Source organism: Rhipicephalus microplus, chromosome 3 (genome assembly GCF_043290135.1).
Source record: "Rhipicephalus microplus isolate Deutch F79 chromosome 3, USDA_Rmic, whole genome shotgun sequence".
Classification (NCBI taxonomy): Eukaryota; Metazoa; Arthropoda; class Arachnida; order Ixodida; family Ixodidae; genus Rhipicephalus; species Rhipicephalus microplus.
In genome coordinates, this window is record NC_134702.1 from 213,101,899 (window position 1) to 213,246,077 (window position 144,179).

General features: G+C 47.0%; 1 protein-coding gene across 1 annotated transcript; it reads left to right on the forward strand.

The window, feature by feature from the left end:
* The first annotated feature begins 31,860 nt into the window (after positions 1-31,860).
* On the forward strand, positions 31,861-113,076 carry LOC142803130 (sodium- and chloride-dependent glycine transporter 2-like). The gene is made up of 12 exons (XM_075888233.1): positions 31,861-32,032; positions 41,049-41,180; positions 41,993-42,171; positions 49,140-49,321; positions 62,228-62,360; positions 63,740-63,874; positions 64,684-64,790; positions 66,763-66,887; positions 76,900-77,033; positions 93,183-93,473; positions 107,018-107,173; positions 112,870-113,076. Exons 1-12 carry the CDS (start codon positions 31,861-31,863, stop codon positions 113,074-113,076), a joined length of 1,953 nt encoding a protein of 650 aa, XP_075744348.1.
* The last annotated feature ends 31,103 nt before the right edge of the window (positions 113,077-144,179 follow it).

The following is a 144,179-nucleotide window of genomic DNA, read 5'->3' on the forward strand; positions in this document are numbered from 1 at the left end:
GCACCATGGTGGAGGACGACAGCATGAATGGAGAAATCCGCGACAATGCTTGCTGTACCGCGTTGGAGTGCTCCTGTTTCACAATAACGGGTTACATAGTCAGTCGCAATTATTATTCAGCGATTCCTTGCAGAAAATTTCGGAAATGGACCTAACAAGTCCATGTCAACTTGTTGAAATTGTTCTCGGTGTGGCTCCACAGGGTGTAAAATACTAGCAGGTTTCATGCGCGGAGTTTTGCAACGCTGACAATCTCGGCAGGTTTTCACGTAGTGCTTGACCGTACAGGACAGTTTGGCCATTAGTACGCGTGAACCCTAAATGCCCGGAAGAGGGTTCGTCATGGCACGCCCTAACGATGTTGTCTTGCATCACAGATGGTACGGCCAGTAGGGCGGTTCACGCGTTGGGATCAAAGCTCCGCTTGTACAAGACGTTGTCACGAAGGAAAATTTATGAAATCGTGCGCCTGAATGTTCTTGGTGGCTGTTTATTCTTATACTCTAGATATTCGATGATCGGGCAAATTTCTGTGTCATCACGCTGTTTTCAAGCCAAGTCGGAGGCTGTGACGGCCATGAGGAAGCTTTCGTCGTCAGTTTGGTTAGGAGGAATCGACTCGACTGGTGCACGTGATAGGCAGTCAACATCGGTGTGCTTGCGTCCTGACTTGTAATTCACTGTAACGTCAAATTCTTGTCAGCGGAGACTCCACCGAGCTAGGTGGCCTGAGGGGTTTTTGAGGCCTGCAAGCTGGCACAAGGAGTGGTGGTCGGTGACTACTTTGAATGGTCGCCCGTACAAATACGGTCAGAATTGGCTATGGCCCACACAACAGCTAGGCATTCCTTTTCTGTGGTGGAATAGTTCGTTTCAGCCGACGATAACGTACGACTAGCGTAAGCGATCACTCGCTCGATACCTTCCTGCCATTGCACAAGGATGGCTCCGAGGCCGACAATACACGCATCTGTGTGCACTGCAGTGTCGGCAGTTATGTCGAAATGACCCAAGATTGCAGGAGTCTCGAGGCATCGTCGTAGCTCGCAAAAAGCTTCGTGTTGTTTTAGGGCCCACACAAAGGCGAAGTTGTCTCTCGTGAGTTGGTGTAAAAGATCTGCTATTTTGGAAAATTTGGAACGAAGCGACTATAGTACGCACAAAGACCCAGAAAACGGCGTACCTCGTGTTTGTTCGTTGGAGTTGGGAAGGCAGCGGCAGCCAGTGTTTTCTCGGGGTCTGGGCGAATTCCGTCACTGTTAACGACATGACCGAGAAACTGGAGCTTCTAGTAGCCGAAGTGGTATTTTTCGGGCTTGAGCGACAGGCCAGCTGTTCGTAGCGCCTCAAATACTGCACAAAGACGCTGAAGGTGCTGCTTGAAAGTCGATGAAAAAAACGATGACCTCATTCAAATAGAGAAGACACGATTGCCATTTGAGACCAGACAAAACTATCTCCATCATTCGTTGAAAAGTCGCGGGAGCAGAGCACAAACCAAAAGGAAGCACCTTGAATTTGAAGAGCCCATCAGGTGTAATGAAGGTGGTCTTTTCCCGGTCACGCTCATCAACCTCAATTTGTCAGTAACCACTGCGTAGATCCATGCATGAAAAATATCGGGTGTTTCTAAGGCGATCGAGTTAGTCGTCGATGCGAGGAAGCGTATAAACGTCTTTCTTTGTCACGGTGTTCAGTTCAATAATCAACACAGGAACGCAATGTGCCGTCTTTCTTTTTCACCAACACAACCGGTGAGGCCCATGGGCTTGTAGAGGGCTGAATGATGTTGTCAGCAAGCATTTGTTGTACTTGGTCGTGGATGGCGTCTTGTTCTCCGTGGGAAACTCGATAAGCATGTCGTCGAATAGGCCTTTCGCTAGGCTCTGTTATAATTCTGTGCTTAGCGACGAGTGTCTGTTTGATTTTGGACGTCGTGGCAAAGCAATCACTAAAGGAAAACAAGAGGAAGCGAACACTCCCTTGCTGTGCAGTAGACAGTGCGTAGTTCTTATCAAGCTTAACTGGAGAATGTTTGTCGTCGCGAGGACCGGAAGAGAGTTGTGCGAGTGAGAAGATGGCTTTCGAGTCTCCGATTTCTTCAAAGTAAGCGATGACACACTGCCTCATGAAGTGCTCGTATTCATGGCTGAAATTTGTAGTAGAATTTTCGCAGGCTCTTGTGTTAATTTTATGAGACCACGGGCGACGAATACTTGACGAGACAAGAGCACGGCCACATTGCCTTCCCCAACTCCGAGAGCCGTTCGTTTCATGTCACTCAGCACGTTAACCAGAACACTGGAACGGGGCGGTACTGTCTGTCACTGAATCGTCGGATACACGCAACGCCATCATGCGCGATTCAAAATCCTGAGAATCGTCGTTACGTGAAAACGTCACCAGCAATTCTTGGAGACTTATAATAGCCCCATATTCTCGAAGGAAGTCTAATCCCAAGTGACCTGCCTGGAGCATTCCCGCAGTACAATGATGATGATGATGATGATGATGATGAGTAATTTTTCAATGCCGCAAGGGCCAATTGATGGCCAAAGAGCGCCATTTCGATAAACTAGAGATATGAACAATGATATGATGCGTGGCTGTAAAGGGGCCATAAAGTTCCTCGCGCTAACGCGGGTTGAAACATGGAAGTAATAAAATCATGACAGATGTGTGAGATATGGTAGTGAAAGTTGATGGCAAATTGTCATATTGTTACGAGTAACTTGTTTATTGATCTATTCACAGCGCACAGAACTCGACGAGTAAGATGGCGCCAGACCAGCATACAACGAAAACTGACTTCGTCCTCCTCTTTCATGCAGCCGTGTTTAGCGGCTGTTTTGTATCATAACCCCCGGCGGTAGAAGCACCGTCCCGGTGCTAAATATACGCAGATGATGTCGAAGGGGGGTAATAGGGCTTTAACCGAGCCACGTGAACAATGTCGCTCGGAGCTGACGATGACTTTGTTGGATCGGTTGGAACAATCTCGTACGTGACGTCTGTCACTTGGCGAACGATACGGAATGGTCCAGTGTAGGGCGACAACAGTTTTTCAGACAAACCCACACGCCGAGTAGGTGACTAGAGGAGCACGAGAGAACCCGGAGAAAAGTGCACGTCCCTATGGTGAGAATATAAGAGCTGTTGTTGGCGCACCTGTGAAGCCTGTAGACGGTTACGGGCGACTTGGCGCGCGTGGTCGGCGTGGGCAATGGCTTCCCCAGCATATTCAGTGGCCGCAGGTAGTAACGTGTCTAAAAGTAAAGTTGGGTCCCGGCCATATAGTAGATAGAACGGCGAATATCCGGCAGTGTTGTGACGAGATGAATTGTAGGCGAACGTGACATACGGCAAATGAATGTCCCAATCATGGTTGTCTGGCGCAACGTATTTTGCAAGCATATCGGTTAGGGTCCTGTTAAGGCGCTCCGTGAGGCCATTTGACTGTGGATGGTACGAAGTAGTAAACTTGTGCTTGGTATGGCAAGACCTCAGGATTTCATGAGCGACAGCTGATAAGAACTTGCGGCCACGGTCGGTGAGAAGTTGACGGGGAGCACCGTGCACTAAGATTATGTCGTACAGCAGAAAGTCCGCAACGTCGGTAGCGCAGCTGGTCGGGAGTGCTCGTGTGATTGCGTACCGCGTCGCGTAGTCCGTGGCGACAGCAATCCATTTATTTCCGGCTGTGGAGAGTGGAAAAGGGCCCAACAGGTCGAGACCAACTCGAAAGAAAGGCTCGTTGGGAACGTCGATCGGCTGAAGGTAGCCGGCTGGGAGGGCAGACGGCGTTTTACGACGCTGACAAGGATCCCAAGCGGCGACATAGCGTCGAACAGAGCGGGCAAGTCCAGGCCAAAAAAACCGACGTCGTACTCGATCGTACGTGCGAGAAACGCCCAAATGGCCCGTCATGGGAGCGTCATGAAGTTGATGCAGGACAGTGGAACGCAGGTGCGCTAGGATGACAGGAAGTAAGTAAGATCCGAAGGAATCAAGGTTTCGGCGATATAGGATCCCGTCTTTCACCAAAAACATTCGTAGGGACGGGTCGCGTGGCGTTGACTCCAGTTTGTGAATGATGGCTCGTAAAGAAGCATCCCGACGTTGCTCTTCGCCAATGTTTAACAGCTGCGACACGGAAAAAACGTCCGTGATAGCGTCGGTATCGGTTGCTTCGTCAACAGGGTAGCGGGATAAGCAATCCGCATCCTGATGTAATTACAGAGAACGTGTACTCTTGAAGGCGTAGAGCCCAACGAGCGAGACGTCCCGTGGGGTCCTTCAGGGAGGCTAGCCAGCAGAGCGCGTGATGATCCGTGACAACACGGAATGAGCGCCCGTACAGGTATGGGCGAAACTTGGCGACTGGCCATACAAGGGCGAGGCACTAGCGCTCCGTGATGGAATAGTTGCGCTCGGCTGGAGATAGCGGTCGACTTGCGTAGGCTATAACACGGTCGTGTCCGCGTTGTTGCTGCAATAGCACAGCTCCTATGCCGTGTCCACTGGCGTCCGTGTGAACTTCGGTTGGGGCTAATGAATCAAAGTGAGCCAACATTGGTGGCGTTGTAAGCAGTGTCGTAAGTTGCGAAAACTATGACGCTTGGTCATGGCCCCAGGTAAACGAGGCATCTTTCTTCAAGAGGTCTGTGAGTGGGCGTTCAATGGTCGCAAAGTCCTTAACAAAGCGTCTGAAATATGAGCACAACCCCACAAAACTGCGGACATCCTTTGTGGTCCTCGTAACGGGAAAGTTCGTGACTGCACGAATTTTCTCTGGGTCTGGACGCACGCATTGGGCTTCGACAAGGTGACCGAGCACGGAAATTTGACGACGAGCGACGTGGCACTTGGAGGCGTTAAGCTGGAGTCCGGCTCGACGAAAAACGTCCAAAATAGCTGACAAACGATCAAGATGCAAGTCGAATGTGGGCGAAAATACAATAACATCGTCAAGGTAACACAAGCAGGTGGGCCATTTCAACCCTTGGAGCAATGAGTCCATCATTCTTTCAAATGTGGCTGGTGCATTGCAGAGACCAAAGGGCATCACCCTAAACTGATAAAGACCATCAGGTGTGATGAATGCGGTCTTCTCGTGGTCCATCTCGTCGACGGCTATCTGCCAGTACCCTGACCGAAGGTCAATAGTTGAAAAATAAGTGGCACCGTAAAGGCAGTTGAGGGCGTCGTCGATGCGAGGTAAAGGATAAGCGTCTTTTTTGGTAATTTTGTTAAGGTGACGGTAATTGACACAAAAGCGCCATGTTCCATCTTTTTTTTAACAAGGACGACTGGAAAAGCCCAGGGGCTGCATGAAGGCTCGATAATGTTTTTCGCAAGCATTTCGCCGACTTCATGTTGTAATATTGCACGCTTCGACGCAGACACACGGTAGGGGCGTCGGTGAATGGGGGTTGCATGGCCAGTATTTATGCGATGGGTGACAATGGTCGTTTGGCCTAAAGAGTTGCTGGCAAAGTCGAAAATGCTACGATAGCCCTCAAAAACGCGGCAAAGCGCTGCAGCTTGCTCAGACGTGAGGTCCGATGACACCATTCGCTCGATGTCGGCGCCCGAAGAACGTGATGGAGTGGAACCACTGACTGAGCTGCAGGAATCGTCAACTCTGAAGGGCTCGACATGGTCATCTTAGAGAGCAGTAATTTTGGCCAGGGAGATACCCTGTGGCAGAACTTGGGTGGTGAGTGAAAAGTTGACCAGTGGAAGGAAGGTGCGGTTTCTCTTAATCGTCAGAATCATATGCGGCACAGCAACCCCATGCGTAAGCATCACTGCAGGAATCGGGGCCACCTTGTATCACCATCAGGTACTGGCGGCGTGGAGGATAAGTCGACATGTGTGACGGAGTTAGGAGGGAGGCGCATGAAATCAATGCAGCAGAGGCTGGTTTGGGGTGGGCTAGGCGGGTCGGAAAAAAGGGGTAAATCGAGATAGAGAGAGCCAGCTGAACAGTCTATGAGGGCAGAGTGCGTGGCTAGAAAATCCATACCGAGAATGAGTTCATGAGGGCAACGTTTGATAACGGCGAAAAGAACGACAGCGCTTCTCTCCCCAATAGACACTCGTGCAGAGCACATGCCAAGAATTGCGGCAGTTTCTCCCTCGGCGACTCGTACAGCTCGGTTAAGGGCGGGCGTGACAACTTTTCTAAGTCGGCGGCGAAGGTTAGCACTCATAATGGACACATGCGCGCCAGCATCTATCAATGCACTGACACGAACATTGTCGACAGTAACGTCCAAAAGGTTCCGGTTCGTTGTTAACGTTAATCGAGGATTTCTTACGAAAGTCGTCAACGCAGCTCCACCTCCAGAAGCTGCACGGCCTAGTTTTCCGGTCGGAGATGATGCGAATAGGTCGGGGAGGCAGCACGGCGTTGTGGGGGCGACCGGGACTGACGACGAGCAGGGAACGGTGACCGGTCGTAGCGAGGTCTGCTCAGAGGTGCTGTAGGAGCGGAAAATGTGGTCGGCGTTGATGGAGAGAGTGATGGGGACGATTCGCGAGCAGAAGTGGTGCGATACTGAGGTGTATAATGGGACGGTGGAGCCCAGCGGTTGCTGCAGAGACGTGCGATATGACCAACGCGTCGACAGTTGAAACATATGGGCCTATTATCAAGGGTACGCCATTCGGACGGATTGCGTTGTATGCGAGGAGCAGAAGGGGGACGAAAAGAAGGCGCAGCAGAGTATACGGCAGGTACAGGATGTAGGCCGACATTCGAGAGCTCTTGACGAACGACGGTTTGTATCAAAGAAATCGTGGTCGGGGAAGGCGCAGGCGTCGGTAGTGGCGTGGCTACCGGTTGTGCTGCCTCGACCTCTCAACGAATGATGCGTGTGAGGTTGTCACATGGAGGGGCGTGGTGGAAGCCGTCGTCACACGAAGACGTGGCCGCTGTGTTCGGAAGGCGCACGATGTTTTGGGCTACACGGCGGGCTTTAGCTTGTTCGAGACGTCGGCAACCTTTAAGGATGTTGTCGATGCTCGAGATGTTGTTAAAAACCAGTAGGTTGAAAGCATCGTCGGCAATGCCTTTCAAGACGTGGTTAACCTTTTCGTCTTCCGACATGGTCTGGTCGGCCTTGGAACAAAGGGCCATAACGTCAAGAATGTAGGAGACGTACGATTCGATAGAAGACTGGGCCCGTGTGGCAAGAGTCTTCTTCGCAGCGAGCTGACGACCAGATGAATCGCCAAACAGGTCACGTATCTTTTCTTTGAAGAGGTCCCAGCTCGTTATGTCGGCTTCGTGCCTTTCAAACCATGTTCGGGGAGTGCCGTCCAGGTATAAAAGCACGTTGGCGAGCATGAGCGTGGGATCCCAGCAGTGAGTTGCACTGACGCGCTCGTACCGCTTCAGCCAAGTGTCGAGATCGATCGTACCATCACCGGAGAAAGTGCCGGGATCCCGGAGGTGCGGGAGTGTGACGTAGGTGGTGGCTTGGACTGACGAGGGTGGCGTAGAGGAAGTACCAGCAGTCGAAGCATTCGAAAGCTCGCCGATGGTGCGACCGCTGCGCGTCTCCATCGAGGTACAGGGGTCGTCCGCCTCCACCAATAACGTTACGAGTAACTCGTTTATTGATCTATTTACAGCGCACAGAACTCGACGAGTAAGATGGCGCCAGACCAGCATCCAACGAAAACTGACTTCGTCCTCCTCTTTCATGCAGCCGTGTTTAGCGGCTGTTTTGTATCAATATCATTAAAGCCATGATGGAGATGTAGTCTCCAACGCCACGACCATGGTGCAGAGGTCCTGCTACAAATGACCTCGAAATATCAGGTGAAAGCTATGGGAAACTTTTAAAAATGTAAAAAGTGTTCGCAGATTGAAAAGCGAATCCCTACCGATGAGCATCCCAGGGTGTAGTGGGAGCTGCTGTCGGTAGGACAGTAAAAATGTTTTTCCTTAGAGCATCTAACTTATTGCAGTGGACGAGAATGTGGAGAACTGTAAGTGGTTCTTCACATCTCTCACAATAAGGTGCATTGGCGGTAGACAAAAATGTGAATGTGTAGAGTATGTATGTCCTGTTCTATGTCTTGTTAGTGTTACTTCTGTGTGTCGGGATTTTGATAGTGGCGGCCAATTACCTAGTTGTAGCTTAATAGCATGGAGTTTATTGTCTTTCTGTCCATCCCACGTGCTCTGCTAATATCCCCTCAGCTTTCGTTTTAGACAAGGTTTTAGATCAAGTGCAGGGATCGGTATTGATGCATTGGAAGTGGTGTCCTTGGCGGAAGCAGCCAGCTTGTCGGCTAATACATTCCCTTGTATCTCACGGTGTCCTGGCACCCAGCAGACATGGACGTGCTGTTTTGAAGTGCACAGTGTGCACAGAAGTGAGTAAAGTGACACCAGCGTGGGGTTCTTGGGTGTTTTTAGGAGTTTTCAGGGCTTTGACCACACTTAGGGAATCTGTGTTTATTACTGCCTTTTGTAATTTTATCTCTTTGATGTGTTTTACGACCGCCAGTATTGCGTAAGCTTCTCCTGTGAAAATGCTTGCATGGATGAAGAACGCCGGCCTCAGAAAAGGATTGGCCTACTGCTGCATATGGCACAGAAGCGTTAGATTTTGAGGCGTCGGTAAAGAATTCAGTACATGTGTATTTATGCCGTAGTTTTTGGAAGTACGTATGTATGCTTGCAAGTTGTACATGCTTTGCGACTTCAACAAAAGAGACATCACAGTCTATAAGCTGCCATTGTCACGGTGGCAGATATGCTGCAGGAGCCATCAAACTGTGTTCGAGTAAGGTCCCTTACACGGAGCGAGTAGGGCGGCCGCAACAAAAGACGGTTCTCGAACAAGCCAGAACAAGACAAATCTATAATTGTGAAAAGGGAAGGGTGTTTCTTGTCTGCCTCCACCTTCAAAAAGTACAAAAGGACAGGGAACATCTTTGTAGGTGGAGCGACCATTCATTCGAATCCAAGTACAGGCTCTCCACAGGGCTGGTGCGGAAAGCACCCGTAGAGAGGCGAATGCCTAGATGGTGGATAGGGTCGAGAATTTTCAAGGCTGATGGTGTTGCCGACTGATAGATTATAGCAACGTAATCAAGGCGTGTGCGTACGAGGCTTTTATATAAGATAATAAAACATGTCCTGTCACTACCCCATGTAGTGCGTGACAACACTTTCAAAATGTTAATTGTTTTTAAGCACCTGTCCCTTAAATACTTGATGTGTGGGATGAAGGTGAGCTTAGTGTCTAATATGAAACTGTAGCGGCGGGAGAAGAGGGAGACGTGAGACGCCGTCGAAGGCGGCCGATGGGGCCGTGCCGATCTCGCCACTTTATTGCAGGCCTGAAGCGAAGCCCGTCGGCTACCAGCGTCCGCCACGCCAGGCGTGTCAGCTCGTTCTCATTCTCGCGCAGCTCGAGCTATCATACGCTGCGCGAGAGGCGCGGCGCGGTGATTGAGAAATGATGATGATGATGGCGCTACAAAACCAAGAAATTTGTGCTCGGTCTTACTGGCAGAGATTGACCATGCAGGTCGATGTCTGGGTCAGGATGGAGGCCCCTCTTTCGGCTGAACAAGACACAAGTGCTCTTTTTCGCGTTGAGTATAAAACCATTCTCGTTTGCCCATTAAGATACCTTGTTCAACCCTAGTTGAACTTGACGTTGGCAAATTGAGATGTTGCACGATTTGTAACCAATCTGCACATCATCGACATATATGCTGTAAAAAATATTTCGTGGGAGAGACAGGTGCACGGAATTCATTTTAACTATGAAAAGTTCGCAGCTCAATACACCTCCTTGTGGCACTCCAGTTTCTTAGACAAATACGAGATAAGACAGTGCCAACTTGGGCACGGAATGTAGGGTTGGACAGGTCATCATCATCATCATCAGCCTGACTACGTCCACTGCAGGACAAAGGCCTCTCCCATGTTCCGCCAGTTAACCCGGTCCAGTGCTTGCTGCTGCCAATTTATACCCGCAAACTTCTTAATCTCATCTGTCCACCTAACCTTCTGTCTCCCCCTAACCCGCTTCCCTTCTCTGGGAATCCAGTTAGTTACCCTTAATGACCAGCGGTTATCCTGTCTACGCGCTACATGCCCGGCCAATGTCCATTTCCTCTTCTTTATTTCAACTTTGATATCCTTAACCCCCATTTGTCCCCTAATCCACTCTGCTCTCTTCTTGTCTCTTAAGGTTACACCTACCAATTTTCTTTCCATTGCTCGCTGCATCGTACTCAATTTAAGCTGAACCCTCTTTGTAAGTCTCCAGGCTTCTGCTCCGTAGCTAAGTACCGGCAAGATACAGCTGTTATACACCTTCCTCTTGAGGGATAGTGGCAATCTACGTGTCATAATTTGAGAGTGCTTGCCGAATGTGCTCCACCCCATTCTTATTCTTCTAGTTACTTCAATCTCGTGGTTCGGCTCTGCGGTTATTACCTGCCCTAAGTAGACATAGTCTTTTACAACTTCAAGTGCACTATTACCTATCTCGAAGCGCTCCTCCTTTCCGAGGTTGTTGTACATTACTTTCGTTTTCTGCAGATTAATTTTAAGACCCACCTTTCTGCTCTCCTTGTCTTATTCCGTAATCATGAGTTGCAATTCGTCCCCTGAGTTACTCAGCAATGCAATGTCATCGGCGAAGCGCAGGTTACTAAGGTATTCTCCATTAACTCTTGTCCCTAACTGTTCTCATTCTAGGCTTCTGAAAACCTCCTGTAAGCACGCGGTAAATAGCATTGGGGAGATTGTGTCCCCCTGCCTTACACCCTTCTTGATTTGTATTCTGTTGCTTTCTTTATGAAGCACTGTGGTAGCAGTTGATCCCCTGTAGATTTCTCCCAGGATGTTTATATATACTTCATCGACGCCCTCATTCCACAGTGTCTGCATGACGGCTGGTATTTCTACTGAATCAAACGCCTTCTCGTAATCTATGAAGGCTATGTATAGTGGTTGGTTATATTCTGAGCATTTCTCTATTACCTGATTGATAGTATAAATGTGGTCGATTTTTGAGTAGCCTGTTCAAAATCCTGCTTGTTCCTTTGGTTGATTGAATTCTAATGTTTGATTTACTCTATTCGCAATTACCTTTGTAAATAGCTTGTACACGACAGAGAGCAAGCTAATCGGCCTGTAATTCTTCAAGTCCTTGTCATCTCCTTTCTTATGTATTAAGATGGTGTTAGGATTCTTCCAAGACTCTGGTACTCTTCCCGTCAGGAGACACCTCGTAAACAGGGTGGCTGGTTTTTCTAACACAATCTGTCCTCCATCTTTCAGCAGATCTGATGTTACCTGATCCTCACCAGCAGCTTTGCCTCTTTACATGCTCTCCAAAGCTTTTCTGACTTCTTCTATCATTACTGGTGGGGTGTCATCTGGGTTACTGCTAGTTCTTATAGTAATAAAGTGGTGGTTGTCCCGGCTACTGTACAGATCTCTGTAGAACTCCTCCGCTATTTTAACTATCCTATCCATATTGGTAGCTATTTTGCCTTCTTTGTCCCTTAGAGCAAACATACGAGCATACAGCCCCGTGGAAAGGCTGTACGTGGACTCGAACGAATGGTCGCTCCACCTACAGAGATGTTACATATCTTTTAAATATTATCTTAATGTAAATGCAGACAAGAATCACCCATCACATTCCACAATTAATTACATGTCAAACCTTGCTGTGTTTGAAAAACAGCCTTCTATGAGACAGCCCTACTCACTCCATGTGAGGGGCCTTAGCTAAGGAAACCGGTGTGCCACTCGAACACCACTTGATGGCTCCCGCAGTATGCCAGCCACCCTGGCAGTGGCAGGCGATAGATTGCGACATGTCTTTCTTGGAGGGTACGAAGCACGCTTCGATTGTACATATCCAGACATACTTCCTTGAACTACAACACAAATACACATGCCCTGAGTTCTTTACGGATGCTTCAAAGTCCGACACTTCTGTCTCGTACGCAGCCGTCGGTCCATCATTTTCGGAAGCCAGCGTTCATCACTCTGATACAAGCATTTTTACCGGTGAAGCCTATGCAATACTTGTGGCTGTTGAATCCATAAAACAAATAAAACTACAGAAGGCAATAATATGTACAGAATCCCTTCGCGAAGTAAAATCTCTAAAAACACCTAAAAGCACAAGAACCCTGTCCTTGTCTGCCTTTATTCGCTTTTATGCACAGTCTACTCATTCAAGCGGCATATCATAGTCTACTGGGTGCCAGGACAACGCGAAATACAAGGCACTGTTCTGGTGAACCAGCTTGATTGATTGATTGATTGATTGATTGATATGTGGGGTTTAACGTGCCAAAACCACCATATGATTATGAGAAATGCCGTAGTGGAGGGCTCCAGAAATTTCAACCACCTGGGTTTCTTTAACGTGCACCCAAATCTGACCACACGGGCCTACAACATTTAATCCTCCATCGGAAATGCAGCTGCCGCAGCCAGGATATGGTGGACCAGCTAGCTGGATCCACCAACAAAACCGCTATCAACTCTTCGATACCGATTCCTGCACTCGACTTGAAAGCTTTTCTAAAACAAAAGCTCAGGGGTTATTGCCAGAGCACATAGGACACACACACAGGGAAGAAATTGCGTGTCATCAAACCGCAACTTGGTCATTGGCCGCCAGTATCAAAATCACGCTACACAAAAGTAATCCTTACAAGGTTAAGAACAGGACATACACACACAACACATTCTTTTATCTGGGGGCGATCCACCTTTGTGTGACATATGTGGAGAAGCACTCGCCATACTTCACATTCTAATACAGTGCAAAGAATTAGACAAGCTAAGAAGACAACACTTTCCATTACCCTACCGACAACAGATACCACTACATCCTGCAATGTTCTTCCGTAGGCTGGGAACCACTTTTCACACATAAATCTCTGTTAGCTTTCTTAAAAGATGCTCATACGTTTCATATCATATTCTCGGGTATTCCGTAGCACGACGTCTCCAGAAAGGTCTCGCTGCGTTGGCTACACTCCACAAAGCACTTGCCTCACGGCCCTTGGACGCAAGGGTGTAAACAATAGAGTCACTAGTGCTTATGCCATACATGCCCCCCAATGTTTTTATCATCACATACTTTTGTCGTTCATAACACCACACACTTTCTATTGCATGCTAACGATTTCATTACTTCTGTGTTTTTACCCGCCTTAGGGCGCGAAATTTTAAGGCCCTTATACAGCGCTAATCACAATCATTGTTCACCTCTCTTGCCCCATAAACTGGCGCTCTTCTGTCATCAAATGGCCCTTGCGCCACAAAGCACCAAACATCATCATCAATTTATGATGGCTGTGGCTTCTCATAGATCGGGTTCGGACGAAGCTGCGAAATGATTAACTTTGCCTCATGTTAGTTTCCTTGAGTGCTGCTACAATTGAAGAACGCAAGTTAGATAATGTAGAACAGAAAGTCATATTTTATGCAGGGGTGTTAGCTTATCACTATGCCTGCAAGTAAAGTAATCAATCGACACAATTACCCTAAAGAATACAAATTTTTTTCTAATAAGTCCAGTAATCATTTCTACATGAATACTTACATTTGCCGGTTACCTTTTGCTTTGAATATCTGTCGCTGATAACTGATTTTTCGCTCGGATGAACGTTGGTATGTAGAGGAGAGCGCAATACACGCCAAACACTTTTTGTTATGTTAAATCCCCTGTCTGCAAGTGCAACGTCAACACGAAGATAATGTAACAGTCCTGAGTGTTCTGTAATATGCTTACCACTATTTCGGCTTCCTCAACATTCAGAAGCACGTCACCACCCGGTGGAGAGCAATCCTGGTCAGAAACCTTGCAGTATTGCTCCTTTTGTATGTAGACCATGTTTCGATCCTTGCTAGGAATGACGAATGTCTTTCAACTGTAATCTCAAGGCAGTCAATAACGACTGCAACGTTAGAGTTGAGGCATCAAAAAAGGCCTGGGGCATGTACGCTTCTGTGCAGCTAGCTCGGACCATTTAGCGATTGGTCCTAGGTGACTGTAAGCCACGTACGTCAAGCCACCTGTCGAAAATTCGGGACACAATCGCTTAAGATGCGTTGAATTTAAAGGCTAAGCCAGCATTGGGGAGGCAGAGCTTTATGATCATTAAAATCACAAATTCTTGATCAAGCTCTAGTCCCCACCTTGCGGAACATAATGTTCCAATAGTTCAAAAACTGCCTGTAGAGTGCTGAAACTTGGCATCTCTGTCTATTAGATGACTTTGGTTCACATCATCGAAGCATTTCCTTCGTCATCTCCAGTAGCTCCATCTTGACTTGAGCAGGGTAGAGGTGCTCGTTGAGGTGGACACATTCCTTCTCTAAGGCCTCGATGTTGCTTGCTGTTACATCTGTCTGCACAAAAACACCTGCAGCAGAACATAAAGGAATGGTTTCATTGCCATCACTAAAAAACAGTCACATTTCGCCAAAAGGGTGAACGGAGCAAATAATCCGATAGCAACATATTCGAATGTTTTACGAAGAAGGCTAGCATTTTTATGAGCAATAATAATTTTAGTAAAGATGCGCTTGCTAAGTAACCAAGTTTCTTGCAGCGGGGCCGCAGTAGATGACTACAACAAGGCTCATGCGTAATGGTGGCGTTGATATACGAGTATGGCTTGCAATCAACTTATTTAGATCTGATCTCATGTAACTAAACAAAACGCTGGTGGTTTAAGAGAACATGGCTGCTCCAGGTAATGGTCGGGCACCGTTGTTTTCGTGTTTAAATACACACACACACACACACACACACACACACACACACACACACACACATACACACACACACACACACACACACACACACACACACATATATATATATATATATATATATATATATATATATATTGCAATGGGTATGAGCCGGGAGAGGAGAAGAGGAGGAAGACGTGAACTGGTGCAGAGACCAACGCCATTACTACCGAACCATCAATTCCGCCCTGCTAATAAACACACTTCGACTTTAACCGCAACAGTTTTGTGGTGAAGGTGCTGGGTATTTGCCAATACCCTGATCGCAAAGCCAGCGACGGAAAGTAGGCAGTGGAATGCAGGTAATCAATGACGTCATCAATTCTAGGAAGTGGATACACATCTTTTTTGGTGACCATACTTAGTTTGCTATAATCAACGCAAAAGCGCCATGGTCCATCCTTTTTTCTTACTAAGATCACAGGTGCTGCCCACGGACTAGATGACTCTTGAACAACACCTTTCCGTAACATATCGGTGACCTGTTCAGCTATCACTGCCCTTTCTGTCGACGAAACGCGGTAAGGTTTTTGACAAACGGGGTGTGCAGATCCGGTGTCAATTCTGTGATGAGCACGAGAACGCGGTAGTGAAATCTCTGTGTCACCTTTTGTGAAATCGAACACTAAAGATGTGTCATAAGGACACGTGCAAGAGCGTGGCGTTCATGTGAGGGCAGCGACTTGCTAATCATTTTTAAGATACCTTCTTCAGAACGAACTCGGCAAGCTTCATGTCACGTGGAAGAACAGCAGGCACTGAAGAACAATTGAAAGCCCATAAGCTTGAGGCGCCATTCACAACTGTCACGAGAGAACGAGGCACAATTAAGTACATTTTTCTTCACGCAACCCGTCGCAAGTGGTTGAATTTGCGCGTCAAACGATAAAAGGTCGGCAACAGAGATTAACAGGAACACGTGATAAAGACCACGGCGCTAAAAGAGAATCATTCGACACAACGAAACAGTTTTTCCCCGGTAAAGATGTCTCAGCAAGCATAGACAAAAGCACGTTATTCACCGTAATTTCGTCTGTGCCACAATTAACGGAAGCACCACAATCCTGACGGAAGTCGATCGCTAGAAGTCCACCGCAGTTATACCGAAAATTCCGTGACAAGATATTCAGCACCAAACAAAACACTTGCTACACAAATACCTAGAGGAACGAGGCACTCTCCGCTGACACCACGAAACGTCACACCACCATTTCACAGAAAAATAACCTTCCGACCAAGTCTTTCCTTGAATGTGGCACTCATGACGGAAACCGTAGCACCAGTATCCACTAACGCAATTGCAGGCACACTATCAATTAACACACACACTTTTTTTTGAAACATCATAATCGAAAGAGGAGCAGTTTGCAGAGACGGAGACCGGCTGGCGACCTTACCTCCATCGGCCGCGCCGGCTAGTTTCCCGATGTAGTTGGTGGCGTGCGTGGAACGTCCCCGTGGGGATGGTGAACGGCTCGAGCGACTGGTTGGTGGTGTCAGGCTGCGGTCTGATGCTGTCGAGTCACCCCTGTTCAAATGGCGGAAGAAATTCCTGGGTGGCGAACCTATACACCTTTTCAAGTTTTCACGACAGGGGGCCACCATATTGAAAGGCGCGCCGTCTAACGTGCAAGTTGGGCGTAATAGCCATCATGGGCTGTGCGAATGCGAGCTGACGCTTCATCCATCATTGTGAGATCCCTGCAACAGCCAGTGTTCGCCGATATTCCGTTCGTTTAGACTATTTTGTTCGAATAAGTTGGTGCCACTGACTGATTCACCGCCCTCCGAACTGTTCAACAGTGCGCATTTGCGCTAGCGGCGCAAGAATGAGCTCCACGTTAGCAGACTGCAGCGCGTCGTCGTCGGTTCCAGATTTCCTCACGACGTCACGTGTCAACTGGTAAGCCTAGTGTCATTTGTTTTCCTCACCCTGTTTACCGCTTTTATTTGACGGCGCCGCGAGCGAGCACTTGCTCTGTGCTCGCTCCCGACGAGAAAGTTACAGCAGTAAACATATGGCTGTCCTACTTGTTCGCAGATACCTTGACCTACGCCCACCCCGACGATATCGAAGACTGGGCCAAGAACACGCGTGAGTGGCCACAATGAGGACAACTGAACATTGCCTACTACCTCGAACATTGCCTGAACTGTTGCCTATTACCTCGTAGAGGCGAAAGCGTGCGACCTTCGCCAGGTGTGCAACTACAAGGCATTAGAGTCGTGTAACTACGTGCAATCTAGCTGGGTGGGCCAGTTGCTGGCACACAAAGTAAACGACAATGTTGTGCTAGTAAATGGGGCGGTGACACCATGGCAAGCAGTGAATAGCAGGCACCATCGTGCGTGTATTTCTGCCAGGCCTTCTGGTGAGGTCCTGCGCGCTAGCTGCACATGCGCAGCCGGGCAAGCCAGAGTATGCAGCCATGTCGGTGCTGTCCTATGGAAAATAGAAAGTGCTGTCTCACGCGGCCTCACTGGCAGAGCGTGCACAGATGTTGCTGCTGCATGGAATAAATAAAGGAACAAAACGTAACGTTGAGCCCTCAACAATCGAAGAAATAAATTTTAAGTATCCTTGGACTGCTGTTGACTCCGGCCCCACGGCAGAGCATCGGCCGCGAGATATCCTCGTGCCATTGGGGAGAGAAGAAGTACAAGCATTACATAGCTATTCGGGTTACTAGGGGCTGTTCAACGTTCCAGGTAAGCCGAAAGTGTTACACGTACATTCGTGTCATAGACGATATAGGGAGATCACGCGGTGCAGTGAGAGCAAATAATTCACTACCAATTTCCAACGATTATGTTAACATTTGCAAACTGTAATGTACATTTGATATTAAATGATAGGTAGAAGTTTGCAAAATGTTGGCTTTTACGTTTATGTCAGTTCACTGTGCTGATGCACCATCACTGCATTGCATTTGTTTTTATTGTATATTTGAAAGCATTGAATGTAGTTGGCTGAAATTTGTAAGTACTTACTTTTTTGATTGCCACAAAATTTTTGTGTAACACTACATCGTAAACTGAATGTCAACATGTAGCTGGTTGACACAGGGCATTACATCTGTGTTAATATGTCATGGTAGTACAGGGCTCACCTAAAGAACCGTCTTTTTTTTCACATGCACGCTTCGAAACAAAATGTCATGAGCTCTTGTGAAAATGTCAGCCTCAACAGTCATATTTGTCCTGCATGTGGTTCGCTATTTTGGTAAAGTGAACCAAGCTTGGTTATGGTGTAAATTTATAAACTGTAAAAAATAAGGCAACAGATTTGAGAACCTTGTTTATGAAAAATTGTACAGCCCAATAACTCTTAGAAAAGTATTTGACTTGCTCAGTATTATTTTTTTTCTTCTTTCTTGCTGTTAAGCACACTAATTTTCACGCACTTCGGAGTGCCTTCTAGCTAATATGCCTTTAAATGTCCCATGAAAATTTCTAGAGTTTTTTTTTTCATTCCGAGCATAGTCACTGGCATGATTTTTTATTGAACTGTAGTTATCATAACCTTGCATTTGCGTTTTGGTTCAGCCGTTCTGCCCGCGCACGAGTGTAGCTGCACATGCCAGACATGATGTCTTCATATGTCTGCTATTTTGCTAGCAGGTGATACCATTTTTCTTTTCATTAGTGTCAAATATAGGTTATTAGTTGCCATGAGTCATCATTGTGCGCATGTATATTGCACATAACCATTGCAGACATACATAGTGCATCTCTTGCATGAGTATATTGTGTATCATTTTGTATATATTGCACACATTCTTTAATTAGTGTCATTGTATTCAGTGTAAAACATGAGATAGTGTTATTCATAACTCCTGTGTAACGGTGCATCCTGTCTTGAGACTGCCATGATCGTTGAAAATTTTGCATATCACAATCTCGGGCAAGGTAATTCTACAACCAATCGCATTTTCTGGAAGCATGCCTGAAAGCAAACATGTAACTGCTTATCTGATGGACTCCACTGACTGCCGCAAAGCTTCTTGCTTGTTTGCATTGAGGAATTCAGCGAATTATTACTCTTTTTTTCCGTAAGTCCAGTGGTCGTGCTGTCTACCTATTAGTTACAGATGCCAAATGTTTGTTTCCCCAGGCTACTTGCAAGTGGTTGCATGTCTCCATGCCTTCAGTCACTATACCGAGGACAGATAGGCACCATTTTCTTACTATTCATTAGGTTGGGCTCACTGCCAGTCTGCTTCACTCATTAGACCAAAACTCGAGTATGCGTCTTCTGTTCGAGACCCTGGTCTAAAAACATTAAAAACCATTATTGAGTCCATTCAGAATTGATCAGCACGTTTCATTATGTCAAACTATTCCCGCTCAGCTAGCGCTTCATTAATGAAATCAGATCTCGGACTTCTTGATTTTCCGCTTAGAAGGAAAATTTCTAATCTATGCCTTTTCTGAGATTTCTAATCTATGCTATTGCTCTAAATACTATGCATCACTTGTTTGTTATCTATGATTGGACATAAAAAGTTGTTGAACCAAACTGTGGTACTGCAAAAATGGACAAACCATCATTACTACGTATTTTATTTACTTTTACTTATGCATCCTATTCAAGAGCTGCTACTTTGTTTTAATCAATAACCTTTTTGCCTATTTATATGTATTTATCTCTATCACCTGCAAATGAACACTAATATAAAGTCTTCTACTCCCTGTCAAGTAAACACACTTTTTCAAAATCTGGGCGGGTCACCCCTAGCTGAACTTCATAATAATATGCAGTCCGCACGTTGTGAAGACGACGACCTCTTTGCTCTTCTTGATCAGTTTAAATTTAATTTTTCCGTAATATTGCTTACAGAAACGTGGTATCGTGATGACTTGGATGTTATCACTATCGAAGGTTACAATACAGTGCACTCAAATAGAAAAACAAGAGCAGGAGATGGTGTATATATGTACCTTAAACATGAAATGAGATACGAACGGTTAAATGAATAGTGCCAATGTTTGGATGATTGTGAAATTGTATCTGTTAAAGTGGACAACTGCGTATTTGTGACAGTGTACAGACCTCCCAATGGTAATATTAACAACTTTATGCAGTTCTTGGATCATATGTTCGATCTCATGAATGAGCATAATTATAGCATTGTATTGGGAGGTGACCTGAATGTTGATATATTAGCAAACACAAAAAAAACAACAGGATCTTTCCACATTTCTTGATTCTCACTTTTTATCAAATGTAATTGTCACTCCTACTCGTATTACTCAATCGAGTGCAACATTATTAGACCTGTTCGTAACAAACTTTTCCTGAGTATCCATACTTTCAGGCACTATATCTACCGCGATTAGTGACCAGCTCCCTGTATATTTCATTGCGCCCCAATTCCGTTATCAGCCCAGACAGTCTGTTTTTGGTATATTATATCGACCAGTGAATTTAAAATCTCTTTCGAACTTTCGGGTTGAAATTGAGCGAACAAAATGGGACAACTTGTTTGCCTTGTCCACGGCTGATTTAGCTTATGACTTTTTCATGAACGCTCATTTCACTTTATAATAAATGTTTTCCTCTTAGGGCTTTGAGTAAGCAAAAGCGTGCGCGCAAACCTTGGATGACTTCTGAGATACTAAAAAAGATGAAGGAAAAAGATAAATTATTTAACATATTTCTAGTTACCCGAAATTCAGTTGACTTGAAGACGTTTGAAAAATACAGAAATTCAGTTACTAAAGTCCAACGGCAAGCAAAACAAAATTATTATCATTATATGTTTGAAGGCGCCTCTGACAGCTAAGAAATCTGGAATAAGTTAAACTTCATCATATCTCAAGGTAGAGCTACAAATTGTTTAGAACTTGTAATTGACAATCAGGTTATTAAAGGCAAAGAGTTAGCGAATAAATTTAATGAATACTTCACATCTATAACTAAAATTTCGCACCAAACAAGTGCTTTTGAGTACTTACCAGCACCACTCAGGGAATCAATATTTTTTTGTCCCACAGATGAAGATGAGGTAATACGAGTGTTTAAATGCTTTAAGATGTCTAAGAGTGAGGATTTAAATGGCCTAAAAATGGAAGCAATAAAACATGTTATTGACCTACTTAGTCCATGTCTGACACACATTTACAACGTTTCCTTAAAAAGCGGCACTTTCCCACAGAATAAGAAGGATGCTAAGGTGATGGTCTCCTTTCTCATCTTGTCTCCTTCCCACTTTCACTGCTCTTCCAAAACTTAGCTTGATAAGTTTGTGATTACTACCTAGACTTCGGGAGCCACCTTCATCTATGTGCTTTCCCCTGAGCTTATCATACATCCTATGTGACATCAGTGCGTAATCTATCGTCGACTGCAGCCTTCCTACCTCCCATGTTATTTGCCCTTCACACTTCTCGGTACTGTTGCAAATGATCAAATCCAGCCTTTCACACTTATCCATGATCATTTTGCTTGTCGGGTCGGTATACCCATCTATATCTTCTATGCGTGCATTCATATCTCTTGTATATTTATCTCACACGCTCCTCCTAACTCCTGAATGTCCTTTGATATACACTCTACCATTGCCTGGTTTTCCTCTCTGGCCTTTGCTCCTGTCCAAAAGTACACGAAACCAAGGAGTGTCATTTGCTCTGCCACTTTCCCTTTTAGCCTTAAACGTTCCTTGCACTCCTGCTTGACCCTTTGCCAGTCTCTACTTTTATGAATCCCCGCAGGGGCGCCTGCGCAAGCAGGCGTTTGGTGTGTAGCGACACCACGGACCCGAGCTAACGGGGGAGTTTTGACTCCCTCCCACGCCTAGCCGTGCGTGGCTTTGCCGTGTTCGGGGCAAAGGGGATCCTGGGGGTTGATCCGACGCCAAGTGATTGGACCTTAAAGGCCCCCCGGCAGAGGCAACACACCCCTTTGGCCCTGGCTTCACGTAGACGGCACCTCTGGGCTGACCCACCCAGGGGAAATCGGCAGTCGCCTTTTCCTATCTCTCTCTCCTTATACTTTCGTCTTTTGTTCTCACTTTACATCTTTCCTGTCTCCTCCTCACTTCATTTTACTTCCAATTTTTCCTGGCGGCAAGGGTTAACCTTGTGTGGCTATCCAAACTAGGGTAAACCATATTGGGTTATAGTAACTGCGTACTGCTGGCGTTGCGCAGACATGCCCACATGCTCTGCCACGTCCCCTTGTTGGACTCCATGGTGGGTGGTAGGCGCCGTTACCGAAAAATCCACATTTTCCCATGGGATCCTCGACCCCCTCTCTAACTGATCGTGCCTCGAAAAGGGTACGCACCGAAGCAACTTTACTAGTTTGTCCTAAAAACAGAGAAACTTTCCCAAAATACCATGTCCTTCACTGCGAACAATCATCTACAAAAGCTAGAACAATCTCACCCTTCCTTGTAGCCAAGTGCTTGAGAGAGACCATTGGAACCGGTTATAAGGCCACGAAAATGGCAAGTGGTGATCTGCTTCTTGAATTAAAAGACAAAGAACAGTACAATAAACTCTCGCACCTTGTAGCCTTTGGTAACATCCCCGTCTCGGTGAGCGCACATCGTACCATGAATACAGTGAAGGGCGTGGTATCGGACGAAGATTTGATGACGCTGAGTGAAGAAGAGCTTCTTGATGGATGGAAGGACCAAGGTGTGATACATGTCCAGCGCATCAAAATCAGACGTAACAACAATGAAATAGCAACAAAGCACTTGATACTCACCTTCAATTCAACCACTTTACCTGAAACTCTCGAAACTGGCTATGTAAAACTCCATGTCCGACCTTTCATTCCAAACCCGAGGCGTTGTTTCAAATGCCAGCGATTTGGTCATGCATCCCAGAGCTGCCGAGGGCAGCTGATCTGTGCTAAGTGTCGCACAACCGGCCACAGTCCCGATGAATGTAGACATGATGAGGTCCTCTGTGCTAACTGCGAAGGTAGTCACCCCGCATACTCCAGAGCGTGCCCAGCCTGGAAAAAAGAAAAAGAAATAATAGCTATAAAAGTAAAGGAAAATATCACATTCAGGGAAGCAAGACAACGGATGTCGTTAACATTGGCACTAAAAACACCTTTCGCCGATGTGGTGCAACGAGGGGCGGCACCACAAAGGCCCTTGGCAGTTGCCCGGACCGCGCCTAGCGTGCCGAGGCCAACGCCACAAGCCCCTACGGCGGGAGCAGCTAGCGCTGCCCTGCCCACATTCACACTGTCCACACCAGTGGCCTCTACAAGCTCTGGCAGCAGCCAGGGCAATCACGAGGCCAACGGGGCTTCATCAACCCCCAGCTTGGTGGGGACAAACACTTCGTCGATCGAGGCGAAGTCTAAGCGACGCACAGATCGCTCTTTAGAGCGGGTGTCCAGTGCCTCGCAAGAGGCTATGGACACCAGTTCAAGCCAAACGGTAGGAAGCGCCGAAGGAGCGGTGAGCTTCGCTCGACCGCCCCAACAAGGACAGAACGCCGATTACAGGGCCTGACAAAGGCCCTGTAAAATGAGTTAATCCCCGTCTTCTTTGCACACAGCACTTTTTCCTTTTTATTTCCACAATGGACAAAATCATACAGTGGAACGTAAGAGGAATGCTTAGAAATTTAGATGACGTCCAAGAGCTTCTGTGTAAGTTTAACGCGAAAGTGCTATGTGTGCAAGAAACGCACTTAACTCCTAAGCACAAGGACTTTCTACGCCAATATATTATTTTCCGAAAAGACCGGGAGGATCCTGTCGTACCATCTGGCGGTGTAGCCATTATAGTCGATCGTAGTATAGCATGCCAGCATTTGAAGCTCCAAACGGCCCTGGAAGCAGTGGCCATTCGAGCTGTACTTTTTAACAAACTCATTACCATATGTTCTGTGTACATACCACCGCATCAACAGCTACACAGACGTGATCTGGAGTCATTAATAGATGAACTCCCAGAGCCATTTCTGGTTCTAGGTGATTTTAATGCACACAATGTCCTGTGGGGCGATGCTCACTGTGATGCGCGAGGACGTCTCATTGAGCAGCTCCTTTTCTCTTCTAGTTTATGTCTTTTAAATATGAAGGAGCCTACATATTTTAGCCTTGCAAACAACACATACTACTCCATAGATCTTAGCATTTCATCACCGCCCCTTTTACCTGTTTTATGTGGAACGTTCTTAAAAACCCTTATGGGAGTGATCACTTCCCAATCATCCTGAGTGCGCCGAACAAAGATCAACTACCCCCGCAGGTTCCTCGATGGAAGATTGACTTAGCTGATTGGGAAGGGTATAGAACTCTTACACACATGACATGGACTGGGCTGTCTGCCCTGACCATAGATGATGCTGTCACGTATTTTACAGCTTTTATACTTGATGCCGTATCTAAATGTATTGCCAAAACGAGTGGCATGTGTTCTAAACGGCAAGTCCCATGGTGGAACGACGCATGCAGGAAAGCATGGACCACTCAGAACAAAGCATGGGCGTTGCTTCGCGATTCCCCTACAGCAGAAAACCTGGAAAATTTCAAGCGGGTCAAATCGCAGGCAAGGAGAACGCGTCGACAAGCTAGACGAGAGAGCTGTACAAAGTTTATATCGAGTATCAACTCGTACACAGACGAGGGAAAAGTGTGGAATAAGATAAAGAAAATTAAGGGCCAACAAAGGTATTCTCTTCCACTAGTTAATAGCCTCGTGGAAAGCTTGGAGGATCAAGCCAACTTTCTTGGCACACATTTCGAACACATATCGAGCTCCTCACACTACTCCGAATCCTTCCAGAATTACAAGGCACGAACAGAAAAACAAAAGTTAGAAAGAAAATCCGCAAGAAATGAGGCATATAATGCACCATTCTGCTTAGCAGAACTGCGAACAGCACTCAGCTGCTGTAATACATCTACCCCAGGTTCTGACAACGTAATGTACGCGATGCTAAAGGAGCTACCCTCCGAAACTAAAGAAACCCTCCTCTCTCTTTATAATCGCATATGGTTTTCGGGTGTGATCCCTTCCTCCTGGAAGGAGGCTGTTATAATTCCAATTTTGAAGCAGGGAAAAGATCCCTCTACTGTATCAAGTTACAGACCTATAGCGTTAACAAGCTGCCTCTGCAAGCTATTTGAAAAAATGATTAATTGCCGCTTACTCCACTACTTACAAAAAACAAACAAATTGCTCGACCCATACCAATGTGGGTTTCGAGAGGGTAGATCCACCACCGACCATCTGGTGCATATCGAGGCACAGATCCGAGACGCTTTCGCCCACAAACAATACTTCCTCTCTGTGTTTCTCGATATCGAGAAGGCCTACGACACAACATGGCGTTTCGGCATATTAAGAGACTTGTCTCATCTGGGTGTGGGCGGTAGAATGCTTTCCATAATCGAGAGTTACTTGTCCAATCGGAAATTCCGTGTCCGTGTGGGCAGTATTCTCTCCCAAACATTTGTGCAAGAAACGGGAGTACCACAAGGTGGTGTACTTAGTTGTACACTTTTTATTATCAAAATGAATTCCTTGCACCTGTCCATCCCCCGCAACATTTTCTATTCCACATATGTCGATGACGTCCAGCTTGGCTTTAAGTCATGCAACCTAGCAATGTGTGAGCGGCAGGTTCAGTTAGGTTTAAACAAGGTGTCCAAATGGGCAGAGGAAAACGAATTCCGGCTGAACCCAGAAAAAAAGTACCTGTGCCTTGTTCTCTCGAAAGAGAGGCGTGCACTCAGAACCTGACATTGAACTGAACGGTCAACGTCTGTCTGTCAATGCGGAGCATAAATTCTTAGGCTTAATCTTGGACAACAAGTTGACCTTCGTACCGCACATCAAGTATTTAAAAACAAAATGTTTAAAAGCCATGAATGTTATAAAAGTGTTGTCACGTACTACGTGGGGTAGTGACAGGCAATGTCTCATGAACCTGTATAGAAGCCTCATTCGCACCCGCTTACATTATGGGGCCATTGTTTATCACTCTGCGACTCAAAGTGCGTTGAAGATGCTGGACCCCGTGCACCATTTGGCCATCCGCCTTTCTACGGGTGCTTTTCGCACCAGCCCCGTAGAAAGCCTTTACGTTGAGTCAAATGAGTGGTCGCTTCATCTGCAGAGAACTTACATGTCCTTTGTTTATTTTCTTAAGGTGAAAGCAGACAAGAAGCACCCCTCATACTCTACTATTATTGACTTGTCGAGCTCCATTCTGTTTCAAAACAGGCCTTCGATGGGGCAGCCCTTCTCAGTTCGCCTGAAGGGTCTAGCTGAGGACACTGGAGTGTCAATTGAACACACTTTAATGGCTCATGTAGCGTACCCGCCACCGTGGCAGTGGCAGACTATAGATTGCGATGTGTCTTTCCTAGAAGTTACTAAACATGCGCCTATTGCCCATATTCGAACATACTTCCTGGAACTTCAACACAAATACACACGTCCCGAGTTCTTTACAGATGCCTCTAAGTCCAACTCCTCTGTGTCCTACGCTGTTGTTGGCCCTTCCTTTTCGGATGCTGGCCCTCTACATCCAGGCACAAGTATTTTCACAGCGGAAGCCTACGCGATACTTGTGGCAGCCAAGCACTTCAAACAATTACAAATACAAAAAACAGTAATTTATACAGACTCCCTCAGTGTGGTAACAGCTCTGCACAGTCTTAAAAAACAAAAAAAAACCAGTCCTTGTCTCACTTTACTCTATTTTATGCACACTCTACACACTCAACCAACATGTTGTAGTGTGCTGGGTGCCAGGCCACCGAGAGATTCAAGGCAATGTGATGGCGGATCAGCTTGCTGCATCCGTCCACGAAATCAGTGCCACTACACCCATATCGATCCCGCCCCTTGATCTTAAGCTGTCTCTCAAACGAAAGCTCAGGGACTACTGGCAGAGCAAGTGGGATACACACACACAAAATAAACTACACATTATTAAGCCACACCTTGGTCATTGGCTGCCAGTATCGAAATCGCGTCATACAGAGGTAATACTAACGAGACTCAGGATAGGACATACATACTCGACACACACGTATCTCTTGTCCGGTGGCGATCCACCATTGTGTGACAGATGTGGTGAAGCATTGACAGTCCTTCACATGTTAATCCAATGCAAACACTTAGAAACTCTAAGAAAACAACATTTTCCATTACCCTACCGACAACATATACCTTTACACCCTGCAATGTTCGTCGGTAGAGAACCGCTTTTTAGTTATAAATCAGTGTTAGCGTTTTTAAAAGAAATTCATAGTTTTCATATCATACAGGGCGCGGGTTCGAATCCCGGCTGCGGCGGCTGCATTTCCGATGGAGGCGGAAATGTTGTAGGCCCGTGTGCTCAGACTTGGGTGCACGTTAAAGAACCCCAGGTGGTCTAAATTTCCGGAGCCCTCCACTACGGCGTCTCTCATAATCATATAGTGGTTTTGGGACGTTAAACCCCACATATCATCATCATCATCAGTTTTCATATCATATACCCGGGCATTCCGTAGCACAACCTCTCCAGAGAGGTTTTTGCTGCGGTGGCTACACAAGAAAGCACTTGCCTCACGGCCCTTGGACGCAAGGGTATGAACCAGTGAGGCACTTGTGCTAATGCCATACATATACACCATCGTCTTTTATTATCACCAACTTTTGTCATCTATTCACACCACACACACCTTTCACGGCATGGTCATGATTTTATTACTTGTATGTTTTTACCCGCCTTACCGCGAGGAATTTTATGGCCCTTATACAGCCGCTAATCACAATCATTGTCCACATTGCTTATCCCATGAACTGGCGCTCTTTGGCCATCGAATGTCCCTTGCGCCAAAAAAACACCATATATCATCATCATCATCATCTACTTTTATGAATGAATGCTCCAATACCTCCCCCCCTCCTTTTGCTGCCTTATGTTCTATTACAATATTCCCACGCGTTGTCCGCATTGTTACGAGGTTGTTCCATGTCCCTGAGATGTCTTTCTACAAAACCGTATACCATCGGCCTCTCTTCCATTAGCTGTTCTTCTGTCTCTTCCCACTTCAGCCTGTTCCTACCGCCCTGCATGTTAATATACCTTATGTCTGAATTAGCTCGGCGCTCGTGGCTACGTTTATTTCTGCCCCGGACTCTACCTATAGTAGATACAGGTGCCACTTTTGAATCGTATCTGTCCATACCACCTGTCAAAGAGTTTCCCTGGTTGTTTTCCTCGTTACTAGCTATCCTGCACCCCGAAGGGCCCGCTTGCCCCCCAAAAAAGCTACTGCGCATCCTGCAAGTCGCCAACCCACCTCATGACCTAGCCGCCCATCGATGTGAATTCTGTCTCGTTGAAAACCACCGCACCATGCACCTCTCTGTTTATTTCCACCACCTCAAAGCCTTTCTCTCGACTCATCCGCCATATATCTTGGTTTGCGTTGACAACCGCTCTTTGCAGGTTGCTATCACGCACCAGTGCCTGCGGTATCGTGCATATCACTACCGGTACCTTAGGAGAAGTGGCACGCATGTCATCGACGCCTTTCGCCAGTGTGGTTGCTAGTCCTGCTGCATCTTCATTTAAGACATCGTTTAAAACGCCTGAAATTATCACGAGGTTTCGCTATCAGCTGTAGTTTTGAGCTTTGCGCTCGCTTGCCTCATGACTGCTTCCAGCTTGCCTCCTGGGACGGCCCCTACTGCAACCCTCTTGTCACCTCTTACCCTCTCTTTGATGGCTTCTGTGCATCGATTTAAATTTGCGTCTCCGGAGATTATCACATGCTGTGACTTTTCAGCTGGAGTGTTCTGCACCAGGGGGTTACTTGCACCTGTGACGCCGGCTGCTTTGTCCCCTCCCAGGCCCACCACTACTTCGCTGAAGCTGCGCCTTGCGACAAATGAACCTGCTGAACCTGTTTTTTCCAAACATGCTTGCTCTTTCTTCTCCGCAGTTCTGGTTGCCGGGTTCCCTGCTGTTCTCTCCATAGGCCGCTCCTCTGTTTACCTTGGCTAGTGCTTGTTTGTTTGTTTGTATCCTTTAATCCATGGCTCGTATCCACTCTGGGGGATTGGCCAAGAGAACAAATAGTCTCATATGAACGATAACTGCATTATTGCTTACAACGAAAAAAAAAGGGGGGGGGAGTTGTATAGTTAAGACAGTATGTTGGAAAAAAAGAAATAAACCAAAGATTTAGATAGTGAGAAAAAAATCAATAACAAAGTAGATACTAATAGCTACAACTTGATTTTGGGAGCCGACCAGACAGCTGGTTTTGCAAACCCGATTAATTTGGTATGTCACGGATTTATCCAGAATAGAAAATTACTTTTCGACCCGTTTTTTTAGTATTTGTTAACGAGGGCTTTATGTTGAAAAACGTTTAGAGTCTTGAATAAAATTACACACCGCATCGAATGCATCTCTGTGGCAATTTCCCAAAACAGAGGCACCAAAACTTAGAACATTTTCTGCGGTTAAATTTAAACCTAGCTTCGCCAATGGAATATCCAAAAGTCGTTTCCTAATTAATGCATAGTTACGACATGAGCCAAAATAATGTTCAATAGTTTCTGATTCTTCGCAGAACGGACAAAGGGGGGAAAGTGTCAGACCAGCTCTGTGTAAATAAAAATTTAATGGGGGGACACGGCACCGGAATCTAGAAATTATAATTTCAAGTTTTTTGACGGACTCCACTGGGCTTTCCATGGAAATTTGAGGTGCTGATAATCTGTCGATTGTGTGATATTTTCTAAACTATCTGTAAAAATAGCGAATTTCCTATATCTAACCCCTGATAAGTATTCTAACTCGGGAAGTACTGAAATTACTGGTCCATCGAGTGATGCTCGTGCCAAAGCATCTGCCAATTCATTTAATTGTAATCCGCAGTGACCTGGGACCCACACTAACTTGAGGAGTTTTAAATGCGGCGGTGCTAGTGCTTCCTCGGCGAACTTCAGCTTTTCGCTCATAGCCTTCGTTTTCTTTTCCTCTGTCGCCAACGCTGTCTCGAACTCGGTGATTCTCATCAGCATGTCACTCTGGGTAACCATCATTTTCTCCATTTTTACCTAGACCTCACATTGCCTACACTTCGCGTCAGCCTTTTCTCCTTCCGCTTCTACACATGGGTCTACTTTGAAACCAACCCCAGATCCTGGACACTTCACAGTCTTTTTAACCATGTCTTTTTAACCATGCCAACGGACTGAATTTAGCGCTGCCTAGCGGTGTCCGTTTGCAGTGCTCCAAATTTTCCCATAGAGTTACAGCGAAGCTTCTCAACCAGTAAATGCATTGAGACGTTAACCCCACATATCTATCGAATGTATTGAGGGAATCTGATGAAATGTTTGCGCGTAAGCTCGTCGCTCATGCTGATTTTGGGTGCGTTCCCCGCGGTAATGGAGGATTACTGTCGTTGTGACTACTAGTATTGCCACAAGTTCGATTAAAATGCCTTTCGCACACTGCGCCAGAATCGCTGAGAGGATTCGATATTATTTCATGACTATCTGTTGGACTTGAACACGCACATGCGAGCAGCTGAGTATATTCTCAAAGAAAAGCGGTCACCAGTAAGAATGCTCTCATGTGCGCTGCTGCATGTATGAATGCCGACGTGCTTTGTCGTGAATGATATTGATGGCCGATGCTACTTAAGCCGCTAGAAGTTCCAGTGCGTATTGCTGCAGTCTAGCTATCAGTTTTCCGGTCACAAGTCCGGCTTGTTTGCTTGTTTGTCCTTCAAAATCAGTGGCAAGTACCCACTATGGGGGATTGTCCCAGAGTCGTCGAATCTGTGCTCCTGGACTGCGGGAACACCTCGGCTATAGCGGAAAGAAGTCCGGAAAGTGGTTGCAACAGCAAAGCCGCTTTGATACCGTCGTTATTTTTAGTTCGGCTAAATTAAGACTTTATTCTTCGTGAACATCACGATCATATGAGTATCATCATTAGTGGCTTTAGGAGCCCGTGGTCGCGAGGCGCGCAGAAGAAGGCTGAAATCTCGTGCAGTCCGCAATGGCAAATTTTCGGACAGGCCTGCGCAAAAAATCCTCCTGACTGTTCCTTTTTTCACCGCTTACCTACCGTGTGCCAAAGCGAAGTGGCTGTTTTAACCGCTTTGCGGAATTCTCTTCGTTAACCGTGCTGTTCCCGCTGTCCAGGAGCGCCGATTCGACGATTCCGCTTTGTGCAGGGACTTTCTAGTATCGATTATCGTCTGGAAACAACGATTTTTCTGATCGTGAGTGCGGTTGACTTCACTTTAGGTTTCTTCACACAAAGTTAGAACTTTCCTTTACTCATTGCAGATTCCGTAATCTGTAATTATTTCCAGACTTGCGTGAGATTGCGGGCTATTAAGTTATCATCAGAATAGAAAAAAAGGGGCCACTCTATGTTGCTTCACGCAACGAGAAGCACAGCTACAAGGTGTGTGTGCCGAGGCGTTCTTATAAAGCTATCTTCGGTGTTTGGAATCTCAATGTAGACTTTTTGGAATAATGAAGGCGGAACACATGATCGGTGAGTTTTATGGCCGTGCGCGGATTCACGCAACGCGGATAATTACTGTCGCCATGGTGGAGGGCTAAAGAAGTTTCGACCATCTGGTGTTCTTTAGCATGTGCTGACTACGCATAGGAGACATTCCAAAATGACCGCCACAGCGGGGATCGAATGCAGCATCCGTGCACCATAACCACAGCACCACCGCTGAGGACAATGAAACACATTATCAATGTCAGCGAATGGCTACTATTTCTCTGGCAAGTCACATTACTCAATCGGCTTGGGTGCCCTTGCGATCCGATTATTCCAGTGAGTATAGGCGGCGCAGCGAAAAGTCCTAATGGTGGACGAGACGGTGATGTCGCGAGCGTTTACGTCAGCGTCGCAGACCGAACTGAGACACCGAACTGTGTCGCAGTTTTATCACCGTGTGATAGCTTCGGAGCAAGACTACATGACGCCGACCGCGTTGCTGGAATAACCGAATAGCGTTCAATGCCAAATGTTTGCAATGTTTCACTGCAGCAGCCACAATGTCGAACGAAGGATCCGGGGGCTCTGGCTCGGGCGACGCAGCTCTGCTAGGCCCACCCGAGAAAGACTCCTACGACAGCACGCGGGCCATTGCCTACATGAGCATCTGCATCGCGCTCAGCTACCAGTGCCTCACTGAGTTCCCCCACCTCATCGTCATGCACGGAGGAGGTGAGATTGCTGTCAGGCTCTCCCAGCACTAAAGCTACGAACGCACGCGATGAGGTGTTTGATTTAGTTGGCGGCTATATACATACGATCATGAAATGCCGTACGAGTAGACCATTCAGAGGGGCCCTCAATTCTTTATTCAAATGTTTTGCTAGTGGAACCCGCGTTTCCGTATTCATGTGGCCTGGTGTGTTCTTCGAATTGCACTTCGTTTCATCGCTCGGCCAACGAGCATCACAAAGGAAAAAAAATTGCGTGATTGAGATCTGCTGCGCAACATGACGCAACGATCCCGGCTTTTAATAATAAAACGTATCTCTTCTGTGTAAGAACTCATTTTTAATTCATTTTCATAAACTATCGTTACCTTTAGCTAGCACTCACCTCAAGTAAACTTATGTTGGCTATTTATTATAGTATAAATGTTATAGCGTGACACTTATGACTGGGTAGTTATCGCTGTGCGAGCATCTTTCTCTCTTTCATGGAGATGAGCCATGTGCAATATATGTGTGGTTGTTGTTATTGATGTTTTTGATATTGCTTCAGTTTCAGTTTCAGTTTATTTAGCTATCTTTTTCAGCAATCATGTTAAAGTACTGTTATTCATTGTTTTCATACAATGGCAATGGTCAACACAAAACGAAATGTAAATCAGAGTAGAAAGTGAAAAAAGATGCAGGGACAGGAATTATAAGCTGCGTAAAAGCAGCTTGACGGGATTAATGACCCTAAGTAGATTAGCCGCAGACTCGTGGTGATGTAAAAAAGAAATAAAATACAAGCAAGTACAACAGAAAAAGTACAAGAACGCATAACAGAAGCAAGTAAAATATCAACAAATTTAGCAGCAAACTTCAACTGCAGACATAATGTAAAATCGCAAACACTGAAAGAATGCGGCATGATATTTTCGATGCGGCATAAAATTTTGTAACCATAGCTTACGCTTACTTACGTAGAGGGTGGCCAGGGCACCCTCAAGCTGGTTTATCAGCTTTTTTAGATGCAAAGCAGCTTATGTGGCGTGCGTCGTGACCACCCTTACTGCGCATGCACAACAGCTGGCCCCAGCACTGCGAGAACGCGCTAGCGCGTTCCAGCCTATACCTGTGTAAGATGCTCACCCCTTACAATTTCTCAGTAACCATGCGATGGCATCGAGAAACGAGATTCTGCAGACGCGCGATGAACCAACGCTTTGTAGCCTAGTAAAAACGCGCGGACATGCACTAGCGCATTTGGACCTGCGTAAATGAAAGTGTAATAAGCTGTGGCTTCTCCCCCTTGCACACTCTCAACGATTACGTGATGGCGTAGGGGAACGAGATTATGCAGACCCGCGATGAATGAACGTGCTCCAGCGTTGCGTGGTGATGTGCCCTCGTGGCGTTTACCAACAAGAGTACGGGAAGAGCGCGTTAACATCGAGGAAGGTGCCCGTTGTGAATAGACTCATGCGTTGCGTCTTCGCATGCTTTTCAAGGTTTCCTTTCGTGGGAGAAGGTGCAGTTTTTTCCTTGGTCTCTCGAAAGATTATTGTTGTAAATAAATCAATAAATAAAATGAAATATTGGACAGTAACTCTTACCTTGAACCATAACAATCAATTTTGCACAGATTCACTTTTAAAGGTGTCTTTCTATTTATTCAGAAAACCAAAACTGCTGGGCCGCACGTGCTGTGGAGAGAAACAAGTGTGCTACTTGTGCCACCAAGTATAAATAACAACAACAAGAATAAATATAGTGCTCGAATGACATCGTACATGTTTAGTGGAACCTATTCTAACTGACGCTCAGCAATTTAAAAAGCGCAGAAACAAATGACAGGAGGACAGTGTGAACGGTGCAATATCATTATCCTAATGGACGAGAAATTGACTGTTCTGTTTAATACCACAGAACAGTTCTGATAGACGGCGTAGTGGAGGGCTGGGGACATTTGTACCACTTATGGGCATCTTGTTTTATTATATGTTTATTGCGAGAACAAATATATGGACATTGTAGGCTGGATATCGCCGCCGGCGTGGGCGTCGATGTCATGCACCGTATATGTATACGTATCTATATATACGAAAACGCAAGAAAAAGATCCAGAAAAAAATGGCCCCGTAGCTGCATGTTACACTGCAAATGTCGTCAAAAAGAGGATAGTCGCGGCTGGAGAGAGTGATCGAAACGTGTATTTGATGTACTGCGAAAGAAAATCGGTGAATGGTATTTTGGAGGCGCTCTGTTAGAGCGCCTCGAGCGTGCAGCGGAGGCGAAAGAGCGCATCAAGTCACTTCACACGTGAGACAGGAGCGCTATCTGGCAGTTATCCTGTAAAACGGGGCGCTTGGAGGGCGCGCCTGTCTCTGAGGTGATAAGTTGTAGGAACGCAAGGCGACGGGTAGGTGCCACCACTGTGTGATCTTAGCAAAGCGTTGGAAACACTGCCCTTTTCGTGCAAGTGTTGCATGGTCAGCGCAGTGTGATAAATGGTGAGGTTCTTAGAATTATTTATGTATGCCTTTTCTAGTAAAAATACACATACACAATATTGACGTGTTGGTATGGTGCCTCAGATATGCGCAATAATTGCTTTTTAATTGACAGTCGCACAAGTATGAACGATGAACCTTGAGCAATATTGGTGGGCGCTGCGGATGGGGTCGGCCTTTTGGAATATCGTTTGTGACTTTAGTGTCGTTTAGGGTACCATTGAGGGTGCACGAACAGAAAAATGTACAGACAGACAGACACCAAAATTTTTTCGTTGAAGGTCCCCATGAAAGGAAGACTACGGTGCGCGGAATCCAACGTGTGATCTCCGCGTCGTGAATGCGAGGCGTTAGCCACTGAGCCACTGAGGGGTACATCCTTCAACGTTTAAATGGCAAGCTGTGTATGTATACCACTTACCGCTGTTAGCGGGCATCTTTGGGGGGGGGGGCTATCGTGTTTTTAGTATTATCAGCAAGATGGCGCAATGAGCGCGCGGCGGCTGTCATCTCTCACGTGCACTTTGGCCCGCGGGAAGCGGAGTGGACGATCTCTCGCGCGCCCTTATCTCCCTGTGGGGAGGATCATATATCTTTGAATGATTGATATGTGGGGTTTAACGTCCCAAACCACCATATGATTATGAGAGACGCCGTAGTGGAGGGCTCCGGAAATTTCGACCTGTGTTCTTTAAAGGGCCACTCACCAGGCCCCATACTGAATTTTAGTTAGACAGTGGAAGTTGTTGTGCGTCCGATGAGGAACGTTTTGCCTCAAAAATATTTCGAATCGGTTCATTACAAGAGGAGAAAACAGGTTTTTTGAAGCGGCATGAAACAAGGGTGAGAGGAGGCGAGCTCGAAATCTTTGCCGCTCCTCCGCGTAGCCTTCGCAAGCCAATTCTCTTCCCACCCTCTTCAGCATCCGACCATGAGGTGACGTGCGCATGACGTGCCCAAATAAGTCCAACCTCCGAGCACACGAGCAGCGTTGCTTTGTTGACCAGCGTTATTTTGTAGTAAGCAGGCAGGCAAAGAACTTTATCAATATCCGGAGGCGGCGCTAAATCCCCCTTTGGTGCATTCAGACGACGGACTGAATCCGGATTTGTCGTGGACGCGGACGGCTAATCCGTGGATGATCCGCCTGCAGGCGCATCCACATGACGGACGTTGTCCTAGGAGAAAACAGCCGGATTATCTTCGACAGCAGATTTGGCGCTCACCTGCGCCCGCTGGCAGCAGACCGGTTTGAGAGTATTCAACATGGATGCCCGCAAGAAGCGACGCTTGGTTATAGCTTTGCTGTGATGTCTGTCGTGTTGTGACAAATAAACGAGGAGTGTTACTCTTTCAGAAGAAAAGGGAGTTGCTGGCAGAATGTTCTTTCAACTGCTACTGCTTTGTTCCCCACTTGTAGAACTTCTGAACACGTCTCCCATCTTTTTTTAGAAGCGGCACATTGCCGGTTGCAGAAGTTCGAATATTTCACCACCATGACGGCTAAGAATCGTGTGTGTCAAACGACGGCGGCGGCATTTCCCGAACCACCAAAAGTGATTTCTGCGTATTTGATCACCTGAGAACAAAGCCCCCGGAAACTTGGTCAAGCGTAGATGATGCCGACCAGTCATGTAGCTGTCCGCGAGCCATGGAGGACATGCCGCGAGCAGACGAAAAGTGTACTGGTTGCCAGAAACCCCGAGCTTATCCGCTGAAGTATTGGCTTTCTCCCGCCAGAATTCTGATGTGAGAAACAGGTTGGGGTCATCCGTCCGCGAGCCGCGCGGACGAGTTGCGGACGAGGGGAATCGCTGATGTGAGGTCACGCGACGCGTCATTCGTCCGGCCACATCCGGATTCGGTCCGTCGTCTGAATGCATCATTAGGGGGCAACACCGGTGGGCCACTCCCACAATGGGACGGGGAGGTTAAACTCCACGGCTATTTCGTGGGCCCTCTGGATGGCCCTAAGCTGGTCTTCTTTGTCGTGGCTTGTGAGGAGACAGGTCCAGTCCGCCTCCGTAGAGGGAGACTCGCTGCTCTCGTGCAACGCAGGGCATCGCAACAGCATGTGTTGGAGAGTACATTTGGGATCTATGCCATCTATGTATTTATAGCAAGCTAGAGGCGATGCATACGCCTCCGTCTGTAAGAGTCATAGAGTTATGGACTGAGGTCTTGTTAAGTGTGGATGCGGGAGTGGGGATTTCCGCCACTCCAACTGGTAGTGTTTGCAAATTTCATTAAAAGTTAGCAACGGGTCTCTGAAGAAAGAAGTGACGTCCTCAGCCTTCAAGAGGTTCTCCCCGGCGTGGAATGTGAGACCTCGCGCCCGGGAGTGAGCCAACTCGTTGGCATTAAGATTGGTTCCGTGTACGTGTCAGCCAACGTGTGCCGGGAACCAGAGTATGTGCTTTTTGCCTGACCAATTGACAGCCGAGATAACGCTCGCGGCTTCCCGATAAATTGAGCCCGTCATGAAGGCCCGTGTGGCTGCGCGCGAATCCGTGTAAATGGCGGTGCGATCGGTGGCAGCGAGAGCTAGTGCCACAGCGACCTGCTCGGTGCAATCAGTGTTTGAATTTATTAAAGTCATAGACGACAAGTGTTCGCCTTTGAGTGTTGTAACCACCGAGACAAAGTGGTCCGCAGAGCTGTACTTCGCTGCGTCTACGAAGGCCACGTTATCCGCCATAGCAGCTGTGGTACTTAGTAGGGCTCGCACCCGTGCCTGACGTCTCCCAACGTTATGTGTGGGATGCATGTACGGGGTATCGGGGACACTGTTAATTCTGCGCGCAGGTCTTCGGGGAGCTGCTGCGGACATTCGTGGGATACGGGAGATTTGAGCCCGAGGTGGGCTAGTAACCGTCGCCCAGCTGCACTGGAAGACAGCCTTACAATTTGAGATATCTTTTGAGCTTCTACGATTTCGTTGAATGTGTTATGAATGCCTAGCTCACTGACCTTGACCGTACGGGTGCTGCCAGGTAACCCGAGCACCTGTTTAATGGACCGGCGGATGATCAAATCGAGACGGCGTATGTCTCCTTTTTGCCACAGGTTGGCGGGAGCCACATAGTTGATGTGGCTCATGAAGAAAGCGTGAAACAGTCTGCGGAAATTCTCTTCAGGTAGTCCAGCACACCTATTAGCTACTCTGTTAAATAATTTAGCCATTGCTTCGGCCTTCCTGGAAATATGAGAAATACTGACGTCATTATAGCCGTTGGCCTGAATTACTGTGCCTATTATGTGAACTTGGTCTACCGTGGGGATGGGTGTACCATCCGCCGTCAGGACTTTGATCCCCGTGTATGCGTCTCTGCGCGCCTTGTGTTTTGGGCGGCATAGAAGTAATTCTGATTTCTCTGCTGATAGCGAAAGACCGGCTTGCCGTAAGAATATTTGTATCATGTTTACCGCGTCTTGCAGTCGCTCCGCGATATGGCCGTCACTGCCGCTAGTACACCAGACGGTGATGTCGTCTTCGTAGAAGGCGTAACTGATGCCGTCGATCTGTGAGAGTTGTTGCGACAGAGCGCGCGTGGAGAGGTTGAACAGGAACGGAGAGATCACGGCCCCTTGGGGTGTGCCCCTTTGTCCCAGGAAAAATTTCTTCGAGCCCATCTAGCCGAGTTGGATTGTAGCCGTCCTGTCGCGCAAGAACGATCTAACATAGTTGTAGAAACGCGTACCTAATCCTGCTTCGCGAATCGAGTCAAGGATGTGAGAGTGCTCGACGCGGTCGAATGCCTTCTCAAGGTCAAGCGCTAGAATGGCTCTAGAGTCTCTGGTGATCTTATCCATGAGCTCATAGTTGAGCATCAGCATAACATCTTTCGATTTGTAGTCTTCTGCCTGTTTCTGCGGGATGGTTTAGAAACGCTGGTTTACACGCGGTAGAGTAGATGAGCACAATGAGTGCGCGAACGCGTAGGAGCGTTTCATGGCGGTCGTCTGCTCAATGCGCTGACCACGGGGACATGAACGCATGCGCGACGCTGGCACATTAGCCCCGCATCTCGTAGCATTTTACAGAAAAAATGAAAGAAAATGCGCACAATTTTTAATTGCATCTCATTATTTATTTCAAGTTTTATTAACCACTTAAAGCAACAAATGCATAAACTACGCATGTTGTGTTAAATAATTTTTATCATGTCACGTGCTATACTGTTGACAACGTCAGAGCAGACTCGTCTACGTAGAAGACCAACGTCACTGCATTGCCGTGTACGTAGGACCATTCCTACGCCTACGTCATGCCCTCACTCTCTACGTGTGCGGCGGCATAGGGGAGGGGGAGCAGCTTTCATCTTGAAATTTGACCCATTTCCGCGGCGAGTTGCGTCGCTATGTATGGCAGACGTGCTCATGAACGCCCCGTCTACGCATTGCGCTTGTCAGCTCGAAATTGTCAAACCTGGTGAGCGGCCTTTTAACGTGCACTCAAATATGAGCACATGGGCCTACCACATTTTCGCCTCTATCAGAATTGCAGTCACCGCAGCCGGGATTCGAACCCGCGACTTGCGGGTCAGCAGGTGAGTACCTTTCGTCAATAGACCACCACGGCGGGGCAGGATCATACATCTTGGCTGGTGTTGGGTTTGCACAGGAATGATTCTGTTGTAGTTACGGGGCGCAAAATGCCACTGCAATCGTTGCACAGCCTCCGTTTGCAAAAAGGGCGCGCTTTTCATACACAGCGAATTAACAACTGAGACGCTCATTCGTGCTCATCTGTATCTGTGAACACGTTTCGTGCGTCATTTGTGTGTCAGAAACCCGCAACAGGTTTCGATTTGTTTGCCGTTCTGCATGTTACCTTCCAATTTGTTGCTATCGCGTTCACTGCTTCGCCTTTGCGGCAAAGCTGTGACTTATTTTTCACAATAGATGGCAGTAAATCCCGTTCGCGCGACTACGTGACGGTTTTTGAATAGGGAGATTTAGAATTAGAATTTATAATTTAGAGCCCTTACGGTGCGGTCGCTGCCACTGCGCATGCGTCGTAACTTTAGTCGGCGATCGCGTTCGCAGACCACACGCAGAAAATCCGAAATTGCCTGCGGTTATGGCAGCCAGCATGTGGCCCGCAAGCGCTGGCTTCGTGGCTAGGGGCGGTGATGGCGGCCCGCTTGTGGCCCGCAAGTGCTGGTTCCGAGGCTACTCTGTCACTGCGATCGTGCGTTGCGGATCGCAGAAGGGCAAATGCTAGTATAAAACTCATATGGCGCCCGCAACGCCCGCAATGCTTGCAAACGCCGAGCTAGGCAGAAGCAGTTCCGGGTGCAACGGAAACACAACTGGCCACGTGACCACACAAAATTGACATCAGTGGCGTCCTTACAGGCAGCACACGCGAAGCCGCAAGCGCCGAAGAGGAAAGCCTGGTAGCGCGACCGCAATGTACAAGCAACCAGCCAACACAAAGCCGTGACGTAGTTTTGTTTACATTGCCCCTGCGTTGATGGCGCCTTCAAGGGCTTTGCATCTAGCTCAGTCGTGCTACGCGCACTTTAAAATTGATGTTTATATGAGTTCTAGGTATTGCTGGCTCTTGATATATCAGATGTGTTGTGTATGTCTACAGATAAACCTATCCTGCTCATTATCTCGCCTTCGGAACTTTGTGTCAGTGCTCCTTTAAAGCGGCCTTGCGACACAAGTTGCCCCGCCGCGGTGGTCTAGTGGCTAAGGTACTCGGCTGCTGACCCGCAGGGCGCGGGTTCAAATCCCGGCTGCGGCGGCTGCATTTCCGATGGAGGCGGAAATGTTGTAGGCCCGTGTGCTCAGATTGGGGTGCACGTTAAAGAACCCCAGGTGGTCTAAATTTCCGGAGCCCTCCACTACGGCGTCTCTCATAACCATAGAGTGGTTTTGAGACGTTAAACCCCACATATCAATCAATCAATGCGACACAAGTTGTTTTCGTGCCATCCTCTCCAACAGTGGAACGCGCCGATGTCGTTGCGTGAGTAAGAATCAATGCAGTTAAATGTTGTTTCAACGGAGAAACCACGCTGTTATCGAACCACAACGTAGACTGATATGTGAGGTTTGACGTTCAAGAACCACAACATGATTATGATAGATGCCGTAGTGGAGGGCTCCAGGAATTTCGACCAGCTGGGGTTCTTTAACGTGCACCCAAATCTGAGCACAAGGGCCTACAACATTTCCGCGTCCATAGGAAATGCAGCCGCCGCCGCCGGGATTCGATCCCGCGATTTGCGGGTCAGCAGCAAAGTATCTTAGCCACTAGACCACCGCGGCAAGGCGAACTACAGCGTCTCCCTGCGGCTTTTTTTTTTGCGATTGTAAAGTTCGCGTCGCTACATGGGAGGGGCGACATCAGTTGCGCGTGCGTTTTTATTGGCTCGACACGATAAGTCACGCGTGATACTAATATCGTCCCAGACAGGCCCCACTATTTTGCGCTAACAGCTTCGAAAGCACTGTTTATACTTCCTTAAATACAAAAAAAGTCAACTCGCATATACTGTTATGTTATCGCAGTGTGTTTCTTTTTCCCGTACGCGGTTATCTTGGTTGCGGTGGGCGTTCCTATGGCGGCTTTCGAGATGCTGATAGGCCAGTTCCGCGGAAGGGGATGCCTTGAGATCTGGACCTGCGCCCCAGTCGGCAAAGGTGAGCCACACAAAAGCATGGTGAACTTACATGCATCTAGACGGTATCAGAGAAGAGCATTTTCCGTCACACCTCCACAATCTCCCATTTCATCCTTGTATGTTTATGGGCGGGAGACTGATTTTTAAGTATTACTAAGTTTAGTTTTTTATAAACATATACATGTAAAATTTCACTGTTATATGCAACAACCGCTACAAGGATTTTTAAGAAAGGTCGCTCCTGCGGAAGTTCCACTGCAGAAAAGCACTTGCCTCGAGGCCCTTGAGCACAATGGGCTTAAGAAGGCGCACTTTCCAATCACAGTTTCTCACCTTGTGCCATAAGGATCACCCATCAAACCATTGAATATTAATACGTTACGACCATAATTTCACTATATATACATGTCTAACGCTTATCGAGAGTGCCGATTTTGAGGTCACTTTACAGCCATGCCACATCCCAACATTCTAAATGATGACCACAGTGAACATCCCATGAGTAGGCCAAAGTGGCCATTGCGCCCCCCCCCCCGAAAAAAACATATCGTGAACAGTAACTTCACAGTGCACGTGTTCTACGGCGATTGAGTTCGCAATAATTCTAAAATGAGTAAAATTCTTTCTGTAATTGTTGAAATTGAGCACTATAGGACAGGCGACTGAATTTTATATCGTGGCTCTCTTGGAAACATTTACTCCAAGGAAGTTGTGTCCTCCGGACCACTAGGCTGGCCCTAAATGAAACTTTCCACAGGGCAAGTTACCTGTCATTTGGGTTCTACTGTTCTAACTAATCATAACCAACGTACGTCACACTTCCTTGTGCAGGCATCGGCATGGCAATGCTGCTGAAGACGTTCGTGATCTGCGCGTACAAGGCATTCGAGAACGCGTGCATCTTCTTCTACTTCCTGCAGACGTTCCAGGATGAGCTTCCCTGGAGCCGCTGCTACACCTGGTGGGGCGCCTCGGATCTCAACTGTCGAGAGAGGAAGATCAACGACACGGTTGGTTGGGCTCTTTCTTCCAGGCTTCCAAGACATGTTGTCGACCTTTGGATCGTGTGTTTAGAATACCGAATGTGTGGTGCATTACATCACGATAAACCTTGCCGTGATGCGCTGCAGTGATTTTTGTGCTTTAAACGCTAGCGACACTGTTGTTTGATGATCCCTTGCGATTGTGCGCATAGGAGAGGGAGGAGACCGCCTCTCTTAGTCACTTTAGAGGGAGAAGGCGCAAAGACTGCCAAATAAATTAACTAAGTAGGGTTCGGACGCACTAGTAGGCCTTAGCCCCCTCCCTCTCCCTCCCAAGGGGAACCTTGCGCACACCTATATCCTTAGCAACTGTGTTAGTTACATTAATTGTGGATGCTTCTGGCACATTGTGGCATTACTGCAGGTGTGCTGCGACAAAAAGGCTTTTCATCATTGTTGAAGCAGTGCACACGGGCCGAGATTAAAGAGCACATAACAGTCGCTGTTTTGTGCTCCCCTTTCTTCGTCCTCGTCCTGTGTTCGCTGCTTCAACAATAGGTGATACGCCTATGTACTCATTCAAGTGCAGGAAAATGCCTTTGTCTCAGAGGTGTTAAAAGTGCTGTAATAATAGCAAAAACACAATGATCATGCCTACTGGATTTTTCTCAAGACGACATAGAATGCTTGGTATTTATTGCAGTATTCTCATGCTGTAAATGACGTTGCACATTTGAAATCATATATCTCGCAAGAAAAGCAGCCTTCTGCCTAATAAGAATTAGTGAAAACAAGTTTATAATGTTCTTTTGCTTCACCATATTGCCACGTTTTCGCCCCGCCGCGGTGGTCTAGTGGCTAAGGCACTCGGTTGCTGACCCGCAGGGCGCGGGTTCGAATCCCGGCTGCGGCGGCTGCATTTCCGATGGAGGCGGAAATGTTGTAGGCCCGTGTGCTCAGATTTGGGTGCACGTTAAAGAACCCCAGGTGGTCTAAATTTCCGGAGCCCTCCACTACGGCGTCTCTCATAATCGTAGAGTGGTTTTGGGACGTTAAACCCCACATATCAATCAATTATTGCCACGTTTCATTCCTTAAGCTTTGTTATCGCCCCATTACACTACACAATTATCAGCGCAAACCACGCCTGCAGTTTTCGAGAAGCTTCGAGACTGTAGTAGATCATTTCTATAAGAGCACGCCCACTCCGCGAACTAAACAGATTATTCTGGAACACTCGTCACCGCCAGCGATAACGCTAGAACATTCGATGGCAAAAGTATAAATGCCGACGCACTTCGCCGCTTGTCAGTAGTTGATCGACGGCCGACGCTCCGTTCACTGCTATCTAAGCAAGACCGCTATTGTAATCGGACTTTCCGTTCCCCGGGCACAGGTTCGCCAAAATAAACAGTTAAATCCCAACATAGTCTCCTGTGTTCGTCCATGTCACGAACCCGTGACAATATAGCTCTTTCGTTTCCGTAAAAAAGCTGCGCAGCTGACGTACCTTTGCAATGTCTTCACAGTCGAAGGCATTGTAGGCTTTCCGCTCCTTGCCTTGCTTAGCATTGCCTGCGGGATCGGCCCACCTCAGAATAAGCAATGATGTCATTGAATGAAATCACCATGTGACGTCATGATTTCTGCCTCACTTATGTTCATGCCACGGACGTCAGACACCGGTTCATCTTAACTAGCTTGAGGAAGGCGGCGTGACAAAAGACCAAAACAAAGACAATGCAGATAACTATTTTTATTGATGCCAGGGGTGTCGCACACCAGGAGTTCGTCCATCTAGGGCAGACGCTGAATGAAGAGTCGTATATCCGCGTGCCCGAACACGCGCGTGATGCACTACAGCGTTTTCTTCCCGATTAATGCGTTATTTGTGCAATGGAGCCTTCTCTACAATAACGCAAGGGGGCACACTACTCTCCAGGTGACAGAATTTCTCGGCAAGTGCAGCATTACTGTACAAAACATCTGTCATACTCGCCTGACCTATCCCCATAGAATTTTTCCCCGTTTCCTCTTATGGAGAGAGGCCTAATATTCTCTGGATGGAGAGCGTGGAGGTCACTTCAGACTAAGGTGACAGCCCTGCCAAAAGAAACGTTTGGAAACTGTTTTCAAGACCTCAAAAAGCGTTGGAAGCTTTGTATGGACAGTAAGGAGACTATTTGGAACAGTTGCTGCGCAAGTAATTCCAATGTTTAACGCATTCTCGGGGCGAAGCTACTTAAGAAGCTGCGAGCCTTGTTTTCCGTTGTTGTCGCGGTATATAACCGTTGGCGTAGTTGCAACATACGTGAGCCACAAAAAAATGCTTTACAGTAGACTTAAACGTAGACATATGCTATCATAAGGTGTAAAAGATCGCTGTTCCCGACCAAAATAGCGTGTCAGGAAGAACATTGATGATTTAATTTTTACTAAAGTGGGCCTACGTGCTGAACCTCCAGATCTTCATCATCATCATCATCATATCATCATCATCATCGTCGTCGTCGTCGTCATCATCATCATCATCATTAACCTGACTAGGTCCACTGCAGGACAAAGGCCTCTTCCATGTTCCGCCAGTTAACCCGGTCCTGTGCTTGCTGCGGCCAATTTCTACCCGCAAACTTCTTAAGCCTTCACATAGTAATTTGTAAAAAAAAGGCACACGTCAAGTTGTCCGAATAAATTGCCCAATATTAAAATGGTATCTTGCCATCAGTAAGATGGTGCACGGGTTTTTAGATTCACTGTCGAGGCATGTTCTCTACAACAGCAATTTTCTAAATTTTCATTGAATTGCCTCAGACAACTGGAAGGCCAAATAAATTTACATTTCTATATACAATTTATGTAACTGAATTGAAAATATTGCCACGTTCTATTTCCCAAGTTTTTGTTATCGTCCCAAAACACCACACGATTCTCAGCGCAAAGCGCGCCTGCAGTTTTCGAGAAGGTTCCGGACTGTAGTAGATCGTTTCGTAGAAAGAACGACGCAAGTGCGCGCTTGAATACCTTCGAGACTTCGGCGGTCCTGCCTTCGAGGTATTCTATTAGGGCCTTAAGTTCCGGGTCGGCCCTCTGTCGTTCAGCGAAGTCGTCGGTAGTTATCATTCCTAAGAAGTAGTCGTCACCCGGGTCGTCATGCAGCGGTTGGTCGACAGGCGCACGAGAGAGACAGTCGGCGTCGGAGTGTTTTTTGCCGGACTTGTAAATGACAGTAATGTCATATTCTTGAAGTCTTAGGATCCATCGTGCGAGGCGACCCGAGGGGTCCTTCAAGGTGGCTAGCCAACACAATGCGTGGTGGTCGCTCACAACTTTGAAGGGCCTGCCGTAGAGGTAGGGGCGAAATTTCGATGTAGCCCAGATGATGGCGAGGCACTCCTTTTCTGTTGTGGAATAATTTGCTTCTGCTTTGGATAGCGATTGGCTGGCGTAACTAATAACCCTTTCAAGTCCGTCAGCCCTCTGCACAAGAACGGTGCCAAGACCTACGCTGCTTGCGTCAGTATGTATTTCTGTCTCAGCGAATTCGTCGAAATGGGCAAGTAACGGAGGCGTCTGGAGGCGATGTTTAAGCTCCTGGAAAGCGTGTTCCTGCGGCGTTTCCCACTTAAACTCCACGTCGGCCTTGGTGAGGTTAGTGAAAGGATCGGCGATGCGGGCGAAGTTTTTCACGAACCGCCTATAATAGGCACACAGGCCCAGAAATCGGCGCACGGCTTTCTTGTCAGTGGGCGGCGGGAGGTCGGCGATGGCGGCTGTTTTCCGTGGATCGGGACGAACTCCAGACTTGCTGATAACGTGCCCCAGAAACAAGAGCTCCTCATACGCAAATCTGCACTTTTCTGGCTTTAGTGGGAGTCCGGAAGTCTTGATGGCTTGAAGTACAGCTTCAAGGCGCCGAAGATGCTCGTCGAAACTCGAGGAAAACACGACGACGTCGTCCAAGTACACAAGGCAAGTCTTCCACTTCAATCCTGCCAGTACTGTATCCATAACGCGTTGAAAAGTTGCAGGCGCTGAGCAAAGGCCAAAGGGCATCACCTTAAACTCGAAGAGGCCGTCCGGTGTTATAAACGCCGTCTTCTCTCGGTCTCTTTCGTCGACTTTGATTTGCCAATAGCCACTCTTGAGGTCCAATAACGAAAAGTACTTGGCGTTATGGAGCCGATCAAGTGCGTCGTTTATTCGTGGCAGAGGACACACGTCCTTTCTTGTGATTTTGTTCAGGCAGCGATAATCGACGCAAAAACGTAGGGTCCCATCCTTTTTCTTCACTAACACCACGGGGAATGCCCATGGACTTTTGGACGGCTGGATAATGTCATCATGCAGCATTTCATCAACTTGTCTCTTCATGGCCTCACGTTCTCGCGTCGAAACCCTGTACGGACTCTGACGGAGGGGTCTGGCATTTTCTTCGGTTATGATGCGATGTTTTGTGATTGGGGTCTGCCGAATTTTCGATGACGACGAAAAGCAATCTTCGTATTGCAGGAGAAGGGCCTTGAGCTGTTCTTGCTTATCGTTCGGAAGTCTGGGATTGACGTCAAAAGCTATGGGAGGGGCTTGGTTCCTATGAGCAGGTTCCGCAGAATCGGCGAGGGCGAAAGCACTGGTGGCTTCGACAATTTCTTCGATGTATGCGACCGTTGTTCTTTTGTTCACATGTTTGTACTCATTGCTGAAATTCGTGAGCATAACCGTTGCTTTGCCTCCCCGCAGCTCTGACGATCCGACGGCAGGGCACCTCGGTGTTTCTCGCACGCTCGCGAGGATACAAGAAAGGTACTACTGGCCACGTCTTACCACCGACGTCACTCGTTATGTGAGAACATGCCGGGACTGTCAGCGACGCAAGACACCGCCGACAAGGCCAGCGGGACTTCTGCAGCCAATTGATCCACCTTGCCGACCTTTCCAGCAGATTGGTATGGACCTACTGGGGCCGTTCCCGACGTTGGCTTTCGGAAACAAGTGGATCGTGGTAGCTACCGGCTACCTCACCCGCTACGCCGAGACAAAAGCCCTGCCAAAAGGCAGTGCATCCGAGGTAGCTAAGTTCTTCGTCGAAAATATCGTCCTACGTCATGGCGCCCCGGAGGTCCTTATCACCGACAGAGGAATGGCATTCACTGCCGACTTAACTCAAGCGATCTTGGCATACAGCCAAACAAACCACCGTCAGACGACAGCGTACCACCCGCAGACCAACGGCCTCACCGAGCGGCTTAACAAGACGATCGCCGACATGCTGTCAATGTACGTCGATGTCGAACACAAGACGTGGGACGCCATTCTTCCGTATGTGACCTTCGCATACAAAACGGCGGTGCAGGAGACGACGCAGATATCTCCATACAAATTCGTCTACGGAAGGAGCCCGGCTATGACGCTCGATGCCATGTTACCCAACGTCACCGACGAAGAAAACCTCGATGTGAGCGAGTACATTCAACGCGCCGAAGAAGCCCGACAACTTGCGCGTCTCCGTAACAAGAATCAACAGACGACCGACAGCCACCGTTACAACCTTCGACGACGCTTTGTGGAATACCAGCCCGGTGAACGTGTTTGGGTGTGGACGCCGATACGCCGACGTGGACTAAGTGAAAAGCTTCTGCGACGGTACTTCGGACCGTACAGGGTGGTTCAACGTCTCGGCCCACTTGATTACGTGGTTGTCCCTGACGGCATCACGAACTCTCAACGATCACGACCTGAAGTCGTCCATGTCGCGCGCCTCAAGCCGTTTCATGCGCGTTAACAAACTGAATCAGTGTTTTTTTGTATTATTGTTGTATCGTAATTTATTCATTGTACTTTCTTGCATTATTATTGTACTTTCATCTTTAGTTAAAACATCGGGACGATGCCTTTTTTCAGAGGGGGGCAATGCCACGTTCCATTTCCCAAGTTTTTGTTATCGTCCCGAAACACCGCACGATTCTCAGCGCAAACCGCACCTGCAGTGTTCGAGAAGTTTCCGGACTGTAGTAGATCGTTTCGATAAGATCACGCCCACTGTGCGAACGGTACAGATTGTTCTGGAACCTACGCCACCGCCAGCGATAACGCTAGAACATTCGACGGCAAGAGTATAAATGCCGACGCGCTTCGTCGCTTGTCAATTGTTGACCGAAGGCCGACGCTCCGTTCGCCGCTATTAGTACGAGACTGCTATCTGTGCGAGACTGCTGCTGTAATTGCACTTTCCGTTTACCGGGCACAGGTTCGCCCAAATAAACAGTTAAATCCCAACACGAAGTCTCCTGTCTTCGGCCACGTCACGACCCCGTGACAATATATGCGACAACGATCGGGTAACGTACGGTTACACACAGACATAAAACCCAGAGCTTCACCCACTCGCCATGATTCACTTCGTGGGGTGCGTGGATTTTTTTGAAAACGTGTTTGCTGTCTGTGTACAACCAGATAGCCCTTACAGCAGTGGTGGTCCCACTTTGCCATTTTGCTTCAATTCCATATTCCTTTCCGTCAAGAATTATTGAAATGCGCTGAGAGAAACACGCCGAATTCACGTGGCAAGGCACTTCAGGGATTTCCAAGGTACTTCAAAGTAAAAAAAGTTAACGAAGGTATTGTTTTGTGTGAGTTACAGTAATTAATGGTAGTGATAGTGTGCTACTAATTATTGAATTATTCTGCCGCCAGTCAGATTTAGTACCTGCATAAAAAGAATCTGACTATTAGGTCATATTTCTTCCATGGTTTCTTGTTTTGTTGTACTTGTTTCGGCCGAAGAAAAAAATGTACGTTTCACGTCGCCCCAGGAACCATTAGAACCATTACTTATGTGCCAAATTTTAGTGCCACTAGATACTGCTGTAGAGCCAAAAATAATTGTTTTCTGCGAACGTGCCCTCTCTCTGCCGGGTAACTTAACGGTGCTTGTAACGTATATATGGACTATATCCATGACTTAAAAGCATTCACGCGTGAACTGGGCTTTCGCGCAGCGCCAATGCCAGATTGCCAAGGAGAAGTTGTACATGAAGACTCAGCAGCCAGACTACGACCTTGGCAAGAACGCTACCGTGTTCAACTTCTGCGGAAAGCCCGTCATAGCGTCCTACCCCGACGTTGTGAACTTAACGAATTGCTTGGATGCGCGGGGCTTTTCCGAGAATGCCTTTTACTTGTGAGTGGTCTCGATTGCTTGGTTGGCCGTAGAGGCTCCTGTGACGCTGTCAAACGCAATCTCTACACAAGGAACACCTCACAGATTTCAATAAAATGGACTACGCATAGATGCGCCATCGAACATTGGATATTGCTGCTATATATACAATGTAATAACCAATGATAGCTCCACACATTCCGGAAGCGGCAACATATCTGCAGCTAACAAGCTTTGTGCGGGTGAATTATTTTCCGCGAACGCGTCAACTGTAATCATAGTTGTCTAAAAGCATAGGTTGGTGAACTCACTCATAAGTCGGCTAAATTTGAACTCACACACCCTCAAATTTAGTCGTGAGCTTGAGTCTGAGTGAGTTCAGTTGAGTAACATTTTTGTGAGCTTGAGTAATCATATGTGCGAGTTGGAGCGAGACGGCGTCAAGAAAATTTGGTGTCTTAACTCCTACTGAGTCCATAGCGCGATATATTAAATGCGAAGCATTTCTTGGCGAACTTCGGCGACTTTGAGCTTATCTAATTGATTGATTTGTGGAGTTTAACGTCTCAAAACCACCATATGATTATAGGAGACGCGATCGCGGAGGGCTCCGCAAATTTCGACCACCTGGGGTTCTTTACGTGCACCCAAATATGAGCACACGGGCGTACAATATTTCCGCCTCCATCGGAAATATTGCCGCCGCAGCCGGGATTCGATCCCGCCACCTGTGGGTCAGCAAAGTACCTTAGCCTCTAGACCACCGTGGCGGGGCTTTGAACGTATCTATCTATCTATCTATCTATCTATCTATCTATCTATCTATCTATCTATCTATCTATCTATCTATCTATCTATCTATCTATCTATCTATCTATCTATCTATCTATCTATCTATCTATCTATCTATCTATCTATCTATCTATCTATCTATCTATCTATCTATCTATCTATCTATCTATCTATCTATCTATCTATCTATCTATCTATCTATCTATCTATCTATCTATCTATCTATCTATCTATCTATCTATCTATCTATCTATCTATCTATCTTTCTACCTATCTATCTATCTATCTATCTATCTATCTATCTATCTATCTATCTATCTATCTATCTATCTATCTATCTATCTATCTATCTATCTATCTATCTATCTATCTATCTATCTATCTATCTATCTATCTGTCTGCCTGCCTGTCTGTCTGTCTGCCTGTCTGCCTGTCTGTCTGCCTGCCTGCCTGCCTGCCTGTCTGCCTGTCTGCCTGTCTGTCTGCCTGCCTGCCTGCCTGCCTGCCTGCCTGCCTGCCTGTCTGTCTGTCTGTCTGTCTGTCTGTCTGTCTGTCTGTCTGTCTGTCTGTCTAGGACTTTTAGCTCTCCTGCTTTTGATATTAAACATTGTATGGCTAACATGACTGTATGAAGACCAAATTTGCTAGTCATAACAGAAAAATCTTGACATGTAAATCATGAATATTATAATTTACATTTCATGATCCTGCAGATCTTGCCGTGGTTTCGTTCCCGTCTTATGTTGCAAAACTGGTATGGTGACATGCGTGTCATGTATCATGACATGCGTGTCATGTAACAACATAGCTATGTGCCAAGCTCATGATGCGCTCGCGGCTGTTTCGCTAGCGTCACATATACCAAATTTGGTATTATGGTACGTGAATGGATGGCGAAGGTATGTGACTGGTACAAACATGATAATCATGAGATGTGTGTCGTATAACAACATGACTGCATGCGAGGCTAGTCATGCACTGCGGCTGTTTCACTAGCTTCACTTATCATATATGTTACGTATGTCTCCAGATAGATCTATCCTGCTCATTATCCCTTCTTCGGAACTTTGTGTGAGTGCTCCTTTAAAGCGGCCGTGCGACACAAGTTGTTTTCGTGCCACCCTCCCCAACAGTGGAACGCGCCGATGTCGTTGCGCGAGTGAGAATCTCAAACAAACAATGCAGTTATAATTTTGTTTCTACGGAGAAACCACGCTGTTATCAAACCACAGCGTTGATTGATATGAGGGGTTTGACGTCCCAGAACAGTCTGCTTGAAAGTGTTTGCTTGAAACCCCAGGGTCGCCAAGATGCAATTCAATTTTTTTTATTTACTAGAGAAAACTGGAAGGTTGCCAAAGCTAAAAGCCGTGAGAACGGCTTGACAAAGGCCCTGGTGACCTTTATATACTCATAGCAGCAGTGCGAAATTGGTAACAAGTACATATAAGCAAGTACAATATAAAACATCAATACCTACTTACTTAAACATGATTTCACAATTGATTCTTTTAAAACGCCTAATATAAGTGTGTAAAATATGGGTTTTCCAAAAATCCATACATACCGTGCATAGATCATCATTTCCATTGACCCTTAAAAAGCAGAGAAATATAAATTTACGTGAAACCACATACATTCGTATGGCTAATACATCGCAAGGTAACGTGATGAAACATGATACAATTTATTTTCTCTAGGCTGTGTATGCTATGAAAAATATTGCACAGACTCTGAGAATAGTTTGTTGCACATGTTCCTATGAAGCCAAAGAGCAAAAAAAGCGAGTAATGTTCTTTCTTGTTGGAGGTGTTTGCACTTTCGTGCGTGATAAGTGTTGTGGTAACGTTGTAGGCCCAGGTTTGGTATCCATATGTAGTTCTAAAAATGCGGTACGAACCAAATGCCTATATTTCTTGTGGGAACTGTAATGGGACGACGCTCAAGGCATGACAGTGATCTAATGAAGAGAGCTCGCTATTCAAGAAAAAAATTGTGAGCGATAAGCGAACTTGTGTAAAGGTTCTAAGAGAACTTGTTGTTGGGCTAGTTAGTAGATCATTTCAAAAGTTAATTAGAGCGCGAAAACTTGACACAATCACTCACACACGCACACACCCATGCATCAAACACACAGCGCTCTGTCTGCGCTGTGTGTTTGATGCATGGGTGTGTGCGTGTGTGGGTGATTGTGTCAAGTTTTCGCGCTCTAATTAACTTTTGAATTGTGTAAAGGTTGCCAGCTCGTATTATAGTAAATTATTGGAGCTTCATGCGTCGTTCCGAACAGTTCAATATTTCCAACCTGGCGGGCTCTTTCTTTTTGTCCTGAGTTATGCCTTAGTTTATGTTTGCTTTGCTTGTCGTGGCCCATACTAGGGTGCAATACATCATATATGAGTAGCGAATAATATATCGCAAGTTTGACCATGAGTGGCAAAGTGTCACGGTAACGAGACATCACTCCTGGTACCAAAGCAAGTTTAAATGAAATGAAAGTGCCATAGGTCTATTGTTACGACTAGGTGTTATTGAACTGATAAGGTAGTTTTGTTGGTCAGGCTCTTGGCGGTACATATCACGACGTTAAGTACATGGTACATTTATATTTATTTTATTTTGCTGAGATGGGGATTGTTGCGGATTTGATTGAACGAACACAAAAAAACGACTGAGTAAATGGAAAGAATGCAAATATTTGCTATTTTCATAAGTTTATGCGCTTGCGCATAGAGGTGCTGAGTCAAGTAGAGATCTTGTCCCCTGATATGGCAGAGGGGCTGACTTGTGGTGCTGGAACCGATTTTGCTCATTGGAGCCCCTTGTTCAACGAACGACCACTGTGGTCTATTGATGCATAATAAATACAGCCAAGCCCCCAGCAGGCATCGCAGTGACATCATTTTAATATCATTCCTGTTGATGCCAGCCTCAACTAAGGCCCGAACGGATTCACTAGCCCATGTATCTCTATAGGTAAGGGTCACGCTCGACACGGTAGGTGATGGTGTGATTTCATAGAGCAGATTCGGAATCTTATACTTTTCGCTCTTGTGGTGATGTGCCTCAGTGAACTCAACTCACGTTCCAATCATTTGTACGTCTAGTATGTAAGAGCTTTTCTTATTGTATACAACTATTGTTATAACCAATGAGCCGAGATTTTCGTTCGTTGCGATGTTATGAAGTGATTTTCCGGCTGAATATGCCATCCCAGATCAGGCAATTGATGTCACAAGTACCGAATGATAGTATCTTGTCTATTTATGCGTGCACGACCAGTTCTGTGGCATTTTGAAAGTACATGCCCTAAAGATTTTTCTACTTCACATCGGCTCAGCATTGTTTCGGGATATCACGACCTCTTTGCAAGCAGGTCAAGTTGGGATCTGCCCCGGTATGGAATTTCACAAGGTCAGTAAACTCTCTGCCGCAAAGGAGAGAAGTTACGTTCCCCTACACAAGGGTGACCCTGGGGCTTCTTTTCATTGTTGTAGGGGTGTGCAATCATAGGATCGGTGCAGTTTTTGAGACGAGTACTTTCTTGATTGTTTGCTGCTGCCTAAGTGGGGGCCTTTGGAGAAGGTGATATTTTCTGCTTGCTTCTTCAAGTCAAGTAAGGTCGGTCTAGTAGCCGTATTGCAGCGTCGGAGTCTCATTGCTGGGACCCCAGTCCTGAAGCAGGGTAGTGCAAATTTTTCCTCCTCTGCCGCCACGTAAAACAAGCCAAGCGGTGTGTCTATAAGCAGCGCGAGCCATCTTCTTAGTGCCAATTGGACTGCTCTGTGAACTGTCGTGAGGGTTATTGCAAAGATCGGCCCCAGTACTAACCTATGGTAGAAACGACGCAGCATGTAAAATCGAAGCGCCACCAGACGCTGCTGTGGTTTCAGTGGTGCCCTATATACTCTCTCGAGTGATGCGCTTCACTGCCTTTTCACCGGACCTTTTCCCAGGCCATTCACTCCGAAGTGGACTTGAAGGTATTGCCTCGTTGACGTGCGGTTAGACGCGGCCAGTCTTTCCCCAATAACGTCCAAACGAATATCTGTGCGAACCTTGAAGCCATTTTTGCCATCCAGATGGTTCAATGACTAAGGTGGTTGATTTGAAAGCTTTAATCACCAATCCCCTGGCTGTGAGAAAAGAGCTGAAGCAATTTTCTGTTAAAAACCTGAGGATGTTCTTATTGTAAGAGTGATGTCGCCCGCGAAGGCCATGGCTGACACCCTCATCCCGTCACTGGTAAAGGCCAGCTGCGGATCAAGCTCTGCGAGAAACTCGTCTATCACCAAGTTAAATAGTAGTGGTGATGGTCGAGGGTCGAGGGTCCCGTTGCAGTCTTGTACTTTGGGACCCTCTTCTGTATATTTTACTCCCTGTAACATACTTTATGACATGATAATAAACTGATTGATTGATTGATTGATTGATTGATAACGGGTCGCCTTACCAAAAGCCAGTGGTGGGGTGAACCACAAGGGATTTACCTTCAAAAGTCGGAATCGTCTTTGCCGTTCAATAAAAGTATTCAATGTAGGAAATGAAGTTCGCTGCTACTCCTTTTCTTGTCAGTCCTCTTGAAATTGCAGGAAGGACGACCCTATCAAAGGCTTTTGCTATATCAAACAAGGCCAGGGTTAAAGGATGAAGCGACTTGCGAGCCTCAACTATGATGGTATTAAGTTGTAAAATATTCTCAGCGCAGCCTCCCGCTGGCTAGAAAGGCTTACTTACCTGTAAGTCTAGGTATTTTTTTCCTCTTTGTGTGTTAGATGTTATTGTGCAGTCTTCTTTTTGTCATTTTTAGGCGTACTGCATCAGTCACTTCGTGTTTTTATCATTGAATTACTCAAAATGAAGAATACGTCCACATTTAGCTTCGGATGTGACGTCGCCCTGCACGCCTACATGCATTATTCGTTATGTTACGCTTGACTCACGTATACGCAAGATGGTTACCGGCGGGTATAAATTAGCCTTTCAAGAATCTTCTTCATCAATTTCAAGTGCCAGGCTGTCTCGTTGTTTTCATTCTTTGTGTTCTTCGTGTTTCCCGCTATTTTTACCCCATTTCATAAGTACCAGCTTATTCACTTCATTGCTTTGGTGTTATTAGAAAACTGCATGAATAATATTCGATTGATACTCGTATCAGATTCAGTTATTACTAACTGTTTACTCACCGCACTCTATAATAACGAATAAAACAGAGGCACAATCAAACAAAGAAAATGTTCCGCGAAAATTGCTTCTTATAAAAGGTTATTTTCATTTCTAAGTAGACTGACATTCTCACAATTTAACAGCGACATTTGTGTGTGGTTAGGAGAAACGAAAATTCATTCGGAATTGGTGTTACGAGCAGGTTCCCATTGGCTGTGCTATCAGTTAGGTCATCTCGAGCGTCGTACCTGAACACGCGCGCCATCGGCGGTGTTGTGAGTGACATCGGCCATCCCGTCGCAGCCATGACGCCGAGCACGCGCGCATCAGCACGCGATGTCTGAGAGCTTCGACATCGGTGAGCCACAGACACCTCTAGAAGAGCGCTGACAGTCTAAAAGTGAGAGATCTCGCATTCGCCGGGGCGATGGTGCAGTGTGGGTACAAAATCAGGCCCGCGAAGCCGAGTGCTGGCAGCAACCGTGCGTCGATGATCTGGCAGCCTTCCAAGCCGCGTTAGATCGTAAACGTGAATGCAAGAGCCGGTAACAGACGGATCCTGTAAACCACACCGCCGAGCCAGCTCGCGATATCAAACACTTCAAACAATGCCGCTCCGGACAAGCGGCGTTGCGGTCACAACAGCGTCAAGGTAATCCTTGCGAAAGCGCGTTCAACGGGGCTAACGACCGTTTTCGGCGGCGCTTTCTACAACGCCACATTGAATTTGGCTGTGACGTCTGTGACCGCCTGTGGTTCGAGAGCAACTTCTGTGATTAACGCATTGCGAAACGCATTTAACTCTTCATTACACCCTTTGTGGAAATTGAGGCAAGCCCGCTGCCTTTGTGCGGACTTTGCCGCCTTTTTGCCGTTCTCATGTGCCGACATATCCCCCCTCCTCCGCTGTCTGCCGCACTGGGAGAGCGGAGTGACGTTTAAACCTCTCACACGGTAGCGGATGTTGACTGTGGCGCCGTGCGCGGAGTCTCGCGAGAGGTGTTGCACGCGTGCGGTGTCCTAGTGCATGGCCAGGCTACGCCGACCCGTCTCTCTCTGAAGCCAACGCGAGCGCCTTTGCCCTCGCTCGAGGAACCGCCCTCTTGTTCTTCTTCCAGGGCTCAATGTTCCAGTGATTCTCGGTCGGGACTTTCTCCTTAAAAACGGTATAGTTGTGGACATTGCGAATGGCAGCTATCGTGATGGCCCTTTTTGCCAACTCAAGTCGGCGCTTACCTTCGCCACAGAAACGTCGGAAACGTGCCCTTCGCAGAGTTCGGGGCCAAGCCCCTGCTCAACGCATTTGCCCTCTCACAGTCCCCTTAGGGAACGAGAGGCGCGGCACGAAACATGCCGTGCGCAAACTCCGTAGCCGTACCTTTGCGTTCCGCGCACCTCGGCTCAAAACCCCTGTGTGGATTGACCGATACGACACGAAGAGGCACTACATCCTTTGGTCGCCTGCGCGACTCAGTTGGATGATGCACAGAAGGCTCGTCTGTCGACTCTGTTACGTCAGAACGACTAGCTCTTCACCGATCAACCTGGCTGCACCAATTTAGTGAGTCATGTGACCGTAACCGGTGACGAGCTTCCTTTAGAGTGTAACTCGAGGTCCGTCAGTCTCGCCAAAAGGCAGATTATCGATGGGTTGCTAGACGACATGCTTGCGGCTAGCATTATTCGCCGCTCGTCTAGCTCCTGGGCGTCTCCAATTGTGTTGGTGCCTAAGAAAAATGGCAGTCATCGCCTTTGCGACGACTATCGCCGTCTGAATGGAGTAACTCGTAAGGATGCCTATCCGCTCCCCACGATAAACTCCATCGTAGATTAACCTGGCTGAAGCACGGTATTATACCCCGCTTGACGCCTCTAAAGGTCACCTACAGGTCTGAATGGGTAACCGTGACCAGTGTTAAACTGCGTTCATGTCCCACAGAGGGTTGTTCGAGTTTACTTTTATGCTCTTTGGCCTTTGCAATGCTCCTGCGACGTTTCAGACTCATGGACTGCGTCCTCGGGGAAGCAAAGTGGTCATACTGCATGTGCTAACTTGACGACATCCTGATTTATTCACGAACCTTCGAAGAGCACTTGACCCATGTTGCTGATGTACTCTAGAGGGTGAGGATAGCCGGGATGACATTAAATCCCAATAAGGTCCAGTTAGAGCAGACCCGTGTTCAGTTATTTGGGTTTACGCTGGGCGAAGGCTCCATAGAGCCGTATAGGGAGAAACTTCGAGATATCCTCGATTTTCCCATGCCCAAGGACGTACGTGGCCTACGCCGTGTTTTAGGAATTGTCAACTTTTACCGTTCCTTCATTCCGTCCTGTGCCCAACTGCAGGCACTCTTGAGCAAGCTTTTGGGTAAGTATGCTAAGTGGCAAGGGGGACTTGAGCAGCAGCAGCAGGTGTTTTGCCGACTGTCTAACGCCATAGCGGAGATAGTGCAGCTCAAGCTCCCCGACCTGACCAGACCGTTCGTTGTACAAACTGATGCGAGCGATCTAGACTTAGGAGCGGTTCTCCTACAGGAATACGATGGCGTGTTGCAGCTGTTGGCCTTTGCCAGCCGCTTCTTGGTCTCTGCGGAGAAAAATTATTCCGTGACTAAAAAGTAGTGCCTCGCCATCGTGTTTGCACTGCGGAAGTTTGACGTCTATCTTCATGGGACGAAATTCGTGGTGCAAACGGATCACAGTGCGCTCAGCGGCCTGATGCGGCTGCGTGAGCCTGCCGGCAGGCTGGCGTGCTCGGCTCTCCTGATACAGCACTATGACTTTTTAGTGCAGTATCGAAAGGGGAGCACCAACGTGGTAGCTGACGCGCTATCTCGTGCCCCATTGTCAGCCGAGGACCTTGATCCCTGTGAGACAGCCGTTAGTGGTGCCTTAGCACATGCAAGTGTCGGGGGCGAAACAGCAGCTTCGCCGCGATTCGGCGTGAAGGGTGAGTCTCCATGCCGACAAACCTTGGCTGCTTACCAGGTATGTGGCGCACCGCGAAGCGGCCAAGCAGGGGAGCTTTCCGATGGGCCACGGGACCGAGAGGGAACCCGTGACGCCGACTCAAGTGGTTGTTGCTGCGGTCCTGGGTGGGCACAATACCAGACTCCCCCATCTTCGGAGAGTGGGCATCGCTTTCAGCAGAGAAGAGCTTCTGAAGGCCCAGCAAAGTGATCCGTTTTGTCGCGAAATGTGCGACAGTCTCAGAGAGATGGAGCGCCGTGACGCTGCTTGTCCTGCAGCGGGCGCCGATAGCGCCTGTCTCGACGGGACGGAGCGTCGTGACGCTGCTTGCCCTGCAGCGGGCGCAAATAGGCGGCTCGAACCAGCGTGTGTCGCTGAGTACCCGGCGGATTCATATTTGCGGGACCATGAAGGTCTCCTGCTGAAGTATATAGTCACTGACGAAGAGTCCATGTACTCGTTTAAGGTGGTTATGCCGAAAAGCCTGAGAGCCGCACTGTTGCGATCCTCTAACGACAAATTCATGGCCGGTCGCCTGAGAGGCTCAAAAGTTTTTTTGCAAAACTGAGCCGCGTTGTGACCTGGCCCGGCATGAAGCGAGACATTTTTTGCTATTGCCGTTCTTGCCGCGTCTGTCAAATGGTGAAATCAAGGGGTGGCAAACTGCCCGGTCTGATGAAACCGATTGTCAGTGAGCGTCCGTAGCAAGTGACCACCTGATTTCTAATGGGATCATTTCCCAGAAATAAGCAGGGGTTCATTCACCTGATGGTAGTCGTTGATGACTGTTTGAAATGGATGGTATTGTTCTCTCTTCGGAAGTTGACAGCGCGAGCGGTGCTTGAGAAACTGCAAGAAGTGTTTTGCGGGTTCGGCTTCCCGGAAAGGCTTATCACGGACAATGCATCGTATTTCACCGCTCGGGTGTTTGGTGTCGCCTGCCGTTCCCTCGGAATTGATCGCTGCACCACTTTACCCTACCATCCCCAGTCCAATTTGACGGAGCGCGTCAAGCGTACGCTCAAACCGATGTTGACGGCCTTTGCCGAAAGTCAAGGGGACTGGGAAGACCATTTGATTCAGCTCCCGTTCGCAATTCGAACATCCGAGACTCGCTCAACTGGTTTCTCGCCCGCCTTCTTAAATTTTAAGAGGGAGTTGGCAAATCCGGTGACCAGCATCACGCAATGCTAGCTCGAAGACGAGGAGACGCCGGCAGACCGCTCTGCTTACGCGTCGACACGTCGGGACAGGCTTTGTCGAGCTTTCTGCAAAGCAAGGGAAAGTTTGGCGTCGGCCAGGGCTCAGCAGAAGGCGCAATATGACCGCAAGCGTCGTGACCTGGTTTTTGAGGTGGGCGATCTTGTCCTGAAGCGTAACCACAATCTTAGGGATGCCAGTAAGGGGTTCTCAACCTCGCTCGTTCCTAAGTGGCTTGGTCCGTACCGAATGAAGAAAGCTTGCACTACACTCACGTACTTGCTTAAAAATCCCCATTCGGGAAAACTCAGCCGTGCCCATATCGCAGACCTGAACCCATTTTAAAACTGTCTGACGAGCTCGCGCCAGAGCCCTGCGGTACTTCGCGCAAGCAACGGGCACACCCGGAGCGGCGGACCGCATTCGGACCCCGCACCAGTATAATCTGAGGAAGCGGTCACCTTTGTGATTTTGCGCCGGACGGTGGACGTCTCTGCAACCGAAGGCTCGGAGTTTACTGTCTAGCCTCAGTATAGGTTAGCTTCTTTAGGGCCTTTTCTCGTACAGAAGTCGACCCTGCCCAGTCTGCTGCCAGTGTTTCCTTTTTAAGTGTTCATGTTTATTTTATGTTTCCTTTGTCTAAAGTTTGGTGTTATTTGTATTTTACGTTTTTGTATTTTGGTCAGAGAAAGAGTGTCATTTCCCTGTTTTACTTTTTTTGCTGTGTTTATTTCGTCTACCGCAAAGGAAGTTGTGACCTTGAGTATCAGTGCTTATGCGTGGAGAGGGGAACGAAGGACGCTACTTTTTCTCGCACAGCCATTGGCGCTGTGTGTGTGCGTGCGTGCGTGTTCTGTGTGTGTGTAAGTGCGTGACCCTTCAGTGCGTGCCCGTGAAGAGTGCGCATCGTGGCTTCACCCTATCGTAGTGGACACAAGAGGTGCTCGGGGCACTGACCTACTTAGGCTGTCTTCTGCTCTCGGCCGTCAACGAAAAGCCCTGCTGCCGTTTCCACCATGACTCCTGCGCGAGGCCAGCTGAAAGCAGCTAAATGCTGCCAGCCAACGCCAGGGCGCCTCGCAGACAAATCTGGTTCGGCCTCACTGATCACTAGAGAGGCCTGGCTTCCCGCAACGTCCCAGCTCCGTCATCGAGCCAGAAATGCGGGGCCTGCGAACCACAACCAAAGCAGCGTTCGTTGGACTCACGGCTAATCAAGAGCAGCAACGGGCCATCAGAGAGCCCCCTTCCTTGCCTCTGAACTCGCAGTCGAGCATCGCCCCTAGCGAACATTGTCATGCTCTTCCGCCCTTCCGCGCGGTGGACGCTATCCCGCTTCAGCACCACGAACACTACTACTACTTTCCTGTGCTCCCTTCCGTAATTATTTTTTATAGTTTCATGTGTTTATTTTATTATAATGTTTTTATTTCTTATTTGTCATCACTTTTTTAGCAGCAGTGACAGGGCTGGACTGAGGTTAGCTGTCGGTCCCAGCAGTGTCATTTTAACTTCATGGGTGACGTCCAGCTGCCTTTCGCAGACCGGTAAAAAGCAAATTTAGGAGAAGGGGATGTGGGAATCGAGGCTAGCCCGCTGCCTTTGCGCGGGCTTTGCCGCTTTTTCTGCCGTTCTCGTGTCCCGAAATGTCTCCCCTTTTCCGCTGTCTGCCGCGCTGAGAAAGCTGAGTGACGTTTAACCCCCTCACCCGGTAGTGGATGTTGACTGTGGCGCCGGGTGCGAAGTCTCCCGAGAGGTAAAGCGCGCGTGCGTCGGGAGCGGCTAGATACTCTCCGGGACAGCTGACAGTGAGCCACGCTATCTTTTCCGTCCGTCGACTCCCGTCGCTCGGGGCTCGTCGGATTTCGCTGACGGCGCCTCGCGCCCGAGGCGAACGCTCACCTTTTGTAGCCCCTCTGCGTACGCTCGGCCGAAGGGTGGTACGGTGTCCTAGTGCGTGGCCAGGCTACGCCGACCCGTCTCCCTCCGAAGCCAACGCGAGCGCCTTTGCCCTCGCTCGAGCAACCGGGCCTTGGTCCCGGTGTCTCCGTGTATCACCTTTACCACGGAGACGTGCTCGTGGCACCCTGTGTAGTACTTTTATGCTCGTGGCGTGGATAAGCACATTTGCTTTCCCGCCGCGCCTTTGCAACGGGCTGTACTGCGTTTGGTGTTGCCACAGACAATAAAGTGTTACAACCTTGAGCAGTATCGTGTTCTCGCCACAGCGACGGTTAACGTGTGCCCTGCGGCTCGCTGAGACCGGACCCACGCTAATGGCCGCACTCCTTTGTGATGCATGTCACTACACATTCCATGACCGCGATCATGCGAGGCACATTGTGCGTCTTGTGAAATTAACAGTGTCGTAAACCCAAGCCGAATGTGTGTCTAACCTCATTAAAAAGCGTGGACATGTAACTAATAACTGTGGAAGGCTTCAGTGCAGCTTATGGTTGAGCTCACTACTGAACCCCGCAGCCGTGCGTTTCATCTTTGGTTGGTTGACCATTTGTGCGGAGTGCTTCTTGTTCGGTGATTGTTTCCACATGGCCGAAGAAGAACGTCGTCAACACAGAGTGCCCCCCACCCCCCTGCCTTTAAAGTTATCAAACAGTACATTCCCGCTTTACAACTGCAGCTTCCAGACCGTCGGCTTAGGAATTTCTAAAAGCTTGCACATGCACTTCATTGCTGAATACGCCCATAAGATGCGAAATTATTAGTGGAAGCGTATCTGCAGCCTTTCCAATAATTTTGCGTGTTTCCTATAGCGACTTTTCCGCCTTTTTCCAGACACGGTATGCTCAAAGTGACCAGTGGCATTGATGACTTCGGCGGCATTCGCTGGGAGCTGCTCGTGTGCTACATCTTCACCTGGTTCTTCATATTCGTCTGCACGGCTCAAGGTGTTGCCGCTGTCGGACGGGTCAGGATGCTGTTGCTATCCTCTATTCGCTCTTTCTAGCGCCTCTGTCTGTGTATTTATGCTGTGTTTATTACAGTGTAACGTTACCGCTCGACAATTGTACTAAATACTATCCCATAACGAAGAATTGTCAAATTAGAACTAATATTATAAGAATGTGTAACACTCTAAGTTGTCTCGGTGAAAATACTGCATCAAGTCTACCTTTTCTGTATTTCTCCAGCGCGTGGAAATTCACGCACAAGGATTCAAGTGCGGATCGGTAAGTTCGCGATTATTCAGAGAAGAGCGAACGTAGAAAGCAGGTGTTTGGATATATATGCACTGGTGATATAGCTTCGCATCTTTAGCTCTCCTTTGAACTAAAGCGTAATCATTCCTTCCCTTTCGGTCTGGACTGTTCTATTACAGATGATTGATTGATATGTGGGTATGAACGTCCGAAAACCACCGTATTATTATGAGAGACGCCGTAGTGGAGGGTTCCGGAAATCGTGATGACCTGGGGTTCTTTAACCTGCACCCAACTCTGAGCACACGAGCCTACAACATTTAGGCCTCCATCGGAAATGCAGCCGTTGCCGCAGGGATTCGATCCCGTGACCTGCGGGTCAGCAGCCGAGTACCTTAGCCACTGGGCCACCGCAGCGGGGCTTTATTACAGATGAGGAGCCACACGTCTAATTATGAATAATGTTTGTTGCGATATGGCACCGATATTTCAACTTTTGATATTGTCTCAGGCACGTAGAAATTCATGCATCGACGCAATTCCTGAATGATATAAATTTTCCTACATTCGTTTTTCATTTTTATTCTTGTGCGCCAGCCTACCTATTTTGTCTGAAGTGAATTCAATATCAATTATGACATACCTAACTGCCATGATTCCTTATAGTGCTACATGGCGTGCTGTGTTTATTATTATGAGAGAATCTTTTTCAATCATGCCTGTGGTTATACGGTTTCTTCGCCTGGTGTTGTACCAATGTAATTAGGGAGGCAGAGAGCCCACTAGAACCGCGGTATAACTTGTCAGTTTTGTTGTATTTAGTCGTGTTGTATTTTGTGGATGCCCTGAATACAGAATCACACCTGAATGAAGCAGGATTTACATGCCACTTGCTGCCATTTGAAGAGATACGTCATACGCACTTATTCTCTAAGCGCAGCATGACGCTGGCCAAGTTTGTCATAACGCTGGCCCAAGTTTGTCATGACGCTAACCCATGACAAACTTGAAGGCAAAATGAATTGTTGGTGGTCTTAAGCGTGCAACTGCTGTCGACTTTGCGTCATGAAAAACTGTAATATTGTTATTATTAATATTAATACAATGACTGATCCAGACCACGTGTCCATTTTTTTTGCTGGCGCAGATATCTGCGGTGATGGCCCTCCTGCCAGTGTGTCTTATGGTCGCCGTAGCTGTGAGAGCCCTCTTGCTTCCCGGTGCCAGGAGCTCTGTTTGGGAGCAGTTCCAGCCACGCTGGAGCTGCCTCTGGGACAGCAGGGTATGCGTGCAATTAGCTTGACTTCAATGCCACTTCTTAAGCAGAGCCTCCTCTTGGCGACTGCATTTTGGTAGACTCTGTGTCATCACACTTTAGCGCACGTTTATATTTTCTATAAGTACTGAACACTACTTACGTAAAGGACGACCTTATACAAGACTTACTAACAGAACGAAGCTGACCAGGCCAATGCGACCATATACCTCAGGACAGATGCAGAATCGCGACACCGCATTTGCATCAGTTGTTTGCATTCTAGTGGGCCTTCCTAGATGAGCAGCACATGTATGATACTGTATACAAGTAAAGCACTGCATACAACAGTGCTTCACTTTTATACAAAGACAACTCATTACGTATAACTATATATCAAAATGTAGTGAAGAAGAACTATTGAATCGCCGCTACCAGTAATTGAATGTTCCCTTTGACTAAATTCTCAAGCTTCATATCCGAGGTATCGCAAAAAAGCCGGAAAATTATTTTGCGCGACACTGTATTCTTTTGTTGCGTCAATGGTCCTTATGCAGTGGCTTCAAGACAACGGTTTGGTAGTATACGCGCCTTTTTACTGGTACACAACTAGCAAAAATTTTTCCTCGAATTGCAGGACAACAGCATAATGTGCTCTGCGCTCATTGTGCCACTTTCCACGTTTGACGCGCGTAAAATGCTGTTTGAAGTGCAGTTATGCGTTTAACCTAAATTTTAGCCAATACTGAGCTGTACAAACAAATTCTAGTAGAAATGTTTTCGTTTTTTTGAATATCCAGATGCTCTAAAGGTTGTTTTTTTTCTGCCGACGACAGGCGTGGTCGGACGCGTCGTTCTCTGTGCTCACGGGCCTGGCCATCGGATTGGGCCAGTTGCATTCGCTGGCTTCCTACAACGCGTTTGACTCGACAATGGTGTACTGGTGGGTCAGATGTGCACTACGATTCGACCCAGTAAACCCACGTTGAAATGGCTGAATACAATAACGCCATTGAACTCGGAACGCAGCTTCATCATGTATTGCCCCTCATTTGCGCAACAGAGTTTGAATAACATTTGTGCAGCAGCAGAACAATTCTTTCGCCACTTCTTACATGACGCGTGTTTTATGTCGATAGCAATTGTATAAACACTCTTGGGTGAATTTTGCCGTCGGCATCAATTTCATGCACTGTACATGTATACGTATATATATATAAATGAAAAGAAAGAAAAAAAATAAAGAAAAAGAGTTTCCGGCGCGCGGAATCAGTCTTGTGACCTCCGCATCGTGAATGCGACGCGTTAGCCACCGAGGGGTACCTCCTTTGATGTTCAAATGACAAGCTATTTATATCTACCACTTACCGACCACTGTTGGCGGGCATCGCAGCGGGGGAAGGGGGGACTATCGTGTTTTGAGCATTATCGGCAAGATAGTTCAATGAGCGTGCGGCGGCTCTCATCTCTCACGCGTACTTTGGCCCGCTGAGAGGAGGCCAGTTGACAATCTCTCACGCGCCCTTATATCCCGGAGGGGAGGATCATACGTCTTGACTGGCATTGGGTTTGCATTGGAAAGATTCTGTTGTAGTGGCGGGGCGCACACAGGTCACTGCAGTCGTTGCACAGCCTTCGTTTGCGAGAAAGGCGTGCTTTTCAGGCGTTCATTTTTATTCTGCGCGTGACCTTCCAATTTGTTGCTATCGCGTTCATGGTTCCGCCTTTTCGGCAAAGTTGTTACTTTTTTGAGTGACACGAACATCACTCGAGGCCCAATATTTGAGCATTAGAAATACACACTTTCACAAACAATAAAATTTCCCATAAACCCACAAAAACTCACATCACTTCAAATAGCCATCTAAGTCGTGCGTGACATATCGTTTCCTGGTATACATACAAGATCGTATACGCTCATGTGCTACGAGAAGCCATTAGGTAGAAAGGAAGACTGTTTCGTGCTTTCCGTCACGGCTCATATAGGCGCTGTCTGACACTCCCACTTTTAGATGAACATATGTTTACACCTAAAGTGAACCGTGGTATGACCACCACTGTAGCCCAGTTAGAAGAGCATTGGACGCGTCATCCGAAAGTCGCAGGTTCCCTCCCTGCTAATGGCAACTTTTCGTCCACTTTTCTTTCTTTGCATTTACACTACAATCGATACTAACAAGATCCCCTACACGTTCTTTGGTATCATTGTCTATTAGTTCTTATTATTAGTTATCACGTGAAAGATGCTCAGTTTTGAAAAAAAGTTGAGTGAGGTATGCTTTTACAAATTGTGTTCTATGATTACTGGCACAGTTTCCAGTTGTTATCGTACGGTAACTCTTAGGGTTTATGTGCACATGTAAATAAAAACAGTGTGGGATTTAATTTTGTAGTTAGGAGTAACTGAAAGGAACTACATTATTCTGATAGTCACAGAAGCTCTCTGCTACTTATATAAATTTGTGCTTTATTGAAGGTTTATGTTTATGAATGATTAAACTGGAATAGAGAAAAAATTTTTAATGCTAGTAGCAAATTTGGGCTGTATACTATATTCTACATATTTATGTGGAATCGGTGCGGAATACTTCCTGAAAGAAACTGAATATGTTCTCTTCCTTGGCCGTATACTCTGAACCTCCATTGACGCAGGCTTCCACTATACGAACCTGCGTAACAAACTATCTTAACGTGCCACACTTCTACGTTTTTTGATCAATTGCAACCTAAAGGCGTACTAGTGCTAGCAGGCACGACCTCCGCTTACCGATTTACAGCGCCACACTTGTTCGTTTGAAGTGACCTCTGTCGGATGCGGGCATAACGCAGTATCATGGTAATAAATTAATGTGTGGTTGTATGCCATCCTAAATGGTAATGTTTTATATGCCTGTCTGTTGTTATTCTGTGATTAGGTGTTACTTCCTGTTGCCCTTGGGCATGACCATGTCGAACATCCTGTGCTCGATCATCGTTTTCGGAGTGGGAGGAAGTCTGGCCAAACAGCTAGGCATGTGCTTCGCGGACTTCGACAACTACAGTGAGGAAACACTGCGACAAATCTACCGCTATAAAGGCTTAAGCCATTCCAATGAAGCGCATTCAAAGCGTTTCTAGCGCATCATGCAATAGTGGAACTACAGGTTTTCCCGCTCACTTTATTCCAAGTGCCATCCTAAATAATCTGCATGCCATTCAAATAATCTGAGCGCCGAGCTATTTAATCAATGTGCCAAACATTTAATCCAAGCGCCAACATACTTAATCCAAGTGCCAACTCACTCAGTCCGCGTGCCATTAAGTTTGATCCAAGTGCCACCGTGTTTAATTCAATTGCCAATGACTTTAATTCAGGTGCCAGTCAGTTTAATCCATGCGCTAGAAACACACAGTTAGCCACTATATATAGTATAAATGTCAGAATAACGTAAACATGGCGTCACAGCAAGAACTTTTCTCTCGGCTATACATGGTAGCGCTTATGAAATTAAGTGCGCAGTGTGACTTCGCCTAACATTTTAGTGTCATAGCTTCAAAATTAGAAAAACAGTCAGTAGTAATTGCATTTATGGGTACCTAAATGTATTTGCTCCTAGAGTCAATGTTAGTCTTTATTGCATTGCTACTGCTTCATTCCGGTTAACCATCTACACCGTCGCGTATGCATAGATTCGTGTCGTCTGCTGAGTAGACGGCATTTGGCTACTTATGCTCTGAGGCTACAGTGACCGACAGATGATATTCATTCGTTATTGAAATCAACAATAACCACTTAATAATAACAAACTTGCATTTAGTCGGGTTTATGTGGAAATAAGTTGTTATAAAAGCATCAAAGTAAATACTCCGGTTTTCATGTAACAGGCGACGCTTAGTGTAGCTGAAGCGTGTTTACTTGAAACGTGTGTTTTCATACGGGAACATTTGCAGACGAAGAAAGAGCTTTGCTTGAAGTCATGGCTGGACGCAAACGAGGACCACACTTTAAGAACCCCGACGAACCTCGTCGAAAAAATAGCAGAGTATCGGTGGTCGACAGGGCTAGGATTGTGGACGTTTACAGGCGTGGCGGTGACTTAAAGCAACTGGCCGATGCTCTAGGCATCAACCTTAAAACAGCAAGATCGATTGCTGCTACCGACAGAGAAACATCAAAGCATGGTGGGGGTTCAAAAAGGAAGTTTGGAGATAACGTCGTGAGTACTTTGAGACGAATTGTCGACGAAAACTGTACATTTAAATTGAAGCAAATAAAGGAGGCCCTGGAGAAAGAAATGCCAGGAGTAACAATCAGTGCAAGCGCAGTCGACCGCTTGCTGGATGCCCACTGCTACTCGATGAAGCTAGTGATGCAGATGCCTGCAGATCGCAACCGTGATGACATCAAGCACAGCTGTATGCTGTACGCCCAATGGCTGCAGTCTGATGGACCGCGTGTTTGCCGCTTCTATTTGGATGAGACTAACTTCAATATCTGGTGTTCAAGGAACTTCGGCAGGGCAGCTAAAGGACACCTAGCTGTGCACATTACCACAACGACAAAGGGAGTGAATTTGAACATTATAGCATGCATGTCCGCAAACGGAGTTATTCACTGGACTGTGGTGGACAAAGTTCATTGGGTTGTTTTTAATGACTTCCTCAGTGATGTTTCGGCCCGCGGAGAACGTGATGAGCCAAATACCGAAGCTGTATTCCTTTTTGATAATGCACCTGCTTACGCTCGAGCAGAACAGGCGGCTTTGGCTAACTCCATGCACTCTATTAAGCGTCTGGCAGCGTACAGTCCCTTCTTTAATCCTATAGAAGAAGCCTTCGCGAAATTTAAGTCCCACGTGAAGGCCTACTTGAGCGAACGTCGTAATTCAGTTTTAGTGACACCGCAAGGCATGACGAAAAAGGAGCACAGGCGTTCTTTGCTGCTGGATGCGGCTCGCCACTCCATGCAACAAATACAGCGCGTGGACTGCGCGTCCTTTGATCGGCACAATTTCTCTTTCGTGCCTGCCGCTTTGCGTGAAGATGACTTGTGAACATCCCTATCCGAGCCCTATAAAACAGTTCTGTTTTAATAAATACACTAACCTGTGTCTATGTTGCATTTCTTGAATAATTAGTAGTACTCACTCTTGTTTTCCTGTATATGTATATGTATGTATGTGTGTACGCACGCACGCACGCACGCACGCACACACACACACACACACACACACACACACATGCGTGTGTGTGTGTGTGTGTGTGTGTGTGTGTGTGTAAAGAGATAGAGAGGGAGACAGAACAAATAATTTAGTGATTGCACTGAATCCGCAAGCTTCCAATGCGCGATGAGAGGCATAATGACGCGCAAAACAAACACGTACACAAAAAAAGAAAGCTAGGCCCAAGGTCAGTTGCGTGTTATTATCATTTTGTTTCCTCTGTGTTCGTTTCATCGCATTCGTCAAGTACGTCACAAAACTAACAAGCTAAACGAACAATCAGTACTGTTCGTATCATTGGAGACATTTAACTTTGAATAAAAAATAAGAGCATATAATATAGTAAAATAAAACTTCTATTGCCACATCAGGTTGATCAGTTTACGTTTTATGCTCACTACAGAAAAAAAAACATATTGGAATTATCTCTAATTCACAGTGCGTGCCGCGCGAAGGCTTCCCAATTTTTTGATTATGTAGCTGTCTTTGACCCATCACAGCCCGCGACCATGCTTTTAATCTCTTAGCATGCGTTCCGGCACTTCAATAAACATAGTGTGTCGTTCGCATTACATGACCTGCCCTGGTCATGTAACGTTGTAGTGTGTACCAAAGCCAATTATGAGCTTCTGTGAAGGGGACTGAATTTCATTGCACTGTAAAATATTCAGTAATATGTTCCTGCGATTTTTTAGTTTTCAATAAATTTATTTCACCTAGGCCAAGCACTCATTATACAATTGCACTGTAAAATATTCAGTAATATGTTCCTGCGATTTTTTAGTTTTCAATAAATTTATTTCACCTAGGCCAAGCACTCATTATACAATCTTGCGCATAGCAAAGTATAAGCACTCCAACCATAGCTTATGTGAACCACTGCAGTAATTTTGTTCAAGAATACTATCGGCGAATACAAAAATAATGATTGATTCTGCCTTCCGACTATTGTCTTCTATACTGTAGGAACTGCATTTCAATTGCACTGTTGTTTTTACGCCCCGTATTCTAGTTTTTGTGCGTTGATTAAACTGACTGGCACCTGAAATAAAGTCATTGACAATTGAATTAAACACGGTGGCACTGGGATTAAACTCTATGGCACGCGGCCTGAGTGAGTTGGCGCTTAGAATAAATATGTTGGCGCTTGGATTAAATGTTTGGCACAAGGATTAAATAGCTCGGCACTCCGATTATTTCAATGGCATGCAAATTATTTAGGCTGGCACTTGGATTAAAGTGGGCGGGAAAACCTGTAGGAGTGCACGTGGAAATCCAATACTTCACTTAAATATAGGGCCTTCGCCTCGCTTTAGAGTGCGATACTCACCGCGGATGTGAGGAAATCATAGTTTATGCATATTTAAAATGACATTATTGTTAATGTGCATGCCGGGATCTAAAGGGGCACTAAATGTTATTAACCGTTTTTCAGAGTTGCACGCAACAACGGTTTAGCAAGAGAGTTAGAAATAACAATGGCGCATTGTGGAACAAAAGCCCGATGACTTAGAAAGGCCAAAGTTCAGTTGATTGCAATCACTCAAACTACCCATGACAAAGAAGAGCAGTTCGGAGCATAAAAAGCCGAAAGGAATACAACCAGTGCGCTTCGGTTCTTTCATTCGTGAAAAAATAGCCCCTTCACGATAGTGCTTGTGAGTTCTGGCATCTCGAGCAGGGGGGAAAGGTGGGAGGAGTGTGCTTTTCCCCCCAGAAGTGTGGTTTTCGAATTCTCAGGAGATGAAGGTCAAGGTGCACTGACGCTCATTCTAGTACAAGAAACGGGGTGACAGAGAACACCTTCCGCTTCCCGTAACCATTCGAAACAGAAAGCCGTGGTCAGTTTTCCATCGCTTTAACGACCAACGGGAAGGTTTCCGAGCAGCGGGGTGCCAGGAAGCGGCGTAAGGGCACCCAGTGAGTTGGCACTAATATATCTCGGAGTCCGCGAAACGGCTGTCACTCAAGATGGTTTGCGACCTCGTGGTGATGGCATGCGCCTGCTAGCTAACCAGCCGCATTAGGTAGCATGACGGGAAAAGCTGAACGGCGCATTCCTTGCATTTATCCAACAACGCATCCAGTGTCAGCTTTTTCTTCAGTCTCAATCATTACAACGCACTACAACGTGTCTTAACGCTACAGAACTACAACACATCTACAACGCATCTAGCTACTATAATGCGTCTGCTATAACGCATCTGGCCAATTTTGAAAGCACTGTCGACAGCACTACCACGTGTCGTAAGCGCTATTTTAACAATCTACGTTAAATAATATATGCCTTTACTGTCCCTTTAATGGGATCCTGCAAATCTTTTCCGAGTAGCCGTTGAATTGATTAAGTAAAGAAGCTTGTTGTCTCACGAATTGACCGCCGCAAATATTTTTAGAATTCATTCTGCAGGTACCTAGTTGCACTGCTTTAATTGCGTGGAAATCAAGTGTTTCCATCAACTCTATTTCGTCTTTCTATTATTCGTAACACGCTAATAACAATTATCGGTTATAACAATGGGCTTTTTGGTAACTAAACATCGTTTTTGACTGGGCTACCCTGTATAGGCACATAACATTTGTGAAGGCGCCCCAAAAGTAAAATGGAGAACGCACACTGTGGCCAAGCTACGTAAAACTGCATGCCAGCAAGTTATATTGAGAAAAACGGGTCTTTATGGATGAATAGATCGATGGATGGTTGGATGGATGGATGGATGTATCCGGCTGAGGCCTTTATATTGGCTGGTGGCTCACGCCGCCTATTCACAAAGTCAAGAACTATGACTATGCGTTTGAGAACTGAATTTCGATCTGGAATCATGGCGAAAGCGATGGAAGTGATGGCGCCATGTGCTGGCACATTTCTGTTCGCGAATAAAAGAACCACTTCGCGCTGGCATGCACTTTTGCGTAGCTCAGCCACAGTTTGCGTGTTCTGTCTTACTTTTCGGGCACCTGTATATCCTGCTGGCTAAATGTACTCAAGTTGGAGTACCACCCAAAAAAAAATGTATCTCAAAAGATTTCCTAGCGAAATCTCAAATTCGCTATTTGGCTTTTAATACTCTGAACACTTACACTTGTTATTTTGAAAGTGCTCTTAGTATGCGTTTCTCTCAACTTACCAGCTCGTGCGTGGTTTATGGGTGAAGCTATACTTGTTTCATGTGTTCGCCCCATAGGTCGTTCCTACGTGAATTTGTCGCGTTCTTTTTATGCTCATTCATATATACGTGTCCATCGGCGGGAAACCGTGGAGCTTTCCATTTTACTGTTTTATGCCCTAGCACTAAGAATCATTTGCTGACCGTCCGTCACCACGTTGCATGTATGCTGCGAAGTTTTCAAGTCGGTGTAAAATCAGACGCCATCTTTCGATTTGCCCAGCGTTCGTGTTTCCCTTCGTGATCTTCGCCGAGGTGGTCAAAAACGTGAGCTGGCCTAAGTTTTGGTCGGGAATGTTCTACGGCGCCGTCTTCCTTCTGGCCGTCGACGAGATGGTGAGATAGGAGCGCTTTCATTACACAAAAGCAATTATCTCGAACTTCATCAACGTACCGGAGCACTTGTGTTTCAGGACAGTTCTAAAATAAGTTGGATTAAACATACCAAAGCAACCATTTGGTGGTTCGGTAGTTATAGTGAAGTGGTTGGTTGCGTCTTATACTGCTGCACAGTGCAGTAAGTCGCACGATGGCAGCGTGCGAGCTTCAAGGTATGCGTTTGAACGCGTCAGCGTCTGGTTTTCTGACGAGGCGCTGGGCTGTGTCACAATGAAGAGAAAGGGCGCGCAGCTATCCGAAGCTGATCACTCACTCATTCTACAGGGAGAGGGCGCGGCGCCACGTCGAAAGCCAGGCGCTGCGACGCGTACTTCAGGCCTTTACATATGTGTATCTGTGGCCACGCTTGTCCAGTCGTGATATATATATGACATTTACACGATGTGCTCACCTAACGCCCGATCAACTAAGCGCTCTCTCTTTTGTTTTGTCGTGGATGTGTTTTTTACTTGTTTTCATTATTAACTTAGGCCACATGGGTTCAGGGGTGTGGGCGAGCGAAATTGCAGTAAAGTGTGAATTTGTGAGTTCTTGCTGACTTCGTAACCCATTGCAAGCCAACTCCCGCAAACTGCGGGTAGGGCTTAATTTACATAATGTTAGGCCTTCTAATTGGCAGCCTTATGATCTTGGCATTTTGCCAGTACAGTACCTCGAAAATTTGATAGAGAATGCTTAAACGAGCTCACACTAATGCAGTTTGCGTAGCGAGAGGATACGCCGTATGGGCCTATGTGTCTGTTTAAACTGTTTTGTATTCTTTGCGTTCAGTTCGTTCTTCCAGGACAGTATAGCAATATCGCCGCTGTTTGCATGATGCACCATTCTAGAAGGTTGCTTGTGCGTGTAATTTACTGCCAATTACACGATTAATCGACAGGCCAAAATTTGCAGAAATGTTACCAATTAATCTCCTAAAGGTATACGCAAACTGCGAAACTCGACGAAAGCTTAAGGTTCGCCTTTGATGATAGGTAGAGCATGGTAGAGTTATCTGGCGTTGTGCGCATCGCCATCTCAATCGCTTTCGTGCCTTCGCTTCGTGGTAAAACCTCAACCGTGCCTTAAGGAAGGAAACTTGTGTTTGCGTAACATGGATTATCGATGGACTGTCGCGGTTCTGTGCATGCAAGGTGATCGGCATTTCAGGAAAGTATGAACTCTGTGCAACATAAAATTGCAGGTATGCAAGAAAAGGTATGCAAGGAAGTATTAATGACAACGGCCACATAATACTTTCAGGCGCTCGCTTGTTAACTGTTGCTGCTTACGAGTTCTATTTTCCATAGGCATTTAACCTCGACTTGGCACTGCTCATGCTCTTTTCCATGTATTTTACGTCAGTGGATATGCTAAATACGCGAGAGATGGCTGCTGTTTGCGTGGCCAACTTGTCGGAATTGAGGCTAGCCCGCTGCCTTTGCGCGGGCTTTACCGCATTTTCTGCCGTTCTCATGTCCTGACATGACTCCCCTCCTCTGCTGTCTGACGCGCTGGGAGAGCGTAGTGACGTTTAACCTCCTCAACCGGTAGCGGATGTTGACTGTGAGAAAGTGATTCTTAAAAGAGAAAAGAAGATAAAAGTGAGCCCCGTTACTGTCTGCTTCAGTGAGCGACACCTCCACAGTAGCTCACAAGGGATGGGGGTGAGGAGGGATAAAAAGGGGTAGGAGTAAAGGTGTAGGAAAGCGGAAGAAGGAGAAGAGAGGAAGAGACGTGAGGTGGTAAGGCAGAGCAAGCGACAACAAACTGAGGGGATAGAAGAGATAGGAAAGATGGGAGCACGGTCACTGGAGTCCGAGGACAAGGCACACCTGCTAGAGCTCCTTTTGGCGTCGGTAGATGGCGTAGAGCAAGTCCAGTCGGTCAGAGCTACACTGTCGTTGAAAGTCGTCGGCGGCAGGAGGTGACGTAGGGTGAGCCTAGTCGGCCAGATCTAGACTGACGCCGGAGATCGCAAGCGCGCGGAGCGCGTGAGCGCACAACCGGTCGGCCCGGAATTCAGCAAGTGAGTCTCGATGTTGACTGTGGCGCCGCGCGTGGAGTCTCCCGAGAGGTTTTCGCACGCTGCGTCAGGAGCGGGTCCGATACTCTTCGGGACAGCTGTCGGTGAGCCACGCAATCTTTTCCATCTGTCGACTCCCGTCGCTCGGGGCTCGTCGGACTTCGCTGATGGTGCCTCGCGCCCGAGGCGAACGCTCACTTGTTGCCCCTACGCGTAGGCTCGGCCGAAGGGTGGTAGGGTGTCTTAGTGCGTGGCCAGGCTACGCCGACCCGTCTCCCTACGAAGCCAATGCGAGCGCCTTTGCCCTCGCTTGAGCAACCGGGCCTTGGTCCCGGTGTGTCCGTGAATCACCTTTACCACGGAGACGTGCTCGTGGCACCCTGTGTAGTACGTTTATGCCAGTGGCGTGGATAAGCCTATTTGCTTCCCGCCGTACCTTTGCAACGGGCTGTATTGCGTTTGGTGTTGTCACAGGCAGTAAAGTGTTGCGACCTTGAGCAGTACTGTGTTCTCGCCATGGCGACGGTTAACGCGTGCCCTGCGGCTCGTTAAGACCGCACCCATGGTAGCGGCCGTACTCTTTTGGCATACGTGTCACTATATTCTTAAACATGAATATGGGTGCCACACAGTCTTAGAACACATGGTCTGCTTACACATGCTAAAGAGTTGCGAAACATTTCGAATTTTTCCTGGAAAAGACACACGGTACATACCCTGGGTTTCGGGCTTATATTTTTGCGGTTTCGCGTCCCAAAGCAACTACTGAAATAGAGGTGTCTTGGTGGAGGGCAGCCAGTAACATTGTTGGTGCAAAGTTTGAAACTCGCAGTGGCATAGTAGTGTATTTGTACATCTAAGACTTTATTTCACTAAAATGCGACCGCCACGCCCTGAATTGAACCGGAACCTTTAAGGTCAGCAGTCTAGCAGCTTCACCACTGAGTCAAATCAACGCGCACACGTTGACTGAAGCCGTGGCACTGAGATTGAAAACGTGGCCGCATAGCCGCACGTTCTCACGTTGAGGAGAAGCGGATCTTCTTCTGAATAGAAGGAGAATACCGCGTTATGAAAGGAATAAATGACGGCTACCCGTTGATCGTACCGTCGCTGGCTACTGCCAACGTCAGAGATGAATCCCATCCACATAGATGAACCATCCGCCTTGTTGATACAGTTCTTACGATGTTCGGCTGCTGAACCGAAGCTCGCAGATTCTATCCTGGTCGGGTAGGCTCAATGTAGTGTGTGAGCTCAGTAATGCGCATGGCGTTTCATTTATATTTTATTTTTTGTTCTGGCTCAGTTTGAAATCACTAGACGGTAGGAACGAAGGGTAATGCAGGTGCAGCGTGCGATCTCAAGTTTTCACACAAAGCTCAGCTGCTGTTTCACATAAAGATTGTAATGCAAGTGCGTATGTATGTATATATGTATGTATTGTGAGCATTATTCATACGCGTCATCTTATATGTACATACTCATCATCATCAGTCTGACCTGTGTTGTGGGGCAGAGGCTCGGCAAGTAAAAGAAGTGTCTTGCAGCCAAAAACGTTGCCTTACAAGTGGCGAAGAGTGCTTTCCGGTCTCCTGGTCCTCTCCCCGCAGCGCTTTTTTGTTATCTTCGACTACGAACCATCCCTGGAGCTCCGGTCGGGTCGCCGTCTGCGCAGTCAGCCCACGGTCATGTCGCAAGACGAGCACAACAACACGGCACCATCCATCCCGCCTGCACCCTCGGGAATGCCTTCTTGGATTGTCACCGCCCCTCAAAAAGATCCACCGATAATCGCCGGCCTTCGCGGTGAAGACGTTGCAGACTGCTTGGACGAGTACGACTGTGTGAGTGCACTTAACTATTGGCATGATTCTGTCAAGCTGTCCCGCGTACCGTTCTATCTGACGGGTGTCGCTAAAACATGGTTTCTCAACCACCAGCTGGATTTCCCAGACTGGCCTACCTTTAAGCAGCAGCTCCGTCAAATATTTGCCAACCCTTCTGTACGTGCAGACATCGCCAAACGGAAGCTTGCTGAGCGTGTCCAGCACTCCGGCGAGTCCTATACTTCATACATTGAAGATGTTGTTGCCCTATGCCGTCGCGTCGACAGCTCGATGGCGGAGCATGACCGCGTTCGCCACTTGCTCAAGGGCATAGGCGCCGTCACTTTTAACGCTCTCGCGGCAAAGAACCCGACCACTGTCGCCGATATTATCAGTATGTGTCAGCGACTCGATGCCCTTCAACTGATACGTTTACAACCCGAAACAGCAGATATCCAGCCAGTGCATGACGGTGAGCTCCGTGCGCTGATACGGTCCATAATCCGCAAGGAGCTGCAGCTTCAGGCCACCTCGTCATCTGATGACTTCCGCATGACGCCTTCTGCAGGCAGCCTCCGCAACATTGTGAGAGAGGAACTAGCGTCCATGACGTGTGAGCAAGCTCCGAGCTCGCATACCACTCCAAAACCGACGTACGCTCAGGTGGTTGCAGCGTCACCTCCTCAGCAATCTCCACAGTATGGGTCAACTATGCAGCCTTCACTAAATGTCCTCGCCCCGAGAGCAACGCATAATTCTTTTCAAGCCTGGCGTCCATCTAGACTAATTGGCTATTATTGCGGAATACGCGGCCACATCTCACGGTTCCCCGCAGGGGCACCTGCGCAAGTGGGCGTTTGGTGTGTAGCGACACCACGGACCCGAATTAACGGGGGAGTTTCTACTCATTCCCACGCCTAGCCGTGTGTGGCTTTGCCGTGTCCGGGGAAAAGGGGATCCTGGGGGTTGAGCCAATGCTGAGTGATTGGACCTTTAAGGCCCCCCAGTGGCGGCAACACACCCCTTTGGCCCCGGCTTCACGTAGACGGCACCCCTGGGCTGACCACCCAGGGGAAACTGGCAGTCGCCTTTTCCTGTCTCTCCCTCTCTCAATCTTCGTCTTTCCCTCTTACTTTCAATCTTTCCTGTTCTCTCCTCTCTTCAATTTATTTCTGTTTTTTCTGGCAGCAAAGGTTAACCTTGTGTGGTTATCCAAACTAGGGTAAACCATATTAGGTTATAGTAACTGCGTACTGCTGGCGTTGCGCAGACATGCCCACATGCTCTGCCACGTCCCCTTGCTGGACTCCATGGTGGATGGTAGGCGCCTTTACCGAAAAATCCACATTTTCCCATGAGATCCTCAACCCTTCTCTAACTGATCGTGCCTCGAAAAGGGTACACACCGACGCAACTTCACTACTTTGGCCCAAAAACAGAGAAACTTTTCCAAAATACCATGTCCTCCACTGCGAACAATCATCTACAAAAGTTAAAGTAATCTTACCCTTCCTAGTGGCCAAGTGCATGAGAGAGACCATAGGAACCGGTTATAAGGCCACGAAGATGACAAGTAGAGATCTGCTTCTCGATTTAAAAGACAAGGAACAGTACAATAAACTTTTGCACCTTGTAGCCTTTGGTAACATCCCCGTCTCTGTGAGCGCACACCGTACCATGAATACAGTGAAGGGCGTGGTATCGGACGAAGCTTTGATGACACTGAGTGAAGAAGAGCTCCTTGATGGATGGAAGGACCAAGGTGTAATACTTGTCCAGCGCATCAAAATCAGACGTAACAACAACAAAATAGCAACAAAGCACTTGATACTCGCATCCAGCTCAACCACTTTACCTGAGACTTTTGAAACTGGCTATATAAAACGCCATGTCCGACCCTTCATTCCAAAGCCGAGGCGTTGTTTCAAATGCCAGCGATTTGGTCATGCATCCCAGAGATGCCGAGGGCAGCTGATGTGTGCTGAGAGTGGCATAACTAGCCACAGTGCTGTTGAATGTAGTCATGAAGAGGCCCTTAGTGACAACTGCGAGGGTAGTCACCCCGCATACTCCAGAGCGTGCCCAGCCTGAAAAAAAGAAAAATAAATATTTAAAAAAGTTCACATTTATATAATTCACATCAAATAATTATAAAATATCTCATTCAGGAAAGCAAGACAACGGATCTCGTCATCATTGCCACTAAAAACACCTTTCGCCGAAATGGTGCAATGAGGAGCGGCACCACAAAGGCCCTTGGCAGTTTCCCGGACCGCGCCTAGCGTGCCGAGGCCAACGCCACAAGCCCCTACGGCGGGAGCAGCCAGTGCTGCCCTGGCCACATTCAGCCTGTCCACATCAGTGACCTCTACAAGCTCTGGCGGCAGCCAGGACAATCCCCCGCAGGGGCGCCTGCGCAAGTAGGCGTTTGGTGTGTAGCGACACCACGGACCCGAGCTAACGGGGGAGTTTCTACTCCCTCCCACGCCTAGCCCTGCGTGGCATTGCCGTGTCCAGGGAAAAGGGGATCCGGGGGGTTGAGCCGACGCTGGGTGATTGGACCGTTAAGGCCCCCCGGCAGAGGCAACACACCCCTTTGGCCCTGGCTTCACGTAGACGGCACCCCCGGATTGACCCGCCTGGGGGAAATCGGCAGTCGCCTTTTCTTGTCTCCCCCTCACATCTTCGTCTTTTCTCTTACTTCAAATCGTTCCTGTCCTCTACTCTTTTCCGTTGACTTCCGTGTTTCCTGGCGGCAAGGGTTAACCCTGTGTGGCTATCCTACCTTGGATACACCATATTCGGTTATAGTGGTGGTGTACAGCTGGCGTCGGCAAGTCCTGTGCTTACAGACCCTGCAGCGTCCCCTTGTAGGACTCCATAGTGGGTGGCTGGCGCTGCTGCCGATAATAAACCTTTTCTTATGGCTTGTTCCTTCCCCCCACTCCCTGATCGCCCTCAGAAAAGAGGGCGCACCGATGAAGTATTCAAGTTTTTTGGTCACCAGAGAGTATCCTTTCCACGATTCCACGTTATCCACGCTGACACACCCGGCAAATCAGTGAGAACAATTTCACCTTTTCTTGTTTCGGAATCTTTGACAGAAATCTTTGGCCCAGGATATAAAGCATCGAGAATGGCAAGTGGTGACCTCCTGTTAGAGCTCCGCGACCAGAAAAAATATGAGAAACTGCCTAATCTAGTGAAATGTGGAGATACCAAAATAATAGTTACCCCACACCGAACCATGAACACCACCCGTGGTGTTGTTTCAGATGATGACCTGTTAGGGCTGACTGAGGCTGAACTCCTGGAGGGTTTCAGTGAACAGAATGTCATCAACGTGAAACGAATTAGGATGAGGCGCGATGGCAAAGAAATCCAGACTAAGCACCTGATACTTTCAATTCAAGTGTACTGCCCGACTCCGTTGAGGCTGGGTACATCAAGCTTCGAGTGAGGCCATATATACCGAACCCTCTCCGATGTTTCAAATGCCAGCGGTTCGGCCACAGTTCTCAGAACTGCCGAGGCCACCTAACTTGTGCGAAATGCAGTGCTGATGAACACACATCTGATGCCTGTGAAAACTCTCCTCACTGTGCGAACTGTAACGGGGAGCATGCCGCATACTCAAGGTCATGCCTAAGCTGGAAAAAAGAAAGGGAAATTGTCACGATTAAGGTAACACAAAACATTTCATTTAGGGAGGCACGAAGGCAGGTGTTCTACCTGCCAGAAACCAGCTTTGCCGAAGTGGCACGTCAAGGGGCAGCGCCACGACGGCCCCCGGCGCCTGTCTGGCACACGCGTAGTGAGCCGGCAGTGACGCCATCTGCCCCCTCGGCGGTTGCAGCCAGTGCTGCTCCGCCATAGAAGAAGGACCCACCAACCTCTGGGCTGGGGGCCGCGAAAGCCTTGTCTTTAGAGTCGAGGCCCTCAAAACAAATGCAGCTCTCGCATGAGCGCGTGTCCAGCGCCTCGTAAGAGGCAATGGACACAACACCGAGCGTGACGGCGCAGCCAGCGCCTAAAGATCGGCGCGACTCTGTCGACCGATCCAAAAAAGAAAAATCTCGTGTCACGGCCCCTGGAAAGGGTCCGTGAGCTTACTTTCCATCCTTGAGCACAGAACACAAAACACACCTAAAATGGACACACAAATACTACAGTGGAATGCCAGAGGCCTATTTATTAACCTAGATGATATCAAAGACTTGCTTAATGACTATCAGCCAAAAGTGTTCTGTGTTCAAGAAACTCATTCAAAGTCGACTCATGTGAATTTCTTAAATCAATATGTGGTTTTTCGTAAAGATCGAAATGGTGGCAATTTCTCTTCTGGAGGTGTGGCCATCATTGCAAAAAGAAGCGTAGCATGCCAGCACATTGTGCTACAAAGCTCTCTTGAGGTTGTGGATGTTCGCGCTATTCTATTCAACCGTCTTATATCTATCTGCTCGATCTACATAGCCCCTGATGAACCATTCAATAAATCAGAGATCGAAAAGCTTATTGATCAGCTTCCAGAACCATATGCGTTAATTGGAGATTTTAATGCTCACAGTTTGCTATGGGGTGATACCAAATGTGATGCGAGAGGTCGTGCAATAGAAAACTTTCTTCTCGCATCTGGAGCCTGCCTGCTCAATAAGGCAGAGCCAACATACTTTAGTACCACACACAATACATATTCATGCATAGATTTAGCCATTGGGTCACCGTCACTCCTACCTTACTTAGATTGGAAAGTTATTAATAATCCATATGGAAGTGACCATTTTCCAACTCTTTTAGCAACAAAACAACGGGATGACCGGCCGTCTTATCCCAAAAAGCGGAACTTTCATGTTGCAAACTGGGTGAAATTCAGAGAGGTATGTACACTACACCTCTAAGAGGTAGACCATTTGGAAGTAGAAGAGATGGCCAACTATATTTCGGAATATGTTCTTACTTGTGCAAAAAAGTGCATACCGCAGTTCAGGAATGATAAGGTTAGTGCAAAGCCATGGTGGAATCGGGAGTGTGAAATTGCTAAAAAACGGCAAAACAAAGCATGGAGGGTTTTTTCTCGCTACCCAACAGCAGAAAACTTGATAACCTTTAAAAGTTGCAAAGCGAATGGCAGGCGTGTTCGCCGTATAGCCACACGGGAAAGCTGGACACGCAATATATCCTCAATAAACTCCTACACAGACGTCAGCAAGGTTTATAATAGGGTGCATAAACTTAAAGGACGAGGCCCAAATCCCTTCCCTTTGGTGAATGACTGCGGTGATACAATAGAAGAACAGGCAAACGCTCTTGGCGTACACTTCGAGAAAATGTCAAGCTCAGAAAACTATACCACTAAGTTCTTACGCCACAAAAGCATAGCTGAAAGTGTACCTCTGTGCCAGAACAAGCCTCGATCAGACGGATACAATAAACCACTAACAGTATATGAACTGAAGCTCGCCCTTGGTTCCTGTGGAAGTTCTGCTCCTGGTTCTGATACAATTACTTATGAAATGACCAGAAATCTCCCTGATGAAACCCTGAACTGCCTTTTAGCACTTTACAACAAGATTTTCAGTACCGGCAAAATACCCTCTGCTTGGAAAGAGGCAATAGTACTACCAATCCTTAGACAGGGCAAAGATCCCTCTTCGGTAAATAGTTACAGGTCTATCGCCCTCACAAGCTGCATACTCAAAGTGTTTGAAAAAATTATTAACCGCCGCTTGGTCTATTACTTGGAGTACAATGGCATATTGGACCCGTGCCAGTCTGGTTTCCGTACAGCTAGATCCACAACCTACAGTCTTGTCCTCTTCGAGTCGTATATACGTGACGGGTTTGTACACAATCAATACTGTCTGTCTGTTTTCTTCGATCTTGAGAAGGCATATGATACTGCCTGGCGATATGGAGTCTTGCAAGATCTACTGTCTTTCGGAATATGTGGCAGGTTGATTACCATCCTAAAAGATTACCTGTCTGAAAGGAAGTTCCGTGTAAGAATAGGTACTGTGTTATCGCGCACATTTCTTCAAGAAAATGGAGTGCCGAAGAGAGGTGTATTAAGCTGCACACTATTTATAGTTAAAATTAACTCTCTTCGCTCTGTTATTCGACCTGCGATATTGTGTTCTCTATACGTGGACGACATTCAAATTAGTTTCAAATCGTGTAACTTGACTGTATGCGAACGCCAGATACAGTAAGGTGTTAACCGACTTGCAAAATGTGCTGACGAGAATGGTTTTAAGTTTAACACTGACAAGACTACTAGTGTGCTGTTCTCGAGACGACGAGGTGTGCATCCTGACCCCTGCATACTAATGAATGGACAAAACATAGTTATCACGAAAGAACGAAGATTCCTCGGTGTAATTTTTGATTCCAAACTCACCTTCATTCAGCACATAAAACAGCTGAAGTTAAAATGTCTCAAGACCATGAACCTTTTAAAGATTTTATCGCATCATTCGTGGGGGACAGACAGGCACTGTCTCATACCTCTGTTTTGAAGCCTGGTTCTGTCACGCATAGACTATGGATGCATAGTATATCAGTCAGCTTCAAGGACAGCACTGAAAATGTTGGACCCTGTATACCACCTAAGTATCCGTCTGGCACTTGGTGCCTTCCGTACCAGCCCTATTCAAAGCCTTTATGCAGAGTCAGATCAGTGGCCACTAGACCATCAGCTCGTATCTAGGAGTCAACTATGCAGTTAAGATCATGTCTTTGAAGCAGCATCTATGTAAAACACTTATGAACGATGTGTCTACTACCCAGTTATACCTAAATCGTCCTTCTATCGCCCCACCGTTTCCATTGGCAATAACACCTGCAGTAGAGAAACATGCAAATTTCTTCAATGACTTGGCGGAAAGTGACCATGTCGAACACATCTCTCCCTGGCAGCAATGTCCAGTCACTTGTGACTGGTCTTTCAAAGACATCATAAAGGAAAATTGTCCAAGTGCACTTATTGAGCAGCATTTCTTGGCCCTTGAACACAAGTATCGTTCAACCGCGTTCTTCTCTGATGGCTCAAAATCTCAAACATCTGTATCTTGTGCAGCCTAAGGACAAAAGTTCTCGGACACCAGAACCATGCATACACATACCAGCATTTTCACAGCGGAAGCCTATGGTATCCTGCTTATTATACAACACATTAAACAACACAAGATACAAAAGTCTATAGTGTACACAGATTCTTTAAGTGTTGTCAGGGCCCTGTCTTGTGGCAAGTACAGCAAGAACCCTACTTTCAACAAGATCCTTAACGAAATCTATGCAGCCTACAACTTAAAACTTTCTATTGTTATTTGCTGGGTTCCAGGTCATTCTGGAATTGCCGGCAATGAAATAGTGGACAAGAATGCACGAGAAGCCGCTGGTCGGCAAACCATAGATATAACCTCTGTTCCGGGTGTAGATCTAAAACCTGTTGTACGTAGAGGTCTACGCAACCACTGGCAAGCTGAATGGGACAGAGAAGTCGACAACAAACTCCACCATGTAAAACCCCAGCTGAGAAAAGTTATCCCCCAAAAACTCCCCCAAAACAGACAGAACGCCGATTACAGGGCCTGGCAAAGGCCCTGTAAAATGAGCTAATCTCTGTCTTTTCTGCACACAGCACTTCTTCACTTTTTCTTCCAGTATGGTCAACATCATACAGTGGAACGTGAGGGGAATACTTAGAAATTTTGATGACGTTCAAGAACTTCTGTGTAAGTTCAACGCGAAAGTGCTATTTGTGCAAGAAACGCACTTGACTCCTAAGCACAAGAACTTCCCACAGCAATATATTATTTTTTCGAAAAGACCGGGAGGATGCTGTCGTACCATCTGGTGGTGTGGCCATTATAGCTGATCGAAGTATAGCATGCCAGCATTTGAAGCTCCAAACGGCCCTTGAGGCAGTGGCCATTAGAGCTGTACTTTTTAATAAACTCAATACCATATGTGTGTGTACATACCACTGCATCAACAGCTACACAGACGTGATCTAGAATCAATAATAGATGAACTCCCAGAGCCGTTTCTGGTTCTAGGTGATTTTAATGCACACAATGTCCTGTGGGGCGATGCTCACTGTTATGTGCGAGGACGTCTCATTGAGCAGCTCCTTCTCTCTTCTAGTTTATGTCTTTTAATAATAAAGAAGCCTACATATTTTAGCCTTGCAAACAACACGTAATCCACCATAGATCTTAGCATTTCATCACCGCCCCTTTTACCTGTTTTTAAGTAGAACATTGTTAAAAACCCTTACGGGAGTGACCACTTCCCAATCATCCTGAGTGCGCCGAACAAAGATCAACTACCCCCGCAGGTTCCCCGGTGGAAGATTGCCTCAGCTGATTGAGAAGGGTATAGAACTCTTACACACATGACATGGACTGAGCTATCTGCACTGACCATTGATGACGCTGTCACGTATTTTATAGCTTTTATACTTGATGCCGCATCCAAATGTATTGTCAAAACAAACGGCATGTCTTCTAAACGGCGAGTCCCATGGTGGAACGACGCATGCAGGAAATCACGGACCACTCAGAACAAAGCATGGGCGTTGCTTCGCGATTCCCATACAGCAAAAAACTTGAAAAATTTCAAGCGGGTCAAATCTCAGGCAAGAAGAATGCGTCGACAAGCTACACCAGAGAGCTGGACAGTGTTTATCTCGAGTATCAACTCATACACAGATGAGGGAAAAGTGTGGAATAAGGTAAAGAAAATTAAGGCCCAACAAACGTATTGCCTTCCACTAGTAAATAGCCTGGGGGAAAGCTAGGAGGATCAAGCCAACTTCCTTGGCACACATTTCGAACACATATCGAGCTCCTCACACTACTCAGAATGCTTCAACAATTACAAGGCACAGATAGAAAATCAAAAGTTAGAAAGAAAATCCACAAAAAATGAGGCATATAATGAACCATTCTGCTTAGAAGAACTGCGAACAGCACTCAGCTGCTGTAATACATCTACCCCAGGTTCTGACAATGTAATGTACGCGATGCTGAAGGATTTACCCTCCGAAACTAAAGAAACCCTCCTCTCTTTTTATAATCGCATATGGTTTTTAGGTGTGATCCCCTCCTCCTGGAAGGAGGCTATTACAATGGCAGGGAAAAGATCCCTCTACTGTATCAATTTACAGACCTATAGCGTTAACAAGCTGCCTCTGCAAACTATTTGAAAAAATGATCAATTGCCGCTTACTCCACTACTTAGAAACAAACAAATTGCTCGACCCATACCAGTGCGGGTTTAGAGAGGGCCGATTTACCACCGACCATCTTATACGCATCTAGGCACACATATGTGAGGCGTTTGTTCATAATCAGTTGTTCTTATCTGTGTTCCTCGACATGGAGAAGGCTTACAATACTACGTGGAGATTTGCAATATTGAGGGACCTCTCACACATAGGTATACACGGTAATATGTTCAGTGTCATTGAAAGCTATCTGTCTGATCGTACATTCCGCGTTAGAGTGAGCAATGTTCTGTCCCGAACATGTACAGGAAAGCGGAGTGCCACAGGGTGGGGTGCTCACCTGTACGCTCTTTATTATAAAATTGAATTCTCTCTGTCTGTACATCCCACGTAATATCTTTTATTCAACATATGTCGACGATGTGCAGATAGGTTTTCAATCGTGTTTTCTTGGGATCTGTTAGCGACAGGTTCAGCTTGCCCTTGACAAAGTATCCAAATGGGCTGATGAAAACGGGTTCAAACTGAACCCACAGAAAAGCACCTGTGTCCTTTTTTCAAGAAAAAGAGGCTTGCGCCCTGACCCTGAAGTGGTCGTTAAGGGTGAGCGTCTACCCGTAAACACAGAACATAAGTTCCTAGGTATAATTTTAGATGCGAAGTTAACCTTTATACCTCACATGAAACATATTAAAAATAAATGCTTGAAAACAATGAATATCCTAAAGGTGGTGTCACGAACAACGTGGGGCAGCGACAAAAAGTGCCTCATGAATCTGTATAGAAGCCTTATACGCTCGCGCCTTTAGTATGGGGCAATAGTCTATCACTCTGCCATGCCAAGCGCTCTGAAAATGTTGGACCCTGTTCATCATCAAGGCATCCGCCTGTCCACAGGCGCCTTTAGAACAAGCCCAGTTGAAAGCCTTTATGTGGAATCGGACGAGTGGTCACTCCATCTGCAGAGAACATATTCTTCCTTCATATATTTTCTTAAAGTAAATGCGAACAGTGAGCAACCCGCATATTCCACTATCAACGACCTGTCCTGCTCTCAACTTTTTTGCAATCGGCCCGCAATGGCATGCCCTTTCTCGCTGCGTGTTAGAGACCTAGCTGAAGAAACAGATGTTCCACTGCTTGAATACCACCTCAGCCCCCCTGCTCTGCGGCTTCGCCATGGCAGTTGCAGGTTATAGACTGTGACACATCTTTCGTAGCTGTCACAAAACATGCCTCCCCCATACACATTCGGATGTATTTCTTAGAGCTGCAACATAAATACGACTGTCCAGAATATCATACTGATGCTTCCAAGTCCCATACTGGCGTGTCCTATGCGGCGATCGGCCCATCCTTCTCGGACACCAACACAAGCACCAACACAAGCATTCCACCAACACAAGCGCTTTACCGCCGAGGCTTACGCGTTATTGGTAGCCGTTAAACACATCAAAGAATTGAATACGCCAAGGGTAGTTATATACACAGACTCCCTGAGTGTCGTAAAAGCGTTGAAAAATCTAAAAAAAACACAGAAACCCTATAATTTTATCCCTCTATTCAATACTCTGTCCGGCCTATGCTTCCAAGCAACATATCGTCGTGTGCTGGGTGCCAGGACACCGCGAGATCGAAGGAAATGTGTTGGCTGACCAGATCGCCACGTCAATCAATGGAAGCACAGCACACTCTTCAGTTGCTCTCCCTATAATGGACCTAAAGCCAACATACGGAAAAAGCTCAGGGCTTACTGGCAGAAGTTATGGTATTTACAAACTCATAACAAGTTACACTTGATCAAACCATACCTCGGTAACTGGTCACCCACGTCGAAAACGCACCGTACAGAGGTCGGCTTAGAATAGGACACACACACAGCAAGCACACACACCTTTTGTCCTGTGGTGACCAACCCAGCTGTCACAGATGTGGCCGTCCACTTACCGTACTCCACATACTCCTTGAATGCTCTGAGCTAGAGGCTTACAGGAAAAAAACATTTTCCATGAGCGTACAAGGAACACATACCCCTTCACCCAGCTATGTTTATTGGTCGCGAACCTCTTTTTAAATATAATGCATTGAATGCATTCTTAAAGGAAGTAAATACTTTCCATGTTATCTACTCAAGTGATCGGTAGCACGGGCTCTGAAAGGAGGCTGCTGCTGCGGATGCTACATTCAAAGAGAGCACCTGTCTCCCGGCCCTTGGGACCAAGGGCGCTGGCGAGGTATCGGGGCTAGAATAGCGCTCCTAATAGATGGTGTAATGATAAATTAAGTCTCATTCTCACCAGGCATGCTTCACTTCACTTTCATGATTTTAATAAATATATGTCTTACGCATCTTTAGAGCGCAGAATCTTAGGCCCTTTTACAGTCATTTAACATAACCATTGCTCTGATCTAATATCATTTCCTGGGGCTCTTTGGCCATCAATGGCCCTCGCGCCAATAAACAACATATATCATCATGATCACATCTCACGGTTCTGTCGTCTACGTCAACAAGATGAAAGGCGTGGCTATGGTGACTTCGAGAGGGAGGAGTTTGCCCCTGCTCCATAACATCGTCACCCATACCAACTGTACAAACGCCGCTCGCCCTCTTCACAACATTTCCATGCAGCCAGTACCTTCCGCTCCTCGCGCCGTCGCTCCCCGTCACCTATGCGCCGTTCCTCGTCACCACTTCGTCCGGCTACCACGGCGTCTGATCATCGCCCGGAAAACTAAACAGTGCAGCTTCAGGAGGGAAAGCTGCATTTTGCGGACTGCATCGAACTTCTCCGGAACGCCCCTCAAATGTACTTTCTGTGTGTGTTGAGGGTATATGGACTGAAGCCTTGGTGGACACAGGTGCATCGCTCTCAGTTATTATTGTGGATTTGTGCTCCCGTTTTCGCAAAGTGAAGACACCGTATGATGGCCCTCCCCTTCGCTGTGCTAATGCGGTTTTTGTTCAGCCTTCTGGTGTTTGCACAGCACGAGTTTTTATTGAGGGCATCCTTCACCATACACAGTTCGTCGTTCTGTCATCCTGTACCAATGCGCTCATTTTAGGATGGGACTTTCTCTCCTCAGCTTCAGGCGTGATATCTTGCCGTCAGAGGGTCATTCGCAAGTCAGATACTGCGCTTTCGTCTGATAACTATGCCCATAGCCAGTGTTTTGTCACCGCTGATGACTGTTTGATTCCTCCAAGTAATGAGCATATTCTGGCCCGACATCAGATAAGATCGGTACTGGTGATGTATTCATAGCACAATGTGGACGCTACATCTCTGGTGGACTTACCATCGCTCCTAGCCTGCTGCGCTTTCGTGATGGCAGAGCATTAGTTATGGCAGTTAACCCCACTTCACTGCCTGTTGCACTGCCCCAGGGCACCAGTGTGGTTTGCTTCACAGATACCGAACCACTTTCTCTAGTGCCCCTTCACGCAGACTCGCCTCTTTCTCTACGAGTACTGAAGACGATGCTACGACGGCTGCATTAACAGCCACAATAAATCCCGATCTCACGTCAGCGCAAAAGCAAGAACTTTTGGGTATGCCTCAAAAACACAGCGCTTCATTTGATGTATCTTCCAAGCTTCTGGGTCGCACTTCTGTCGCCGTGCATCGAATTGAAACAGAAGGCAATACAATAGTACGCCGCCGCCCATATCAAGTGTCATCCGCAGAGCGGAAAATCATCGAGGAAAACGTTGCTGATATGCTCAAACAAGATGTTATCCGGCCTTCGTCCAGCTCGTGGTCATCACCTGTAGTGCTTGTCCGAAAGAAGGATGGTTCGGTGTGATTCTGCGTCGATTATCGAGCACTTATTAAGATCACGAGTAACGACGTTTACCCGATGCCACGAGCCGACGACGCACTTGACACTCTGCAAGGCGCAGAATTTTTCTCCAGCCTCGATTTACGGTCTGGTTATTGGCAAATACCTATGCACGAAGCGGACAAAGAAAAAACTGTCTTTGCAACACCAGATGAGCTGTACGAATTCAATGTCATACAATTCGGTTTATGTAACGCTCCTGCCACGTTAGAGCGCATGATGGACACAGTTCTTCGCGGCTTAAAATGGAAAACATGTCTCTGTTGTCTAGATGACATCGTCATTTTCTCATCTTCTTTTCGTCAGCATCTTGATCGTTTGGACGAAGTTTTGACGTGTATTTCTAGTGCTGAACTTCAACTTAACACAAAAAATGCCATTTCGCCAACAAGAACATCAAGGTGTTGGGCCACCTTGTCAGCAAAGATGGCATTCGTCCGGATCCTGACAAGCTTACTGCCATGATACGCTTCCCTCGACCAAAAAATCAGAAACACGAAGTTTCCTGGGCCTGGCATCTTACTTCCACCGCTTCATTAGTCATTTTTCTGCCATCGCGTCGCCACTGCACAAGCTGCTCACATCCGTATCAACTTTCGCTTGGAACGATGACTGCGAGCGTGCCTTTCAAGCCCTCAAGAATGCTTTGACGTCCGACCCTGTTCGGTGCCATTTCGACGAGAACGCACCTACATGTCTGCACACCGACGCGAGCGGCCTTGGCATTGGTGCAGTTCTTCTACAGCGGGATGCCACTTCACGGAAAAGAGTTATAGCATATGATAGTCGTGCTCTTACGACTGCTGAACCGAACTACTCCATAACTGAGCAGGAGTGCCTTGCTGTCGTTTGGGCCATACAAAAATTTCGACCGTATCTTTACGGACGCCACTTCTTTTTTTATTTATTTAAGTATACTGCAGACCTTCTCGGTCCAAGCAGGAGTGGTACATAGGATATACAAACAATGATGTCACGTACAGAAAGGCACCGACACAATCCAAGAAGAAGAAAAAAAAACTATTGAATTCCAAGTAGCCAAAACAACAGTGTCATAATGCAACGTTCAAAATCATGCTAAAAGGACAAACCAGTCAAAGGGAAAGAAACTGCTCACAATAAATCCCTATTCGTACATTAGCGTCTATTGTTCAAAACTTAGAGTTTTAATCTTTTCAATAAAGGATTCTACGGTGTCACAGTTCACAGCTATTATTGGAAGTTGATTCCACTATGCAATTGATGACGGAAAAACAGAGTTTTTGTGAATGTTGTTGTGACTTGTGGGCAGTCGTATTGTCTTATTGTGGTTAGTTCTCGTGGAATGCCTGAAAGGTTCATGAAGATAGTCTGATCTGGATATTGTATATTTCCAATGATAAAGAATATACAGGAATTTAAGTTTAGAATGTATTCTCCGTTCGGAAAATTCGGAAACTTCACGGTTATTACAGACCACCAAGCCTTGTGCTGGCCCTCGACACTGAGAAACTTGTCTGGTCGCCTCGGTCGTTGGGTGCTCCGCCTACAAGAGTACGATTTTGACGTCATCTATAGGTCTGGCAAAAGTCGCCAAGATGCAGATGATCTCTCTCGCTGCCCCCTTCCGCTTTCATCATCAAGTACGTCAGCTCATTGCTCGTATGGTAGGCAAGGCACTGCGTCACCCCTCACATTATCCCACCTTGAGGTTATCGACACGCCGGCTTCAAATCACTACACCGAGTTCGCCATACGCCAGCGTGATGATTCATATTGCAATCGCATTATCCAACGCCTAAATGGCGTATCACCTACTCCTAATGCGATAACAATGTGCTCTATCGTTATCTTTACACTACTGATGGACACCGCTGGGTTCCAGTACTTCCGCGTTCTCTACGTTACCAAGTCCTCGAAGCCTTTCACGACAACCCATGTGCAGGCCACTTGGTATTTCACAAAACACAAAGCAGCATCAGAAACCGTTTCTTCTGGCCAGGCATCTCTACCTTTGTGGCCAAGTACGTTGCATCTTGCCATCTGTGTCAACGGCGGAAGCGACCAACTTCGTCTCCTGCTGGCCTCCTGCAACCTATCCCCTGTCCCGAGACTCCATTTGCCATCGTTTGCATAGACCTACTCGGACCTCTCCCCATCACTCCAGCAGGTAATCGTTGGATTGTTACTGCTGTCGACCACCTGACACGGTACGCAGAGACTGCTGCACTACGAACAAGTTCTGCTTCAGACGTCGCTGACTTCTTTCTCAACGCCATTGTATTGCGTCACGGTGCACCTCGCGTCCTCCTGAGTGATCGCGGCAAGACGTTCCTGTCCACCATAATCGAAGCCCTGCTCACAACCTGTGGCACAGTGCATAAGACCACGTCAGTCTACCATCCCCAAACTAATGGGCTGACAGAGAGATTTCATCGCACACTAACAGACATGCTGTCGATGTACATCACACCAAACCACAACAACTGGGATACAATTTTGCCTTTTGTGACGTTTGCCCATTACACCGCTGTTCAACGAACTACTGGCTACTCGCCTTTCTACCTCGTGTACGGCCGTTCACCGACATTCACCATCGACGTCTCTTTCCTAAATGTGCCAACCGACGCCTCGGCAACCGTATCGGAGCAGTTCATCACAAGACTCGAAGAATGCCGGCAACGGGCTTGCCTTAATACAGAAGCCAACCAGCAAGATCGCAAGCAGCGCTACGACAGCTGTCATCGCGAGTCTCCTTGAGTCCGGGGGTTGAAGTATTGCTTTGAACGCCCATTCCTACTCCAGGATTGTGTGACAAGTTTCAGTGACGCTTCATTGGACCATATACAATCAATGAACAAGCGTTCCCAGTGAACTATCGTCACTCCCACCGACGTTTCTTCGGATCATCGCTGTCTTGGTTCTGAGATTGTCCACGTATCGCGTCTGAAGCCATTCGTTCGACGTTCCGTTTCCATCTAAGACGCGTCCTTGCTGGCCCTTACGTGTGGGGGGGGGGAAATAAGTGTGAGCATTATTAATATGCGTCATCTTATAATCCCATATGTAAATACTCATCATCATCTGTCTGACCTGTGTTGTGGGGCAGAGGCTCGGCAAGTAAAAGAAGTGTCTTGCAGCCAAAAACGTTGCCTTACAATATGTATGTATGTATGTATGTATGTATGTATGTATGTATGTATGTATGTATGTATGTATGTATGTATGTATGTATGTATGTATGTATGTATGTATGTATGTATGTATGTATGTATGTATGTATGTATGTATGTATGTATGTATGTATGTATGTATGTATGTATGTATGTATGTATGTATGTATGTATGTATGTATCAAAGAACAAAAAGTGGCTTTACTTTCCGGAGCCTTCCACTGCAGCGTCCTGATCGTATCGTGCCTTTTACACATAAACCCCGCATATTAAAACAAGAACAACAACAACAACAACTACTACTACTACTGTTATATTAAAATAATGCAGCACGGATAGGAACACAAGGCCGAGAAAGGCCTTGTGTTCCCGTCCCTAGGCCTAAGGCAGGTCAGCACCCATTTTATGCGTTATTGTCCTGTCGCTTTGGCGGCAAACTGTTTTTATATGACGCTTAGGATGCACCGCTAAGCGTGGAACGCTAACATCACCAAGTGGCTTCACTTGCAGATCTTCAACGTGTGCACGGTTGTAGCCTGTGCTGAGGATCTGTTCCCGTCTTTGCGCTGGAACATGAACCAGACTGTGTTCTTCGTGTGCATCGGAATGTTCATCTCGGGCTTCCCGACTGTGACGCAGGCGGGTGTATACATTATGCGCCTGCTGCAAGATCACACCGTCAATCGCATCATGTCACACTTCATACCCATCGTCGAGATATGCACCGTGTTCTGGATATATGGTGAGAGCGAAGAACCACTGCGCGCTATTGCAGACAACCAGTCCTCGAGGAAACGTATGGTGATTACTGAGCACAGTACTTCTTTAAAAGCCGGTTTAAATATTTACAGCAGCAACAGATGCAAAAGACGTAAATTTTAATGCAGAATTCTGAATGCCCACCTCATTAAATAGGTCGCTGGTAACACCAGATATGTAACACAATACTCCGATCATTGCACCTATTCCTGCCCTTTTTTAATCTCGTCGCTGTATTAGACATCCATTTTTACACAATGCATGCTTACCTCACTGATGCCCTACCAGGTCTAAATACCAGTCTTCATTGCATGATGATGAAGCAGTCGTCACGGCTGTTCATACGAAACTGTTGCCGTGCCGATATTCATATGTCGCTGTCCTATGTTAGCTGTCTTATCACATAGGGTTAGCAGCACCGACTAGTTAAACGTCGTTCTAAAAAAAACAGTTACAAAAGTGGGTGAGCACTTAGTCCCATCTACAATATCTTTCAACTTGTAGACATTATCGCCACTGATCCTCCACCTCCACAAGTTAAAGCCCTACAGCGCCTTCTCGAGGCCCATTAGTATATTTTCGAATTGGGTGACTGACCTTTAGGGCAGAAATTCCTTGTCCAACATTGAATACACACAGATGATGCCAACCCTGTTCACCGCCGTCGCTACAGAGTATCTGCTTCTGAGCAGAGCGTCATCCAAAAAGAGGTGAACAAGATCCTAGCCAAGGAAAACATTGAACAATCCTTTAGTCCCTGGGCATGCCCGGTGGTTTTAGTTGAAAAGAAGAGCGGATCGTGGCAGTTTTGTGTGGACTACCGCCACCTTAGCAACATCACAAAGAAAGATGCCTACCCTCTGCCGCGAATTGACAGCGCCATTGATTGCCTCCATGGTGCTACCTACTTCCATTGGCCTTCCTTTTGATTATTGGCAGATTGCCGTGGACCACATGACCGAGTGAAGACGGCGTTTGTAACACCTGATGGCCTCTACCAATTCAAGGTTCTGCCTTTCGGCTTATGTAATGCCCCGCCACCTTCGAACGAATGATGGACGCCCTGCCCCATAGATTCAAGTGGTCTACATTTCTTTGGTATCTGGATCACGTAATTGTGTATGCTACTACTTCTGCAGCGCTCCTTCAAAAACTGTCCGAAATTCTTGATGTATTCCATCTCGCCGGACTTCAACTGAACTCATTCAAGCGCCGGTTTGGTTGCCGTAGCATTACAATGCGGTCGCCGCCGCATATTTCGCCCTTACTTATACAGCTGACCATGCATAGTTCTCACACACCACCACGCACTTTGCTGGTTTGCCTCCCTGAAAGGTCCCACAGGTCGTTTCGCTTGCTGGGCACTCCGCCTCCAAGAGTATTCATACACCGTATACTGTATAAGTCAGGAACACTGCAGAAATATGTTGTTTGCCTGTCACGCTACCCTTTGGTGGACTGGGACTCTACGAGCTCCGATTCCGCTGACTGCGTCCTTTCCATCTCCCAGCTTGTTCATCTAAGTGACGAGCAGCATCATGATTCGGATATCAGTCGCTTCATACAACCGCTCGAATCCTCGCCATACGAAGCTTCTGTTTGCATGTTTACTCTAAAGAACATTTTATATCGGCGTAATTTATTGATAGTCGGAAAACGACCTGCTTCCGGTCATACCAAAGCACCTGCGCTCCACAGTTCTCCGCGAGCTTCATGACGGGCCAACCACGGGTCACCTTGGTGTCTATCGCACATATGCAATTGTGTGCGCCGCTACTTGTGCTGTCCTAGCTTTTCGCGTTCTTTACGTCGTTATGTCAACGCTGGTGAAATTCGCCAGCGCTGCAAGAAGCCTTCGACTCCCCGCCCGGCTTCTTCAGCTAAATGACATCCCATCAAAGCTCTTCTTCCGTGTCGGATTGGAGCTTCTTGGTGTCTTCCCAACATTCGCCTCCGGAAACAAGTGGGTCGCGGTAGCTACAGATTACCCGACCCGCTATGCAGTTAGATGAGCTATAACCACGTAACAATATTGCCTAATGCGTGTGCATGTGTGAATTATCAATCCTTCTGAAACTATGTATGTCATACCGAGCAATTCTTTTCGAGAGAAAACGAGTCTTCGTTCCCTGGTAGCTGCTGTGAAATTGTGCGCATGCCTTTCGAGGAACACAAAGGCTTCATAAATATTCAGCAGCGTAAATGTACTATGTTCATGACTCGCAAACTTCTTTTATATATTGCAGGGCTGAAGCGATTTTCTTTTGACATGGAGTTTATGTGGGGCAGACCTCCAAACAATTATTTTAGGATTTGCTGGCTAGTCGTCTGCCCAGCTGTTATGTTGGTAAGTAACAGCTTTTATAACAAATTTTATAGTAACAAATTTTATAGACTCATACCTGGTTACGTGTAGTGGTTATCTAGTCTAATGCACAGGCACAGTGACATTGAAAGGCCAAGCGCTCGCATTTGTCGCTGCATTGGGCCCGTAGTCCTTAGCTTAATACCACTAAGTGTGTCCTAGAATTAAGCCCAGTCGGCCAGTTCTCAATTTAAATTATAGGTTTGTTAAGTTCGATGAAAACTGCATATGGTATTTGGAAGCAGAAGGCGTTGTTATTCGTTATAGCGAATGATACGATGATTTGCAGTAGCTAGAGAAAGCTTTGTTTTGATGATGACAGCGTGTATGTGTTCTAATTCATCGTCATTTTACCAGTGATGCAATATCCGTACTGAAAAATCGCATGCCTCTACAGAAGCCTGTACTCAATAAAAAAACAGCTTCATGTCCACAAAGTAAACCATGTCAGAAGAGCTTGCTAGGAGAATATGAAGTAACCCACGAATCCTCCTACCATCATATATAGACGTGATAGCGTTGTTATATATACATGGAACACACAATGTTTATTTATTTACTTTTAGAAGCATAATGCATATTTGGTGAACTATATACACTTTATATATACAGGAGCTTTTCTTTCGCAAAGTACGAGACGGACATCCCTCGATGAGCTCAAGGACCTGTTTTTCTGTAAAGATGATTGGTTTATGATGCGTGCACTATATATAGACAAAATCCTATGGATGGCTTTAGCCACCCACGGTCCTAGCGCCATAAAACCCCGCTATTCATCATCATAAAGTAAAAAAGTGCGCGTATCCGTGAGCTCAAGGACTCCTGCCTCTTCAAAAAAATACTTTATTATCACTAAAGTATGTTGCCAAGGAATCATCGATATTGGGGTGCAATAAAATATTTGAGAAGGCAACATCGATACAGGTGCCCCTAATGGTCGTGGGACATTTGCAGTCGTGCGATACGCGTCGAAGAGCGCATCTTCCAACACATCACATCTAATGTTCGAATAGCCAATCGTTTTTCATGATGTAAACGTTCAGATCTCCAATGAGTACGAAGGGATCGTGCTTGAACTCTCTCCAGTATCGATGCAATGTCTTCTGGATATGTACTTTGTGGCATTCTCTTCTGGCAATTTCGGTGCCAAGTACATGGCCATGGATGCTATCCCGGATGAAAGCTTCACAGTAGCGTGCTCCCCATTATGGCTCTGGCTGGTTGTTGACAGTGTGAGATCTCCAGCCACATCAGTTAGCTTTGCGTAGATCCCGAAAGCACCCGCAGGGCGCTTTGCTTCTTTGGTGCCGACGACTGGGACGAACCCATCGATGTGCTTGCTTCTAGCGTTATATATGTCTCGTTGAGGTACAACACGTCGGCTGTGGTCAGAACTGCACCATGTTCGATGTTATTATCGTCCGCGTTGAGGTATCAGACGTTTAGAAGAGCAATGGTGAACTCATTTGAGTGGTGGACAGCCTCTCGCAGGGCATGAACGCAGCGTTGCAATAGCGTGGGCAACCAGTGCTACTCGAGACGCCGAAACTTGATGAGCAGGTTCTGCTGCTCGTTAGAGGTCTTGTGGTAGAGCTGGCGGTCTCTCTTCGCGTTGGTCAGGCACAAGTTTTCGGCGTCGGTGCAGCGACTGAGTGCCACGTAGACGAACTTCTGCTAGTGCGTCTTGCTGTACTCGTATATTACCGAAGACTACGTTCTCCCTTGAGACTTGTGTAGCGTTATGGTACTGGCTTGCACGAAGGTAAGCGTCTTGCGTCTGCAGCAAACGCTCGCCTTGTAGTCAAGAGTGACCGTGACTGTGCATTCTTGAAATCACTCGAGAACCGAGGCCTTGGACAGTTGTGCGCCATTTTTTGAGCATTGTCGCAATTACCGGAGAGGACGCCTTGAGCGGTGACCGAAAAAAAAGTCAATTGGGAACACTGGTGTAAACGCCGGCCGCCGCCGCCAGACAAGGCGCGATCGTAAGAACCTTGCCGAGCTTCCTAAAGAAGATTCGTCTACTGTCTTTCGCAGTACATTTTATCTAAGCTGGTCTCGCGTAAATGTGAGTGAACTGGACATGCAGAAACTACCATTGCACTGGTGCTCCATATATTAACGTGATAGTGTTAAAGAGATTGTTTTGCAGAAATTCCGGCGTCGGTGTCCACGGCAGCACGGTTGGTTGTGAGCGAAAAATCACATGCGTGACCGAAAAATCGAGAAAATTGGACATAAAAAAGTATTGGGAAATTCTCGGTGCGGGTCGTTTCAACCGGGTCGTTCAAACCGGGATCGTTTGGTTGGCAAGCGGGTGTTCAACCACAGAACCACACGTCTGCTTCGAATTACAGTGGAGATAACTTCGCCTGTTAAGAAATGCAGTGAAAGTAACTTGCACACTTCAGAAACACATACGTCCTGTATACATTCTTCACAATGCAACATCTCGTACCGCAGTAATAAAGCTTGGTAGAAACGTAAATTGCGCTCAGGCATCAGAACATGGATTATTTTGACTACATCGTTTGAAGCGTGTGACCCACAACAAATAGTACACACGTTAACAGGTACACAGGCCACGTAGTGGATGCATAGAAACGTGTTTTGAAGCATGCTACCCATTACACAAAATGCAGCCATACGTGAAAGCTTCACTGACAAGCCATTTTGAACTCAGTATGCACTGGGAACAAGATATCGCTCTGTCGTTCAAAACAGCGAAGCTTAAATGCCTCCAACTTTTTTGCTTATTCTTTCGGCGATCTAAACCGCAATCTGATGGGGTGACCCTGCCCGTATAATATCGTCATGTATTGACGTAGTTCCAGCCTGCTCACCAAACAGGCTCCATGTTCTCTGTGCGCCTGGAATATTTCCACAGCTCGCATTGATGCGCGCTTTGTTATTTAGATTGCAAATTTCAGTCAACATAATGTTGTGTCATGGCACCTAGCAGCATAACAAACGCCACACGGCCTCTGCAGAACTGTTCATGAACTTCAAACGAAGTCAACCGGTTACATAGACGTGAAGCAGAATTACCATCCCATCTGACTTAAGTTACAGAGACTCGCTGAAATAGTACGTTGATGTTATTAACTTTGATACTTTGGATATACTTCGCTTGTGAGACATCCCGGTTATAGGCTTTTGTGAACTAGCAGGAATGTTCTAAAATTCTAATAATCACTCCTGAAACGGCAATTTTCTTATAAGTGTATGCTGCGCTAAACGCAGAAGTTCGTTTTATTGCTGTATAAAACGCAGGAATGCGTTTTTAATTGTCTGTAGTGATTATATTGATATGTGTGGTTTGATTGATTGATATGTGGGGTTTAACGTCCCAAAACCACTATATGATTATGAGAGTAGTGGAGGGCTCCGGAAATTTAGACCACCTGGGGTTCTTTAACGTGCACCCAAATCTAAGCACACGGGCCTACAACATTTCCGCCTCCATCGGAAATGCAGCCGCCGCAGCCGGGATTCGAACCCGCGCCCTGCGGGTCAGCAGCCGAGTACCTTAGCCACTAGACCACCGCGGCGGGGCTGATATGTGTGGTTTAACAGCCCAAAACCATCATATGATTATGAGTGACGCCGTAGTGGAGGGCTCGGTAAATTTCAACGTCCTGGGGTTCTTTAACTTGCAACCAAATCTGAGCATACGGGCCTGAAGCGTTATCACCTCCATCGGAAATGCAGCCGGTAGTTCAATCCCACGACTTGCGGGTCAGCAGCCCAGTATACCTTAGCCACTAGACCATTGCGGCGGGGCTGTCATGTCTGTAGTGCCCTTTGGAACTTGGTAAATAGGCATTAAAAATGTACTATGGTGATTGAACGTGAATTTCCAGTAACACATCGCGCACTAAATGGAACGAGCACGTACACGCGAAACAGGTTTCGGTTTGGGCATTTTATTATGAAGCCGAGCACAGAAGGGGCTATATTTCGATAAGGAACCTCAGGACTTGCGATATGTCTACGTGGTGTGATGCTCTAGAGGTCACGGTTGCAGACTTCGTTACGCGATTCCAAAACAATGCGTGAAGGGGCTATGCTGTGAATCCACAGGGATTGCTTTTTAGCGGGAAACGGCACCACATGAAAGACGACATGACAAACAGCTACTCTGAACTGAGATCATTTATTGACACGCTCCACTTTTTATGGGCTCCAGATACTGGTAGGACGCACGTTGTGTGCACCATGCGCAGCAATCACCGAGGCTCGAGCAACCCAGGGCACTCATGATAGCACAGTCAGAAAAGAAAGTGCAGTGTCAGACAAGAATGAGAAAGTAATACTAATGCACTTTCCATTGACTAAATAAAACGCCTTATGAGAAATCCCGGGTGGTGGTGTTATGGTCGTTAAAAAACAGCCGATGACACCACTTGGGAACAATGAGAAGCCTTTTTCATTCAGTCATTGGTTTCAGCCAAGGATTAGTGTTTTCTAGTTTATCCTTCTTTGGTACGGAATTTTATTTTCTGGATGAGCTATCACGAGCGCACTGGGACGCTCAAGTTGCCGTGGTTGCAGCAAGTAGGTGTATTACGCATGGTTGCTGTTCATGGTGTAAATGTTTATTGAAAAATTAAAAAACAAGTCACCACTTACGAACTATGCCAACAAAAACGCCTTCTCACAAAATTCAACAGACCGAATTACCTAGAGCATCCGGTTATCCCACTGCCGTCATCACAACCGTGTGTGAAACTTCGCTACAGAGATTAGAACGTGTAGTAAGAAGTGATCAGCAAGAAAAAGACAATAGTCCATTTCACGTGATTCCGTGTCTTTATAAATTGTGGCATGATTTGAACCATGTGGCCGACATGCACAAAGTCAACCTATTGTTTTCGGCTCCCTATGTATTTTCAACACTGTGCATTTCTGTGAATGGTCGAAAAGAAATGCTACGTAAATACTATAACCACGAGACAAAATTCAGCCAGTGCAGCTCTGAAGTTGTTTATAAGGTACCGTCAACTAGTGAGAGTGTGTGCGTGCATTAGACAAACTGCACAGTACTTTGATGATGAGGCCAGTTTCGGTGGCGTTTCCAGGGGTGGCAACACTGAACCTGAGCTCCGCTCGCGAAATTTTTCTGGCCGTGACATGCAGAGAAAAAAAAAGACCATTTCAAGAAGGTGCCCCCATCCTCAAAAAATGTTAGTGCCTACGCCCTTGTGCTAGCAACGTAACAGCAGTAGAAAACATGGATATGGCAGCCACCTAGCCTTCAGCGGTAAATAATGCGCATGTTGACACAGCTTCGGAGACGTTAGTTTTACGTTTGTAAAATCCAAAATTGAAGGAGAAACTTATTTATCTGGAAGATTATTTTAACAATAAAGCGGGAAGCAAGGTTGTCATGAGATATGCTATCTTAAACACTAGCTATATTGTATATATTGTATAGCAACAGGCATGTTCGCAGTCTGTTTATTTGTGGCGTTTCCTTTTGTGTTTATGTGTGTGTGACATAGTGTATTTAGTGGCATAAGTGGTGAGTTTTCAAGAAACATTCAGTTGGCAGTACAGCGCTAGTCCTGGTGTGTGTGTTCCTTTTTGTCATCGTTTTATTTTTTCGCAAGGTGCACGCTACGAATGTTTTTCGGGTATATGCTCTGTATAGGAAGTGAAAGGATGTTATAAATTATGTCGGTTGTGAGTAGCGCTTTTTCGTGTCGTCTTCCTTGTGGTGTCGTTTCTTTCTGATTATTATTCACGTAGCCGAGAGCTCTGCTATCTTGTGCGGGGTTGAATTGCGAAAGCTTCACGTCTATGATTAGGTGCATGGTTTGGCACCACAGGAGGCCAGGATTCATACGAAGTAATAAATACGGCGTTTATCGTTATGACACGATGACTTTTCAACATAAAAGTTTAGAAACATATATTGCTCATTGACTGCGAAAGTTGAGAAGTGCTCACCTTGTTCTAACTCCAGTTGTGAATAATTATCCGCTGCATCACTCTGCTGATTATGCTCCGTTTCACAGGTAAAGGAGTCTGTGTCATAGCTAGCGAATTCGACCTCTATATAAATGTCGTTTCGAATTCCGCGATTTACGCGCTCAAGGTCTCGGACGTATTCCAGTCATATTTTCTCACATCCTCAACAATATAGCTAAAGATGGTCGTGTGCATTGACTGAAGCATCATCGGTCCACTGGCACCTTGACGACGTTAACGTATACTTTGCAATTAACGTCAACTAAGCCTCTATTGTCACCTGATTACTCAAGAAGGATGATGGCAGGTGTGCATGTGCCATGGAGGACTATGAAATGGACGAAAAAGGTGAACTCGCTTACGCGTTTTATTAAAGAGACTGACCTGCTTCTTATGTCTCACTCTCTCCGGCAAGACCTCTGTTTTGACGTCGTGACACTGGTGGAGGTGCTGCAGCCTACAAAGTGATGCAGGGCAGTCTTGCTCGAACCTGTTCACCTAGTCTAGCGACTCAGCCCCTCGTCACGACTCCGGTGCACTGATTCAGTCGGCGCCTATTAGGCCTAAGTTCGGAGTCCGCACCTGTTCCACCTCCTACCAGCATGACAGCTTCTACTACATTCATGGTTATCCTTCCATCGCAGACAACTCTTTCCTCGCAGGTGACTAGTCAACATTCTCGCGTTCCCAAAGTTTTTCCTCACGTTGCTGTCGTTTTTAGTGGGGAATAGTACGAGTATGTCGAGGACTGGCTTGAACAGTTTGAACTGGCCGCTGTATCCAACCACTGGAGCGAACAGCACAAACTTGGCCTTGCATATTTCGCACAGAAAAAAAAACGCTCGCACGTTGTATGAGAACCGCGAGGCTACTTTCCAATCTTGGGAAAATTTTCGTCGAAAGCTCCTCGCCACATTTTTTAACTCGGACTGACGGGACCGCGCACACCAACTGATTGAGACCCGCGTACAAAAACCCAACGAAACAGCCGTCATGTACGCAGAGGGTAAAATCCGTCTGTTTCGACGAGCTGACCCTGACATGCCCGAGGCAAAGAAGGTGCGTCACCTATGTAGGGTTTTAAGGAACCAGTGTTTGCGGGCCTCGTACAAAATCCACCTACGACAGTAGACGAATTCGTAAGAGAGGCGACTGTCATCGAGCGCGCACTGCAACAACGATGCCGACACATTGACCGCCTGCCGAACCACACGGCAGTAATTACTGCAGCTCAGAACGCCGCCGTGTGCGAAAGTTCCCTGCGACAAATAATTTCGGAAATACTGCGCGAGGAACTTAGGGCCCTCTGCATTCCTTCTATCCAACCGCCTGTCGCATCTGTTGCCAAAATCGTCCGCCAGGAGCTGAGGCAAGCTGTTACACCACCCGCGCCATGTCCTGAGCCACATCCAGCAAACTACGCTGATGTGGTCCGTCGTCCTCCACCGTCATTTGTGGCGACGCCCTTTCAGCTACTTCCCGCTGCCATACCTGTGTGGCAACAGGATTCTATGAGACGACCGCCAGATTGCCAAACTGATTTATGGCGCATGACCGAACGTCGACCTATTTGCTTCCGCTGCGGAGAACTAGGTCACATTGACGGCTATGGCCGTCATGACAATTCCTGGATAGGGAACTTTTCTCTTCCCGCTTCTTTCCGATCTGAAGACCGTCGCGCCCACGATGCTGATCAACTGTCGACTAGCCAAGCAACTCTGCCGCGTCACTGGCGATCTCCATCCCCTGGACGTCATCGTGACTTCCCGAACCCTCACAGCTACGCGGACATCTGCTCCACGCTGCCACTCTCTCATAGGAAGCGCCTGCTTGAACTTATATACCAATTCGAAGACTGCTTTTCGCGTACGTCAAAGTTCCAGCAAACACCATTTACCAAGCACCTCATCATTACCGAAGACAACACGCGACCGATCTGGCAAAACCCCTACCGTGAGGCTCTGAAAGAACGCGACGAGACTCAAAAGCAAGTACAGAAGATGCCCGTGGACGACTTCATACAACTTTCTAAAAGTCTTTGGACGTAGTTTTGGTCGAGAAAAAAGAGGGCAGCTTGCGCTTCTGTATTAATTATCGCAAGTTCAACCAAGTCACGAAGAAAGACGTCTATTCACTCCCTCGCATAGACGATTCACTCGATCGGCTGCGTCATGAGCGCTATTTCTATTCAATGGACCTCCGAAACGGCTACTGGCAGACAGAAGTCGACAAGAGAGATCGTGAAAAAAAAACGGCCTTTGTGACGCCCGATGGCCATTACGAATGTAATGTGCTTCTTTTTGGGTTGTGCTCAGCGCCAGCCACTTTTCAGCGTCTCATGGACAGCGTACTATCAGGCCTGAAGTAGAAAACATGCGTGGTCTATCTGGAAGATGTTATTATATTCTCAGAAGCATTCTAGGAACATCTTAGACGTTTATTCGCTGTCCCCGAAGCCATACATTCGGCCGGCCTTACTGAACCAGAAAAATGTCATTTTGGTTTCAATGAACTCAGATTCTTAGGCCTCACCCCGCCACGGTGGTCTAGTGCCTAAGGTACTCGGCTGCTGACCCGCAGGTCGCGGGATCAAATCCCGGCTGTGGCGGCTGCATTTCCGATGGAGGTGGAAATGTTGTAGGCCCGTGTACTCAGATTTGGGTGCACGTGAAAGAACCCAAGGTTGTCAAAATTTCCGGAGCCCTTTACTACGGCGTCTCTCATAATCAAATAGTGGTTTTGGGACCTTAAATCCCACAAATCAATCAATCAATCAATCAAATAAATCAGATTCTTAGACCTCGTCATCAGTCACGAGGCCTAGGAAGCTGAGGGAGGCGAAAACGACCTGACCCGACCAAAATAGACACTGTAGCGCAATTTCCTGCACCACGCGACAAAAGCCAGTGAGATGCTTATTAGTGTTGTGCCCCATTCACCGGCGATTTATCGAGGAGTTTGTCTATTGCAGTGCCATTGACATGACTCACACGTGAGGATATCCCGTTCCTTTGGGGTGAACAAAAGCAATGGCATTCAATGAATTATGACAACGCCTGCAAACACCTCCAGTCCTTGCGCACTTCTACCAGGAATCCCCTACAACACTTCACACTGAAGCCGGCACTGTAGGCCTGGGTGCCGTTGTGGTGCATTGGCGAGACAGCTGTGAAAGAGTAATAGCCTACGCCAGCAGAACCCTCTTTCGCACGGACAACTACTCGGCTACCGAGAAGGAGTGTCTCGCCGTGATGTGGGTGGTCATCAAATTTCGTACATATTTGTTCGGCCGCTGCTTCAAGGTTGTTAGTGACCATCACTCTTTGTGCTGGCCCACCAACCTTAAAGATCCATCTGGCGGTTCGGCGCGCTGGAGCCTAAGGCTTCAAAAGTTCGACATGACCATCATCTATAAATCTGAGAGGAGGCACACCGACGCCGACTGTCTCTCATGGTCGCCAGTGGAGCCTGTCGCTCCTGATGATGAAAACGTCTACGTGGCATTCTTGGGGGTTGTCAACACAGCCACTATTGCACGAGAGCAGCGCAGTGACCCTGAGCTGTTACCACTCATTTATTATTTAGAAGGACGACGTAAGGACGTGGCGGGGTCATTTGCCACAGAACTGCCATCTTTTTGCTTGCGAAACGATGTTCTCTATAAGAAAAAATTCTCACCAAACGGCAACCCACACTTGCTCGTCGTGCCTGCCTCTCTTCAGTAGGAAATTATGGAAACGTGCTACGATGAAGCAACTTCTGGTCATCTACACTACACCCGAACGTTGTGCCGACTGCGATGCAAGTACTACTGGCCAAAGTTACCTGATGCTGTTAACCATCCCGTGCGAACTTGCACCAACTGCCAAAGACACAAAGCGCCTCCCAGCAAGCCAGCCGGTCTTTTACATCCAGTCGAAGCACCAGCAAAGCCGTTCACCCAGATTGGAATAGATTTCCTGAGTCGCTTTCCAACTTCCCTAACAAGGAACAGATGGAATACTCTGGCCACCGAGTAGCTCTCCCGTTATGCGGACACTAAAGTTATTCAGCGCGGCAATGCAGCAGAAGCCGCTCACTTTTTTTTATCGAAAACATCCTCCTTCGGCATTGCGCTGCGACAGCAGTGATCAAAGACAGAGGACCTGCCTTCACCTCAGAGCTTTTGGAGTCGGTTCTCAGACTCAGCGGTACAGCTCACCGGAGAACAACTGCATACCATCTGCAGACAAGCGGACTGACGGAGCGCCTCAATAGGACCCTCACAGATATGATCAGCATGTACGTTGACACGAAACACAAAAACTTGAATCAGATATTGCCGTACGTGACCTTTGCTTACAATGCCGCTCGATAAGAAACCACTGATATGACACCATTCAGTCTCATCTATGGTCGCGAAGTCACGACAACGTTGGACGCCATGTTGCCGCATGAGTGTGACGACATCCATGTAGACTTCTAAGAATTCACTGGGCGCGCCGAGGAAGCCAGAACGCTCGCGCGCGTGCGCATCTGTCATGATCAGCATAAAGATGCAGAACGGTACGACCCCCGACACAAGTTCATTAGCTAAAACACAGCAGGTGACAAGGTCTGGGTCTGGATACCGACACGTCGACGTGGACTGTCTCAAAACTGCTAAGACGGTACGTTGGCCCATAGAACGTCACGCGACGCTTTAACTACGTGAACTACGAAGTTGTTCTCGACACTGATTGTAGTTCTAAGCGCCAAAATAATTTACACGAAGTCGTGCACGTCGTGCGTATGAAACCGTATTTATCGAGTTATTAGCTCCCGGTTACCGTGTTGGTGCGACCACTTTATACGCCTGGTAGAGCGCCTAAGTTGCTCAAAAAAGGCTATGGCAGTTGTGCATCTGCCATGAAGGACTATGAAATGTACGAAAAAGAAAAAAAAAACTCGCTTGCGCGTTTGCATAAAGACCTGCTTCTGGTCTCTCAATAACTGCGACAAGACCTCGTTTTGGACGTCGTGACAATATATCAGAACACATAAATATGTGGGCAAGTGATCAGTGCTTCTAATGACTTGCCGACGGATCGTGCTTACGTTGCCCCTCGATTTTTCCGTAGGAGATACTCATTTCGTGGCCGCTAAAACATAAGCATAATCTTCCCATTCACGCTATACTGGCAGCTTTCACATTTCTTGAGACTCTACACACTGGATTGTACTGGCCGCTTTGAAGTCTGAAAACTTTTTTTTTGCGGTCCATTTGCAGGCGACATACGTTGATCGCATGCTCACGTATACTGCGCCGGTGTACGGCAACATCCACTACCCGGGCGAGTACGAGGCGCTTGCCTGGATCATCGGCTGCACTGGGCTCTTGCAGGTGCCTATAGGTGCCTTCGCATGCGTCCTCGAAAACGTGCGGGTGAGCGTGTATTCTAGGAAGTCGTAATTCAACCTGATTTGCGAGCTTTCAGTGTTAAAATTGACGAGTGTCCATTTCTGTCGCATTTTAATTTGCGACAGTTGCGATGGCAAGGCTCTTAATAAAAAGTCTGGGTACTTCAACGAATTCCTTGATTTTGTCTTAAATAAGAATATTACACTACACCACCACTGAATACTAAGTCTTACAGACATGTCTGGAAGTAAAAGTGTTTTTCATGCAATGTTTTATGAACTGTTATGAAAATGGTTAAACTGTCGCTGATTTACTGTTTAATGTTGTTTACCATATGTACAGTGTCAATTTTTATGAAAGGGAACACGAGAGTGCGTGGCCTGTGCGCTCCGGCGGCTGCTGGCAGCGCGTTCAAGCGGGAAAGAGCAACCACAGTCTCTTTTCGCGTCATCTCGCGGCGACAAAAACAACCTTCCGTTGCTGATATAGAACCAGCGGCAAGATTGTGACCCCTCCCCCTAAAGACCATCTTTAGTGTTTGACAGTTTCTTGCTTCTATTCTAGCGCGGCTGATTGGCCAGTTTTTCCAGGGCAACGTTTCAGGAAGCAATTATTGGGTGTCACTGCTCAAGAAGGTTAACGGTGACCAGAGCTGGCCAGGTTCAGTTTGCCAACACGATCGCCGATCTGATGGCCAGACAGCCAATAGTGACGAGACGAGAACAAAATTTACGCCCGTGATACTACGCTGGCACAGGCAGGTCTTCTCCATTCAGTCTTTCACAAGCCAGTTGAAATTGCTAAGTGCTTCCGGGCATTAGACAAGTATTACAAGAGAGCCATTATTGAACACATATCTGTTTTTGTAACCACCGTCAAAATCGGCAACGACCTCAGTGGTGGCAATCCAGACGTCCATATTGTTCATCTAGTTTGTTTTACCAGTACAAGAAAAGTGTACAGTGTCAATTTTTATGAAAGGGAACACAGGAGCGCGTGGCCTGCGCGCTACGGTGGCTCCTAACAGCGCGTTCAAGCGGGAGCGATAGCAATTACAGTCTGTTTCGCGTCATCTCGCAGCGAGGAAAACAACCATTCGTTGCTGATGTGGAACCAGCGGTAAGATAGCGCCCCCCTCCCCCCTTCAAGACGATTACGCGAGAGCAGGTAATCTCCTTGAAGTGGGAGGCGTTGCAAGCTTGCCGTTATATATCAGCAATGAATGGTTGTTTTGCTCACAGCTAGATGACGCGAAAAGGTACTGGTTGCTCTCGCTCCCGCTTGAACGGCGGCCAGCAGCCGCCGGAGCGTGCAGGCCACGCGTTGCCGTGTTCCCCTTCATGAAAACTGACACTGTACATTATTGCACCTGGTCAGGCTTTCATTTGCCTTTCTGCTAAATACGTCCCTTCTCTACACTGTACTCTGTAAACTATTTATGATTGATGAAATAAAAGAGAGTAATGTATTGACGAGCTTTCTGGCATCGACACGGACGCCATTTGCATCTAACACGGCTGGTGTATACCCTGGTTGTTGAGAAATGTAAGGAATCATGGTGACTTGGCGGTTTCTACTGAATTCCTGCTAAAGAATATATCGCGATTCGATGTCCATGACTTCCATGGCTTCTTTCTGTACGGCGTTACGAAGACATCTTTTCGTGACGAGAAAACAAAAGTTACGAATCATTCTGTATCTTGAAATTATATTTATTTTCATTACGTTCACGTGAACTCATTTATGGCTCCATAATTATGTGCATAATTACCGCTGCTACAGGACTTGCATTTTGAGCAAGAATTCGTGGGTATATTCATTTATTTATTTATTTTTATTTGTTTATATACCCTAAGGGCCTCTAGGGCATCACATAAGGGAGGTTTCATACAGTAATCAGTGACAACAGCAATTTTTTAACAAGAAAAGAAGACAAAAAAACATGCGCAGGCTACACAGTCCGTCAACCAAGATAAGCAAGAAATAACACATCAAGGTTTTCACAAGCGAGCACATCGAAAAAGCTGCACGACAGATTATACAGCAATGCCTAAGATTGACCAAAACATTCAAGGAACGCAAATAATGCAGACTGAAAAGATGATTGCTGTGTATGCATTACAATGCTGGCAGGCAGAGCGTTCCACTCGGTTATCACTAAGACAAGGGGTGAGTATTGGTGTATTTTTGTGCAAGAAAATATAGGTTCAATTTTATGATCATGGACAACGCGTGTGGAAATGCACAAAGCAGGGTGAATGAACGTATGGCGGAACGGCGAATCACTGTGGTATAATTTGTGGAAGAAAGATACGCAGAAATATTTCCTGCGCATGGCAAGTGTGGGGAGATTTAATTTTTTATTAATGAATGACACACTTTCATAGAGGGAATAACATGACAAAATCAATCCCGCGGCTTTGTTTTGGACAGTTTTGAGCTTATCAGTAAGGGCTGCTGTGTGGGGGCGCCATACTACGGAAGCATACTCTAGGGTTGGCCGGATAACATTATTGTATGCGTGAAGTTTGATGCCTTTGTTTGCATGTTTCAGGCGGTGCTTGAGAAGACAAAGTTTCCGTAGTGCTTTCGCGGTAATTGTTCTGCGTGGCTAGTCCAGGTTATATCAAAGTGAAATAAAATACCTAGATATTCAATAGCTGGAACTGTCTGAATTACCAAGTTGTTTATGACATACTCATTGGGCGAAGGATGTGCAATGGATGAAAAGCGTACGTGTTTGCTTTTGTTTACATTTATTTCCATTTGCCATAAATGGCACCATTCTGATAATTTAGTCAAGTCGGACTGCAACATGTTTACGTCGTTTGGTTCGGTGATTTCCTTATAAATTACGCAATAGTCTGCAAAGAGGTGCAGTGAAGAGTTTATATTGAATCCGTTAACATTATTATAAACTAGAAACCACAGGGGGCCTAGTACGGATCCTTGGGGTACCCCAGATTTGACGGGTCTAGGAGTAGAGATAACGTTGTTAAGTTTAACTGAGTGCACCCTGTTAGTAAGAAAACCGCTTATCCACTGGGTTGTTTTATCGTCTAGCTGGAGATTACAGATTTTAGTTATCAACATTTTGTGTTGCACGCGGTCAAACGCTTTAGCAAAATTTATAAAAATTGCGTCAGTGTAGCGGAAGTTAATCAGAGAATCATTAAGGCCAGTTACCAATTCGAACAGCTGAGTTTCGCACGAGCGGTTATTGCGGAAGCCATGTTGGCTATCTATTAGCAAGTGATTTTTATTGAGGTGAGATACGATGTGCGTAAACAAAATATGCTAGAGTATTTTGCACAGAATAGAAGTAAGAGACATTGGCGGTAATTATTAGCACAAGATTTTAACCCAGATTTGAATATAGGTACCACAAATGCTGACTTCCAATCATCTGGGACGCAACCTGTGTTCACTGACAGCTGAAATATGAGTTTCAATAGGTACGACGATTTTCGAGCGGTTAATTTCAGAAGTTTGGAGCTAATGCCAGTGGGTCCTGGACTCGTCTTGTACTCAAGTCGCTAAATGGCACGTGCTACGTCATTTTCGATGATTTCTATTGGGAGAAAGATATCATGAATGACGGTCTCTGGTAGGTCGAGGGAATCTAATGGAAGCTCAATTGAAAATACCGATGCAAACTGATCGCTGAATATTTCCGCCGTTTGCTCAGCTGACGAAGAATTGACATGCTTATCATCTAGTAAGGTAGGAGAACCAGTGTTTTTAAGCTTTACCACTTGCCAGAATTTTTCAGGGTCACTTTTGAAGAGTTTAGGCAGTGTGCAATTGAAACATTTATGCTTGGCTTCTTAAATGCATGCCTAAGGAAACTCTTGTTAAATTTTGTCCCTTCAGCGCGATATAAAAGTAAACAGCAACGATCGCTGTGTTTTTCTCCGTCCTTGTTGGTGCAGTGCGCTATAAAACTGATCAGTACTTATTTTTTTTTCTCTCATGCTGTTTGCTCTCCGGCGTGCATAAGTTGATCCTTCGTGTGAGGCCGTTTTCATTTTTTATTCCTTATGCGAGGCATCGCTTTCAGGCGGCAAAAAGTAAACGCATAACGTGCGCAGCCCTATGAATACCACATTTCAAAATATAGTCCTCTCAGTGGTGTTTATTTATTAAAACCATAGTTATCTAATTTGAATATAACTATATATAATACCATTTCCGAACCACACTCCCTATGTCACATATTTCGTGTTCATCTAGAACAATTGGACCCTCTCCAAAATGTTTTCCGTGGTATAGTTGTAAATGCAAATATTGCAGACTTCCATTTGATTTTCCGGGTATTTCACGATGTAATAAAAGCACAACAGGGAAGTCTACTGGGCTGGATGAGGTGGTGTTGTGAATTTGCTCAGGAATAAGCGATTAAGTACAGCGTCAAATCGTGCTTGCATTCAGGTAACTCTAATGACTACGGCAAGAAATCATCACCGATTTATAAGTCACAGATCATTGCCTATCTCCCCAAAACAGATGGCTTGGTTCTCTATTGATGCGACAGCGGCGTAGCCAGGATTAGGGGTGGGGTTAAAACTTTCCTGAAATTGGGCAAACGGTGATAACAAACACTTGGTAAATTAAATCATGTGGTTATGTTATGAAGGACCAGTTTTTCTAGGGATCACCAACGTATTGGTCACCAGCTTTCATTAAGAACTGAAATTATGAAAAATCGTTCCTATTAATCACCGCAAAATAAAGGTTTATTGGAAATTGCTGCAAACTGCTTCGAACGTTTACTAGGAAGGTGTGCTAAGAACGTAGAAGTTGTGCGTTCTGGAAGTTATATTATGAACAGAAAGTCGTTACTGCTAATACAGCGGAACCTAATTATTCGACCTGAAATAGACTGAGGTTGGTCGAATCAAGCGGAGTAAAAATTATCGGGCTGGCGTTAAAATGAACGGACGTCTCGCCACAGTGCACAGACTCGCTATCGCGAATTGGGTGTTACTGCGCGTTTGCGGCAGGATATTTCGTAAATTAAGTTCACGAATCTCAACCAGTGAACAGAATGAACTGATCAGTCAGTAAGTGATGGGCCAGAAACAAGCACTGTCATACAGTCAAGTCAGTAGGGAGCCTAAATGTTTTATATATGACGCTATTTCTGCTTTAAAACACAGGTATTTACATGGCAGAGCCAAAGCAGTCAAAATAAAAGTAATCATTATTTTGCGTAGCTTGCATTTATTCTGTTGCTACTTACGGACATCGTTTGCAGCTTGACCAAGAGAGCTCCAGTGCAGCGTCCAAAATATCTGCTGAGAAGTGCCGTTGCTTTTTTGTTCAAATCTCTAGTTAAGATGATTTCGTTTTGTGTTACAACACATTTTGATTATTGTGGGCAGACGTCTGCGAGGAGCGATGAAAATTTCTGTAGATGCCGACGAGTTTGAATTAGAAGCCGTTTTGTCTCATAGGAATACAGAGGTATCACTTGGTCTTCAGTTAGAAACAACAGTAAGTGGAGATGAACTGATTTCCACTGACCTAACCTTTATTGTGTAGCATTCGTAGCCTAATTCAAAGCATGAAAAAAGAGACGTACGGACGACCGTATCTTGAATTCGTGTGCTTCAAAAGGCTATTTACTGTTGGCAAGCAGTTGGTTAAGCATTTTCTGCCGTTTCGAGGGCGAATCATTGTGCAACTGTATAAGCGCGCCGCGTACTTTTCGCGTGCAGTTCCCAGCGCGAGCTTTCCAGCCGGAGTACCACTGGGAACCGAACACGCCGAACCGAGTGAACGCCTACTTCGAGGAGCTTGAGGAACAGGGTGACTCGAGCGCCGAAATCCAGGGCGTCCTCTACGAGGCAACCGAGGTGCTCGAAGTGTCTATTGACGTCGACGAGCCCCTGGTGTTCAATCCCGAGATGGATACTTCGGCATAGCTCGACTCGTGGCGAGCTATGTAATGCAAACGCGTGGCTGGCTTCACAATGGTGCTCAAGATATAAACGAAGACAATTGATAACGCCAATATTATGGCTTGTTCAACGATTACAACTTGAATAAAAAGATTTGTTTACACTGTGCTAACTTGGGCGCATGCATCGGTTGCGATAATAACGCGTGATTTCTTTATGGTCACTTTTTGCTAATTAATCGCGAAATGATGCCTGTGTGAAATGTTTTCGTGCTTAAATCCTGAATATTCTTAAGGACTATTTAGATGACCATCCTTTCATCACGCTGCTGTTATCAACATTGATATTTGGACCGTCCAACGTCCGGCTGCAGCAAGCGTTCGCACCTTAACGGCGAAACAAGCTAGAATATTCTGGCACGCTACCTCAAAGACTGGTTCATGACTGTATACAGAACAAAGGAAAATAAACGTTTCGCCACAAAGGTAAAGCTGCACAGTAAAAATGTTTTCGAGCAAAAGGGTGTAAGAAGTGTACTTTTTCGTGAGAGCACTCGTTGCCACACTCTTTAACACCCATATATGGTCGATCTTGAAAAAAGCACCACTTTGTTTGGGTGCTTGCCTCGACAGCACCCTAAAAGGGGCTGCAAGGGCACTCTTGCGCTTGACGAGGCTATATGTGACGATGCACCAGATGGAGTATACAGTAAAAGAAGAACACGCAGTCATAACTGAGCTTTTACGTCCCAAAAACACATGCTTTAGAGGAACGTCGTTGTGCAGGGCTCCAAAACTTTGGACAATGTGACGTTCTTTAGTGTGCTCTTATATAGCACAGTACACGGGCATCTACCATTTTGCTTCCATGTAAAAACGACCGCCACGGCCGGGGTCGAATTTGTGACCCTGGGATCAGCGGCCGAGCGGAGTAGCTATTCTACTACTATGTGGCTCTTGCACGAAATGACGGCATACTCGCCTTAGCACTAGTGATGGTGCCCTCCGAAGGCAGCCAAAATCCAGCAGAGGCAAATCACGTTTCATCTGAAATAGTAATTTTCTACACTCCATGTTAGGAAAGCTTTCCATTAGGTTGGATATGTGCTACATGTTTGCATTATATGTATACACACGTGTAATGTGTGCCCAAGTATACATGTGTGTGCGCATGAGCCTGCACATGTGCTCTTGTGTAAGCCTGCCTCTGAATACGCCTGTATGTCTGTGCGCGCGTGTGTGTGAGCCTGTGCGTGTGTAAACGTCTACAGGCGGATGCCGCGAGTAATGCTTTTTGGGTTGTATTTTTATATGTTTACTTCCTGGGGGGGTGTCTGTCTGCGCCCGTTCTTGTCAACGTTGAAAGAAAGAACATGTTTTATTCTCTTTCTTGTAGCTGTGCAAGCTATCTGGTTTGATAGAGAGAGTGCCTTTCTCTTCCCTTTTTAGAGCTGTATTATCGGCCAGAAGGCCCACCAGCAAACCGGGGGAGTTGTTTTTTACCAGACCACGCTCACACACACCCACGCCGCTCAGTCGACTGCTTCATTGCCGCTTAATTTTTGGTCACTTTCAGTCCTTTGAAGAGCGCAAGTTCGCTCCAATGTACCTCAGTCAACGAAAGGCTCTTGCTTCGTTCTTGGTTACGTGACATCTGGTTGAGGTGCTGGGATATGAACCCACAATCCTCGGAAACCCACCTGGCAAGTACAACTCGTGTCAGCTGCCGACAGCGAGGTCTCCAGCCGGAGTTTCAGCTGTTTCCGGAGGCGGTGAAAAAAAAAAGTCAACCATACCCACGGACAATGCTGCCTCTATGACCAACACTGCCATACCTCTTGTATTTCTGCTGCAACCCAAAGAGCCGTCACCATTTCTTGGATTGCCCTCTGAGGATTTTGAGCACTGGTTGCAACAAGTCGACCGGGTACGGCTGTTTAACCGCTGTGACGATGAGGAGACGCTGAGACACGTGTTCGTCTACCTCGCAGATTCAGCTTGGACGTGGTTTGAGAACCATGAGAGCTCCTTGGAGTCCTGGCAGGGATTTAGAAGGCAGTTTCTAACGACGTTTGCCATGGTTATGCTAAAGGAACGAGCGGAGGTTTTGCTGCAAACGCGTACACAACACCCCAACGAAGGTGGTGTTGTATTCGTTGAAAAGATCACACGGCTCTTCAGGCGAGCTGACCCTGACGTGGCTAAAGTGGCGGCTCTTAATGCGTAGCGTCAAAGCAGAAGTGTTTGCGGGCCTTCTTCTAAATTCGCCCAAAACCACTACGGAATGCGTGGTCGAGGCCAACAGTATTGAGAAAACATTGAAAATGTCGCGGAATCGAATCCCGGCTGCGGCGGCTGCATTTCCGATTGAGGCGAAAATGTCGTAGGCCCGTGTGCTCAGATTTGGGCGTACGTTAAAGAACCTCAGGTGGTCTAAATTTTTGGAGCCCTCCACTACGGCGTCTCTCATAGTGATATGGTGGTTTTGGGATGTTAAACCCCACATATCAAATAGCCTTGAAAATAAAAATGCGGGCGAAACAGTACAACTCTCACTGCGTTGACACGGCGCGCGTGAACTCCGTTGGCGGGGCGCCTATTCCGACGGATACCCTCCGTGAAACCATCCTCGCAGTAGTAATAGAGGAGCTGAGAAAACTGCTTCCAACGACGCCGCAACCTCGAGCCCCTTTCATTAGCAACATGATACGTAAGGCGCTCCAACAAGCATTACGTACTGTTACACAGTTCTGTAATGAGCGGATCATTCACGTCGAAACTGAAAATAGTGACGACGGCCTGGGCCGGTCCGCACGCACGCACAGCAAGAGGCCACATTGTCACGCCTAGTGGAACATGTACGTCGTGTATCACTATAAACGGCACAACATACCCTGCTGTGTTTGTCATACTGCCGAACTGCTGCTACCACGTGATCTTTGGCATGGACTTTCTTACTGAGAATGGTGCCATTATCTATTAGTAGGCAAAGTCGATCAACTTCGGTGAACACGCCGTAACGCCGAACGCAACCGCCAAGCAAGGTAATCCTTAAGGCGCGTTCACACTTGGCCTTGAAGAGAGCGAAAGTGACGAAACTTTCCGGAAACTGACTCGTTTTACCGCCCAAGCTCCCGGAAAACTACGTCGCGCGGCCGGCACGCAAAAATCGGTGCGACACCGATTTTCCCGCCACGCGAAACCGGATTCGATTCCCGCTTCGCGGCCTTGGATGTGCCAGATCAAACCACGTGACCTAACCAGCCGGCCGCACATTCAACATGGCGGCAATGGTGTCAGCGGTGGCTCGCATCGGCTCAATTCGCAAACTACCCTTCAGCATGACGAAGCGTGACGGCCTCAACGAGGATGCGTTGATCGAGAGCGTCATTTGAATTACGATCGCCGAGGACTCTGAAAATAAATGGTGCAGCAACAGCAGCAGCAGCAAGTCGTGATGCCTCAACGCGTCTCGCGTTTGGGTGCAGCCAGCTGAATGCGCCGCCACCGCCTCCGGTGCGTTCGCTCGTGTCGTTTCTCCTGGCTTATCTCCCAAAAGAACGTTTGAAAAGGTGCGACCTGTTTCTTTTCACTACTTCGCGTCAATAGCTAAAATTTGGTACGAACTTTAGTTCTCATAAAACAGGCAAAATCGAATTGTCAAGGTATCGACGACAGCGGCGGCGGGATGGGGCAGAACTAACGTGAACGTCTTCGACGCGCGCGGTCGTGGTTTTCCGGCCGCTCTGGCATTTTCGTTTCTCTCCACTTCTCAGGTGTGAGCGTGCCATAAGAGTTGCCGATGACCATGTCACCCTGCCTCCCCGAGCAAATCTATACATCGCCATATGATCGAAGGATGCCCTTCTGGAGAGTGACGTTGTCGTGGAAAACGACCACAGACTGCTTCTAGGCCACGCTGTCTCCCTCGCAAGCAGTATTGTGCGGTTAAAACAAGGAACATCTTGCGTTATCATTTGTGGGAATGCAGAGCGCCCCCCCCTTCCAGGCGCCTCATTCCCCAGCTGCCGCGTAGCCCGGGCGCGTATAATCACCGGCATTCGCCAAGATGACTGCCAGGGCGCCTCTTGGTCTGGGTACAGTGAACTAAAAGAACTCAGTGCAATGAGCGGAGGGGGCGCGCCTTGCTTCGTGTGTCACAGTGAATGGAACCCGAAGTGGTGGCGCTGTCGTCGACCACTCTTGAAAGCTACCGGTGTGGGCGCGCACGGCTACTGCATTTCGTTCTGGCTTTTCATTCTGCGTGGTTGCGTTTCGTGCCTGTACTTATGTGAACGTGGCCACTTGCGTCAATGAGTGCAAAGCAACGTCTTAATTACTGCTATGCTTCAGGCTGCAGCACAGGATACGCGCGAATGAACAGTGCGAAGAAGCTGTCGATATTCAAGGTGCCTGCAGACCCGGAACGGAGATACATGTGGGAAAGAAACCTACATAGAGCCTACAAGCCGCAAGCTGCAGGCTGCATGGCATGTGAGATGCATTTTGAGCAGTGCTTCATTTTCAGGGACTACGTACACCGCATAAATGGTGAGGAAGTTCGCGTTCCACCTGGGACGCCTACGCTCACTCCGGATGCAGTCCCCACAATTTTGCTTAGTCTGCAAGCTTACCTCAGCAAACAGCCCACTCGCAAGAGGAATGAGCGAAAAAGTAAGCGCAATGATGAAGTCCCGCAACGAAAAAAGGCACGTGGGGAGGTTGCAGAGGTGACAGACGCTGACGAGCCTACGAACAGCAATGAAGTCTGTGTGGCCGTGACTGTCACTGCTGTGATGGAACTCAAAACACCTGGAAGCGCTGGACGCTACATTAACTTCACGACGCAGACGGAGTATGTTTTACTCCATGTTCACTTTTCCCGCGGTGGTAAAATTGATGCGACCGAGAAGTTCTTCACGAGAATGAAGTCACTGATTGCTGTGATGACAGCAAGGCACACAGCCGAGGCTCTCAGACCTGACTCGGCAGGTGAGAAAAACATTAAGAAAATGCTGAGTTTCCTGGACACCTGGGAGCGCCATGCAGATAAAAAGAAGTTTCTCAGCGAGCCTAGTGCTGAGGGTTTAAGAGTCACTTTAACAAGTACTCTAGAGCTCGTTCGCTGTTTGCGTGAGCAAGTTGGGTTTCGCTACTTGTTGACATCCAAGCTGAGCCAAGATGAAGTAGAAAACTTATCTGGAATGGTGAGACTTCTATATGGCTGCAACTCTCACCCGACGCCACAGCAGTTTCTGCTGACTGTCTCTCTTTTTATAATTTTGCACACAGTGTTGCAGGCGAGAATGCAGAAGGCGATGTCATCAGTTCTCTTCTTGACGTTGGGTACAGGGAAGAAACCCCAAAGCAACAGCTGATCGACAAAATGAAGCTTTGCACGGAAAAGCAACTGGGACCTTCTTATTCATGTGACAGTGAATCTGTGGATTAGAACTGCGTCCAGAGAAGCGACTCAAGGCTGACTTATATGTAATGACAGCCTCCTCCTTCCAAGAGAAGAAGGGCGCCACTTGCATGCAGCAGCATTTGTACGCCACAATGATCAAGGCGGTTTGCTCTACCCGTCAGTCGAAGTCTTTCGCTGTATCTCAAGGCTTGAAGATATTTTCACAAATAATTTTAGTGCACGAAAAGTTCGACGGGACGGCGTGATGGACATCCTGCACATGATTCATTGTGCCGCTTCCTTGAATGTGGGATTCAGAGCTCACGCAGAGAGTCTGACTCCTCGCATAGTCAGCTTTTATGTTAACACACGACTTCATTTTTTTATCAAAGGCTTGAACAAAGCAAACGTGTTGTCAAAGAGAAAGGCAGCACAGCACCTCAAGCTAAGCAGACTAACTTAGCTGTAATTCTACACTGCTTGCTTTGTGCATTGAAGATTCAAGAATAATTTTTTGTGCAAATGAAAAACGCGTGCAATAAAATCGTGTTGGTCATTAAGAGCGCTTTGGAGTTCGATTTTTTCTTTTGCACATTGTCTGCTTTCGTGTCTGATTTTTGATATTTTATATTGCATAAGACGTGTTTTCATGATCACGAATATCCGACGGATATGTGGTTTCACGAATAACAACTGTTTCGCAAAATTTAGTTCTCGCGAAATAGCCACATTGCCTGGAATGGTTCATTACGGGCAAAAAAAAAAAGAAAAAGTTGCAGCGCATCGACTGGCTTTCGTCTGCTACTAGCTTTTATTCCTGAGAGGCCCGAACTCATGCAAGCAGCTTAAACACACCAATGCGCTTATAAAGTAACCGGAAAATTCTTGTGAACCCAGCCTTAATTACGTTAAAACAGCGGCAGTGCATAACCGAACACGCGTCACGTTCTCGTGTGCCACGTAGACTGCAGAGGAGAGCCTGGGCTAACTTTCAAGAGTGGTCGATGGCAGCGCCGCCGCTGCAGCTGCCACCTTGCGCGTCAGCCGGCGAGGTGCGGACGTGCCACTGGAAGGTATTCTGTACACTTTGGGCGAGTCAAGCCAGCTTCGGCTCGTCCAAAGCCACCTAGAACAGGCCAGGAGGCGCTGGCTCGTCCCGCGCTGGCATGTCTGGGCACGCTACGCTGCGCGGGCCTACTTCACAAAGCAGCGCCATTTCCTTTTGGGCGCGCGTTACATCCTCCTCTCCAACGAGCTATGATGTTGCGCCCGACGATTCGCTCGTCGCCACAGATGCTCTCAGGCCTCCACGAAGGGTTGATGCGCTGCTAAGCAGGCGGCTTCTCGTTCGTGCGTTTGACTCGGCCCTTGTGCGGGAGTCGTCGCGCTCTAGGCAAGCGTACTTGCTTGGTCTTGCGGAGTCCGCTATATAAGCCCAAACTCCATAAGCGCGAAAATGCACGCGACAGCGACGAGCGACGCGACGTAGACCGGCGTCGCGCGATCAGTCGCTAGCGCAGGCAAACCTCATTCACGCGACGGCTTCGGCGAGCGAATTCCACTGTTGCTGGCATGAGGCCGTCAACTCGCACCAAGAAAACCGCGTAGCGAGCGGTTTCCAATTTAAAAATAAGATATATTGTTGTGTAATGGAACGTAAAGTGTTTATTATTGCCTTGCAGCATTTTTTATATGCGCATGCGTAATAAACATTGCGTTATTTCTTGTTGCGCATACGTGACTCGGGCAGGGTCACGTGCACCTATGTAGTCTTCGTCTTTTCCGGTTTTTCGCTATTGGCTGCTTGAGCCCAGCACTTCCGGGCGATGAGCGACGGTTTCCAAATCTGGAGCATATATAGGAGGCTATGTCTGGAGAACCGAGCGATCGCGCGAAAACTACCCCGCGACACGTCACGCGAACGCCATGTTTCGTCGCTCATAGCGTCGCTCGTCGCTGTCGCGTGCATTTTCGCGCTTATGGAGTTTGGCCTGCAAGCCCGAGATTGTCGCACTGTGCTGCATCTTGGGTTAATAAACCCGTTGTTCTTGTTTTCCTGCCTCGTGCGAGGTTTCTGCGCCGTGTCGGAGAAAATGACGAGCCCGGCCGCAGCGGCAGTCGAGGAAGTCGCATTCCTACACGGTTGTGCTTAGTAGGTAAGCCTAGTGCAAACCTATCTCCACATAACTGGCGCCCAACTTGGTTTCGGCATGGCTTCTGAGCAGACCCCTTCAAGGCGCTCGTTCCTGTTCGATCCTGTGGCGACGGACGTGATCTCGTTCGATGCCGACGGCTGCAACAGCATGGGGTACGGCCCTCTCGGTGACCCTCTGCTTTTGTTCACCGGGAGATATCCCTTTTTCGGGGCCCCCTACAGTGATGCGAGCCGCTTGAACGAGGACAACAGTCCTACACAAGCCAGTAACGAGCAGTATCAGCTGTTCGAGACTTACGCGCTAACGGGCCCGTCCCCGGCGCAGTCTCCGCTCGCTGGCCTTTCCTCGTCAGCACACAGTTGACAGCTCAAATCGCCGCACCCAGTCCTTCCTACCGGGGGCACTCAGGTGTTGGCGGGAACGCGCTTACTAACCTGTCGTGGTCGCGAGCGCAAAGGGTTGACGATGTTGTTCGCAAGCCTGCTCACTTAACGGACAACGTCGCCGCGTTTATTGACGCTCGCTGGCCTGACACTCGCGTAGGCGACGCTTTCGACGGACGTTGGTCACCGTGCTTCGCTGTCGACCCGTTTGCCAGTCACGTGAGGCCTCAAGCACTAGTAGGAGCGCAAATCCTACCCTCCTCCACGCCGTGTACTGGCCCTTTTTGGTTGGACGCGCATGTTGGGGAACAGGCGCGCGCACCTGTTATGGCCGCGCCCGCCTCGGAGAAATCATCGCTGCACGCAACTGCGGCGCAGCTCCTAAACGTTCTGTTGGAAGCGGTGCGTTCGCAGCCTTGTGCTTTAAAGAGAGGCTCCGAGTCCCCTCAGCCAAGCGTTCCGAGTAGCTTAAGGGCACCTCTGCCTGAGTACAGCGGTTATTCGGACCGCATTAGTGTCACAGAGTACCTCGAGGCGCTGCACCACTATCAGCCGGCTACGCAGCTGAGCGACAGTGTTATGCTAGGCATTGAGCTTCATCGAATTAAAGGTCCCGGACGGCTCCGGACGGCCCCGGACACCGGCCGGTGTATTCATTTTCCACGGGGATTAACCGAAAGCTCCGCGCACTGGTTTGGGATCGCTCGGCACATGTTCGTTTTTCGCTTGCCTGGCGGCCCGCGGACGGCTCGGGACCGCCCGCGCAATTTTGTTCGGACAGCAGCAGACGACGTTTATTACGTCACGACCGCCATTTTCAAGTGGCCACGGGAACTCAGCTGTGCGCGTTTCAGTGTTTAGTGTGCCGATAAAAAATCGGCACACTAAAAAAGCAGCTGCGCGTGCTAAATGGCCCAATAAGTATTAGTTTGCGAGGACGGCGATACCGTCGTGCTTCCAGCCAACATCTATAGAACACCTAGGCTCGACGAAGGAGTGCTGCACGTTAACAGTAAGTGTCCACGTAAAGTGGCAGTAGTAGCTATTATTCTTCGTCGCCTAACGTCACCCTATATCAATGCTGCATTTGTTTCCGCTCGTAGCCGACGACAGCAGCGAGGTGCTGCCCAACGAGGTGACGCCCCAACTTGCTGAACCCTGCGAGTTGAGCGAGCGTGACCTGTGGCCTCGACCAAAAGTTCTGAGATTCCTTCAAGAATACAAGACCTTCAGAAACAACCCCAAAAACCGGCTGAAATCGAATCGGCAAATGTTTGAAAATAGCGCCGCAGTACCGAACAAGCACTTTCCGGGTCGTGGCGTCACGGGGAGCCAAGGTAAAAACAAGTGGAGGACCCTTAAACGAAGCTACCTGGGTACGCGTCGGAAAAACACCACCTCTGGGCATGGGCGCGTCACCTGTGAGTACGATTCGTGAGTGGCGTTTTTGAATCTGCGCAGTACATATTTCTGTTTTGCATTAAGTTTAACAGGCACGCGTGTACGTCTTATATGGTGGTAAATTAACGCATAATTTTGCAACACAAGTTTCCTTCACATTGCACCAAATCGTACGCGCTTTGCAAACATGATTTGTCAAACAATGGCAATTGAGAAAATATCGCGAACAAGGGACAAGGTAGGAAAATAGTTGACGTTTCTTCACGTCTTTCTTTCAGATATTCGATTATAATGAATAATTGAAATGAGCAATGGAGTGTTCAGTGGCAAAATTAACGCACACACACACATACACACGCACACAGAACCATTGAAGAAATGTCCACACGGAATTAGAGCGAATGGGTGTTTATTAAGCACATGTGTTCACAATACTTTTGGTAACACCTGGCAAGGACCAGTTACGATAGAAAGAGATAACACTCTATAAATACAGGTACATGTGCATGGCAACCTTGTTTTATGATTGGGGGCGGGGACAGATTTGCAATCAAATTCGTGAAGGAAGTCGCTGTACACGTACCTCCATAAACTTGGCAATGATAAACATGAGAGATCACAAGGGAATGCCACTCTCAAAGGAGCTGTGGCACGCAGATTTTACACTAGCAGGGCGAAGCGGGCACCAATAGGGAAGAATGAGCAAAGGTGTGGTAATGCTCTTTCCTGCAGTATCGTATTTACTCAATTGTAACACGAGGGGTTACTTCATTGAGTTCATGAAAACAGCCTAAGTGTTTCATGCGTGATTTTGTACTACATTGCAATGCGATGGCCTGCTTTAGGTAGAGAAAAACCTTGAAAAGGCTACTATTACAATAAGGTAAATACGGTAGTCTGCAGGTGTCAAGAATTTACAAACATAAGTGTTCGGTGTGCTTATTCTAAAGTGTTTGTTCTTGTACAAAGTAAACCGTAAAGCATGTACCGCCAACTTGCAGAAACATGGCACTCCGATACTTCAATGTCTCTTTTCCTAAATAACTAACGATCACATTGGTGCTGCATGTAGGCAGTGAGCTTGCAGACATCCTTGAGAAGTCACACGTGGCCAATTCGTCGCTGCTGCTTGGGCCAGGCCGTGTACGAAGGCATAATGAGTAAGTACGTTTATATGCATATACTGATTTTATTTTTACCTTTTGGCACACGCACATGAACAATGCAACACATGCACATGGAGACAGTGTGTTCACTGTTTGTGTTTATTGTTTCTGTAAAAATTTTACCATTATCATGTGCTTGGTGTTCTCGATGGTGATTTGCCAGATACAATTAAGTGCAGCATTTTGCTGCAGTAACTTTTCTATTTTAAATGCATGGCCAGAAAAATTGCAACTATGTTGCTTTATCACTTCACTGGCAAGGAGCTCACACAAGCCGTAAGCTTTATTCTTGATGTTGTTGCAACTTGCAAGGAACCTCAACGATTGATGTCATGCTAATGTTGTGTACTCCTCTTTGTCATTTTCCACTGAAGAACTTTGCATTGTCGATATGTCAAACCACCTAAAGTAAACATCCCCATTGTTGTGGTAGTCTGGTGGGACATGACCGCATGCATTTTTTTCATATCAATGGCACCGTGCTTTCATGCCATGCAAAGGCAATAGCTTGGTAGAGAAAATGCATGCATACCTAACGTCTGTGTTCATTCACCGGCAGCAATGCCACTTTGTGTTCATCTTGTGTAATGCATACTCTCCTGCTAGTCAGAGATCAACCGTCTGGGAGCACAGGCAGAGAAAGTGTCGAGCAGCAGGCTTCCGACAGCCCACATGTCAGAGATGACACGGCCAGCCAAGAACACCATACAACACACCCCCAGATACCACCAACACCAACACCCGCCACCTCGTCAGCTACGAACACAAAAAAACGTCGCCAAACACCCAACCAAACACTCATGGCAGGCCTTCTGAGATATCTGCATGAATCAGAAGCGAATCGAGCGAGAAGGCATTCGGAACGCCTTGCTGCCTATAAGAAAGCTGAGATGGAAAGAGCCAGATTATTGAGAGACCGAACCGCTGCTCTTGACAGGCTAGCGACTGCCCTATCACAGCAAGGGCCTCCTGGAAGCCACAGTGATTAGGTCCTACACTTGCTATGGTTCATTGTAGTGTAAATTTGTAGTGTAAACACTCGTTCAAAGCTTTAAATATTGATTATGCGTGGCAACACTTTTTTTGTCTGTCAGCGCCATACTGTGGAACAAAGCCATGAAAAATTGCTTGAAAGACATGTGCTTTGTGGGCATACACTTGTTTGTCTTCACCTTTTTTTGAAAATAATTCAGTCGTATGGCAAAGATACTCAGAAAAAAACTACAAGTCATGCGCGATAGCCATAGATTAGGCCTACTCTAGAGGTAGTGAAGTGTATATTCATAGGTTCAGTTCCATTAACAGTGGCGAAGTGAACAATGCACACTATTGTGTGTAAGTTCTGTCAATATAGGGCTCGTGAGATCTCAATTTTTCATAGTGAGATGTGGCAGAGCAAGGCTTTCACAAGCTATATCCACATATGATTTATGAATATGCGGTCGAATCCTTTTATAGAAGACACTGATGTAACAGAAAACTGCGTGTGACACTGATGTGCCTATGTCAATATAGAGGTTGACAAGAAAATGTGAAACTGGTACCATGCTTATAAGAAACATCTCATATAGGAGACAAATTTTTTCTGGTGTACGTCTCTTATAAAGGGGTTGAGCTATACGTGGGGGTGCAAGATAAAAAATAGATATTTCGGAGTTTCTACCTGAATGTGCTCTTAGGCGTTCCCATAATGGTTAGTGCATCGATAGTCCTGCGTTTTGCCCCGCTAAAAGCCAGCTGTCATGTCCAGGAAATCAACCTTCACCTTTGAGCTCCTATTGCAACACCTTGCTGGCTGAGCTACCAGCTAGGTGCTGCCACCTTAATTGTTAAATATGCACTCATAATCATTTTGACTGGTTGTTGTCATTGAAATGGTGCCACTTTTATTGGGAAGTGGTTTTTGTTTTCTTATGCATTTAAGTAGAACTTTCTTACAAGGTTGATGCGAGTGTGATACCCCTTTGATTCATCATTTCTGCTACATTGGGATTAAAAACTAGAAAGGAAACGTTTGGTCAAGGAAGCTGAAATACTTATTTTTGTTATTTGGTCCATTACCAGCTATATTGAGTGCAGGAAATTTTAGCCGCGCAATAATTTGCAGGTTAGAGCATTGCTGTGTGGAGTTTACCTTATGCTTTTCCGTTGCCACGTTTTCTCCTTCGATTAACATCCAGCCTCATGGCTTATACAACCATGCGCCCCTGTGTGAACTTATTCTGTCACAACAGTAAGTTTTCGTTGTTTTACTTTTGTCCTCAGCACAGTACAACTCAACAACCAAAGTCCTTTTGGTTGTGAGCCCTCTCAGGTTCCTGTAGTGTACAGTGTACCTCACATGCATGCATATCTTTGGGTAGAATTTGTTGTATTTTTGTTTTACTGGTACTATATGTGATGTTACTGTTTAGCTTTACTGTAACAGTAAAGGGACACTAAATTCAACAATTAAGTCGACGTTGATTGTTGAAATGGCGGTGCAGAAACCTCGTAGTGTTACTTTTGTGCCAAGGAAGGGCTTATTTTAAAATAAAATCACGTTTTAGAGTACTGCATCGGGTTGGCGCACTCCAAATTACCCGCCTCAAGAAGCGGACTGATGGGACAGTCTCACGTCACTGTTGCCATGTACAACGTTGCCAGGCTTTACTGTTGTAGTAGCAGCAGACCGAAAGCAGCGAGAGCCACAGCAGAAACAACAACCATTGATCAGTTTCCCGCCATTGGCTTTGAGATTGCAGGTGCTTTTGTTTCAACGGCGCCCCGCTAGATGGCACCTTGTAACCACATGAAAATTGAATTTTTGAGCCACTCGTGCCATTCCCTTTAGCAACGTCCGGCGGTTCCTTTTTCCATGACTCAAACAGAAACGAAAAAAGCAGCAATTTGTTCCATCGCTTAATGTTCGGAACGTTCTTTATTTAGTGCATTTAGTTTGATTGATAGTGATTACTTGTACGGGGTCCGTCTATTGTCATCGGGATCATTTTGAAACTGTTCTACTGCGGCGCTTGTGTTCTTGTGCATTTACCTTAACCTCTCGGGAAGTAGGGCACAGTTGTTGATAATATGGTCGTTTTAGATGTTGTCGAACATTGAGCTTTTACTCTGACGTAAATTGCTGTGTGACTTTAGTGTCCCTTTAAAAGCTACTTGCACCAACGGCAACGCATCTGCGCATTTCTCATCAAAAACGTCTGTGAACTGATTGTCATGCAATGCATGCAAAGCGATGTGCCTCTAAATGTTAAATTTAAAAACATTAGAATCGCTTCATTTATTCTTCTAGGTTTAGACATTCATTCGTAACTACTGCTTTGCAGAAGCACTTTCCATTTGCTTCAATTTTTGGAGCTTGATTTAAATGAGCATGCCATATCAATGTCACAAAATACTTGAGGTATGTCCCAAAGGGAAACCTGACATTTAATTCAAGCTGTTGGATTTTTTTAGCATGCACCTGGGTGAAGGTAAACAGCTGTTCTAGCAATTTGCGCCCTCTAAATATAGTGTACGAAATCGGTAATTTAACCTATATATTTATGCTTAGTAGTGTAACGCCTTAACCAGCATGTCAACTTGTGAAATTTTTATTGTTCACCTGTGGCAGTTATGATATTCCTTTCGCCAAAAAGTATGCATGCCCTTTCATATTGTAAGCTTCTTTAGTAGTAAATGCAGTGGTTTTACAGCATGCATGTGCACGTATGCCTGCTTCTGAGGTCTACTATAGCTTTCAGATGAGAGATCAGCACTGCTCCACACAACTGCACCTTTAATCTAGTCTAAAAAAAAGCTTTGTGCTCGTTGCCTTGCATGATAAGTCGACCATTTGCAATGTCAGTTGCTGTACTGGTGTGCTTGGACTAAGAGACCTGACATCAGTGAAATGTTTCTGTTGTTTGCAAGTTGCCCAATAAGCACAATAAATGTTTTTTGCTTCGAACTGCACCGGTCACTCTTCAATTACATTTGCAGAAATATTTATAACAATAAGTAATGATCACTGTATTCTTTATTTCAATAAGACTGAGCTGAGACTGTTTGCACATATTCATCCGAAAATACTGGGGTACAAACAAGAAAAAAGTGGTGCTTTAACTTTCCTCTTGCGTTAGTGTATACAAACCCAAATTATATAAAAATCGTGTTACTTGTGTGTACTAGGAAAAACTTGTCATCATTATAGATAAACCACGAATGCAAGGGCATTAGCGAGAACTCAGACGTTGAGTAGGTCAGTGTTTCCCAAAAATGGGGCCTATTGTATTTTAACATTATTGTATTCTGCTTGTCATACAATTGTGCTGCCTTGAATGCTAAGCTTAAAAAGCACTCTTACATTTTTTAATAATTTATCACATCCACTTTGTCAACATACCATCATATATAGTGCTAGCTATTTTGGTGGTTCATCGTATGCCAAACTACACACATTGCATTTTATTTTTCCAGTGAGTGACAGTTGAATAGAACAACACCTCAAGTATTTACACACACGTGGTGACCCAACCGCCTTTGGCTGAATTGCGGAAAATATCACATTTTTTTATAACCAACTTTCACTCCTTAAGAAGCATTGATTTCGTGGGTCATAAACAACCCAAGGGGCAAGTCGAACTATGATATTGTTACGGGGAGGATTTATTCAACGAGAGCTGGTGTTGCTAACGGCTTAAAGAGCGCACAGTCATGCAGGCCAACGGGAGAAGCTGGAGAGTCCAACCCACTACAACCACGTTGTCGTCTTCTTCCTTTGGGTGCCAATTCAGCTGTGTCGGGGTGACAGTTTCATACACGTATCATCACCCCGGCCCGTAAGGCACCGTCTCGGTGCCTGTTAAATGAGCGAGTCGGTGTTGTAGGGCTTGAGACGAGAAACGTGGACTACTTCCGTTCTGGGTGCAGCAGCTGATGAGTTTGTGGTAGCGGAAATCTCGTAGGTCACAGGTGTGACCTGACGAATGACTCGGTAGGGCCCTGCGTATCGCGATAGTAGTTTTTCGCAGAGGCCAACACGTCGAGATGGGAGCCACAAGAGAACAAGAGATCCCGCAGAAAAAACGGCATCTCTATGTCGACGGTCGTAAAGGGACTTCTGTGCTGTCTGCGACGACGATAACCGAGCGCGCGCTACCGCGCGTGCCGTGAGGGCCCGGGTGATCGCATCCTGAGCGTACGAAGTGGAGGATGGGCGGTCTGATGAAAGCAGTGTGTCGAAGGGCAATAAGGGATGACGTCTGAAGAGTAGATAAAAAGGGGAGTAGCCTGCTGTTTCATGACGCGACGAGTTATAGGCGAAGGTTACGAACGGAAGAGCTATGTCCCAATCAGTGTGGTCGGTAGATACGTACATGGAAAGCATGTCCGTCAATGTGCGGTTTAGGCGCTCCGTAAGGCCGTTAGTCTGAGGGTGGTAAGATGTGGTGAAGTTGTGACGGGTAGCTAAAGATCGGAGTAGGTCACCAACCACACGAGATAGAAAGTAGCGACCACGGTCTGTGAGCAGGTGAGTCGGAGCGCCATGCTGGAGAATAATGTCGTACAGCAAGAAGTCGGCAACGTCGGTTGCGCAGCTGGTTGGTAGCGCTCGAGTGATTGCATACCGAGTGGCATAGTCTGTGGCCACTGCAATCCATTTATTTCCGGTTGTAGAAGTAGGAAAGGGACCTAGCAAGTCCAACCCCACTCGATAAAATGGCTCGGCGTGAACTTCAATAGGTTGAACAAGACCGGCAGGGGGAGTCGTAGGCTTCTTTCGGCGCTGGCAGAGGTCACAAGATGTGACGTAACGGTGAACAGAGCGGTACAGACCCTTCCTGAATACTCGTCGTCGAATGCGGTCGTAAGTTCTGGAGACTCCTAGATGTCCAGAAGTTGGAGCGTCGTGGAATTGTCGCAGAACATCCTTCCGCAGGTGATGCGGTACGACGAGTAAAAGTTCCGCGCCGTCGGGGTGTAAGTTGCGGCGGTACAAAATGTTGTCTTGAAGCAGGTATCTGCTAAGAGAAGGGTCAGCATAACGCAATTGAAGGCGGTCAATGATGGTGAGCAACGATGGATCTCGGCGCTGTTCGTCAGCCACGTTCAAGAAGTCAGTGATAGCTAAAACGCAGGCATCGGATTCCAAATCAGTGGAGCCAGGTGGATCAACGGGGTGCCGGGATAAGCAGTCAGCATCGCTGTGCAGCTTTCCAGATTTGTAAACAACCGAGAACGTGTACTTCTGTAATCGAAGAGCCCATCGGCCGAGTCTCCCTGTAGGGTCCTTAAGCGTCGACAGCCAGCAAAGCGCATGATGGTCCGTGATGACTGCGAACGGACGTCCGTATAAGTACGGACGGAATTTCGCGATAGCCCAATCGAGGGCTAAGCATTCCCGCTCAGTTATGGAATAATTTTGTTCCGCTTGCGACAAAAGGCGGCTAGCGTAGGCTATCACACGGTTGGTGCCATTCTGTATCTGAGCGAGTATAGCACCAATGCCATGGCCGCTTGCATCGGTGCGAAGCTCTGTTCGAGCCGTTGGATCAAAATGAGCCAACACAGGTGGTGAGGTGAGGGCGGTAATTAGCGACGCGAAGGAATGTTCTTGGTCCCATCTCCAAGAGAAGGCCACATTCTTTTTGAGGAGATCCGTGAGGGGCCTAGCAATATCCGCGAAGTTGAAGATAAAGCGGCGGAAGTATGAGCAGAGCCCAATAAAACTGCGAACTTATTGTGTGGAACGCGGAACCGGGAATTCTCGGACTGCACGGACTTTGTCAGGGTCGGGTTGAACACCAGTGGCGTCAACAAGGTGGCCGAGTAGTTTAATCTGCCGACGTCCAAATGAACATTTCGACGAATTCAGTTGGAGACCAGCGCAACGAAAAACGTCAAGAATTGCCGAGAGACGAGACAGGTGGCTTTCGAAGGAGGGCGAGAAAACTATTACATCATCCAGATAGCAAAGGCAGGTCGACCATTTGAAACCGCGAAGAAGAGAGTCCATCATACGTTCAAACGTAGCCGGGGCATTGCACAACCCAAAAGGCATGACCTTGAATTGGTAAAGGCCGTCGGGTGTGATGAATGCTGTCTTCTCGTGGTCGCGGTCGTCGACCGAAATTTGCCAGTATCCGGATCGAAGGTCAAGGGTCGAGAAATAGTTGGCGCCGTGGAGGCAGTCGAGCGCATCATCGATTCGGGGTAAAAGATAAACGTCCTTCTTGGTGATCCGATTCAGGTGGCGATAGTCGACGCAAAAGCGCCAGGTGTTGTCGTTCTTTTTAACTAAGACCACAGGGGAGGCCCAAGGACTCGATGAAGGCTCAATGACGTCTTTACTCAACATTTTCTCGACCTCCGTCTGTATAACTTGGCGCTCAGCATGTGACACGCGATAAGGGCGTTTGTGGAGTGGACTGGCGTCGCCGGTGTCGATGCGGTGGGTTACGGCACTTGTGCGGCCCAGGGGACGGTCGTCGACGTCAAAGATATCCAGGTAAGAAAACAGAACACCCCGGAGCGCCGCAATTTGGGAAGGTAAGAGGTCGCTGGATATCATTTTGTCGAGGAATGCCTTATTTTGCAACGTGATGACAGGTTTCGCCATGGTCTTAGTGTCGGGTGTGAAAGAACAAATCGAACATTCATCAAGGGTGGAAAGATCGGCTAAAGTGATGCCTTGGGGAAGAACTTGGGTCGACGTAGAGAAGTTCAGAACTGGAAGTAGCACCGTGTTGTTAGCAACAATCACTATAGTATGTGGTAGTGCGATGTGGTGCGTAAGGGTCAAATCAATGAGAGGAGCTACCAGATAGTCTCCATCAGGAACGGACGGGAAGGGCGACAGAGGAACGTACATAGCAGCCTGGGGCGGTAGCCTTAGAGACTCCACGGATCGTAGCCGAGTGCGACTTGGAGGAGTGAAATCGGAGCGCAAAGGCAATTCGAGCCGTAAGATACCGGTAGAACAATCGATGAGGGCGGAGTGGGTGGTTAAGAAGTCAATTCCAAAGATGACGTCGTGTGGGCAAGCATCGAGGACTGCGAAGAGAACGGAAGTGTGGTGGCCAGCAACAGTAACGCGGGCAGTGCACATACCAAGTACCGATGTTCGACTTCCGTTAGCAACTCGAACAGTAGAGAACATAGCTGGTGTGAGAACTTTTTTCAGGCGAGATCGAAGTGTAGAACTCATAACAGATACTTGGGCACCAGTGTCAATTAGAGCAGTAACGGCGTGGCCATCAACGAACACCCGAAGTAAATTGCGTCTTGAAATTGTAGCCGGTTGAGGGTTTTCGTTCCGAGTCGTCAACGCAGCGCCACCTCCAGGAGCTGCACTCGTCAGTTTCCCGGGGAATGGCCAGAATAAGCCGGTGACGGAGAGCGGCGGCGTTGAGGGGAGCGTGACGGCCGACCCTGAGGTGACGGCGAGCGGCTTGACCAGTTTCTTTGGGCGACGACGTCAGCGTAGGACGGTTTGGAGCGTGGAGATGAACGGCGAACTGAAGAGTCCTGAATATGGTCATCCGAAAAACCGGGTTGCGAATAGTGTCCACGGTCCTGACGGCGGTCGACATTACGAATGCTTGGCCGGAAATACCCCCTGTTGCGACAATGGCGGGAGATGTGCCCAACTCGAGAGCAAGAAAAACAGATGGGTCGATCATCGTGCGTACGCCACTCAGATGTTTTCGGTAGCGTGGTGGAAACCGAGGAGTCGAAGCTGCCGCAGCGACAAGTGGGGCAGAGTGGTGGTCAGCGTTGTGGACAGGAGTGCTCATGGGCTGCGGCTGGGGAACCTGGACGCCCAGGATAGCAAACTTCTGGCGTACGACGGCTTGAATGAGCGAGACTGTTGCCCAGTGGTCTTGCGCAGGGGGCTGATAGGAAGCGGGTGCCATGGCTTCCAGCTCCTGGCGAACAATCCTTGCGATATTGGCAGGAGGCGCAAGTGAACGGGGCGCTGCAGAATCCTCGCAAGACGAAGTCGCAGCAGTGTTTGGTAGTCTCGCGATGTGGTGAGTGATTCGCCTGCTTTTTGCTTGTTTAAATCGTCGGCATTCGGAGATGATGGAGTCGACAGTGGTGCAGTTCTTGCACATTAGTATGTTGAAAGCATCATCAGCAATGCCTTTCAACACGTTGCTGATCTTGTCAGCCTCGGACATGTTTTTGTCCGTCTTCCGGCACAGTGCCAGTACGTCTTGGATGTACGTGACGTACGACTCCGTCGATGATAGAACACGCGACGCGTGGTCCTGCCTGGCTGCCATCTGACGAGCAACTGACCGACCGAACAAATCGCGAAGCTTTTGCTTGCATGTGTCCCAGCTGGTTAATTCTTCTTCATGCGTCTCATACCAGGCGCGTGCCGTACCCCTTAGGTAGAACAGAATATTTGCCAGCATAAGCGTTTCGTCCCCCCTGTAGTGCTTGCTGACGCGCTCGAATAATGCGAGCCATTCTTCGACGTCCGTGCTGTCCGTCCCGGAAAATGTGCCAGGGTCGAGAAGATGGGGGGGGGGGGAGGAATCACAGGTGATGGAGCCGGCGCGGATGGCGAGGCCTGAGTGCCAGTTTCAGGCATCGCGGCTGGAGAAAGCTGGCGTCCACTGCGGAGTTCCAGAGCCGGGTTGTGTGAAGAACCCGCTCCTTCCACCAAAAGATGTTACGGGGAAGATTTATTCACCGAGAGCTGGTCTTGCTAACGGCTTAAAGAGCGCACAGTCATGCAGGCCAACGGGAGAAGCTGGAGAGTCCAACCCACTACAACCACGTTGTCGTCTTCTTCATTTGGGTGCCAATTCAGCTGTGTCGGGGTGACAGTTTCATACACGTATCAATATATTCATAATGGTTAGTATCTGTAGCAAGTCCTGCACATTCAAAGCATGCTACTTTTAGGCAGGATAATATGTCCAAGAAAGAATTCCAGCTAAAAACATTATAAAGAAACAAGTAAATGCAGTGCTCAGTAGAGCAACTTACATGGAATCAGTGTTGCATGTACGTAGATTATTACAGCAATACATATCATGACGATGTGAAATAAAATGAACAAAAATGTCATCTTATTTTGCACTACTGAACTAAGCTGCTGTAAGTAGTTCAAACCTGTCGCAAAAAATCTTGAAACCTGAACAATAGTCAGCATCATGAGTGGTCCGTAGTACACTGCCTAACCTATTGAAATTAACATAGCCATGGCATTGCTGCAGATCGCATTTGAATCAACGTAAGCAAGTTGAATAGTGCACTGTAAAGTGCGTTCAGCAATCATGCAGGCAGCCTTCAGGGCACTTGCACCAAACATACAATGCAATATACTCTACAGTGTCAGTGCACTTTTGCAGTAAGCAATAATGATCCATACTCAGAGTGTGGCTGGAAGCCATACTCATGAAAAGTAACATTTACTAAATAATGCCTTCTTATCGAGAAACATACACTTTCTCTAAGACGTAAACACATGTTTTTAGACCCTACGCCCGTAACAGTGTCAAGCAATTACCTGCTTCAGAGTGTCGTTATAAAATAGCTGAAAATTTACGAGAAACTCCTAAGAAGTCTTAGGAGTTTCTCCTAATAAGTCTTAGATATATAAACTCCTAAAAAGTGTTAGATATATAAATAAGGCAAACCATTCTCCTATCAAGAGTGAGCCGAAGACACGATGAGTGTACACAGAACGGGACATTAAATTCTACGCAGCAAAGTCATGTGTTAGCAATCGGTGTTCTAGTATTGTGGTCGTTACATGCAGTTCCTTCGAACCCAGGAAATCTGCAAATGTCATTGTCAGGAAAAAAGTTGAATTTTTTAGTCATAATATGTCTCATAATTGGACCCCTTCAAATTCTTGATATTTAGCTACAATTTCGAATTGTGGTGTAGCTCGTTTATGTATCGCTTTTCCTATAAAATGGCTGTGAAATACTTGTTGAATTTTCCTACATCATATAGACGCCGGCCCGATGGCACTTGAAGAGGAAACAGCGAAAAAAAGCTTGAATGGGGGCAGTTTTATTTACAAGCTGCTCAGGCGAGGGGTGCCTCATCACTTCCACCAGTCCACAGGGATCCCAAAAATATGCAAGTAATGCAAATCGTTTCTTCTGTCCTGAAAATATTCATGGCTGAGAAACTCTGTTCTAGTAGAATACATCTGAAGACAGAAGTGCTCCCCACAAAACACGTGCTCTTCAAAGCGTACCAATCACAGTAATCAAAGTAATGATAATAAGCTGACACATACTCCAATGGCTCACATAGAAAGAGTTAATGAGATGTTCACGAAAGGCAGAACAATTAACACAGAGCATACAATTACATTGGCACACTCTGGGCCAGACAGTCCCGCAGCCTTGCTGCCAACGTAGGTTTGTGGTCAACATCAACTGGCTCACTAGAGAAGATGCCAAGGTCGCTGTTTGCAATTTCACTATATTCAAAAACATCGGCACGTCTGCGGGCAAGGCTGTGCAGCACACAGGCTGTCATCACAATTTCCACAACCTGCGGAATGCTGTTAACATCAATCTTGTCCAATCGCCGAAAACGTCCCTTCAGCAGGCCAAATGCTATTTCAATAACAACGCGTTGCGTGGAGTGCACATGGTTAAACTTGCTCATCCATGGCTGCCAGCTGCTTGTGACGTGGCGGTAAGGTGGCAGCAGCCACGGAAGCAGAGGGTACGCAGCATCCACAAAAGATATCCACCTGCAAATGTACATGGATGTTACTTCGGAGTGCCAATTATGAGTTATTACAAACATATGAAGTGTGTACTTTTAACATTATTCTCTTGCTTACACTCCAGAACAGGGGTTGTTTAGGTACCTTAGCGCAACAAGAATCAATCAAGGCCACTGTCAGCCAAACAAACCTGTTGAAATTGTGATCTTATTCGATTGAATATTACTTATTCGTTCACCGTCGAATCTCGACGCTGCCTCTTCGAATAGAAAACTCTCCTCCAACACCCTGGCGTCGTGTGCTTTGCCTGGAAAGCCAACGAGTACATCAGTGAATACCTTGTCGACATCACAAACAGCCTGGAGGATGATGGAGTGAAACTTCTTCCTGTTGTAGTAGTCCTCCTCGCATCCTGTGTGTCTTGTGATGCGAACATGGCATCCATCAACGGCACCGATGACGTCTGGCGGGCCATCCTCGACGCCGTCACAACGACCAACCGCGCGAAACGCACGCTTATTTCGTGCAGCCTCCTCGTCGTTAGGCCAGCGTATTTCTCTTTCGCTTATGGACAACAGAAAGTCAAAAACGAGGCGTATCGCGACGTGCACCGTCGACTCGCTTACACAAAACTTGTCGGCTATGGCATTCATGGACCAGTGCGTGCCCAGGTACGTCAGGGCAATCAGCATAGTCTTCAATGCTGTTATTTTCTGTCTTCCGCGCCCAACGCGAGAATAGTATGACGAAGACTCGAAGTCGGCCATAATGACCTCAGTGGTTCACCTCTGTAAACGGAACAGCCTTCGGAACTCTTCGTCACTGTAGCTGTTTACCACGCTTTCTACATATAGCCGCACCCGGTGTCGGTCTTCCCTGATATTTTGTGCGACAAGCACGGCAGCAACGGCAAAATCTGAAGTCTCCTCCAGTTCTTCCTCTGACTGCAGATCCGACATTTCGCCGTCATCGTCATCTGAAATCAGCACGTCTGCAACAAGCTTAGCGAGCACGGCAAAATTTGAATTCGCGGCAGCCAATGTCGCAGCAATCGGCGGCGTCGCTGGCGATATCAATACGGCGAGCGCCTGGTCACCGGAAGCTCTGACCTCGCAGCCCGGGACCACTCGCATCACGTGACAAATGACGCCGAACACGTCGTTTCCTGTCAGCGAGGCGTCCGCGTGCTGGCCCGAGACTGGCTCGGGACTTGGTAAATCGATGAAGCTCTCTGTTTTGCCCGTGTCGCTGACAGCCCAAGGGGCCCGGTGGTACCGGCACGTCGGCCACCAAGCTCGCTCGATGGCGGAGTTTAGGGCACTCTTCCGTAGCGAATCCCTTCCTCCTGAACGTGTCGGACTGCGCTCTGGACCAGTACTCGTACGCCCGGGCGGCCACCATTGCCCGTCAGCATGAACAAGAACGGAAACCTTCTGCTCCAGTGCACGAGCGGATATCTGATTGCGGAGCCCCCCCTTCGGCTAGCGAACGGGCACCTCGTAGCTCTAAAGGGTCGCCAAAATCCCCCCTATTGGAGAAAAAGGCGTTGTCTGCTTTCGTTGCCGTGAGCGTGGTCACACCGCGCGTGAGTGCAACGCGCCCCAACCGACACAAGGGCCTGCTCGCCCGCCGGGAAACGGGGTGAGCCATCGGTGACCCGTCGGTGAGCTCCCCCTTGCCGGCGGCTGCAGCAGTAAGAGAGCACGGGAGTGTAACACAACCTCTGGCATCGATGGCGTGTCGCGCTGGACATGACATTCCAGCCACGGCGGCGCCGTTCATCGCCCTTACGATCGCTGGTCGAGAGTTTGCGGCGTTGATGGATAGCGGGGCTTCGATCTCGCTGTTCAGCGAAGAGGTTAGGGCTCATTTGCGCGACCGCTCTGTCTGCATTCGAGCTTGTGACACTGCCTTCCACCTCGCCAGGGGTACCGCCACCTCGTGCGGTGCTGCGCAGTTGGTTGTCCGTTGAAAGAATCGTGCACGCCGACAGCGCTTTGTGCAACTCCCTGGTCTTTCTGTGCCTGTGATTCTCGGTCGCGACTTTCTCGCGTGCACAGGTATCATGATTGACGTTGCAAGAGGAGGCTACAGGGACGGTCCTTCTGGCGTCCTACGGCCTTTCGCTGTACCTCCCGTGGTCTCGACAGTCAGTAAGTCGCCGGACGCCACGAAGAAAAAGAAAGAAAGAAGACCAAGTCTTGACCCCACGGCCCGCGTCTCCCCCTCCGACGCCAAGACTAGTCCTTTGGCTGACGCGGCGGAACACGGTCTGTGCGCATAGCTTTCCCTCGAGCATAAGGCTGCCGCGGTGAACGAGGTCTTGGCTATGCCAGTGACCCCCCGCTAAGCAGCAACTCGAATGGCTCGCTGCCGCCTTTGCCGGACAGCTTGTCGAAACGCGAGAAAGCACGCCTGTCGTCGCTGTTGACACGTTTCAGTGATACGTTCATGGAAGGCCCGGGTTGCACTTCTCTGGTAAGGCACCGGATTGACACAGGTGACGCACAACCGTGGAAATGCAATCCTTACCCCGTTAGTGCGGCAAAGAGGAAAGCAATTGACCAGGCACTGGATCAGTTGATTGAGACCGGAGTTGTCCATCGCTCTAACAGTCCTTGGGGTTCACCGAAGGTAATGTTCCTCAAAAGAGACGGCTCTCACCGGCTCTGTGTGGACTTCCACCGGTTGAACGAGGTCACGAGGAAGGATGCTTATCCTATGCCTAACGTTGACTTGATCGTGGCTACTATAGGCGGTGCTTGCTACTTCAGCACCTTGGTTACAGCCGCGGTTACCTACAGGTTCAGATGGAGCAAGAAAACGCAGAGAAAACTGCGTTCACCTCTCGCAGAGTTTACGCGCATGCCGTTTGGCTGTTCTGGTGCTGCGGCAACGTTCCAGAGATTGATAGACCGCGTTCTAGAGAACGCATAATGACAACACGCCACGGCATACCTCGACGACATTGTCATCTCTCGAACGTTCCAAGAACACCTTCACCACTTGGAGGATGTCCTCGAGAGGTTGCGTGCCGCCGGGCTGACTTTGAACCCGAATAAAGCTCGAATAGCTGAGATTCGCATCCCACTATTAGGCTTTACCATTCAGAGTGGTCGTGTTCTGCCATGCAAGGAGACGGTAGGTGCCATTGTGAGTACCCGACGCCGGCAAACATTCAGGGCCTGAGGCGCTTTTTGGGCATGGTGAACTACTACCGACCGTTCACCCCAAACTGTGCAGCCCTCCAAGCGCCCTTGACTGCACTATTGTAAAGTCGGCACGATGGAGCTGGGGGCCAGAACAAGAGCGAGCCTTCAAGGCGCTCTCCGAAGCTCTAGTGGCCACAGCAGAGTTAACCCAGATTTCTCCTGCTCTTTCCAGTCATGTCTTGTATATTATTAATTATTTCTATCAGTGTAGGTCTGGCTTGGTACCAAACAAGTTGTTAATAGTACCTGCTGTCACTTTGTTGATTGCATAATTGTATATTTTTATTTTTTATTTTATTCCCGCTCATTGTTGCGGTTGTTTTGTGGACGTATTTGCGTATGTTCTCGCATTCTTTTATTTGTTCTGCCCGCTCCGGCCAAAGGCCTTTTTCAAAGGCTGGCAGTAAATCTGAAAATAAAAAAAATAAAAAGCGTCCCGATCTGAGCAGGGAGTTCGTTGTCCAAGCGGACGCGAATGACCTGGGTCTCGGCGCGGTACTGCTTCAGAAGCACGACGGCGTCCTCCAGCCAGTCGCTTTGCAAGCCGGTCACTTAACGCCGCCGAGTGTAACTATAGCGTCACAGAAAGGGAATGTCTCACTATAGTTTTTGCTCTCCGAAAGTCGACAGCGTGGCATTAGAAAGTCGACTGCTATGTCGACAGCGTGCCATTCGTGGTGGAAGCGGACCTCAAGGCACTTACCTGGCTTAAGCGCTTGCGCGAGCTCTCAGGCCGCCTCGCGCGCTGGGCGTAGACCTTGCAGCGGTACGACTTTGTTGTGTGCTAAGATATTCAGCAACAATCATGCAGCTGCAGATGAACTGTGCGAAGAAGCATTAGTTGGTTTGGCCTTGCCCTGATTTAAAGATAACTACAGGACTTGTCGCCCAGTAGAAGCTATAAAGTGCGAAATTAATTTGGAAAGTGTGACAAGCCCATGTATACTCGCAAACCTTTCGCCAATCGCCTGTATACTAGCAGCACTAGAAAATGAATTGCGCTAGTTTTTACAAACAGGCTTCGATGATCTGATGTGAGACCGAGTGATGTCTGTAACTCGGTAAGTGGCTACAAATGGGAATATTAGAAAGATAACTTCAAAAAGATAACAACACATTTTATAAGCACATAATCTCTTTGTGCAATAATTTTTGTTTTGATAGGAATCTGTTAAGTCGATAGTACAGTTGAACCCCTTTATTAGAGGCACTGATATAAAAAACATATGGGTATAAGAGACGCCAGTGTGCCTACAATAAAACACAGAATGACAGGAAAATGCGTACGAGGTCTTCCGCTTGTAAGAGAGATCTCATTAAAGATAAAAATTGCTTCCTGAAGAATGCCTCCTATAAAGGGGTTTAACTGTACAGGTACAGAGCCAGGGTGCTCAAAGAGGCATATTTATTTACACGGCAATAAAACAGAGCAAACTTTTAGTCGGGGCGTTTATCTCTTAGAGACAAAAATATAATCGACCTATTAAGCTATTACAAAAAATGTGATCGACTTCATAACCTATTTTCATTCGTATCGACAGAAACCTCCAGCAAGCTGAACAATGTCTGTAACATTACCAGAAACGCGGCATTTGCAGTAATGTTAGAGGCTTCATTCAGCTTGCCTGAATTTCCACAGATAAATGCCACACCAATGATAACATGCCCTTATGAAACGTTTGCAGAGACAGAGATCATGATGCCCAGGTAGCGCAGGGCAGCTGTAAGGTACGAGTACTTTTCATTAGCTTTCAACTAGCCAATCATGGCAGTAACATAAAGCATCAGAAGAGAAGCAGCACTATATCGCATATAGGCATAACCAACTTAGCATAATAAATCATTACTTTATGAAACCACAATAATTAAGAGAAAACCTTTTTATGTGCACAAAACATTACATAAAAACTTGGAGATAAGAAAGAGTGCACACAACCAGTTTATTGCTCAGATAGGGAGAATATATATGCACAATCGCATAGGTGAAGAGATGAACCAACAAAGAAAAAAAAGGTCTCCCTATCTCACTGTTGCTCTATGATGTTGTTCTCCGATGTTATATGAATTCAGTTATGGCAGCAGTTGTCTTTCCATTAAAAAAATGAATTTTAGAACAGTCACAGCTGTACCTCAATTAGTAGAGCATCAAGTGCACTATTCAAAGGTTGCAGGTTAGGTTCCTACTGGTGGCAAGGTTGTTCTTTTGTATGTGTCACTAATAACTACACTACAGTTGAAGAATATAAATAATGTATCAAATACCTGGCTTCATCTGTTGGTTTATTGAAGTAATTTGAGCGTAAGAGACAGCACAAGTGCTCATCTGATGAGCATTGCTATTGCAGGCAGACCATGCCATGCCATCAATAAGTGATCTAGCAGAAGTGACATATAATGCAGACCGCCGGCAGCTCTTCCACTTGAACCAGTGAGAAAGGAAAGCCGAGTAGCTCCTGTAATTTGAGGCTGGTGTTTTGCTTCAGATGTTTATTTATTTATTTATTTATTTATTGATACTGCAGTCTCGAACAGAGACTATAGCAGGTGTGAGGCAGAGGTACAGAGTATTCTAAAAGGGCAAAATAATATACATGCAGGAATTGCATGACGCGGACAATATAATGCATACTGGTAAAGCAACACAAATAGGGATGCGAAACAAAATTCGAAGTAATTAGTGAAATGCCAAGTAGGGTATATAAAATATACAGAGGATACATCGCTGGCAAAAGATTCCGTTTAACTGATAATCGAATTTTACAAGTGACACACAAAAAGGAACAAATGCAACAAAAGATATAATCAATGGTACTAAAGAACTACTCTAAGCATTCTTCAAACAATGAAAGTGATTCTTGTGTTACAATGTTAGTAGTTAGGTTGTTCCAATCAGCAATAGTTTTACAGAAGAAAGAGTATTTAAAGCATTGATTTCGTGGAAATAAAGGAGCTATCATTAAAGAGTGTCTTTGCCTGGTAGCATGACCCTCAGAAAAAGTGATAATGTGGGAGGTATATATGATGTAATGTCCTTTAACTATTTGGTACAAAAGTTTCAGTCGACAAATTTTATTTCTCTTCGTAACTGTGGGGAGCCCACTTCGTTTGATAATTTCAGTAACTGACGAACAACCGTAAGAATTATAAATATAACGCACTACTTTATTCTGAATTCTTTCTAATTTGCTGATGTTTGTTTTGGTGTAAGGGTTCCAAATTGGCACGGCATATTCAAGCATGGGACATATAATTGACTGGTATGCAAGGAAGCGTACAGAAGGAGTTGCTAATTTTAAGGATCGTTGCAAGAAGAATAATTTACGTAACGCTTTTTGTGATGATATCTATATGTTTTGACCATGATAGATTATTTGTGAACCATAAACCCAGGTATTTATATTCAGCAACCTCCAAGAGGCCTATTCCATTAACTCTGTAGGGAATAAAAGTGGCTTCTTTTTGTGGGTTATTCGCATAAAGACCGTTTCCGTTTTGTCGTAATTAATAGTCATCTGCCACTGTTCGCACCATAAAATGATTTTTCGGAAGTTTTCATTTAACCTAATCTGGTCCTGAATTGAATTGACTGTTTCCTAAATCACGCAGTCGTCTACATAGAGTTTAGTCTTAACATTATTGTTGGCGGTGATGTCATTTATAAAAATTAAAAATAACAGAGGGCCAAGCACGGACCCCTGAGGTACGCCAGAAGCAACTTCAACTCGGTTGGAGCAGGTGCTATTTATTCATGTTCGAAGAGATCAGAGAAGAACTCCGTGATCAAGACTTATGCGAACACTGCAGGCACGTGGGAGCCATCTGGAACCAGTTGTACATCAGTGTCACCTGCAACGAAAAGCAACACTATTGTAAATGCTGTCTCAAACCTAAGCTTTCATCATTCCGAAGCCTTTAACAAACGAACTATTCCAACGAAAGCATGTGGGACATTATTTATTGCCTTTGACTGTATGTAGTGCAGTAGTTACAACATATATATAAATTAATTAGGTGGGCAAAGAAACATTATTGCCATTGTTGGGGTTCAAACCCAAAACCTTCAAATTATGAGTATGTACACAGGTCTGGAGAAATAATTAAAGCTACAAAAATGAAGTTAAGAATAACTGTCTGAGCTTTTGTTTCTAACCCTGTCATAAAAAAGATTCTTGTTACCTTAGCTAATACGCATTGAACACGGCTGTGATATATAGCGATGAAAGATATGGGCACCAATCGTGTAGTCCATTTTCTTCACATTATTTTACTATCAGTATATTTGTGTCTACATTCTGAGAAATAAAACCTGTTGTAAAGCTATGCTAATGTTTATTGTTTGTCTTGTGTTTTGTCAGAATTGTACGCAGTTAGTGCGTTGTTGAAGTTTTATCTACAGTTGTCTACGCCCTGATAATTTAACGCCTGCCCAACTGCAGAGATTTTGGTCGTACCAAATGCCTTCTTTTTTATTCTATGAAGGCTACATTTTAGAGTTGGTGATTCAAGGCACTTTTCCAATGCCTGATTGATACTGTGGATGTGGTCTGTTTTCGGATATCCTGCCCGAAAATCCACTTTGTCCTTTAGTTGACTGAATTCTAAGGTGACGTTAATTATAGCAGCGATTGCCTATGCAACAAGCTTCTGGGAAAGAGAGAATGAGCCAATGGGCCTGTAACTTTTCAAATCTTTGGATGCATGACTACGAAATCTTAGCGCCAAAAAAACACAGAGACAAAAGAAAGAAACGTAGACAACACGAGCGCTATTTAGAACAAATAACAGAGCCCTTCGTACTAGAAATAAGACTGATGAGTGCGGCGAGTTGGGCGGGTTGGTAAAGATGCATGACTAAGATGCATGGCGCTAAGATTTCGTAGTCATGCATCTTTACCAACCCGCCCAACTCGCCGCACTCATCAAATCTTTGGAGTTCCCTTGCTTTTGTATTAGGATAATATCAGCATTATTCCTAGGTACTGCTGGACTCACAGTCAGGAGACATTTTGTATATAGGGTAGCCAGTTGTTCTGTCCACTGTCTTTCAACAGATCTGCTGTCACCTAGTCATCACCAATGAATTTGCCTTTTAGCGATCCCTCCAGGGCTTTCTTTACCTCCTCTGTCATTACTAGAGGGTGTCCGATTCTTCTTGACTATTACATGTTCCATTATTGTCCCAATATTGTCATGGTTGTCCTAGCTAGTGTGTTAATCTCTGTAGAGCTTCCTCAGCTACTTAAACTGTCTCATACACAATGTTAGTGACATTGCCTTTTTTGTTTTCCAGTGGATACCTCTGGTCTTTTCGCCATACCCAGCAATCTTTTCACCACTTTTAGGCTTTGTATGTTCGTCAGAGCTTTGTTCAATTCTATCCATATTATGCCTTCTCATGTTGGCTTTCATATGCCTGTTCATCAACTCCGAAAGCTATGACACTTTTCTACTCTGTTATTTACATTAAAGGCTATCATTTTGACGTCCCTTAATGAGGTCAGTTGTCTCCTGGGAAAGCTTGCCAATGTCTAACATATTTATGTTATAGACTACGTAATACTGATAAGCTTATCGTTCATGGCGTGAATGTAAAGGTTGCACGCTTTAGTTACAGCCAACTACCAGAAAGATTCATGCTTGCCTAATGCCTTCTGTAAGCGAACGACTGCTTTCACAATGTTACCATACATATATTTTCTTGTGCAGGCACT

What these genes read in the sequence shown, in the direction of transcription:
- LOC142803130 (XM_075888233.1), top strand. Translation starts at nt 31,861, where the DNA reads ATGTCGAACGAAGGATCCGGGGGCTCTGGCTCGGGCGACGCAGCTCTG. An exon ending in CAGGCAGCCTCCGCAACATT is followed by an intron (nt 77,034 to 93,182) that starts GTGAGAGAGGAA and finishes CTTCACTTGCAG; the next exon opens with ATCTTCAACGTGTGCACGGT. An exon ending in GCGTCCTCGAAAACGTGCGG is followed by an intron (nt 107,174 to 112,869) that starts GTGAGCGTGTAT and finishes TTTCGCGTGCAG; the next exon opens with TTCCCAGCGCGAGCTTTCCA.